General features: G+C 55.6%; 2 protein-coding genes across 10 annotated transcripts; one reads left to right on the top strand and one right to left on the bottom strand.

The window, feature by feature from the left end:
• Positions 1–16,957: 16,957 nt before the first annotated feature.
• Positions 16,958–95,936, bottom strand: BRF1 (BRF1 RNA polymerase III transcription initiation factor subunit). Of its 7 annotated transcripts, none has more exons than XM_032179629.2 (18): positions 95,350–95,936; positions 81,851–81,931; positions 71,272–71,445; positions 53,125–53,156; positions 49,224–49,296; positions 37,710–37,859; positions 36,482–36,575; positions 34,277–34,403; positions 33,895–33,934; positions 33,713–33,805; positions 29,451–29,717; positions 27,904–27,965; positions 26,992–27,073; positions 26,839–26,894; positions 25,384–25,640; positions 19,771–19,822; positions 18,792–18,963; positions 16,958–18,253 (listed from the first exon to the last, which is right to left on the bottom strand). In XM_032179629.2, exons 1-18 carry the CDS (start codon positions 95,531–95,533, stop codon positions 18,216–18,218), a joined length of 2,034 nt encoding a protein of 677 aa, XP_032035520.1. In that variant the 5' UTR covers positions 95,534–95,936; the 3' UTR covers positions 16,958–18,215. The 7 variants fall into 7 exon arrangements, with proteins under 7 accessions (XP_032035520.1, XP_032035521.1, XP_058285934.1 ...); XM_032179630.2 differs by having other exon boundaries at positions 27,904–27,962; XM_058429951.1 differs by lacking the exons at positions 49,224–49,296; positions 53,125–53,156; positions 71,272–71,445; positions 81,851–81,931; positions 95,350–95,936 and adding an exon at positions 44,791–44,812.
• On the top strand, positions 45,230–47,796 carry BTBD6 (BTB domain containing 6). Of its 3 annotated transcripts, XM_058429952.1 has the most exons (5): positions 45,244–45,258; positions 45,491–45,794; positions 45,866–45,956; positions 46,060–46,178; positions 46,340–47,796. In XM_058429952.1, the coding sequence occupies exons 2-5, from the start codon at positions 45,580–45,582 to the stop codon at positions 47,370–47,372; spliced, it is 1,458 nt and encodes a 485-aa protein (XP_058285935.1). In that variant the 5' UTR covers positions 45,244–45,258; positions 45,491–45,579; the 3' UTR covers positions 47,373–47,796. The 3 variants fall into 3 exon arrangements, with proteins under 3 accessions (XP_032035526.1, XP_058285935.1, XP_032035527.1); XM_032179635.2 differs by having other exon boundaries at positions 45,230–45,794; XM_032179636.2 differs by lacking the exon at positions 45,244–45,258 and having other exon boundaries at positions 45,656–45,760.
• Positions 95,937–118,411: the final 22,475 nt, after the last annotated feature.

Genomic DNA, 118,411 nt, shown 5'->3' with positions numbered 1-118,411 from the left:
CTGAGCGATGGGGAGGGGGTCACTGAGCGATGGGGAGGGGGTCACTGAGCGATGGGGAGGGGGACAAACGTGTCTTTGAGCCCCAGGGCCTGTGGTCAGATGCCTGGATGCCTTGGGCCCCACCCACCCTCCTGCTTGAGCTGTTCATCTTTAACTCAGGGAAATTCTGACTTTGTATTTTCAAAGACCCCTCTTCCAGCGACCTGTCCTCCCTGGGGGTAAACAGGAGGATGCCCACACCTCCCCAGGCTCCACGCCCTGCCCCCACCACTGTGTGTTCTGGGGAATCCTCACCACCACCCGTGTCCAGCTCTGGCTCCTTCCCCGGGGCACCTCCGAGCCTCCGGGTGGTTCTTCCCGGGGCCTCTGCCCTGCCCCTACCCCTCTGTGCATGCCTAGTCCACCTCTTCTTGCCGGCATAGGTGGGCACTTTGCTGCTTTCTCTTCCAGGGCTGGGCACCTGCCATGCCAGCCGCCTCCCCATGTGAGCCCATCTCCCCCAGGAACAGACCCACGAGGTGGGAGGTGATAGCACCCGCCGGCGGCACACAGGCCCTCTGAGACCTGCAGGAGCCGAAAGTGCCTGAGGTGCGGGGCCCGGGTCCTCTCTGCCTGTGGCGTGTTCTAAGCCCGTGGGCGGTTCTCACTTGGTCCTGTCTCCTCTGTTGGTCTGTTTTGTTCCTGACCGTGGTTCCAGGACTACAAAGACAACAGAGGGGTGTCACGTGCATGTGCGCATGTGTTCTGGGTGTGCCCCGACACCCCATGGCCCCTGGGACACCAGGGCAGCCTGGCACAAGAGAGGGTCCCCGTCATGGGCTGGGGCGGCTGGGGCTGGGTGGTGGGTACTTGGAGCAGGGCCTGCGGGTGCTCCCTAGGCCACCCTCACTGGGCAGTGCTTCCAGGGAGTGCAGGGGCAGGCCCAGCGGCAGCAGGAGGTGTCCACGATGGGCTTCAGATGCAGGCCACAGGCTTGGAGGCCAGAGCTCATAAATGACGAGGCTCTGGCCTGGGCCGGGGAGTCTGGCCAAAGGAGAAGACACAAGTCACTTCCTCTCCTTCAGCCCAACTCCCGGCCCCCCATGGAGCTGGGAGAGCAGGGGTGGCTTCTTCCTCCTGCACCTCGGCTCCCGGGTGTGGCTTCTCCTGGGACTCCCGACATGGCTCCCTCGTCCATCCCCATCTGGCATTGCCCTTAGGAGGCGGGAGGGGTGCCCGCTGCCCCAGACCTTTGCAGACGATGCCCTGGTCCTCTGGGCAACACATCAGCCCATAAAGCATTCTCCACGCTGACCCCACACAGCCCCCGCAGGACTCTCAGGCCCCACGCTGACCCCACACACCCCCCGCAGGACTCTCAGGCCCCACGCTGACCCCACACACCCCCCGCAGGACTCTCAGACTCCACCTCCCGCTCGGCCCAGCCGCATTCCCCAACCATGGCAGGGTCTCCCAAGGACAGAGCAGCCAAACAGGCCCACAGCAGGGCTGGGGGCTGCAAGCCTTGCCTGGGGGCAGGGGCTGGGCTGGCCTCATAGTCTTAGGGGAGGCCTTATGGTCCCTTCCTGGGAAGAGGAGGGAGGGTGTGGCAAGGCAGAGGAGGACACATCTGCTCTCCTCTCCCCAGGCCATTCTGTACGTGGGGACTCCGGAAACCACCGCCAGGCACAAAATAGACCTGCCGCACTCAGGCCCACCCAGCCCCTCCTTCCAAAGGCCCCCAGGCCTGCTCCTGCCTGCACCGCCTTGTGGACATGCTGTCACCTGGGGCTGGCCGCTGGACCGAGGCCCCACACGCCTGGCCCCTAGGCGCCCCTGGGTCTCGAAGGGAAACGGCTCAGCCCAGGGCCCCAGCACCAAGTGAGCCCCAGCCCCCGTTACAGAGCAAGCCCACCCGGAAAGCGCTAGCCCAGGGAACAATGCCCTTCGTGTGACAGACTTTCCCCTCCGTGAGAGAAAATAGAGTTCAGTAGAATGGCGACTTCCTGCATTTGTGCCTGCGCCTGAAGGGGTGATTCACGCAGGGACCTCCCACAAAGACAGTCCCCACCCCGCGCCCCAGCCAACACTGCCAGGCCCAGTGTCCCAGAGACTCCCCGCTCTGCCAGCCCCCCGGGGCCGGGCCAGGGCCCACTGGCCTTCCAGGGAGCCCAGCAGCCAGAATACAGGCATCAACACAGCTGGTGTGAAGCAGGGAGGGCTTCCTGAGGAGCCAGGCACAGGGTGCTGCAGGCTTGGGCACTGAGGGGCTGTGGTGAGGGCAGGCTGTGGGTGCTCAGGCAGCAAGGGTGGGGTGGGAGGGGTGGGCATGGAGCCCACAGTGGCGGGGGAGTGGGGGGTGTCCCTGGACGTGGGGAGGCCAGGGAGGGCCACTGTACAGGGGCCATGGCTGCAGGTGCCCAGTGCCAGCGGGTCCTGGAAAGCATGTGCTCCTGAGTGGCCCCAGAGCCCATGAGACATCTGACCTGCCAGGGGACAGTCCTTCATGGTAAAGGAAACTTGAGGGCACCCCCAATATCTTTCTCTTCTGGAGAAGAGAGGTGGAGGGCAACGTCTCAGCAGCAGATCTGATGAAGGTGCAGGAGGAGTCAGCAGAGGTTCCTGCCAACCCAGGCATAGCTCCTCGGCACCCCGCCCCCAGCTTCCGGGAGAATCCACCCAGCTCCAAATCATTCCTCTGAGGGCCCAGCCGCCGTCAGTCTCTCCCCAGCTCTGTATACAACCTGTGTGTGGTCCCCAAGCCTGAGGAGCTCCTGCTACCACGAGGCAGCCTGGAGCCCACCCCTAGCCCACTGCCCTTCCTGGGACCACTCACCTCCTGGTCTCTCTTGGGCAGGGACCCAGCCAACCACCCTGGGGCCTCTGGTCTTCAGGGTTCTCACCCCTCCCCTCTTCCTTCCATCCCCCAAGTCTCCCCTTAGGATCCCCTAGCACATAGAGACTGTGGGACCACCCTGCCCCCGGGGGACACACATGCTCTCCTCTGCCACCAGGTGCAGATGGCTGCGACGAGGCTCTGTGCAGACATCCTGATGCAGGAGCCAGGAGACAATGCCCAGCTGCCCGGCGCTGGCCCCGCATCACACTGGCATCATGCCCAGGCGGCCCCAGCTCTGAGGCTCCTCCCACCCACCACCCAGCTCTCTTACCTCCATCCTTCCCAGCGCCCCTGCGTCAGTCAGGCTCTCCCTGCTCCTGTCCCTCCTCCCCTCTCTATCCTTCATCTGCATTTCCCGAGCTGAATTGCACGTGCACGGGATCCTGGCATCCTCTTCTCAGAGGACCTGAGCTCACACAGGAGACTCAGATTCAGGGCCCTGTTCCATTTCCTGGGCTGTGTGCCCTCTGGCTCCTCATGCCAAGGGCTGCCTCCCCACTTCTCTGGTTCATAGGCAGCATGGCATGGCTCCCCAGAGTCCTCCGGTTAGTGCCAGGCCCTTCATAAACGCGTGCTGCTGCTTGTAGAGTGCCCACTAAGATCTGGCACCTTCTTTCACCTGTGTGAACTGCCCCAGGAGCCTCAGAGGCAGGCAAGACTTGTCCAGCGGACAAGCAGCTGGGCCGGGGTGGCCATTGGCTTGCTGTCATCGAGTTCCCGGGAGGAGCTGCTGTAGGTGGGAATGCTGAAAGCCATGTGCACGTGGCCCCCGGGCCCACCGTGCCTGTGAGCTGGAGGGTGGGGGCCTCCTTTCCGCCAGGGAAGCCTGCCTCCCCATCTCCCACACCCTCTTGCTGACTTCCCTGGAAGCTCTGTCCAAGGAAGTCCAGCAGGAGGAGGGACAGGCCATGTCTGTCCAGCAGTGGCAACTTCAGGTGATGATGGTGGTGGCAGACATGGGGACAGAAAGAGGCAGTGGTGATGGCAGCAGGGACGTCAGCAAGAGGGGGTGCACCACTGGCCCGATCTGTGGGGACACAGCGGCAGTGGGGCCTGGCTAGCCGCCCCCCACCCCACCTGCCGGTTGCCTCTTGCAGCAGGAAATTGATTTCCGGCTTGCCAGACTCTCCTCTCCATGCTCCTGCATCCCCTCCAAGCTGTTCGCATTAAGTTCTGCTGTTTGAAATCCCCGTGGTGGCTTCCGTTTGCTGATTGAGTTGGCCTGAGTCACGACCAGGGCTTTGCTGGGAAGGCACTCAGGGGGTCTTGGAAAAAGGAACTGCAGGAGACCCCAGGGCACATGGTGGGAAGTGAGCAGCGGCTGTGGCCATCCTGCTCCGGCTGGCTCAGTGGCCTCGAGTGCCATGGGGAGCTCTGGTGGGCACCGGTGGGCTGTGGCACTGACGCCAACTCCCCCTCCCACCAGCTCCCAGAGACCCAGCCCCAGCTACGGGTAAGCTTACAACCGATGGCCAGCCAACCAGGGTGCTGTGCTGGGCTAACCTATGGGGCCTGGTGAATGGGCAGCGTGGAGCACAGGGGAGAGGGGACCAGCGGGTGGAGACGGCCTCAGATGGTCAGAAGCGCCGGAGAGCCCCCGGGAAGGAGGGATGAACCCTGGCCGCCTCACTCGCCTCCCAGGCCTCAGCCCCTCTTCCCAGCCCACAGTCCCGGGTGGGCGTCTTCTGCATGGGAGGCCGTGGGCGCTGGGTTTTCACGACCCTGAAACTTGAGCCTGCCCTGGCTCTCTCTGAGCCTGTCACCCAGCAGGGAGCAGAGGAAGACTGCAGAACTGGGAGGGGCACCCTCTGTCTCAGGGTCTTCCTCCTCCTTTCTCCACCCCCGCAGCGTGGCAGGATCTGGAGTCGGGAGCCCCGCCCTCACAGTGCCTCCTTGGAGGGGACATCCCGCTCCTGCACCCGCCCTGCAGACGCACACGGAGCCCCAGCCTCACTCCCCAACCCCCAGGAGCCCCGAGCCAGGTCTGCCGTCGCCTCTGACCCCAGGCTGGGCCGGCCTCCTCGTCTGGGCCTGGGCTCGGAGAGTTTCCTGCCCGCCCGCTCCTAGCCCGGCAGGAAGCGGACACCTCAGAACAAAGGCACCGGCGGACAATGGCCATTGAATTGGGCCGGGGCGCTCGCGCAGGGACAGGCCGCCAGCTGCCCGCGCTGATAAGACCCTCCCCGCGGCGCCCAGCGCGGGGGCTAACGCCCGGCTCGGCCTTCCCTCCTTCGCAGCCCGGGCCTCCGCAGGTGCGGCCGGGACTCGGGACCGCGGGGCCGGGAGTGGGAGGCTCAGCTGCGGCCTCAGGGGGCCGTGCCCGCCCCGCTGGGGGCTAACGAGGAGCCAGCGCCCGGGACCAATCCCAGGAGGGCGCCGGGGAGCCACCCTAGCACCTGCCCCCCGACCCTGCCCCGCGGTCTGACCCCCCTGGGATCTGGCCCTGCCCCTTGCACCTGACCCTGACGGGAGATCTGAACCCCTAAGATACGGCAGGTCCCGCAGTCTGGGCCCTCTATGATCTGACCCCATCCCTGCACCTGACCCCGCCCTGGGGCCTAGGGGTCCGGCCCAAGCCCTGGGCAGGCGGGGGCGGGGCGGGGGTCAAGGCTATGTGGGGGCCAGACTCCACCCGGCTGCCTGAGAGGCTGGCCCTTGTGCACGCCAAGGAAGCCGCGCTTTTAAGAGGGCGTGATGTTTGATACTTCCCCAAAATGCACAAGACGTCATGACACTGGAGAGCCTCAGGGCTTGGCTGCGTTTCCTTCGCATTGTTTTGGACAGAATGACAGCCAGGGAGGGCTGGCCACGTGGCTGCAGCATCTCCTGGCTTTCTGCAGGGTCTGGTCACTTGCTGTCCCCAGGGGCAGCCTGGGCCTCACGTCTGTGTGTGCTGCAAGGGGACATGGGGGGGGGTCTGCTCCAAGGAACCTCCCCCCCAGCTGGGCCTCAGGGCAGGGCCATCGGGAGGGAGAGGTCACATTCCTACGCGCCCCGCCTCCTCCGGACTCTGCAGGACTGTCCAACAGTCTCCGAGTCCTCGACGGCCATGTTTCCGGAAGACTCTCCTTGAAGATTCTACCTCCTCCCAAGGCCTGGGGCAGCTCTGTGTTGGCAGAGACTGGACCTAGGACCAGTGAAGAGGCGGCTCCCTGTCCCCCATCCCCAGGCCTGAGCACCCAGGGAGATCAGGAGTCAGCGCTGTGCTGGCTCCAGAGGGCTCAGGGGCACCACATTCCCACTCGAATCTGGGAAGGCTTTGTGTGGGCAGGTGCAGAGCTGTCATTAGGGCAAGGGCCGGGAGGGGTTGGGGATGTCTTAGCGTTTTCCGGCAGCAGCCTGGCACCTGGCTGCCCCAGGATTAGATAACCACACAGGAGGGGTGTGGCACTGGAGGGGTCAGGGGCTGGGGGCTGAAGGAGGAGCAAGAACTCAAGATTTGGGGAAACTGAAGCAGCCCCTCTCTTCTGGGCAGGATGAGACAGCCCAGGCCCACTTTGGTCTTGGCAAGCCCCAGACAGACGTCTAGCCCACGGCACTTCCTGCCATCATCTCTACCAGCCACAGACCCCTCCCTCAGCAAGCCACTGGCCAGGACAGGGATGACACAAGGTGAGCAGAGTCAAGACAAAGAGACACTTGCCAGCTGCAGAGGTCCCAGAGAGGGTTCTGGCCCAGCCATGGGGGTGAGGGTGGCAAGGAAGGCTTCTTGGAGGTGGCACTTGGGTTGAGTTTGCCGAAGGACGAGGTGACAGAGGAAAGGCTTGACAGGCAGGGGCAGCGGGGCATAGACCCCAGTCAGGGGAGAGCCGGGTGCTGACGGGGAAGGCAAGGAGTCCCAGGGGCACAGGTGGGGACAGCAGGGGCTGAGGCCATGCTGGACCAGGGGCAGGAGCAAGGCTCTGGAGTGGCAGCCTGGAGGCGGTGGCAAGCCATGGCAGGGCAGGTGGATAGTGGTGACTGCTTATTTGCTGGGGTCCCCAGGAGTCAGGTCAGGTAGGGGTACCAGGGAGAGGGTGCTGGGGCTGCAACCAGAGCTCTAGGGAAGCTCCCCTATGCAGGTCCTACAGGACCACCTTGGCAGCGGTAGTGCTGAGGACGATCACCCTGGGCCCCTGCTGGTGGGCTGGGGTGGTGGCCACAGAGTGCCGGAAGTGCTGGGGTGCTGCAGGCTGCCTTCTGGCTCAGGGGCTCTGAGCATCGATGCCCAGCCAGGGCCCCGACATCCAAGGAGCCAGCCCCAGAGTACCCTACCATGTGCTGTGAGCACCCCCCTATCCTGGGTACCCCTGAACCCTCTCCGAAGCCTGGTCAAGTGGATACCTGCCTGCCACACCCTCCTCCACCTCACTGGCCTGGCCCTGGTTGTGGCCCTGCTGGGACCACCGTCTCCACTCCACCCTGATCCACAGCCCTTCTGTAGCCTCCTTCCTGTGTGAGCAGCAGCTTCCTGGGTCTCCCTGCACCCACTGGGACAGATCCTGCATGCCCCCGGTGCTCAGCCACGCAGGTCATGGCGCATGTGCATTCTGTTTTCTGAGCCATCCAGCCCAGGCCGTGGACACCGGCGTCCAGCTCCAGCACTCGGGCCACAGGAAGTGGGAGGTCCAGCGGCTTCCATTCCTGCCCTTGATCAGCCCTTGCTGCTTCCTGCGGCCAGCACCCCCTTGGCGCCGGGCGGCCTGGTGAGCAGTGACTCATCCAGAGCCCAGCACCTGAACGTCCCACTCCCGGCTCTCAGCAGAGGACCCCATCCCCACCTCACCCCACCATCTGGCCTGGGCTGCAGGACTGCCACCGCCCAGCACACACCTCCTCCTCAGTGACCCTGCACCTGCTCCCACCCACCGGCTAGGGGTCCTCCACTGTAAAGAGCACGACACCCCAGCCTCAGGGGACTCCAGCCCCCCACTCTCAGAGGCCCTTGCTGTCCCTGGCTGTGGGGTTCTGCCCACCTCTGCCCTGCTCTCCCTAGAGCCACCAGTCCTGCCGTCATACACCCTCTGTTGCCTGAGTCCTAGGCTGGGAGGCCTACTTGCCTCTGTACACCTGGGACCTTCTGTGGCCCATTTCAGCCCGCCAGCCCCTCCTCTGCGAAGGCTTATGGGCTCCCTCCCGAGGGCCCTCTCAGCCCCTCCTCGTTGAGGCTGCCTCTCCTGCCTCCACCCTATGGACCTTGTCTTTGAGCTTGGTGTGTCCCCAAGGCAGAACTCACCCTCCAACCCCATCCTATCTCGACCCTCGCCCAGCTCGCCTGGAGACACTTCACCGGTCAGGATGAGAATGGAAGTTGGGCCGGGCAGCAGAGAAGGCTCCAAGGAAGCTTCCCTATGCAGGGTGCCCCGACCCCAAATCCAGGTGGCCACCCCATTTAAGTGACAAAGGAGCCAGCTGCCTCAGTGGACTCCTTCCCTCCCTGGAGGCCTCCCCTCCCATTGGTGAGGCTCGTGCCCTCCTCATGCCACTGTCACACATGCCCAACACCTGCAAGAGGGCTGCCCTCACACAGGCACTGAGGGCCCCTCAGGCTCCCACCCAGCTGTCCCGCAGCGCCTCCTAACGGCCAGGGCCTGAGGGGCCTCCCCCAGCTTGCAGAGCCCGCGAGCGTCCTGTGCATGGGGATGTACAGATGCACCTGTCCCCCAGTGGCCATGTGACCACCACACTCCTCCCCTTGGTGGGCTGGGAAATATTGTCTCTGAATAGCAACCTCCCCGGGAGCCAGCCCAAGAGCGTGCCCAGGGCCCCCCAAGGCCACCAGCAGGCTGCTGAGCCCCGATTTTCACCTCCCAGGCTCACATCATCCCAGGCTCTTCCAGCCCCAGCCCCTCCACACATCACAGGCCCCTGAATTTGGCCCCACCTGAACCTACTCCTTCCCGCTGTCCCCCTCCCCTAATAACAAATCCCTGCTGAGACCTTCACCAGGGAGCCAGCCTCATCTCCTCCTCCACCCACCTCCTGGTCCCACCCAGGGGCACCCCCAGCCTCTGGGCCCTTCTCCCATCTCCTCCCCAGAGTGCTCCAAAATGGAACTAAGCATGTGCTCTGCTCACAGCCCCACAGCCCACCCTCCAGCGGCTGGCAAGGCCACTTCTCCTCTGCCGGCCGCTGCACCTCACGCCCTGATTTCCCTGCACAAACTTGTGCCTATGGATCTTGTCAGGGAGGGGTGTGGCTCGAAGCGCGTCTCCCCTACAAGGACGAGGGCGCCGGCCTGCGGGCAGCACTTCCCGGTTCCCTGCTTCATCCTCGCTGACTCTGTGCACGCGCTTGGCTGTCAGGCTTTCTCCACGCTTGCTGAGTGAATCCATGAACAAAGGAATGAGAAACACGCATTTTCCAGAACCCCACGTGCACCTGGAGGGAATGCTCTGATCGGGGATTTGTGGGAGGGGAGTCAGAAGGGGCGAGGCCGGGAGCGTGGGCTGTGCGGGGATGGCAGCCCACTCCCCATCCTCCAGGCGCCCCGGGGGCAGCGCACAGAGACAGAAGCTTGAATGTCGTCTCCATGCTGGGTACGTGTCTCCAAGCATGTGTGTTCCTGTGACCCCAGGCAAGCGAGGCTGTGGCCTGCAGGTGCTGACCCTAGCTCAACCTCAGCCCACAGTGCCGCCTCCACCTGCCAGGTTCTGTGGCACCTGCAGTCCAGCCCTGCACTCCTGCCCAGGACCCCCACAGCGACCAACTCAGCTCTATGGGTGGGTGGTCAAGGCTGGAGCAGAGCCATGGGGGCCGCCCCCGAGGTGTGCTGGCAGCCGGGTCAGGCTAGGGCCATTTTCCCAGGCTCCACCAATGTTATTGTCCACAGGGAGGCAGCAATGACTCAGTCGGGCTGGTGCAGAGGCCCCCGGCCGCAAAGGAAAGGAGGGTCCCCACATCGTCTGGCAGAGTGGGCACTGCCTCCCCTGGGCAGGCGTGACTGGGCCTTCTGCCCGGCCTCCTATCCCAATCTCAGTCCAGCTAGGGCCTCTGCGGACCAGCAGGGCTGGCCTCTGGTCCCAGCTTTACTGTTAGGTGGGTACATGTAACGCTCCCCGCTGCCTGTCAGCGGGCCTGAGCTGCAGGCACTTCCCCAGTCTAGGCCCCCGGACTGCTCTGGAGTGCCCCGACCCCAGCTGTGGCTCCTCCCTGTCCAGGGTGAGCTGGGGTGGCAGTGCTGCGAGCATGCACATCACTGTATCAGTGATGGAACAGTTGGGGCTGAGGTCAGGGTTGGGTCCCCCAGCCTAGCGCCCCTGACCTCACAGTTCCAGCCGCACTCATTGTGCGGGGACAATGGCTTCCTGAGCCAGGTTCCTCTCCGGGCAGGAAAACCACACAGAACCTCCTCTTTGCCTCCACCCACGGCCGCTTTGAAGGGCCTGGGCCAGCCTCAGGCACTGACTGCAGCCTTGAGGCTGCCCCCGGCGCCACCTCTTACCAGCCTGGCCCAGGCCCCAGTCTCCCCAGGGACCTGCCAGCCCTCCAGACACGTAGCACAGGCAGCAGCGACAGTTACTGACGGCCCAGGAAGCCGCCGGCCAGAACCGTGCAGGCAGTGGGCTCAACACGGCATCGGAGCTTGGAAGGACGCAGAGTCCTGGGCCCGGAGTCCGTACAGGCTGGAGACGGAGGCAACCGACGCCCCTCAGTGCCTCCCAAGAGGCCAGGGTACATCTGCAGGGCGGCTGAGCCCTGTGGGGGCCGACAGCCAAGGGACCCCGGAGGGTGTTGGCCCTGGAGCAGGCGCACCTAGGCTGGAGAGGGCAGAGGGTCCTGGCGCTCAAGGCCTGAGAAGGGCCATCTGTCCTCACACAAGACAGGGGACTCAAAGCAGGGCTGCCTCAGGGCGTGTGCATGCCCTGCCTCCCCAGATGGTCCTGGGGTGCCCCTGTAGATACAGAAATTGGGGGCCAGTCCTGCAGGGGAAGGCAGGATTGAGGGCTTTCTAGAGTCACAGGTGGCAGGTGGGTCTGGCAGAGCTCTGGACGCTGAGGCCTCCGTCTGTCTGTTCACCTTGGTGGTGAAGGTCTTAGACCCCAGGGAGAGGAGACCGGGATGTTCAGGCCTGGGGTGTGTCCAGGGCCCCACTAAGGTCTCTAGGGCCAGGACTGGGACAGGGACTGGGATGCTGCAGGGGCAGGTAATCTCCTGAAGCCCCCAACGCTCAGGGTTACTTTTCCTCCGAGCCTGTCTCCACCGTCTTGGCCAAGGGGTCCTCAGACCCTGAAAGGGAAGGACTCAGGAGGAAGGCGAGAAAGCCTTGCTGTGTGGGGTTGGGGGGCACCAGCCAGGCAGGGCTCCAGGATTCAACAAAGATCTGATACAACGATAAAGAACATAGAGGCATCTTCGTGGCCTCCGGATTCACCAGATGGGGTGCGAGGTGGGCTTCATTACCCGGGAAAAGGCCGGGTATCCCAAGGACATAAATGTCTGCTTCCAGATGGTGCCGCCCGTGGCCGCCAGGGGGCGGGCCAGCCAGTCTCCTGGACACACTAGGCAGGCCGGTCCCGCAGGAGGCTGGATCCCGGGTGCCCGTCCCTCAGCGGGTCCATGTCAGCCTGCTGTGTCTGGCTACCACCTCCAAGCTCCACGGGAGAACCGCAGGGCGGCCCCCACCACCATCACCCAGTTGTGGGGGCTGGGAAGGGCGTGCTCCACACTCCTTTGCCTGACTCCCTCAAACCAGGGGAGCGGGTGGCAGTCCCTGGTGGTAGACTCAGACTCCAGACAGTGACAAAAGAGCCCCCCATTTCTGGCCCCAGGCCCGGCAGCTCCTCATGCAGCAGCCCCTGCCCCACCTGGAACAGGACCAGAGAGCAGCAGCAGGCCTAGAAGAGGGCTTCTGTCAGTGCCTTGGAGGACACGGGGGACAGACGGTGGAAAGAGGGGCTGGGAGGCGGAGGGAGGGGATGGGGGGGAGGTGAAGGGAGGGGTGGGGGATGGGGAGCAGGAGGCAGAGGGAGGGGTGTGGGCATCCTCCGGGGCTGCCCGGCATCTGCCCTGGCAGAGCCTCTCATTCAGTGAGAGGCCCTGCAGGTGTCCCTTGCTGCCCCAGCAACGCTCAGCCCAGGCCCAGGATTCCTGACCCACCCTGGCTGGGCTGACCAGGGGCCTGTTTGGCAGAGGGGCAGACACGGGCAGCAGAAGGCACCTGGGGGTTGGGGGAGCCTGAGCCTGTCTGCTGTCCCCTATTCCAGAGGCCTGGGCAGTGGGGGGTCACGCTGGGGGGGTCACGCTGGAGTGCTCACCCAGCCTGGCGCTGCCTCACTCCCTGAATTGCCAGGAAGCTCACCTCACTCCCCACCCTGTGGCCGAGGGATGGAGCAGGTGCCAGGTCACACGGCACTGGTGTGGGCTGGGTGACCATCAGGTGCCAATCACCAGACACAAGCCCCCAGACCATCTCTCCCCGCCGCATCTGTGGGGAGTGGCTGCAGGGGCAGGCCTGGTGACTCCTGGGCCCTGTCACGGTGCTCCCGCGAGGAGAACCTACCAAGAGCATCCCCAGCCGGGTGCGGCGGCTCACACCCGCAGTCCCAGCTACTCTGCAGGCCGAGGCGGGAGGATCGCTGGAGCCCAGGGATTGAGGGCCAGCCTGGGCAACACAGCATGACTCAAGCTCGAAGAGAAATTTAAAAATTAGAAAGATCATCCACAGGCCCACAAGTGTCTGAGGGCTCAGCCACCATGTGGGTGTGGACTGCGGCCATTTGTCTGCCCCAACTGGGCCCAACACCCTGAGCTGGTCCAGAGGCTCCAGGCCCTCAGCATCCGCGCATCCAGGTGGGTCCGGGTACACACGCTCAACCCGTGCACATGGTGGTGGGATGGGTGCGAGCAGACGTGCACGCGGATGAATGCGCGTACGTGTACACGCGTACTGGGTGTGCGTGAATGGTGGGCACGTAGGAGGGTGTGTGCATGGAAGGGCACTCAGATGTGTACAGGCACACATACGTAAGGGCATTATGCATTTCTCTGTGGATGGTCACATGCCTGCACATGTGTGTCCCTGAGGCTGCCGGCTCCGTCCTCTCTCTGGCTGGCTGACTCTAGCTCAGCAGCCAGCAGCCCGCAGCCCACGTGGCCCTCAGCCCCTGCCCTGCCCTCCCCTCTGGCGTTCGGGCAAAGGTGACTTGGACTTGGCAGAGGGCAGGAAACTGCCCAGGAAAGCTCTGTGGCTGCGCTTCATGAATGGGCAGAACCCGCCCACTATGCCCCACCTGAAATTGGGCAGGACGCTCGCGCTTCCTGCCCACTGGCACTGAGCAGTATGTGCTGAGCTGGGGTTGGGGGGTGAACAGAGGGGCCTGGCTGGCCTTGGGTCCTGGCCCTTGGTCCCACAAAGTTCCCAGTACACAACACCAAACTCCACACTAGGACAGGGGTCCGGGGTGCTCCAAGGATGCCCGGGCATACGTGTGGGCTCATGGATGCACGCACACTCACATGCAGATGTGCTCCAATCCCACAGAGGGCCGGCCCCTGGCTGGTGCACGCCAAGCACAGTGGGGGCACACGAGGAGGCCTGGGGACTGTGGAAGGCTGGGGAAGTTGGGGTATCCCTGGCAGAGAGACCACGGCGGCTGGCTGCCAGTCACACTCCCAGCCTGAAGTAGATCCTGCCACATCTGGGGACAGCCCCGGGCCATGGGAGAACCTCCAGGGCTCTGCCCCTCCAGTGCCAGCAAAGGCTCCCCAGGGCCCAGCTCTGCTCACCCAGGGTCCTTGGGGTTCCTTGGCCCTGTGCCCCTCCCCCCGTGGGGCCCGCTGCTGCCTCTGCCCTTGCAGAGCCTCAGACGTGTGGTGGGAGGCCGGGGGCGGGGAGAGGCCATGCAGGTGCCTCCTCCCACCCCAGCAATGCTCCGGCTTTGCAGCCCTGAGCCTGCCGGGGGACCCCTCCCCAAAGCACCAGAAGGGAAAGAAGCCGCCCAGGCCAGCAGCTGGAAGGACCGGGCCTCAAGTAAAACATCCAGCCAGCCCCCAAGAGGACACACTGCCAGGGCTGGGACCACAGCCTTCTGCAGCCCCTACTCCCCCTGCCGCCCTTGAGGCCCTGCCCCTGCTCTTGGCAGCTCTGGGCAGATGCCAGCCTGCCTTGAACACTCAGCCCAGGCAGGCAGCTCAGGCCAGTGGGGAGGGGAGTGTCTGGCCTCCTCTGCCACACTGGGCGCAGCAGCTGGGCTGGACCTGCCTGGGGCCTAACTCTGAAGCTGCCAATCCGCCCACCAGCCGGTGCCCCCAACCTCACTCCAAGCCACAGGGGAAGGCTCTAGGCGCCCACCCAGCATGAGGCAGCCAGCTGCAGAGGGTGTTGGCCACTCGCTCCTCTTCCCCTGCTCCTCAGCACTAGACAGAGGCTGCTGGGTCGTCCGCTGTCAGCTGTGCTGGACATGGGATCCACTCCCTCTGGCACTCGGAGTCTCCTGCAAAGCACCTGCACTCAGGAAAGCCTGGAGACAACCAGTGCCGCTGCAGGGACTTGAGGAAGCCAAAGTCGGGGCGCAGATGCCTGGCCTGTCCCTCCCCTGGCCAGCGTGGTCCACACCCATACGGCCGGACCAAATGAACATGGGTCAAAAATAAGCCAGCAAGCATGTGGGCAGGCATGGCAGCCCCTCTGCAGTTGGGGTACGGGGGTGTGGGCAGGCATGGCAGCCCCTCTACAGTTGGGGTACGGGGGTGTGGGCAGGCATGGCAGCCCCTCTGCAGTTGGGGTACAGGATTGTGGGCAGGCATGGCAGCCCCTCTACAGTTGGGGTACGGGGGTGTAGGCAGGCATGGCAGCCCCTCTGCAGTTGGGGCACAGGGGTGTGGGGCATGGCCCAGCTTGTTCTCTGGGTCAGGAAGTGAGGTCGCTGGGCACACATCCCTAAGGACTTGGCAAGCAGCCCAGAGGAGGCGAAGGGTCAGATCTTATGCCCCACCCTCCAACTCTGTGGCTCAAGGGGATCCATCCAGGGGGCTCTCCACACCCCAGCTCCATGGGCTGCAGAGGAGAAGCCATCCAGGCACAGAACAGCTGGACCAAAACAATGGAGCTCAGGGCCGGCTGTGGTGGAGCCTCGGGCCTGACCCAGTCCTCAGCCCCACAGGCCCCACCCCCTCGCTCTATGGAGCTGTGCAGACCACTTCTCCCGGGCACCCCAAAGGTGGACACATGCTCTGACAAAGTCCTGGAGCCCCCAGGACCACTGAGCCCCCAACTGGCTGTTCTCCAGTCCTGTCAGGACCGTAACCTGGTATCCACAGGGTGGTGGCGGCCACCAAACACCAGGTTTCTAAGCCAGCTCCTAACAGCCTCGGATGGCCCTGCTCTGAGCAGGCAGCAGGAGGCGGCGGTGGGTGCTCAGGGCTGGGGTGTGCACGCCTGGCAGGCCCGGCCCGGAAGACAGCATTCATGGGGACAGCTAGCAAGCTGAGCTGAGAATAGTGACGCGGGCTGAGAGGCTGGGTTCCCCCTTCCCCGAGGCTGCAGCATGGTCTGGTCCTGGCACTTGGAAAGGCCCAGGCAGAAGATGCCCGAGGTGCTGCTGGACATGCTGGCAGGCCCCGTGCAGCTGCAGCGTCACACCTGGCCAAGCACTGCTTCAGGCCTGTCAGCCTCCGGGCTGGGAGATGTGGCCCCTAAGCCACCTATGGGACCGAGCGATACAGACCTGAATGCACCCCTTGGGCTCTAAACTCCTGGCGGGGAAGGCCCAAACCCGGGGTTCCGGCCAGCACCCAAAGGGGCCTGGCCACTATGGCTGTCTACTCCCGGGCCGCAGCGCCTCAGCACCTCGGCCACCCCAGTGTCTGTGTGGCACAGGTCCCCATGGCTCCAGGACCCCGATGCTGTGCTCCACGCCGCACCCTCTCTGGGGAGGAGTCTTTCCCCCACCAGCCCAGGGATGCCCCACCTCCCCTCCAGCCATTGTGGGGCTTGACTCTAGCACACTGGTCACCGCCTGGCCCCGCCTGTGCCCCTCAGCTCCACACCCCAGCCATCCTCTCCCGTGCCCCAGCCCCCGAGCCCCACCCCCCTTCCATCCCCGAAGGGGGGACAGCCACTGCCTCCTGGGCCTCCCTTCCCCCTGGCCCTCACCTCCCACTCATCTCTCCACCCCTCTCTCTCCCTCCAGCCTCAGGTGGGCCCTTCAGCCAATATCCTAAACCACCTGTGGGCCCAGCTGCTCCTGCACAGGCAGCCTGGAAACCCTCTTTCTTGGCCTCCCGGGTGGAAATGCCCAGCCAGAGCCGTCTGTCCTGAAACCCCCTCCAACACCCAACTGCCCGCACAGCAGGTGTCCCTGGGGTGAGATTCCTTCCCTCCTGCGGAGCTGCAGCCCACCTGTGCCTGGGGCCCCACAGCCTGGCAAACAGCACCACCAGAGCCAGACGCTGCCCCAGCCCTGCACCCCAGCACCCAGGCCGAGGGCTGGATCGCTGCACTGCCTGCCTCGCCTGTGCCCCTCAGCTGCACATCTGGTCTCCTCCCCAAATAAGATCTGGTGGCAGGTTTCATCCATTTCACTCCCCAAATCCACTCTCTTCGATCTCCAACAAAACCCCCACTCCATCTCACCTGGCTGTCATCTCTGGCCCGGCCCCAGTGGCCATCTGCTAGGCCGGGAGCCCCTCCAGCTGGTCCTCAGGGTTCCTCTAAGAGCATCCTCTCCAAGCCCCCATCCTGCGGCCCCACGGCCCACCTGTACCTCCCTCGGGGCCTCTGGGTGCCAGCTGTGGCCCCCAGGCCCACCCACCCTGGCCCAGTTGCTGCTTCCTGTCACCCCAGCCTCAGTGAAGCCCCTGTGGGCTGGTCCTGCCATTTCACTTTCTTCACAGCAATCACCTCCCGGTGCCCACACTGCGCTGGGGGCCCAAGCGGGGACTTGTCCACCCGGTCCCCTGTGGCACACCCATGTCCAGCCCAGGCTGCACACCCACTTACAGCTGCTGCAGTAGTTGGGGGGGCCTAAAGACCCCACACCCCTCACTCAGGGCAGCCTCTGGGTCTCGGGGGCTAATATCCACGGCCAGGCCGTGGAGCCAGCAGACCGACGTGTGGGCTGGCCACAGATTGCAACACGGAATCAGACAAGCCTCAGGTAATTTCTGTTAAGTAACAACAGATCTTTCTGCTTTACTAAATCTATTCTTCCCTCAAGCCTTCGAGAAGCCCTGGCAGGACCCAAGCTGGCTGCTGAGCTCTGGGCGGGGGTAAGGCGGGTCTGGCCTGCTGCGGGCCAAGTTGGGACAGGACATACAGCCCATTCCATGGGGAGGATGAGTCCCCTGGGGGTCAGTGCGGCACGGCTCTGCCTCAAGGCCACCCTCTCCTAAGGACACAGGGTGAAGCCGCCTCCTCGGCCACATCCGGGGCAGCCATGCCAGAGCTGAGACCCCCTACGGGTGGTAGTGGGGCCTTCCCATGAAGAGGTCTGGGGAGGCTCTCAGGCCTCCGTCTCCCCTCCCCCTGGATGGGGGGCCTGATCCAGCTCTGACAGGGAGCGCCGCTGCCCTCTGGCTCTGTCCACGGGGAACTCCCAGCGCCAGGACACTAGGCAGGCCATGCCCGCACTGCCTACAGAGCTATGCTCAGGACGGGTGGGCGTCGGTCTCAGCTGTCGAGCACTCAGTTCACCTGCCGGCAGCCACAGGGCTCCTGGGCACACAACTCAAGTGGCCCTGGAGCAGGAGTCTGACCCCCATGCTGCTCCAGGCGGTACAGACAGTGGGGAGGGGGGTCTGGAGGAGGCAGGGGTGGGGGTGTCTGCCTCGGACGAGGCAGGTATCTGGATGCAGGGCCACAGCTGGAGGCAGAGGACCTTCAGCTGCTGCCTCTCAAGTGCCAGATCCTCAGCTCCTGCAGCTTCGCAGGACACCTACAGGGCTCCGGCTTCCACTCTGGCGGAGGCCACTGGTGCCGAGTGCTGCTCAGGAGGGGACGGTGCGGAGGGTGGGCTGGGGACTCCAGAGCTGGTCCTGAGTCACAGGGCCAGCACACTCAGCCCTCCACACACTTGGACCAGCAGTGAGGCTGCCCCAAGCCTGTTTCCTTATAGTAGCAACACCACACTGCCAGCCTTGGAGGGTCCCTGGGTGAGTCGACGGCAGGCAGCGGGACCCAGCCCTGCGCACACCCGGCCCACATCTGATCACACGCAGATGGTTGGTCCGGTTTCCCTTGCTGGATAGAAACATAATCCCATAAGTTCCACATGGGACGAGGGCTGTGGGACAGGTGCCACCTGTCACCAGGAGTCTCGGCGCTGGGGCCTGCCTGCTGCGGTCCTGGAAGCCCGTCTGATGCTGAGGAGACCCACGAGGCCCCCTGCCAGGACATCACCTGCCTGGAGGCCACACTTCAGTAGCCGTCGTCCTCATCGCCGTCACAGCCATAGTCTGCAGAAGAACACAGTCATGAAGCCCAGGGTCTCTCTCTGTGGGACCCAGGAACCCAGACCCCCCACTCGCCCTGTTCCTGGTGCCCCTCCAGAAGAATCCGGCTCCAGCCCCACTGGCCGTGGCCCCCGCGCCCCGCCAGGAGCCATCTTGGGCTCCTCTCCACCTCCCACGACTGGCATGCACCCAGAGCAGGGCCTTGCTCCTCGTGGAGGGCACCTGAGAGCAGCGTGGGCTCCCTCAGCCTCCCTCCCTGGGCGTGCAGGTCCGTGCTGGTGTGCAGACCCGGGGACCTCGTGCTGCTGCCTGGGTGGCCCTCATGGTGGGTACCTCACCGTCCCTAGCCTCTCTGACGCTGGCTGGCTCCACCCTCACAATCGACATGACCAATTTACAAAATGTCTTGGTTCAAATTTCTTTCCAGGGAGAAACAGAAATTTAGTCTGAAGCTAACAGGCCCAAGTTCAGGGATCATGAGGGGCAGTAGCTGATGCCTTTATTTCCCTTGAACCCCTCCCTGCTGTCGGGCCCCACCCACCGTTGCTGCCCATCATCTGCAGGGCACTGACGCAGGGCTCCCCATCCTCCTCGTCGGGTTCCTCCTCGTCAGCCTCCTCATCAGGGTGGTACGACACGGGCCCGCTCTCCACCAGGACCGCCTGGGGCCTGGCAGGCTCAGCTCCGAGGGTGGGAGAGCTTGGGAGCAAAGCCTGAAACGAAGTGGAGCTCTGTGTATCGCAACAGACCCCTCGGACCCCCTAGGGCGGGTCCAGGATGCTCAGCCACTCCCACCACTCCAGTGGGTCCCGGGGTTGGCCAGGGCTCCCAGGCCCACTGGCCCCTTTTGGCTTCCTGGGGGCTGTGCCATGAGCTGTGTCAGCATCAAGATCCCACCCCCAGGCCTCTGCCAGCCCCCACTCCTGTACCCGACCGGGCCCCACCCCAGTGCTTGGGGAGCGTGCAGAACCCCTTTCCAGACCACAGGCCTCGGCCCCCGGGGGCTTGGCCTGGCCTCGCTCCCAGAACACAGACAGAGGCTGCTACCCCAGCCCCTGCCCCAGCCCCAGCCCCCACCCCAGCCCCTGCCCCAGCCCCGCCACCTGCCAGCACCTTCACCCTGGTTTCCTGGGCCAGACCAGTCCCCAGCAAGTGACAGTCCAGGTGAAAGACCCCTGAGCCCTGGAGGGCTGGGCCTGTGACCTGGCAGTGCCTGCTTCCTACATGCAGGCTCCCTGCAGGCACCAGGCTCGCAGCAAGGCTGCTCACCCTTGGCCCGAGCGCTGAGCAGCAGGCACACAACGGTCCCCACTTCCTGCCCGCTCCTGCTCCAGCAACCCAGAGCTCCTGCCCTCGGGCCTCGATTCTCTGGCCACGCCAGGCCAGTACGGAGCAGCAGGGGCAGGCACCTCTGTCAGGCCTGCTCTCTCTGTGCTCACAGACCAATCATCTGGGCCCAGGAAGAAATGGGAGGGCTGCCTCCCAAGGTCCCCCTGCCCTGGCTGCATGGGACAACCCACCTCTCCTGTGGCCGCCTTCTTTGCTGGCTGTGTAGACACCAAAGGCCTCAACCTGCAAAAGGAAGCACAGCATGGCGGCCTCAGCCCAGGCTCCCGAACGCCTGCCCACTTGTTCCCTTTTGCCCATCTTCACTTTCCCAGCGTTAATTGACCGTTTCTCGGTCCCTTTGGAAGTCTGGTTCTGCGTCCAGGCTCTGTGTGCTCCATCAGTGCTCACTGCATGTCAACACAGAGCTCTGACCCGTTCACATTCTCAACAGGGTGCACCACTTGACACAGAAACACAGAAGCTGCAGACGCCCCGCTCCCCAGCCTACTCCCCTTCCAACAGCGCCTGAGCCCTCAAGGAGCTGCCTGGTGCCCTACCTCACTCAGGGAGGAGGGGAGGGAGGGTGAAGGGACACTGTCAGACCCGAGACTGCTTCCCCAACCCTCACCAGGCCCAGGGCAATCCCTACTTCTGCTGACAACACCCTGCTCGCCGGCCCGCCACACACAAAGGCCAAAGGTGCCTTCCACATGCCAAGTCTTCTTGGAGACTGATGGTCCCCCCAGGGAGACGGGAGCCCACGGGAGAGGACGCAGGCATTACCCGCAACCTCCGGCATGGACACACAGGGCTGTTGGGTGGGCAATGAGAGGGCTCAGGGCCTGTGGGGAAGGACGTAGCCGGGGCAGAGCCCTTCCCTCCAGGGCGCAGCTGTGTGGGGAGGCAGTAGGGGGCCTGAGGCAGGGCCCTGCCTGGCTGTGACGTGTCAGATGAACCTCGGGACACTGGGAAGGGACCCTGTGACAGGTGGACATTAGTAGAACACCTAGACATGAAGCTCTGCTCAGGGTGAAGCTGACAGCAGGTGTGAGCCAGGCCGAGGCACCAGGCTCCCCATGTGGCCCCTCTCCAGTCTGGAGGCAGTGGGAGCCTGAGCTCCCAGGGCTCCTGGTGGTGCTGTATCCTCAGGCCAGGCCTCCAGCCTGGTTCCTGGAGCCTGACAGGTGCTGCTCCGCCCTCCCCACGCCCATCCCCAGGCCCACTGTGCAGTGGAGTGGGGGCCTCTGGGGATGGCAGCTGGCCCTGCAGTGGAGCTTCTCAGCAGGCTGACCTCGAGGAGACACCCCACTGTGGTCTCTGCAGAAGTGGCTGGCGCTCCAGGAGGCAGGCCTGGCAGTTGGGTCGGAGGCCTGATCTTGGCGGGTGGGACTAAGTCCCAGGAGATTCATGCTCTGGAAGGTCAGGCCAGCAGGCCCCCATTGAGAAGGGCCCTGAGACTCCACTGGCTCAAGGAGAGGCAGTTTCTTTTTTTTCTTTTCTTTTTTTTTTTTTTCTGAGGCGGAATCTTGCTCTGTCACCAGGCTAGAGTACAGTGGTGCGATCTCGGCCCACTGCAACCTCTGGAAGAGGCAGTTTCTTTGACTTCTGCAGACTGTACCTTAGCCAGAGAGGAGCAGATGCTGGCGGGCAGGAATATGGGGCCACAGGGAGAGCGGCGCTGTTACGAGGGTGGGCTTCCTGCAGGGACACACTCTCCCTCCCCCACCTGGCACTGAGGACAGGCTGAAATTCAAGCCACAAGGTCCTGCCGCACTGACCCAAGGTCCTGACGGACAAGTCCAGCTTTTCCAGAACCAGGAAGCAGCTGTGCCAGGCCTCACCCTAGGGGGCCAGAAAGCTCCCTACTGTTGCAGAGCCCAGCTGGAGAGAGGGTGCGTGGTGCTCAAGGGTGCAGAACCGCAAGGGCTCCCGGGGTCTGCGGGCTAGCTGGGGGCCTGTCTCAAGGGCTTCCCCTTCCACGCAGTATCCTGTGTGAAGCTGAGGCAGCCAGGCCACACGGGAGGGTCTGAGAGCGCCTGGAGAACAAGCTCCCACCTGGCATCACCTCGGCCATGGCTTTGGCCTGTAGGGGGGTCCCCAGCCAGGGGCCTGAGGATGTGGGGCGCTGTGCCCATTGTTCACACAAACCCACTGCTGGGCTCAGGCTGCTCCCTCTCACAGCCGCGCCAGCACCTGCTGACCCCGCTCGGCTGAAGCCCGGCCCCAGCCCAGCCTGGAGGCATCCTGGGGCCTGTAAGCAGGCAAGAGGGCAGCTCATCTGGTGGGCCCCCACTTTGTCCCCCTCCAGATATGGGCGCTGGGGCCCACGGCCCACACTGGCCCCTCTGCCTGTCCCCAGAGTGGGACGCTCAGGCATGAGGGCAAACTGATCTGCCTGGGCTACAGGAAGACCCCGAGGGTCAAAGCAGCCCAAGTGACCACAGAGTGAGGAGGAGACAAGCTCGGAGGGAGTGGCTGCCCACACCCCTGGGTGGCTCAGCTGCCCACATCCCTGCATGGCCCAGCTCAGGTTCTGCAGTTGTCTGTCATCAGGGGAAGCATGCGTCACGACACGGGACCAGGGGCAGGTGGCCAGAGGGAGATGGGCTAGGCAGCCACCGGCAGCCAAAGAGAATGGGGGTGCAGCTCAGGCTGGTTCCCCCACAGCAAGGAGGGACTGTCATGCCTCGGCCACCCAAGGCAGCAAAGCTGCTGCTGAGGGACGCTGTGGTCGCTGGGCTGAGGTAGTGCCTCCTCAGCTGAACCCCTCCTCGGTGGTCCCTCCCTTCCTCCCCTCCCCACGTCAGAGCCTCAGCCTCTTTCCAAGCAGTCCAAATCCCTTTTTCCTCACCCCAGTGTGGGTGAAAAGCTGCCCCCATTGGCTGCAAGGGCACCTGGGACATGCCCTTCTGTCCCCAGGTAGACCCCTCTCCCCTGCCCCACTGGAACTGCCTGAGCTGCCCAGGCCTGAGTGGGGGTGGGGGTGCGGGGGGTCGACGTATCCCCAGCCCTGAGGTCTTCATGCTTCCGTCTTAGAACACTAAATATTCACAAATCAGATCATGGCCATTTTGGGGGGAAGACTGATGGTTTCTAACGCAGGAAGCAGTGCATGAACATGCAGATGTGTGCGCACACAGACTCACAGACGTGCACACACACTGCACACAGTTGAGAGACTTAAGACACACATGCCCCATGCACACAGAGAAACACATACTGTGTATACAGACACAGGTATGCACACACGTACACAGAGACACAGACCTGCGCACCACATTGTGTAGACACACAGGTACATGTGTTGCATGCACACACACTGCATGCACAGAGACACACATAGGCATGCACACCTGCACTTGCACACAAAAACTTACACACACATGCACACACACTGTGTGCAGTCGCACATACAGGCACACACTGTGCACACACACAGGCATGCAGATGTGCTGTGTGCAGACAGGAACACATGCACACACACATGTACTCAGTGCACCAACGCACACACGTACTGTGTGCATACGCACTGCATGCACAGACGCGAGCACACATGCATGCACTGCATGCATAGACACAGGCACACACACATGCACACATACACTGCAGGTACAGACACAGGCACACATGCACACACACTGCATGCACACACAGGCACACACATGCACACACGTGCTGCAGGCATACACAGGCACACATGCACACAGACACAGGCGCAAACACACACTGCATGCATACAGATACAGGCACACATGCACATGCACATACACTGCATGCACACAGATACAGGCACACACACTGCATACACACAGGCACACATGCACTGCATGCAGACACAGGCACACACATGCATGCACTGCGTGCAGACACAAGCGCACACACACTGTATGCACACAGACACACAATGCACACACACTGCATGCACACAGGCACATGCACACACACACTGCATGCACACAGGCACACACACACTGCATGCATACACAGGCACACACAGGCACACACATTGCATGCACACACAGGCACACACTGCATGCACACAGACACAGGTACACACACATGCACGCACTGCGTGCACACAGACACAAGCACACACACACTGCATGCACAGACACAATGCACACACACTGCATGCACACAGGCACATGCACACACACTGCATGCACAGAGGCACACACACTGCATGCATACACAGGCACACACATGCACACACACTGCATGCACACACAGGTACACACTGCATGCACACAGACACAGGCACACACACACATGCACACACACACTACATGCATAGACACAAGCACATATGCACATGCACACACACACTGCATACACAGATACAGGCACACACACGCACATAAATACTGCATGTGCACAGACACAGGCACACACTGCATGCACACACACACCGCATGCACACAGATAGAGGCATACACGCACTGCATGTACGTGTATACACACACAGAGAGACACACATGCACACCTGGGCCCTGTCTGGGCCAGCTGGTCAAATGTGACAGAGGAGGCTGTGAACCCTGTAACCAGGCACCAGAATCACCCAACTGGGACAGGACCACCCCCAGCGCTGACAGAGGCTGGCTGGGCAGGCAGAGGACACGGAGACTAAGGCCTCAGATCCGACCTGAGAGTGCTGCCCTGACTTCACCTCTGCCCCACGGACCTCCTACGTATGCCAGGAGCTGTGCTAGGAATGCACCCCCAAAGGACCACTGTGTGGCTGATGTGGAGGAGACAGCCCATGCGGCCCTCCTGAGGGGCTGAGATGCCGGCTGAGAAGCACCAGCCTGCAAAGGGGTCAGGCTCCCTCACAGAGCAGCACCTGGGCACCCCAAGGCAGGGCAGGGGCAGGGCCACAGCACAGCCGACTCTCACGGGGTGGAGTGGCCAGCCTAGCAGCTCAAAAGGCCAAGGAGAAACCATCGCAAATACCGCAAACAACAGGAGGCCCTGACGGGGTTGCCGAGGGTCAGCACTGCCCCACAGGCAGAAGCAGCTGGAGACAAGGCAAGAGATCCCAGGGAGCAGCAGGACCGGCAGACGCTCCCAGCCCAGAGACTCGCTGGGGCGGAGTGAAGGTCAGAACCACCAAAGGGCGGACCCAGAAGCTAAGCCGCCAACCCCATCTCCACTGCCAGAGGGACCCATGGACCAGCCACAGGCCCCTGAGACGCAGCAGGTGAGCCCAGCCGCCCGTGGCCTCGTCAGGAGAGCCTGCAGCCGCCACCCAGCGGCAAGCCGTGCAGAGGCCAACCCACTCCAAGGCGGCCCTGCATGGAGCTGCAGAGCCTCGTGACCCAGTGGGCTGAGGCCAGCACATCCCGCCTTTGACCGTCCCTCAGCCACGTTCTCCACCCACATCCTTCTTCCTCAGCAGTGCGCCACTCTCACCCACCACCTTGGCAGAGACGGCAATGCAGCCAGGGTGCGCAGAGCAGGCACACGGCGGCAGGGCTGGGGGCTCTTCTTCCCCAACCCAGGCTGGAGAAGGGGCCGACCCCACTGATTGTCCCAGGCCCTCCTTGGGACAAAACAGAGCCTAGGCTGCAGGACCCCTCTGACAGCCGGACCAGCCCGTCGGCTCACAGCCCGCCAGGCCAAGGAGAGTTGAGACGCTGTCAATGTGCCGGAGATGGCCCACCGGTCCCCAGCATGCAGGTGGCAAATGACACTCCAGGCACTTCGGTGGCCCCGGCTGGCCCCCAGCACCTCCAGGACCCAAAGCCATGGGCCTCTGCCCGCCCTGGACTCCTGCCCTAACCCAGCCGCTCAGGACAGGATGGTACCTTTTCCCCACACTGGTCACAGGGTCAGCCCCACTTCTGCTGGCCGGCGTCCTCCTTCGTGACAGCTTCCTGGCACTGGTGCTATGCTCGGGCTGCACATCCTCCCGGTGTGGGCTGCCTCCGCCGGCGCTGCTGAGGCCCCGGAGCACGCTGTAGTTGATCTTGCTGGAGATCTTCTTCTGCTCCAGCATCTTCTCGATGGCCTCCCTGGCGGTACTGGCCTGAATTGGCTCCCTTCGCTTGCAAGACTTCTTGGGCTTGATGGAAACACGCAAGAATATGCCTCCCATGAGTCACGCCCACTGCACTCAACCATCAGGGGCTCCATGTGAGGCCAGGAGTGCAGGCGGGTGAGGCCTGGCTCAGGCCCTCAGAAGGGCTGCTCCTGCCTCCTCCTCCCAGAATGTGGGCCAGCCTGGCACTCTCTGGGCCTGCCCACGTCAAATTCTGCCCTCCCAGGCGAGTGGGGAACGTGGGCTGGCATGGGTGCTGGCAGGGCCTCCAGACAGCAACAGCAGCAAACATGCCACAGGTGCCCAGGGCCCTGCTGCCCCTGGGTCCCACACAGGGCAGGGCCACATGCACACGGCAGGGCGATGTGCTGCTGCACTGTGAGGGCTGCAGCAGAGATGGCTACTCAGTGAAGACAGACAATCCATCCCAGCACCACGGCCCACGTCAAAGGCCCCAGCTGCCCGAAGACCCTAGATCTCACTCTAGGAGCTGGAGCCACAGACCACTTCAGGGCAATCAGCCTGCACCACCCCTGCTGCCCCCCACTGCACCATGACCTTCCCGTGTGGCCCAGCAAGGCCTGGGACGTGCTGCTGGGCGGGGTGGAGTCCCTGGGCTCCTAACTCTCTGACCACAAGCTACCCGGGTCCTCCTGAGTGGGTAGCCCCACATCTGCCATCTCAGCCACCTCCAGCTTGGTCCAAGGGACCCCAGTCTCGCAGGCAGGGAACTGGCTCCCTGTGTTCTCTCCTGCTCAGTCACTCGGAGGCTCAACCACTGCCGCCTGCACCACGAGGCTGAAGGCACATTCCACCAGAGTAAGCCGGCAGAGCCAAGTCACCGTGACGACCACAAGGCAGGGAGGCATTACAGTCGGACTTTCCCAGGTCGTCAGAAGAGCAAACCCCAGTTACACAGGCAGGGACCCCAGCGTCCAGCCCCGAGTCTCAACAGTCTGCCCCGGTGCTGCATCCAGAAGGTTACCCCAAGGCTGAGCACACGCCCTCCAAGGTGAGGCCGACGGCTAGGTGCCTGTGGCCAGCACGGGTCAGGACCTGGTGGTTAGGGATGTGGGTCTGGGGTCCAGAGCACATGACCTCCGGCTGCCTGCCCTGGGACCTAGCCCCTCCTGTCACATGGGGAAGGGACATTCCAGAGACATTTGCCCCCCACAACCTGGAGACCCCCAAGAAGGCCAGGCCCAGCGTCACAGGTGCCCACCTTGTGCTCCTTGTAGATGCCGAGCTCCTTCTCTTTGGCTATTCTTGCTTCTTTTTCTAAAAGTTCAGAAAAGGGGCCAGCGTCACTGAGGGCCCACGCCCCAGGCCTGGGGACTGTGCGTCCTGCGTGTGAGTGCGGGCAGGTGGCACTTACCCCTCTGTTCCCGCAGGTACTCGGCGTTCTCCCTCATCCACAGCTCGGCCTTCACACGGGCTTCCGACTCGTTCAGGATGTACTGGGCGAGCACAGGGAAGTGGGGCTGGCTTTTAGCCTTCGCACACCGGGGCATGCTAAGGTCGCGCTGGCCAGCGGGAAGTATGTCCACCATTAGAGGAAGGGGAACCCAGGGCAGCCTCTATTTAGTGCGGAGCCTGGGCTGAGGCCTCACCGCTCGGGGTGAGTTGGGGACCTGTTGCTCCTTTGCCTGTCAACCACGCAGGCCACATGTGTGAGACCCTCTAGGGCAGCTTGCAAGCCCCACCGGCACCAGGACCCTGGCCAGCCAGAGTGCAGGCCACAGGTCCCCACAAAGGGGCCAAGTGACGGTGAGAGCCTCCCACTCAGGTACAGATGGGCCAGGCTGGAGGGGTCTGAGGCACCACGTGGCCATGAAATCAGGGAAGAAGACTTCCTGCCTGACAGAGTGCAAGTATGTTGAGATAAACTGCAAAGAGCTGGTCCCAACGGCTGGAAGCCCTGGGGTTTGGGGGCGCACAGCGCATGTGGAGTCAGTGGGTGCCCTCTTGTGTCTAGAGACCCCTCGAGGGGCTGACCCTGGTGCTATCTGTGTGATGTGTGCTTGCCGCAGGCTACGTGCCCAGAGGGCCGCAAGGGCCAGGTGCAAAGCCAGGGGCCTCTCGACAGGCCGCCCCAGAGCCAACACTGGATAAGAGAGTCCGGGGGTGGGTCCCGGGAACAATGGCTAGAAGGCCAGGAGCCCACTTCACCCAGCGGGCTGGGCTCTGGGCAGGGGAGGTGGCCAACCCCGCCCGGCCACTCAGGGCTCCTTGGGCTGCAGCGCCCTCCCAAGCCCAGTCCCTCCTGGGAAGGGGTGCTGCCACTTACCCTGTCAATCTCCAGGTCGTCAATGCCACTGAGGTCCAGCTCGCCGTCTCCCAAAGCATCTTCTGGAGGGAAGCACAGAATCAGCGTCACTCAGGGCCAGCTCTGATTACAGGAGCACGGCCACCACCTGGGCTGGCTCAGGACCCTGGGTCTGGGCTAAGGGCCTTCCAGAACCCCGTCCCCTCCTCTGCACTGGTGGGTCGCGCCCTGTTTGCCCACATGGCCACACCTCGTTAAATGCTTAGCTCAGGATGCTAAGTGAAGCCAGCAGAACGCTAAACTGAAGCTACAAAGGAAAACCCCAGCACTTCTGTGTTTTTTGTAAGAAAGCAACTTTTTAAGATCAGGAGACAGAGGCTGTCAGGCCCCAAAGACCGAGGGAGGGCACAAAAGCTGGGCAGGGAGGAAAGGCCAGGCCACGGAGTGAGACGGGGGTCTGTGCTCGGGGGAGCCAGCTCTCCATCACTGAGCCCACAGGTCTGGGGATAGAAATGATTCCGGAGTCCAGGCCTGAGGGAGCCTTCCATGATCATGCTCAGGACACCCCAAAACCTGCCTGTCACCCCTGCCCAGCCCCACATGGTCCAGACAGCATCTGCACAGCCTGGAACTGGGACAGCCTCTCCTTGCCACAGCCCCACGCCATAGCTGCCTGCCCCATGCCGCCAAGTCAACTCCAGCACAGGGCCAGACTGTCTGAGGTGCTCTCCTGCCACGCTGCCGAGGCCTGAGATGGCTCCTCTCAGCACCCACAGGCAGCCCTCAAGGCCCCCCACGGCCCTTCCTCAGCCCCAGCCAGAATGGCCCTTTCTGCTCAGGGTCACTGTGCCACTGGCTGCCCCAGGGCCTGTGCACGTCCCCTCTGCCCGTTGCTCTGTGTGACTCGCCTGGGTTCCACCCACACAGCAGCCCCCAACCATCAGGACTGTCTCCACCCCTGGTCCAGAGGTCACTTGATAAACATTCGTCTGGCTCCTCACAGAGGCCAGGAGGGTGAAGCGCTGCAGGAAGGTCTAGGCTCTCAGCCAGGGAAGCCTGTCCTGGCAGGGATGGGGGACGGGAACCACCTTTCTCCTAGAGCTCCCAGCCAAATGGGCAGGGTCGGGGGGGGAGCAAGATGGGCACGGTGGCCTGGCCTGGGCACTATGGGGCAGGGGTGCCTCGTCATTGCCGTGCCCAAGCTCAGCAAGTGACACTCCCCTGACCATGTTGGACAAGCAGATGCGGGGTGGAGCCGCCCCATGGGACTCCTGGACACAACTTGTGGGCTCCACTCTCCGTGGCCCGTGACCTGAAGGCGGTCCCAGTGAGGGTGACGAGACTCACTGCATTCTGGCGTCGGCACACACCCAGTTCTTCACGCCAGGACCACTGACGTCCACACAGCCCCATTGGGGGGACTGGTGGTGCCACCACCCAAACCCACCGCTTGAGAACACCACACCTCCCGACAGAGGATGGCAGCATCTGGCTCTCCCCACGAGAGGGACACGCCTGAAAGCTCTCCCGATGACCTCAGCGCCCCCCAGGGCCCCATCAGAACTCACTGGGGTCGCTGCTCTGAGAGGAGATGCATTCGCGAATGGAGTCTGAGATGCCCAGGCTGGCTGCAGTGGGGAGGGGGTCCAGAAGGGACCCCAGGGCTGGAGGTCTGCCGCCCCACGCGGGGCTTCCTGTTGCTTCCGAGCTGCCGGGGGCACCGCCAAGGAGCTCCCGGTATAAGTCCTTGTTCAGGTGGCTGGCTGCGGCCTCCAGCTCCTCGTCCTCCGTGTCCTCCTCACCACACAAGCTGGATGCGGTGTCCTCGGTGGATCCTAGGTGTACACAATCCACACACCACCTGTTAACCAGGCAGACGGCCAGGATGCCCACTTTTGTGACAAAAAACAATGCTATCAAGCTGCCAGGTAACCCATAGAACGGCTGTCAGTGCACGGTGCCTGGAGGTCAGGTGCCAAAGAACAAGCCTCAGCCCACACCTCGCACTGCACACGGAAGTTAGCTCAAAGCAGATCACAGACCTAGGGGGAAGAGTTAAAGTACAGACATTTCAGACAAAAACGTAAAAGAAAAACTTCGTGGCCTGGGATAAGGCAAACGTTTCTAATGGTTCTAAAAGCAGAATCCATAAAACACTGATAAAACGGATTTCCAAAAAATTAAGAACTGCCCTTTGAAAGACATTGTTAAGACAATGAAGACAGCCCACAGGCTTATCTGCACATCTCATAACTGATAAAGGACTTAAATCTAGAACAGATGAAGAATTCCCAAAACTTCACAAGAAAACACAACCCAATTAAAAAATGGGAAAAAGATCTGAACAAAGGCTCCGGCGAAGACGACATATTGGTAAACGAACATATACAAAGACCTCCAGTCCTGAAGGAAATGCAAATGAAACCACCCAAGCTCCTCCTTCACAACCATCAGAATGTCTAGCCCTGAAAAGAAAACCAGGCCGCACCTCCCAGGCAGGGGGGAACACGCCATTCTCCTGCCTCAGCCTCCCGAGTAGCTGGGACTACAGGCACCTGCCACCACGTCTGGCTAATTTTTTGTATTTTTAGTAAAGATGGGGTTTCACTGTGTTAGCCAGGATGGTCTTGATCTCCTGACCCTGCGATCCACCTACCTCAGCCTCCCAAAGCACTGGGATTACAGGTGTGAGGCTCCGTGCCCAGCTGACAACCTAATCATTTCTTAAAGACAGGCAAGTTCGTGGCCGCCCACTTGAGCCCAGGAGTTTCAGACCAGCCTGGGCAACATATCAAGATCCTGTCTCTACAAAGAAATGTAAAAACTATCTGGGTGGGGTGGTGCCCGCCTGCAGTCCCAGCTACTTGGGAGGCTGAGATGGGAGGGTCGCTTGAGCCCAGGAGGTTGACACTGCAGTGAGCTATGATGGAACTATTACACTCCAGCCTAGGTGACGGAGTAAGACCCTGTCTCAAAAACAACAAAAGAAGACATACACACTTGCCTTTCACATAACCCAGCAATTTCACTCCTCAGCAACTGACCCAAAAGGAAATCAACATCCACAAAAGGACTTGTACACGAGCATTCAGGAGCACATCTGAAACAGCCCCAAACGTGCAATGTCCTCCAACAGATGAATGGCTACACACCCTCAGCGTGCTGAAGGACTACCGACTGGCACGTCACAATACAAACGAACAAACCATTAACGCAAGACTCAACACACACCCTCAGCGTGCTGAAGGACTACCGACTGGCACGTCACAATACAAACGAACAAACCACTGACACATGACTCAACATAATTACACTGTGAAAAAAGCCGAAGGGAAAACCATACACTGTGATCCTACTCCTACGGAATTCTACAGAATACAACTAATTTATAGTGACAAAAAGTAGCTCACTGGTGGCCTGGGGCAGGAGGGGGGTGGTGACCAAGGGCCTGTGGACCCCGCAGGAGCCACAGATCTGTGGGTTTCTTGGTTGTCACTATGGCTTCACAGGTGTGTGCAGACGTCAAAGTTCAGAAATTAAAGGGCGCATTTTAAACATGAGCAGTTTTCGTAAGGCAATTACACCTCAATAAAGCTGTTAAGAATCACCCAACGGTAAATTTAAAAGACTGAGAAAGGAACTTTCACGGGAGGAATGTGAACCCTCCCCCTTGAGCTACGTGTTCATTTCTTGAAACCGCTTGCTGTTGCCACAAGTAGCTCCAAACTAACCTAATAATGCCGCACCCAATAGTTTAACGACGTACAGCCAACCACGAATGAACGTTACTATTGTAGGCCGATGAGAATTCCTGACAAACAACTTTGTATCTATCCAATCACTGTCCCTTCTTGCCTTTAAAAATCCATCTGTAGCTGGGCAGGATGGCTCACTCCTGTAATCCCGCACTTTGGGAGGCCAAGGTGGGCAGATCACTTGAGGTCAGGAGTTCGAGACCAGCCTGGCCAATGTGGCAAAACCCCGTTTCCCCGTTTCTACAAAAAATACAAAAATTAGCTGGGCGTGGTGGCGTATTCCATGTAGTCCCAGCTACTCGGGAGGCTGACGCAGGAGAATTGCTTCAAACTAGAGGGTGGAGGTTGTGGTGAGCTGAGATTATGCAACTGCAACTCCAGCCTGGGTGACAGAGTGAGCCTCTGTCTCCAAAAAAAAGAAAAAGTCCATGTGTAACTGCTGCTCACCAGAGTGTATATTCAGTGCAATGTGATATGTCCTCCCCAGCTGCAATCCTCAAGCTTGACCCAAATAAATTATGTAGATTAATTTTGCCTCTGCTTCTTCCTTTAAGGTTGGCAAAACTCATCTTAAAACATCCCACTCTAGATTTTTTGTGTGTGTGTACTGGGGACAGAGTCTGGCTCTGCTGCCCAGGCTGGAATACAGTGGTGCAATCATAGCTCACTGCACATCGAACTCCTGGGTTCAAATGATCCTCCAGCCTCAGCCTCCCGAGCAGCTACAGGCGCACACTCCCACACCCGGCTAATTTTTTTTATTTTTTGTAGAGATGGGGTCTCACTATGCTAACCAGGCTGGTCTTGAACTCCGCTCAAGCAATCTTCCTGTATTTGCCTCCCAAAGTGTGCGATTACAGGCATGAACCACCATGCTTGACCCACTCCCTAGTCTTAGATTGCTTTCTGAATGTGTTCCAATATAAAATTCCTGGCTAGCACTGAGTCCTGGAGGGGTCCCCATGGTGAGGAATGGCTTCTTGGGGGAAAGCACCTGATCCCGAGAGCAGATGTCAGTGGGCGATGACCTCTGGACAGAGCAGCCTCTTAGAAACCCCTTCCCGGGCAAGTGGGCCCAGGCCGTAGGTGCCAGGAGCCTTGGGGGCTCCGGCTGCCACATTCCCTGGACTGTTGGCTCTGCTCCAAAAGTACCTCCAGAGTTCGACCAGGCTGGGTTCCTGCAACAGCCTCCCCACCACCTGCCTCTGCTCTCAGGCCCTCTCGTGGCTCCTACTAACCCCCAAGTGAAAAAACACAGTACAGAATACAAATCAAAAACAAAATTCTAAGCCCCACAACCAACCGAATGGATCCCTTCTCTTGGCCAAGGAGATTCCAAAGAAACCTGAAAAGCTAGTTCAGACCATGATGGGAAGAGGGGGCGGGGTCAGACACGCCTCATTATACCGTCTTATACACCCTCCCTTTAGGGTTCAGGCGCAGCTCATCAGCATTAACATCAAAACAGAGATCTGATGATTGGCCAGACTTTGTAGCAACAGACACCAAATTCCAACCTGACTCTAGTACAACATCAGCGACAGGTAGCAGGCCCTGAAAGAAAGCAAAGTATTTTACCCCAAAGTGTCTTTGACATATTTTGAAATGGCCCTGCAAAGCTGTCTTTTGTAGGGGAAACTTACATTCTTTTTTTTTTTTTTTTTTTTTTTTTGAGACAGAGTCTCGCTCTGTCGCCCAGGCTGGAGTGCAGTGGTGCCATCTTGGCTCACTGCAACTTCCACCTTCCAGGTTCAAGTGATTCTCCTGCCTCAGCCTCCCGCAGAGCTGGGACTACAGGCACGCACCACCATGCTCAGCTAATTTTTGTATTTGTAGTAGAGACAGGGTTTCACCATGTTGGCCAGGCTGGTCTCAATCTCTTGACCTCATGATCCGCCCGCCTCAGCCTCCTAAAGTGCTGGGATTACAGGCGTGAGCCACCATGACCAGTGGCAAACTTACATTCTGTAGATAATCCCCTTCCCTTTCCAGGTCTTTTTCTGATCCTGAAGAGATCTGCTGAGACTCTAGCACATTTTAAAGGTCTGAATAGTGGCCGAGCACAGTGGACTCACCATCTTTCGCCAGGCTGGCCAGGCCCCCCTTGGCCTTTGGCCGGCTGTTTTCTAGTTCAATCTCAATTGCATCCTGGTAACTGGATATTTCACCTGAAGTCATAAGTTAAAAGCAAAAAGTCAGCAGAAAATCAATTTTCCCAACAAAACAGAAGCATTGTATGGGAAGATGAGTTGGTTACCTTCAACCTCCTCCAGTTTTTTTGACAGGACTTGTTCAAGCTGAAAGGGAACAAGGCGAGAGGCTTAGTGAAGGGAGGCCCTGGTGCACAGCGCAGTCTCCGGGGTGCCCCATAGGCCCCAGGGACCACAGGCTGCTAGAACTTAGGGGTACGCAGCGGTGGAGGTGGAGCTATGGGCCTGTGTCCCCCACGGGAAGAGGTGGCACTTCCCAGAGTCTGTGTGAGTTGCATCCCGGAGCCTCGGGCTCTGGCTGGTCATAGCACTGAAGAGCGGCTATGAGGCCTTGGGATGGCACCAGCTCTGCTACCACCCCAGTCGGGGTGTGCGGCTTCCCCTCAAGGCTGACAAGCCCAGCACAGACAGACACCAACGCCAAGCTACCTGCTTCATCCGCAGCTTCCTCTGCCCAGCTGTGTACGAGGGGGGGTCGCACTCCTCCTCCAGGTCAATCTTCATGAACTCATCAATGGTCAACTGACTGGTGGGGGTGTCTTCAAATTCCGTGAGCCTAAAATGGAGCCGGACATGGGAAATGGAGCTGGTGGCTCTGAAAACAGCTGTTTAAAACTGAGCTTCCGCCTGGGCGTGGCTCACACCTGTGATCCTAGCGCTTTGGGAGCCCAAAGTGGGTGGATTGCTTGAGTCCAAGACTTCGAGACCAGCCTAGGCAACACAGTGAGACTCTGTCTCTACCCCCGCCAAAAAAAAAAAAAAAAATTAGCCAGGCATGGTGGTGCACACCTGCAGTTTCTGCTACTTGGGAGGCTGAGGTCAGGGAGAATCGCTTGAGCCCAGGAGGTTGAGGCTGTAATGAGCTGTGATAGCGCCACTGCCCTCCAGCCTGGGCAGCAGAGTGAGATTTTGTCTCAAAAAATACATAAAAAATAAAATAAAAGGCCAGGCGCAGTGGCTCATGCCTGTAATCCCAGCATGTGGGAGGCCGAAGTGGTAGGATCACCTGAGGTCAGGAGTTTGAGACCAGCCAGGCCAACATGGTGAAACCCTGTCTCTATTAAAAATAACAAAAATTAGCTGGGCATGGTGGTGGGAGCCTCTAATCTCGGCTACTCGGGAGGCTGAGGCCGGAGAATCGCTTGAATCCAGGAGGCGGAGCTTGCAGTGAGCCGAGATCATGCCCCTGTACTCCAGCCTGGGCGGCAAGAGCGAAATTCTGTGTCAAAAAAATGAATAAATAAAAATAAAAACAAATAAATGAACTGTGCTTGCCAGACGTTCCTCCACGGGGCCTGGCACTCAGGCCTTGCTCCTTGGCGCCCAGGTCCCTTCTGGCGGCTTCTCCACCCCTACCCGATCCTGCCCGGACCTGTGCTCACTAGGAGAAAAGCCCACAGGCACCCTCATCACTCACAGAGGACCCCAATCCTAGGCGGAAGACTCAGAAGGCCTGAGGAGAGAAGGCTGGGCTAGAACCTCAGCATCTGGCAGTTGGGCAGGAAGGCGCCCTGCAGGCCTGTGAGCCATGGGGCTCAGTTCTTACGAATGCCTCTACACGCTACACAACCTCCAACATGTTTAATCAAAGGTTTTTTACAGAATCAACGGTCAGATGTCTAAAGTGAAATACTTTACAGCTGCTTTTGGAAAATGCCACAAGACACAATCTCAGCTGAAAAACAGCAGCCCTGTGTTTAAGATTTGTGATAACTGTCACAGCAGTTACAGGTTGCAGCAACTCCACTGTCACATTTACCTTGTCAAAGTCTATGAAACAGGGCTGCCGGTGCAGGTGAGCTGTGAGGAACCCCGACGAATACCACCCAGCAAAGCAGGGCTGCAAAGCCCCGCCCCTGCCTGCCTGGCTTGCTGCGCCATCATTTCATTGATGTGGGGACCTCCTGTGGAATCCTGGCTTCTCACTGGGACAGGGGTCACTTGGGCTCTCAAAGTCCAGGATGGGTCACACCAAAAAGGAGACGGACCAGGCTTCTGACGTCAAAGACAGCCTCCTGCCTGTTTGTGACTTAGGGCAACTTGACACATCACCCTCCACCTCAACTTAGAAACACAGGGCGCGGTGGTTCACGCCTGTAATCCCAGCACTTTGGGAGGCCGAGACGGGCAGATCATGAGGTCAGGAGTTCAAGACCAGCATGACCAACATGATGAGACCCCATCTCTACTAAAAAATTAGCCAGGTGTGGTGGCACACGCCTGTAATCCCAGCTACTCAGGAGGCTGAGGCAGGAGAATCTCTTGGACCCGGGAGGCAGAGGTTACAGTGAGCCGAGATCGCGCTATTGCACTCCAGCCTGGGTGACAGAGCGAAGCTGTCCCCGCCCCCCCCAAAAAAAAATACAGGGATCAGAGGAGGAGGATGCCTCTGTGGGCCAGGGCCGGCCCCAGAAGGACTAGCAGGGAACTCTGGAGGGAGGCGAGGCAGCCCGCCAGCATGTCCAATCCATAGTGCGACCGGGGCTGGGCTAGGTCCCAGCCAACAGCCGGGGCGGTGGGGAGGGGGACAGCAGGGTCCTAGGAGGTGGCGCCTGCTCTGGCAAGCAGGCCTGAGCTGGAATGACGAAGCCTCTTCATGCCATGGAGAGAATGGGATGAATGAGAGCCCCTTACCTCTTCCGCAGTGTGGACTCACACACTTTGACCACACTGATGACCTCCTTCACAGTCCTCCTGAAGTCATGCATTCTGGCTGCAACCAGGAGTGCTGGAAAGCAACGAGACGGGCCCCGTCAACCATAGCTGGGAAGGCGACAGCACACCTGTGGTGGCCCAGGACAACAGTGCGGATCCCGGTCAGGGAGATGATGACCTGGGAAGATGTGTCTGTGCCAGGCAGTGAGACCCTCACTTGGCACGGCTACTCCTAAATGACGAGACCCTCTCTATCTTATTGTGGGTGGTGGCTGCATCCCATTCCATTTTCAAATCAAGGAAAATTAAAACGAAGTTTTCCGAGAGCTTCACGTAATCCCTCAAAGCAAACCAACTAACTTTAAGATGACTGTGCAGGAAACACAGCTTGTGATGGGAGCTGGGGATTCTGAGGATGCGGAGCCAGGTTGGGCAGGAAAGGGGCGAGGCCACAGCTGGCAGCTGACACAGGTTCACCAAGGCTGCAGGGGGCCCAGAACCTCCAGTGCAAACATGGAGATCATGTGTCCAGATGGAACGGCTTCTCAGGTAGACTGAATCCTGCAGTGCAGGGACGCTGGTACCTGGCCTGCTGGGTACAGTGGACTCTGTGGGCACGAGGGTAAGGGCCCTGGTGAGGAGTGAGGGCCCTGCTGACCTGGGGCTCCAATTCCGGGGTTGGGGTAGTTGACCAGGCCACAGCCACATCCACCCACCAGCACCGAGGGCAAAGTGAGAGTTTGAGTGACAGCTGCAACCTGGGGGGTCACAGAGGTCCAACTAGAACAGTCGCCCAGCTGGGGGCGGGGGACAGCCTGACAGCCCTGTGGCACCCTCATAAGCAACAACCTAGCATCTCAGATGAGAGAGGCCACACCACCATCTGCGTCAAGAGCCGGGCCCCACAAGACCACAGGCAGGGATGGCCATGCAGCCGCACTCCAGAAGCAGGCAACCTGGGGTCAAGGCTGCTCTGCCCTGAGGGTTCTGCCCCTTATGCCAGGACACGCAGAGGCCAACGGGGCAGCCAGGAGGTCCTGGAGGGCTGAGGACCCCGGTGGGCCAGGCCAGTGTCAGCCCCAGGAGGCTGGAGGCAGCTCTCAGTGCTCTGCAAACATACGGCACAGCCCACCAGCACTCAGGAGTCAGGAAAGTATGAAGCCAGGACCCAGGCCAGCATCCCCCAGGCGGGCAGGGCCCGCTGTACCTGCTCCACAGAGGCCCGAGGGGCGCCGGCCTGTGTGCATCCAGTCCCGCTTCATCCTCTGTAGGAGCCTCAGGGCAGTCATGGACACTTCGTGGTTCTTCTCCCCGAATTCCAGCAGGTGTGCAAAGCGTGGAATATACAGGCACGGATCTGCAGCAGACACAGCACCTCAGTGCCCACCTCGATGTGCCATAGCACGTGCACAGGCGGCCCACGCAGACCAGGGGTGGGGCAACCTGTACTTATCTTTCCAGACACCCAGGCCCCCCACCAGTCCCCCTCCCCTGGACAAAGCCTCTCTGACCCTCAGCTGGGGCAGCCATTGCACTGAACCCAGGGGAGCCACTGGCCACCTGCTGCCAGCCAGCCTGCTGCAGACACACTAGGGCCAGGCAGCGTGCCCCTACTGCATGGCTGCCCTGCTCAGGGCACAGAGGGGCTCACGCCCAGCAGCCTTCCCTCCAGACCATGCAGACAGCACCACCCCCAACAACAGTCCCAGGACTCTTAGAGCAAGACAAGCGTGGGCTGGGTACACAAGTTGCCAGCCGGCCGGCATCAGCTGACACTCATGGGTGAGAGGATGACCCACTTCTGGCATCTCTACCAGCATGGCAGTGCCACGGGGGCTGTGTGTGCACACTGAGGCCTGGCGCTGTGCACCTCTGCCAGCACGGCACAGTGCTGCGGGGGACGTACCTGGAGCAGAACAGGCCGGGCGCTGTGCAGCCTGGGCCCTGAGCGACTGCATGGACCTAAGCAGTGCTCCCCTATGCCGAGCATGAGGCCGTGATGTGACTCCACGGGGCCCTGCTGTGCCCCACCAGGCTCAGGTGGCTATGACTTGCATCCGTTCATACCCACAACGCGGCCCCCCTTTCCAGCTGAGGGTGTCAGTAACACGAAGGATAAATGCTTGAGGTGAAAGATGTCCCATTTACCCTGACGTGATTGTTACACGCTGCATGCACGCATCAAGATACCTCGTGTGCCCCATAAATATACACACCCGCTATGCACCCACAACTAAAGATAAAAACAAATAATTTTTGGTGATTTGGGTGCTTAAATAGATATTATTGGGAGAAAAAAATAAGATAATTTAAAATAATTGCTAAGATTTTAAATGATTTTCAATAAGATACAATCGTCAGAGCTAGAAATAAAAAGAATGATAAAAAATATGCTTATAGGCTGGGCACGGTGGCTCACACCTGTTAATTCCCAGCACTTTGGGAGGCCAAGGCGGGCGGATCACCTGAGGTCTGGAGTTCGAGACGGCCTGACCAACATGGATAAACCCCGTCTTTCCTAAAAATGTAAAATTTGCAGGGCGTGGTGGTGCATGCCTCTAGTCCCAGCTACTCAAGAGGCTGAGGCAGGAGAATTGCTTGAACCAGGGAGGCAGAGGTTTCGGTGAGCTGAGATCGCAGCATTGCACTCCAGCCTGGGCAACAAGAGTGAAGCTCCGTCTCAAAAAACTGGGCAATACAGAGACGAAGTCTATAAAAAAAAAAAATTTTTTTTTTTTTGAGACGGAGTCTCGCTCTGTCGCCCAGGCTGGAGTGCAGTGGTGCGATCTCGGCTCACTGCAAGCTCCGCCTCCCGGGTTCACGCCATTCTCCTGCCTCAGCCTCTCCGAGTAGCTGGGACTACAGGCGCCCGCCATCACGCCCGGCTAATTTTTTTTTGTATTTTTAGTAGAGACGGGGTTTCACCGTGGTCTCAATCTCCTGACCTCGTGATCCGCCCGCCTCGGCCTCCCAAAGTGCTGGGATTACAAGTGTGAGCCACCACGCCCGGCCTACAAAAAATTTTTTTAAAAATTAGGCTGGGGCCGGGTGCTGTGGCTCACACCTGTAATCCCAACACTTTGGGAGATTAGGACAGGTGGATGGCCTGGGCTCAGGAGATGGAGACCACCCTGGGCAACATGGTGAAACCCCATCTCTACTAAAATACAAAAATGAGCTGGGCGTGGTGGTGCACGCCTGTAATCCCACCTACTTGGGAGGCTGAGGCAGGAGAATCGCTTGAACCTAGGAGGCAGAGATTGCAGTGAGCCAAGATCACGCCACTGCACTCCAGCCTGGATGACACAGTGAGACTCTGTCTCAAAAAACAAACAAACAAACAAAAAAATTAGTGGGTGTGAGGCCGGGTGTGGTGGCTCACACCTGTAATCCCAGAATTTTGGGAGGCCAAGGCAGGTGGATTGCCTGAGCTTAGGAGTTCGAGACCACCCTGGACAACATGGTGAAACCCTGTCTCTACTAAAATACAAAAAAAAAAAAAAAATTAGCCGTGTGTAGTGGCGGGCACCTGTAGTCCCAGATACTTGAAAGGCTGAGACTCCAGAATTGCTTGAACCTGGGAGGTGGAGGTTATAGTGAGACTCTGTCTCTGAAAAAAAAAAAAAAAAAAAATTAGTGGGTGTGGTCTAGTCCCAGCTACTGAGGAGGCTGAGGCAGCAGGATCACTTGGGCCCGGGAGGTTAAGGCTGCCGTGAGCTGTGATTGCACCACTGTACTCAGGCCTGGGTGGCAGGAAAAAAAAAAAAAAAGAAAGAAAGAGAAAGATGTACTAATGTGTGTGGGACTTTGATGCTCATTAATTCTTGAAATAGAAAACTCAGTTCAAAAACACTGTGTAAATATATCAACGGCTGGGCACAGGCCTGTAATCCCAGCACTTTGGGAGGCCAAGGAGGGTGGATCACCTGACATCAGGAATTCAAGACCAGCCTGGCCAATATAGTGAAACCCCGTTTCTACTAAAAATACAAAAATTAGCTGGGTGTAGTGGTGTGCGCCTGTAGTTGTCCCAGGTACTAAGGAGGCTGAGACAGGGGAATTTGCTTGAACCCAGAAGGTGGAGGGTGCAATGAGCCAAGATTGTGCCGCTGTATGACAGCCTGGGCGACAGAGCAAGACTCCATCTCAAAAAAAAACAAAAGACAAACAAACAAACAAAAATTCAAGACAAGCCAGGCAGAGTGGCTCATACCTACATTCCTAGCTACTTGGAAGGCTGAGGTGGGAGGACTGCTTGAGCCCGGGAGTTCGAGGTCAGCCTGGGAAACACAGCAAGACCCCATCTCTTAAAAAATAAATCTGGGGCCGGATGCAACGGCTCACACCTGTGAGTCCCAGAACTTTGGGAGGCCAAGGCAGGAGGATTGCTTGAGCCCAGGAGTTTGAGACCAGCCTAGGCAATATAGTGAGATCACCATCTTTACAAAAAATGGAAAATTTAGCCTCGTGTAGTGATGCATACCTGTTGTCTCAGCTACTTGGGAGGCTGAGGTGGGAGGATTGCTTGAGTCCAGGAGGTCGAGGCTGCATCGAGCCATGACTGTGCCACTGCATTCTAGCCTAGGTGACTGACACCATGTCTCAAAACAAAAAACACAAGCAAAAAGTGTTTTTTCACGACAAATCCGTCAGTGACTAGGGTGGAGGAGGAGGTGCTGGGCAGCGGCGGCACAGTGGGCAAACGCGGAGTGGCGGAGTGGCAGAGCGGCACGCGACAGGCATGAGCATTTCATCATGGAAAGGAAACATGTCAAGCAGCCTGGAACCCGCAGGCGCACAGTGACAGAGGAAGAATTAAATGAAGGAAAAGCAGCCTGGAACCCGCAGGCGCGCAGTGACAGAGGAAGAATTAAATGAAGGAAAAACACTGGAAACAACCTTCAAAACCACAATAATGGGGGATTTTAACACGGTTCTCTGAAATTTGACAAACTGATTAGGAAAAAAAAGACTAAGGGACGACTTAAGACACATCACCACAGGCTCAATCTGACAAGGATGTTCTAAATTCTGTACCCCATGGAGTCATCATGCTTTTCCAGTGTCTGTGGCACAGTTATGAAAATGACCAGGTATTATAGAACAAAGAAACCCTCAATATATTTCAGGTAACAGCACATAGGACACGCCATTTGACCCCAAGTGCAAAAAAAAAACTAAAAATGAGCAAAAACAAGTAGTCCCCTCACCTCCAAATGCTATTAGAAATTAAAGTTCAATCCTTCAGGTAACTTTATTAACTTAAGCACTTTGTATATTTAAGGAAGCAATGGGCCAGGTGCAGTGGCTCACGCCTGTAATCCTAGCACTTTGGGAGGTCGAGGCAGGTGGATTGCCTGAGCTCAGAAGTTTGAAACCAGCCCGGGCAACACAGTGAAACCCCATCTCTACTAAAAAATACAAAAAACTGGCCAGGCCTTGTGGCATGCGCCTGTAATCTCAGCTACTCAGGAGACTGAGACAGGAGAATCACTTGAACCTGGGAGGTGGAGGTTGCAGTGAGCTGAGATTGTGCCACTGCACTCCAGCCTGGGCGACACAGCAAGACTCCATCTCAAAAAATAAAAATAAAAAATAAAGGAAGCAATGAAATTAATGAACTAAGTAAAATAACAGAAAACTAAAAATTAACAAAATTAATTATTTAAAGTAGGCAAAGGGACTAGTAAGAAAAAGAAGCAAATAAATTACCACGGTCAAGAAAAGAATTAAAAAGCCCAACAGCCAGTATGATGCTGACATAAAGACAGACCTACAGACCAACAGAACAGAACAGAACAGGCCAGGACAGGACAGGGCCAGAAACGACAGTGACAGGCAGGTGACCTTCAACAAGGGTGACAAGAACTTCTTGCACAATGGGGAAAGGATGGTCTCTTCAATAAGCAGCGCTGGGAAAGCTGGGTATCCACTTGCAAATAAAGGTAGACCCTTACCTCACATCACACACAAAAGCCAACTCAAAACCGACGCAAGACCCAGACACAGACTTGAAACCATAAAACCCTTCCAAGAAAACATAGGGAAAGACTTTATGACATTGGTCTTGGCAATGATTTCTTGAACATGACACCAAGAGCAAGGGCAACAAAAGTAAAAACAGACAAATGGGATGACCTCAAACTAAAAAGTGTCTGCACAGCAAAGGAATCCATTAACAGAAATGATATCCTATGGAATGGAAGAGACTACGTGCAAACCATCTATCTCATAAGGGGTTAACATCCTGAATATACAAAACACTACAACTCAGGAACAAACCCGATTAAAAATGGGCAAACTGCACTTTTGTAATCCCAGGTCTTTGGGAGGCTGAGGCACAAGAATCGCTTGAACCTGGAAGGCGGATGTTGCGGTTGCACCCTCACCACCGCACTCCAGCCTGGGCAACAGAATGAGACTCTGTCTCAAAAAAAGGGCAAAGCCCTTGAACAGACGTTTCTCCAAACATGGCATGCAAATGGCCAAAAAGCACATGAGTAGATGCTCAACATCATTACCAGTGACATGCAAATCAAAACCACGTGACACTACCTCATATCCATTAGGGTGACCATTATCACAAACAAAAAAGGACAGGCTGGGCGCTGTGGCTCACACCTGTAATCCCAGCACTTTGGGAGGCCTAGGCGGGTGGATCACTTGAGGCCAGGAGTTTAAGACCAACCTGGTCAACGGAGTCTCACTGTCACCCAGGCTGGAGTGCGGTAGCGTGATCTCAGCTCACTGCAACCTCCACCTCGCTGGTTCAAGCCATTCTCCTGCCTTGGCCTCCGGAGTAGCTGGGATTACAGGTGCCCACCACACCCAGTTAATTTTTGTATTTTTAGTAGAGATGGGGTTTCACCATGTTGGCCAGGCTGGTCTCAAACTCCTGACCTGAAGTGATCCGCCCACCTTGGCCTCCCAAAGTGCTGGGATTACAGGTGTGAGCCACCGTGCCCGGCCTACACTGTAACATATTTAAAAATCAAAGTGCAAAGAGTGGCTTCTAAGGATGAAAATTATTATTCACACACTCCACACCACCATGAAGATCAAGATGCTGACTATCTCTGGCGGCTCAGCAGTTCTATCCTGGAACCCCCTCTGAGGCAGCCGTCTCCCAGGTGGTGTTGCTGTAAGTTATTGCTTCTCACTGCATTCCCCAAATGGACCCACCACAACCTGTTGATCCTTTCTGTTGCTGATGGACATGTAGGCTGTCTCCACTCTGGCCATTTGTATTTCTCCTGGAAACTGCTTATGCCCGTTACCTTCTTCTATGGAAACAGACGGCTGGGACAGAAACCATGGCCACAGCAGTCAGCGTGTCTTTGCCAGTGGGGTCCCACGCTATGAAATCGCAGCTGTGGCCTCGGTGGGTGTATCCTTGGCGGGTGCATCCACACACTTTCTCTTGGAACTTTCTGGACCCTCATGCATATGCTACAGCTTTCCAAACGGCTTGGCCGTGCAGTTACGCACCCACCTGCAGCAGGTGATCTCCAGCTGCTCTGCATTCCACCAACACTACGTGACAAGTTCAGCCGCCTGGGGACACGGGCGCCCCATTCCTGGGAGAAATGATGATGTGTGCACTCTGGGCCATTGCATGGTGTCTGTTCACGTCCTTTGCCCGTTTTTTAAAAAACTGGGTTGTCAGCCTTTTCCTTCCTGACTTGTAGTTGCTCATCCATCCTGGAGAGTCCTTTGTTGAAAATACAGCAAATATCTTCTGAAAAGGACTCTTCCCGGGGAACATTCCCTACAACTGTAACGACTACAGAGACACAGAGCTCCTGTTCACTGTTTAGCCCAGGGCTGCGGTGACGGGTGCACCCATGACCCGAGCTGCTGGCTGCGTCCTGTGGGGTTTCCTGTATATGGAAGTTTTAAAAGTCTAAAGCCTTGGGGTCCAGGAGGTTGCGTGTGTGTCCTCGGGGAGGAGCTCTCCTGACAGCCAGGCCTCTGGAGCTTCGTCTGCACGCGAGATTGGCGTACGCGAGATTGGCGTGCACCAGCTGTGCGGCCCAGGCCAGGTGACACGGCCTCTGAAGTCTGGTCTCCTCATCAGCAAAGCCAGCGCCCCATGCCACGCACCTCCCAGGATTAGCCCCAGGCTGGGAGGCTAGAGGCCCCACAAGGAGCGAGTCTGCGACTGCGATCCACAGGCAGAGCCACAGAGGCAGGGCGCGCCCTGGGGCCCAAGATCCAGGGCTGCAGGCCCAGGGCAAGATCCTGACTTGCCCACCCGCCGGCTGTGTGACCTTCAGCACGCTACTAACCTCTCTGTGCCCATTTCCTCGAGGAAAATGCGGGGAAATAGCGCCCGCCCCTGTAAAGCCCTCAGAGCAGAGTGGACCACGCTCTCTCGGAGCGCTGGCTGCTGGCGTCCGCAGTAAGCTAAATTTCTGAACGAACGAGGAAGCCCAACGACCATCCGACAGGCCGCGGCCAGAGGCACAGACTCCGGAATGCAAACGGCCAAACAAGCAGGTCTACCTGCGTTCCTAACCAAAAGCTCGCTCACTAAAGAACGGGCGCAAGCACCTGCGCATGGCACTGCGGGTCTGGGGGCGGCCGCCTTCCACGGCGGCCTCTGCACCGCGCGCGTCTAGCGCCGGCTGCCCGGCAGAAGCTAGAGCAGCTTCGAGGCTGTCGGGCCTGGGGGCGGGGCCGCGCGGCAACGTCGTCGCGCGGGGGCGCGGCCCTGACGCAGGGTGACGCAGCGTGACGCAGCAGCGCCGCGGCGGGTACGGGCTCCGGCGGGCGGGCGGGACGGCGCCCCCCGCGGCCAGGCCTGGCCGGGCTGCGCTAGACTGGGCTCGGGCAGGGTCGCAGGGGCGGAGGTCGCAGGGGCGGGGGTGGCAGGGGAGCGGGTGGCAGCCCCGCGGGTCACAGCGCCGCCGCCGCCCATGCTGCTGCCCCTAGCCTGCCTGCACGGCCGCGTCGCTCAGTGCCTGACCTCCTTGCTTTTACTTGCAGAGCCGCTCCCGAGGCCCCGGCGCGGCGCGAGGGCGCGGGGCGCGGCGTCCACAGGCGCCGAGGCTGCCCCCGCCGTCCCGCCCGCGAAGATGGCGGCAGAGCTCTACGCTCCCGCCAGCGCCGCGGCCGCGGACCTAGCCAACAGCAACGCCGGCGCCGCCGTGGGCAGGAAGGCCGGGCCGCGCAGCCAGCCCACCGTTCCCGCGCCCGCGCCGCCGCCGCCCGCGCCCGCGCCGCCCACACTCGGCAACAACCACCAGGAGAGCCCAGGTTGGCGGTGCTGCCGCCCCACGCTGCGCGAGAGGTGAGCCCGTGCCCCGCGGCCCCCGCGCCCGCACGCGCCCACGCCCCCAGCCCGTGCCTCTGCCTTTGCAGGAACGCGCTCATGTTCAACAACGAGCTCATGGCTGACGTGCACTTCGTCGTGGGGCCCCCGGGGGCGACCAGGACGGTGCCCGCCCACAAGGTGGGTAGCGGCAGCCCCTCTCGGAACGCGTGCCCCGCCCGCCGTGTGGCTGACCCGCAGCCCGCGGGAGAGCCAGGCTCACAGCGGCGCTTTCTCCTCCCAGTACGTCCTGGCTGTCGGCAGCTCCGTCTTCTATGCCATGTTCTACGGAGACCTGGCGGAAGTCCAATCTGAAATTCACATTCCAGACGTCGAGCCCGCAGCCTTTCTGATCCTGTTAAAGTAAGTCCACTCTACTGGGGAAGGACGGGTGGGTCCGTTTTAGGCGGCTTCCCGAGGCTTCTGAGGGGAAGCACACGGGAGCTGATGGACTCCTCTCCCAGGCCCAGCCCCGCAATGGGTGCTTGGGAGCCAGCCCCTGACGCGGGCCCTGCCTCGCCTAGGTACATGTACAGTGATGAGATCGATCTGGAAGCCGACACGGTGCTGGCCACTCTGTACGCTGCTAAGAAGTACATCGTCCCAGCATTGGCAAAAGCCTGTGTCAACTTTCTGGAGACAAGTTTGGAAGCCAAGAACGCCTGTGTCCTGCTGTCCCAGAGCCGGCTGTTTGAGGAGCCCGAGCTGACGCAGCGCTGCTGGGAGGTCATTGATGCACAGGCCGAGATGGCCCTACGGTCCGAAGGCTTCTGTGAGATAGACCGGCAGACGCTGGAGATCATTGTCACTCGGGAGGCCCTCAACACCAAGGAAGCGGTGGTCTTCGAGGCCGTCCTGAACTGGGCCGAGGCAGAGTGCAAGAGGCAGGGGCTGCCGGTCACCCCACGAAACAAGAGGCATGTTTTGGGGCGAGCCCTCTATCTGGTCCGAATTCCAACCATGACCCTAGAGGAGTTTGCCAACGGCGCTGCACAGTCAGACATCCTGACTCTGGAGGAGACCCACAGCATCTTCCTATGGTACACGGCCACCAACAAGCCCCGCCTGGACTTCCCCCTGACCAAGAGGAAGGGCCTCGCCCCGCAGAGGTGCCACCGATTCCAGTCTTCTGCCTACCGCAGCAACCAGTGGCGGTACCGCGGGCGCTGCGACAGCATCCAGTTTGCAGTGGACAGAAGGGTATTTATTGCAGGGCTGGGCCTGTATGGATCCAGCTCTGGGAAGGCTGAGTACAGCGTGAAGATTGAGCTCAAGCGGCTCGGGGTGGTTCTGGCTCAGAACCTGACTAAGTTCATGTCAGATGGATCCAGTAACACCTTCCCGGTCTGGTTTGAACACCCGGTCCAGGTTGAACAAGACACCTTCTACACGGCCAGTGCCGTCCTGGACGGCAGCGAACTCAGCTACTTTGGGCAGGAGGGGATGACGGAAGTGCAGTGTGGAAAGGTGGCCTTCCAGTTCCAGTGCTCCTCGGACAGCACCAACGGGACTGGGGTCCAGGGTGGGCAGATCCCTGAACTCATTTTCTACGCCTGAGGTGCCCGGGGAGGCTGCAGCAGGTCAGTGAGTGAGTGGAGGGGAAGTCAAGATGCTAACTGCTTCCTGACACCATGAAAGGCTGCTCTTAACCTTGTCTCTTTGACACATAGTCAGCTGAAGCTTGATTGTGTAAAGTAGAGACCTTTTCCACACAGCCAGAGCCCGGGGATTGGAGTCTTAGGCATTTCTGGTACACTGGGGTGCACGTCTCAGGTGGAGGAAGATTTAGGGCTCAAGACAGGCCCCAGATCCCCTCCCAGTGGCACCCACGCCACCTGCTTTGAGGGTTTGGATGTTCCTGCTACCCTCTTGGATTCTAAGTGGTTCCAAGCTTAACTTGAGACCTTCCCTTCAAATCTAAAATCGGCAAAAAGTCACTTAAAATAGTGGACTTCTGTAATAAAGCTTGCCTAAAATAACACCCACGTGTCAGTAAATGACTACAGGAGTTGTACAGTTGAGTATTCTCTTTCTCATGCAACAGAACAGCTCCCTCCCATCCCGAGGAGAAAACCTGTCATGCTGAACATGCTATGTGGTTAGGAGCAAACTGCACCCCAGTGAAGCCCATCCGTCCCCTGGGTTGCTGGCTGGCTTCTGGGCCACCCTAGGAAACACCAGGTGCCTGGTTGTCTCTATGTCCTAATGCATCACTAGCACCTCAGAGTCCTACCCTATGAACAGATTGTTGGGGGAGCATTCTGCTGGGCCCAGCATTCTGGACCCTGGGGATACAGTGTCGCCAGCTGTGACACTGCTGCGGGACAGCCTGTTGCAGGAGTGGACTATAGGGTGAAGCAGACTCTCCCACCCCTTGACTCTGTCCTCCCACTCTGCATACCCCATAGGCAGTTGCCTTCTGGAAAACCTGTATGACCCCTGAAAAGAGGGATGGCCCCTCTTGGCACCTGGGAGAGGGCATGGGCCGAGTGTAGAGCCCCAGCCAGTGCCCCTCTGCTGCTGCAGCCCATGCTGCTCAGTCCTGTTGGTGACCCAGCCCCACCTGGTGCTTCTCTACCCCAAGGACATACGCTCCTAGATGCAGACAGGCGAAGTAAGAAAGGGGCCTCTAAGCGGACCGTGGAAACCAGTCATCTGCTTGGTAAAGAAACGGTAGGTCAGAACCATCGGGCAGTGAGTGCTGTTCAGATCCTTTCCTTCTAGACTTTTCCACTAGATTAGATTCTGCATGCATGAACATTGCTGCTGCCTCGAGGGGGAGACAGGACTTACCCTATACCTAACATGTCAAGAAAAGGCATACAGGAGTTCCACAAACTTGCACACACTGGGCACTCAACACAGAACAAAAGTGGCAGAAAAACCACAAAAGAGGGCTGTGGCTGGAAAGCACAACCAGGAGCTGCCCCACTGTCCCCATCTGTCCACAGGTACCTGGTGCCAGGTGTGTCCCTTAAACCCTGTCCACACAAGATGCTCCCAGCACGCAGCACTTCTGTTTCCCCGTCTACACCTTCCTGCACACCTGATGGGCACTGACAACGGGCCTTCTGGTTTTGCAGCAGAAAGCAAGCCCCAGGCCAGATGCGGTCTCATGCCTGTAATCCCAGTGCTTTGGGAGGCCAAGGCAGGAGGATCGCTTGAGGCCAGAGTTTGAGGCTGCAGTGAGCTATGATTGTGCCACTGCACTCCAGCCTGGACAACAGCGAGACTGTCTTAGAAAATAAGGCCCCACACTGCTGAGCTCCCAGCAGCTTTAAGAAACATTTCTTACCTTGAGGGGTCCCATACTTCAACAGGATTTCCCTCCACTGTTCAAAGGACATTTGGCACGCTGATCCCTACAGCAGCCTGCTGGACGCCCCAGCATCTCACCCAGATGCCTACCTATGGCTGGCGCATTGATGCAGAGCTCTCTTGCCAAGAGGAGAAACGTCTTTCCCAGCACGTACACATTCACCTGAGATGGAGAGATCACAACCAGAAACAGCATTGGTATTTAAGGAAATGTTTGCTTTTTTTCTCTTAAAATGCATCTCTTGTTCAGTCTTTAAAGACTCCGATGGCCTGTGCAGCAGCCACCCTACACCCGCAAGCCTGACCGTCCTCCCTTGGCTGCTGGGGCTCCCAGGGCCCTGCCTTCTTCCTCTAAGCCGCTGCTTAAGGCCGTGCTGCCGTCTCGCCAATGATGGCATCTGCTTAGAAGAAAACCCGACTGCAAGGTCCCTCCCAGGGCGTCATCACACGGTGCACGCTGCATTTCATTCACAATTGCGCACCCATGAACACAAAACCTGTTCTGTCCACATGTGCTCCCACCAGCCACACCTCCAGCCCAGATTCCGATGGGCCCAGGGGTCTTGGCCTCAGCCCCCTTGCTGGGATTGAGATCTGTGTTCCTCAGTGACTCCCCTGCCCCCCGCACCATTCCTACCTTAGGTCCAAATCCACGCAGATCCTGTCACCCCTGCCTTGGCTACCTGCCATAGGGCAGTGGAGGTGAGGCCCAGACCGAGAGGGGCAACCCCGAGGGCTGGCAGTGATGGGAGCACCGCTGCTTGTCCTCAGCAAAACAAGGACTCTAGCCTGTGTGCAGACCGTGTGCACAGCCCTGCCGTGGGCCGAGTACCCCTAAGGAGCCCTGCTGGCTGGGGGAAGACACTTCAGAGCAATGTCTGCTGGCAGGTGTGGATGAGGTGCAGAGCGGGAATAGCCTGGTCCCTGCTGGAGCCTGCAAGAGCCCTGCCCACCCTTGGCTGTCTTCATCCCAGGCTTGCCCCTGGGGCCCTCGGGTCTCATAGGCTTGGCCAGTCTGGCCCTCTGCCACTAGCCTCCCCCAAAGAATTCCCTCGCCTGACCAAGCCCGGCTCATGGGCCCCTAGACAAGTCCCCTTGTCCTGGCACGCCAGTGGCACTTCCAGGTGCTTGCTGACTCCGAGGTACTGGGAGACCTTAGGGACCACACACAAAGAGACCTGTCTGTGCTAGAGGCAGGAGACAGAGGTAAGAGCCAGAGGCAGCGCTTGTGGGGGATACTTCTGATGAGGGACTCTGCCCGCTGGGAGGGCTGGGCCCCCACAGCAGCTCCTCCTGGTCACCTCCCACCCCAGTGGGGCACAGCTTCCATCTTCTCCATTATATCCGAGGGCTCCATCACAAGGGCTGGTGGCTCACGGAGTGTGCCTTCTGAAGGAATTTCTCCTCCTCACAGTTTCTGGGGGTTCTAGGAATCCCTGGGGTCTGCTCACCAAACTGGGGCGTGTCAGCACATGTAGTGTGTGTGTGCATCCGCATGCAGTGTGCAGACATGCATGTGTGTACACACACAGTGTGTCTAGGTGTGACTCACGCATGTCACGTGTGAGTGCCCCAACCCCTGTGCTGGGTTCCTGCCAGGCCCCTGCATCTTGACCGTCCTGATCCCACACCCTTGTATCCCAGAGACACAGGGGTCGATGAGACCTGAACGCTGCAAGTGAGGAATCTCCAAAGGGCCTTTACATGGAAACTCACGCTTAAAAAGCCATGTGTGCAAAACGCATGCAGTTTTTTTGTTTTAGTTTGTTTCTGAGACGGAGTCTCGCTCTGTGGCCCAGGCTGGAGTGCAGTGGTGCGATCTCGGCTCACTGCAAGCTCCGCCTCCCGGGTTCACGTCATTCTCCTGCCTCAGCCTCCTGAGTAGTTAGGACTACAGGCGCCAGCCACCATGCCCGGCTAATTTTTTTGTATTTCTAGTAGAGACGGAGTTTCACCGTGTTAGCCAAGGTGGTCTCAATCTCCTGACCTCGTGATCTGCCCACCTCGGCCTCCCAAAGTACTGGCATTACAGGAGTGAGCCACCGCACCTGGCTGCAGTTTTTTGTTTGTTTGTTTTCTTGAGACAAAGTTTCACTCTTGTTGCCCAGGCTGGAGTGCAATGGCGCAATCGTGACTCACTGCAACCTCCACCTCCGGGGTTCAAGCGATTCTCCTGTCTCAGCCTCCTAAGTAGCTGGGCTTATAGGCATCCGCCACGATGCCCAGCTAATTTTTGTATTTTTAGTAGAGACGGGGTTTCACCATGTTGGCCAGGCTGGTCTCCAACTCCTGACCTCAGGTGATCTGCCTGCCTCAGCCTCCCAAAGTGCTGGGATTACAGGTGTGAGCCACCGCGCCCAGCCTAAACACATGCAGTTCTTTACAGAGTTGCTAACATGTATGAGGACCATTTATTGGAAATTCTCTTGCTAACAGTCTAACAGTGGCTGCTCCTTGAGGGCAGAGGTCAGGGTGGGGCATGGCCAGCTGCCCCCCATCTCTCTTCCTGGGCAGCAGGTGTATTCTGCCTGCAGACTGCCCTCGTGGGTGTCTGATGAGCTGTGTGCCCAGGCCAGTGAGCAACCTGGGTCTGCCCTAAGGCAGGGATCAAGAGGGAGACTCCATGAGCTTGTCATGGGATCATCTGAGTCCCCAGGAGCCTGACCACTTCCGGAGCAGCTGCCCTGGCCCTGGCCCTCACACTCATCTTCCCTGGGAAGTCGTGGGGTTGGAACCAGGGTCATATGGTTTTGCCCTGCACCGAGCACAGAGCATCTGAAATGTGGACTTGCTGGATTATCACAATTCCAGCAGACTATTTTTAGCTTGACCACAAAATATTTCAGCAGTAGCTTCTGAGTTGCCATTTAAAAAGACAGCTGGGAGGACAAGGACCCCGGGTGCCACCTGACACGGGCAGAAGCCTAACTGTGGGCTGCTGCCAAAGGCGGAAAGCCCTCGAGGACCAGAGGTGGCAGCACAGCCCGTGGGTGCCCAGAACCCCTGTGGGCACCTGGGTCTGGAGAGAGCTCCCTTCGAGGAGTGATAGCTACATGAATGCTGCACTGTGGTCACAACTGTTTTCAGTATTTTTCTTTTTGAGTCCTCAGCAGCATGGTCACCAAGCACCTGTGGTGCAGCCCCCAGCACCGTCCCTGCAGAGCCTCGGTGCCCCCACCCTGTGTCCTGTCTGCACAGGGGTCCCTGGGGTTGGTCTTTCCACTGTCACTTTGTTCAGTCATGTGGAAAGAGAGATGTAACTGAAAATGCTTTCTGTGGTACCCAGAAAGTGAGTGTCTCCAAACAGACTGTAATATAAGATTTTTCTACAATTTAAAATGCATGCAAGAGGCCAGGTATGGTTGTTCATGCCTGTGATCCCAGTACTTAGGGAGGCCTTGGTGGAAGGATTGATTGAGCTCAGGAGTTCGAGAGCAGCCTGGGCAACATGGCAAGACCCCGTCTCTACTAAAAATACAAAATAGCCCAGCTTGGTGGTGGGCACCTGTGGTCCCAGCTACTTGGGAGGCTGAGGTGGGAGGATCGCTTGAGCCCGGGAGGCAGAGGTTGCAGTAAGCTGAGATCACGCCATTGCACTCCAGCCTGGGTGACAGAGCGAGACTCCATCTCATAAATAAATAAATAAATAAAATGCAAGGTCAAAAGAAATAATCTCCTATACCAAACTAGGTACTCACAAAAAATTTTTTTAATTAAAAATAATCTCCTTTGTGTAGGACAAAAGTTCACTGTTCACCCAGGCCTAACACCCAACCGTGCCCCGCACTGGCAGCTGCCCTCCTGCCATGGAGACCCACACTCCCACGAGTCTCGGACTATGACCCCCATGTCATGAAGGCCCCTCATCCTACAGACCAAAACTTCCTGACCGGGCAGGCAGCACAGACTGGCCACTGAGATGCATGGAGGCACCTGGTGTACCCCGGTCACAACCCCAGGTGGGTAAAGATGCAGGACGGAGGTTGTCTACCTGGAGCAGGTCGCTGAGGTCCAGAAGCATGTCTGCAGTAGGAGTCAAGGATTCTGTCGAGTGGCTGGCAAGCTCAGGTTACTCGCCCACCTTCACATGGGCAGGACCGCAGGACTGCACCTCCAGGGAGCTAGAGTCGCCCCTCCAAATATAAGCTCCACCTCTGATCAGGAAGGAAAGGTGGAACGGAAGCGAGGCGTGGCACACTCAGGCCTCATCAGAACCTCCCAGCCCCAGGCACAAGTGAGACTTCTGTGAACCCAGTACCAGGACAAGGGACTGCAAGGAATGTGGAGCCAGGTCAGGGGAACCAGAAACGGTGGGGGCTTCCATCTGATCCTGGAGAGAGCGTGCACCCCCACACACCTGCCTGCCCAGTCAGGTGCCCACCATGTGATGGATCTGCTGCCCGCACACAGCACAGAAGAGACAGTGGCACTCACGCTCCATCCCAAGGGCACTTGCTGAGCACCTATCAGGCGTCAGGCAGTCCTCCCGGGAGACAGAAACATAGACCTGGGGCCCCCTTGGTGAGTAGTGAGCCTGCAGGCACCACTGGGGGCTGTGCTCAAGAGACAGGTGTGGGGACCCCGCACAGGACCTGTCCTCGCTCAGATGAACAAACAGGATCAAGAATGTGTCCTAAGTGATTCAAAACTCAGATGGATACATAAGTTATCAAACACAAGTCACTGGTTAATACAACCTGCCGGACAGCTGAAGTGCACATCACTCATGGGCCCACTGTAGCTTCGAGAAGTCACTAAGGACACCTCCTGGAGCTAGATCAGGAGTCCAGAGCAGGCGTCCAAAGGAAGATCCCCGGGACCAGAGCGGCAAAGCCCCACCATGCAAGAACCTCGCAAGCAGTCAGATGGTTAGGATGCCAGCCCACTCATCCACGCCCTGGGCTGGAGGCCCCTGACCTCTCTTGCAACTCTATGCAGAACAGCAAGGCCTCCCACCCTAAGAAGGTGCCTGGGCTGGGCACAGGGGCATTCAGACACAGAGCAGAACCCCCAGGACGGCTGGGACGTGAGCGGTGAGGCCCGTGAACGAAGGTGCATCTGAAGGCGGGCAGTCCCAGAGGGCCGAGACGATGGGCAGGACCGACTGCAGCACAGCCAACAGACTCGCAAGAGGCACTATGAGAAGACTGGTGGCGGGGGTGGGGCCAGTGACATCAAAGGAAAGCAGTAAGAACTACCTGGGGAAACGCCCGTGACAGCCAACGCACACGAAGAGGAAAAACGAATGAGGCCAGAAGGCTACATCCTGTGTGACTCCAAGCATATACCTTCCGGAAAAGGAAAAACTATGGAGACAGCATTAGGTCAGTGGCCACCGAGGGCTGGGGAAAGGCAGGGTGGGTGGGCCGAGAGGAGGGTTCCAGGACACTGCAGCTCTGCACCACTCCACACTGGTGGGTTCACGTATTGTGTATTTGTGAAAACCCATAGGAGGCACAGCACCAAGAGTGAACCTCAGTGTGAACTGTGGACTCTTCTTACCCACAACTTGGCAAGACGGGCTCGTCAACCATAACAAATGGACCAGCTAACACAAGATGTTAGTAACACAGGGAAACTGGGGATTGAAGGGGGCGTATGGGAACTCTGTACTTTCTGCACAAGTTTTCTGTAAACTAAGACTGCTCTAAGAAATGAACTCTATTGGGCCGGGCGCGGTGGCTCACGCCTGTAATCCCAACACTTTGGGAGGCTGAGGTGGGAGGATCACCTGAGGTCAGGAGTTTGAGACCAGCCTGGCCAACATGGTGAAACCCCATCTCTACTAAAAATACACAAATTACCCAGGGGTGGTGACAGGCGCCTGTAATCCCAGCTACTTGGCAGGCTGAGGTGGGAGAATTGCTTGAACCCAGGAAGCAGAAGTTGCAGTAAGCAAATATTGCACCACTGCACTCCAGCCTGGGCAACAGAGCAAGACTCAGTCTCAAAAAAAAGAACTCTATTTAAATAAGAAAAAGAATAAAGGCCAAAATAAAAAAAAAAGGCAAAACAATTCAACAGAAGCTTCATGAAGACAAAAAATATAGCCAACAAGCACATGAAAAAGAACTCAACTAATTAATCATCAGAAATGCAAACAAAACTGTGACAATGCCACGAGCCAGTGACGTCAGTGAATGCCGGCGAGGATGTTGAGCAAGCACAGCTCACCCATGCTGCTGATGGAAGCGTGAAGTGGTACAACCACCTCGGGAAAAGGCCTGGAAGTTTCTTACAAAACTAAACACACACCTCTGACCCACCTATTCCACTCCTAGGTATTTACCCAAGAGAAATAAAAACAGATGTCAGCCAGATGCAGTGGCTCACACCCATAATCCCAGCACTTTAGGAGGCTGAGGCCAGCAGATCACCTGAGCCCAGGAGTTCAAGACCGGCCTGGGCAACACAGTGAGACCCTGTCTCTATAAAAAAATCCAAAAATTAGCCGAGTATGGTGATAAACACTTATTGTCCCAGCTACTCAGGAGGCTGAGGCAGGAGGATTGCTTGCACCCAAGAGGTCGAGGTTGCAGTGAGCTGTCATTGCACCACTGCACTCAGCCTGGGCCAGAGAGTGAGACTCTGTCTCTAAAAATAAAAAGAAATATGTCCACAAAAAAACTTGTAGAAGAATGTTCGTAGCAGCTTCATTCAGAACAGCCAAAAACGGGGAGCAGTCCAGGTGTCCATTAATACAAGAATACTCTGGCTTGTATTCACACAGCAATACCACTCACCATACAAAACACCATGGGTGCCTCTCAAAACCATGTCCACCGGACACGGGGCTCACGCCGGCAATCCCAGCACCTTGGGAGGCCAAGGTGGGCAGTCGCCTGAGGAGTTTGAGACCGGCCTGGCCTACATAGCAAAACCCTGTCTCTACTAAAAATACAAAAAATTAGCTAGACATGGTGGCGTGCCTCTGTAGTCCCAACTACTTGAGAGGCTAAGGCATGAGAATCGCTTGAGCCCAGGAGAGAGAGGTTACAGTAGGCTGAGATGGAACCACTGCACTCAGCCTGGGTGACAGAGCTACCTTGTCACCAAAAAAAAAAAAAAAAGCATGTGAAGTGACAGGGCACAGATCATATGATTCCATTTATAGGGCATTCTAGAACAGGCACAACTGGTCTGTAGCGGAAGGAAATTGAAACAGCAGTTGCCTCTTGCGGGGCTGGGACTGTTGGAAGGGGCATGAGGCCTGTCCATAGAGCCCTGCTCTGGGCTGACAGGTGACCGTTTGTCAGAACTCTCCAGATGGAGCAATTAGGGCCTGTGCATCTCACTTTACGCCAACTTTACCTTCAGGGGAGAAAAAGATCCAGGAAGGATGCTCACCCGTATTCAGCTGATGGTCTGCCTGCTGAAGGGCTGTGCGCAGTACACAGATGTCTGCAACTTACCTTGAAATGTGCCGAAAAATAAAACGGTGAGGGCAGCATAGCTTTGGGGAGTGGACCACAAGTGTGAGCGAGGGACTCCACAATTCACTTCAACTTTGCAGGTGTTCGAATTTTTTTTTTTTTTTTTTTTTTGAGACGAAGTCTTGCCCTGTCGCCCAGGCTGGAGTGCAATGGTGCAATCTTGGATCACTGCAACCTCTGCCTACAAGGTTCAAGCAATTCTCCTGCCTCCTCCCAAATAGCTGGGACTACAGGCATGCACCACCATCCCTGGCTAATTTTTTTTGTATTTTTAGTAGAGACGGGGTTTTACCATGTTGGCCGAGCTGGTCTCCAACTCCTGACCTCAGGTGATCTGCTTACCTCGGCCTCCCAAAGTGCTGGGATTACAGACATAAGCCACCAAGCTCCGCAGAAAATTTTCTTAATAAAGCTATGGGATAAGTGTGTACGTTTTTAAAAGGAGCTTCGAATTAAACATTTAACGAAGTTAAAATGACTGCTTTCCTTGAAATGAAAATCACCTGGCACTTGATCCGCATTCACCTGGCTCTATCAGGAGCTCTCAGGGAAGTTTCCAGACGATGGAAGCTCAATTATGTGCTTCCCTTACGAGGATATCACATTCCCTCTGGCCAATCGCGGGAGGGCCCATTAATGCCTTTGGGGCCCAGCCTACAGGTCCCCCAGCTAATGAGCTCCCAGGGCTCTGGAGGCTCTCCTGTGTCCAGCATGGCCAGTACCTGTGTCCTCCCAGCAGCCCCTCCCTTTTGCTGAGCAGCTGCTTCTGACCGTCTGGGAATTAGAAAAAAGTCTGCAGAGAAGAGGCCCTGTCTGTGGCCCCCAGGGTGCGAAAGCCTGGATTCTGCCAGCTGGGGCCTCTTTTTGCCTCCCTTCTGGCCCCTGCCACGCTGTGCCAGGTGGTCTTCTGCTCGGTGCAGCCGAGTGCCAGTCAAAGGAGAGATGCGTGAGCACAATGAAGGGCAGGTGACACAATGCCCTCAAAGGGCGCCAGACATTCCTGAGTGCGGCAGAGGCCCACGCAAGGCTCCCATCAGCAGATGATAAGGCCCAGAAACGGTCCGGTCATGACGGTGCAGCCCTGCACCCCACTGCTGTGCCATCAAACTGCCCCGGCTCCAGGAACCAACCAGGCTTCCCCACCACAGCTGTGGACAACACAGTGAGGGGCCACTCCACTGTGAAGAGGACGGGGAAACTGAGGCCGCCCACACCCTCGCTGGCTGCACGATGCTTGCAGGGAGAAAAACTGCAGATGGGTCCTAACTCAAACAGACACATTTTCCTCAAGTGGAAAAGTTTACAGAGATTTAAATAAGGCAGAACTAAAACTTAAAAGAACAAGAAATTTCTCTCAACAGCCTCACATACAAATGCTTTTACTGGATGCCCAAAGAGAGAAACAAGGGAAACTGCTCTTGTATATACAGCCTCACAGAAAGGGCTGTGTCCACAACAGTCAGCAGTGGAGGGGCCAGCAGGGGCCCCACCCTGAGTGGACACCAGCATTCCCGGCCCCATGGGACTGGAGAGGGGGACTGCGGTGCCCACACGGTGTGAGGACCAAGGAGCGAAACCCACACCTTCTGGAGAATGATGCCCAGCACTGCACCGGCCCACAGCTCACGGCCCCTACCCAGTGCCACTCGCCTTCTGCGGGCCCCCCTGCTCTGAGTGCTCCTCACCGGCAGCCAACACCACCTGGCACAGGAACACACGGCCCAGCCGAAGCTCCGTGTAGAGCAGCAGCGCCCAGCCCCGCCCCACCAAGGACAAGGCCCTGGCAGCACTCAGCATACAGCACTCAGCGGCCGACCAAGCACCCACACAGGAGCCTGGCAGGCAGACTGGGCATCCTCAGGCCCCACACATGCCTGGACAGGGCTCTGATGGATCCTGACTTGGAGTGGGGTCACTCACCCCAGAGCTCGGATGCCCTCAGCACCCCGAGAGCAGGACCCATCGAGACCCAGGGCCCAGGTCATGAGCAGCCCTGCCCTCCTGAACTTCCCAGAGACCACCCTGCTCCTCTGCCTGGAGGCGTGGCACAGAGCGGGTGCTCTGGGAGTCCCTGAATGACTGATGCGGGGTGGGAGGCCTGCTGGCTGCCCTTCGTCCAGATACCTCTGACCTCCAGGGAAGAGCCAGTGTCTCATTGCTGGGCCTTGCCCATCCCCGGCACAGTGACCACATCCCTGAGCCACTGCTGGCTGCCACACTCCACAGTGGGCTCATGTGTGCAGTATACCCTGAATAATCTAGCACTTCCCACTGTCATCATGCATGGCCTCTGTAAAGTTCAAGGGTACCCAGGTGCCTTCTCAAAGCTCCCTGCTCTGAAGATTGAGCCTCCCAGCTGGGAGCCTGGCTCTGTCCCAGCCACACTGAGGTGGTCCCACGGATAATACAGCTTCTATCCAGGCAGTCACCTGATGCTCCCAGCCCCTGGCTTTCAAGCACACACATGCAACCAGGCACATGGATGGCCACAGAAGGAGCTCAGTGGCACGGGTGTAAGGTGCAGTGTCTCAGCTCAGGCCTCCTTCCAATTCTCGCCAATTCTAATGAGCTGTCATAGTCTGGCAGTGCCAGGCCAGGATTGCCTGAGGACAGGAGTTCAAGACCAGCCTGGACAACATAGCGAGACCCCATCTCTATTAAAAAAAAAAAAAAGTGGCTGGGCATGGTGGCTCACGCCTGTAATCCCAGCACTTTGGGAGGCCGAGGTGGGCAGATCACAACGTCAGGAGTCCAAGACCAGCCTGGCCAATGTGGTGAAACCCTATCTCTACTAAAAATACAAAAGTTAGCCAGGCGTGGTGGTGGGCACCTATAATCCCAGCTACTCGGGAGGCTGAGGCAGGAGAATTGCTTGAACCTGGGAGGCAGAGGTTGCAGTGAGCCAAGATGGCACCACTGCACTCCAGCCTGGGCAAAAAAAAAAAAAAAAAGGAGGAGCCTAGTGCTCACAGTCTCGCTTGGCAAGGAAAGACAGAGTTTACAGTTCAGTGGCTTCCAAGCCAGCCAGACATAAGGGGCCAAGCTGCCAAGAGAAGAGGATGCAACTTCAACAAGCGAGCAGGGCACAGTGCACTTAAGTCCCTTCACGGCAGCTGCCGCCCCTGGAGCCACAGGCACCAGGCTGAGGCCCACCAAGCCCAGAAGTCAGCTCTGAAAGGCAAAAGAGCCGAGCAGGAAGTTCTGCAGTCCCAAGGTGCCAGGAAGGAATACCTGGGTCCTGCCACAATCCTTCAGCTGGGAACCAAGACGGACCAGCAGCAACTGGATCAGAGTGAGCTACCTGCGTGCTCTCTGCTTGCTGAAGAAAAGTTAAAATTCCCGGCCGGGCACGGTGGCTCACGCCTGTAATCCCAGCACTTTGGGAGGCTGAGGTGGGCGGATCACAAGGTCAGGAGATCGAGACCATCCTGGCTAACACGTTGAAACCCTGTCTCTACTAAAAATACAAAAAATCAGCCAGACATGGTGGCAGGCACCTGTAGTCCCAGCTACTTGGGAGACTGAGGCAGGAGAATGGCATGAACCTGGGGAGGCGGAGCTTGCAGTGAGCAGAGATGGCGCCACTGCACTCCAACCTGGGCAACAGAGCAAGACTCTGTCTCAAAAAAAAAAAAAAAAATCAGAAAAGTTAAATTCCCTCTGGATGGAAAAGTATCCATCATCTCTGTAATTTTTTAGACCTAATATTCCAGCGATTCAATAAAAAATTACCAAGCATGACAAAAGACAAGACCAAAGGAACAAAAACAAAAAGAAAATCAAGATACTAAAAACAGAACCAGAAATGATTCAACTATTTGGTTTAGCAATAACTTTCACCTAACTGTGAAGAAATGAAGAATCTTACCAAAGAACTGGACTCTAATAAAAGGAGTCTTAGTGATGGCTCACATCTATAATCCTAGCACTTTGGGAGGACAAGGCAGGAGAACAGCTTTGCCCAGGAGTTCAAAACCAGGCTGGGCAACATAGCAAGATGCCATTCTCTACAAAAAAAATAAGAGCCCAGGAGTTCAAGACCAGCCTGGGCAACACAGTGAGACCTCATCTCTATAAAAAATTGATGGCCAGGCGCAATGGCTCACGCCTGTAATCCCAGCACTTTGGGAGGCTGAGGTGGGTGGATCACGAGGTCAGGAGAACAAGACCATCCTGGCTAACACAGTGAAACCCCATCTCTACTAAAAATACAAAAAAAAATTAGCCGGGCATGGTGGCGGGTGCCTGTAGTCCCAGCTACTCGGGAAGCTGAGGCAGGAGAATGGCATGAACCCGCGAGGCGGAGCATGCAGTGAGCCGAGGTTGTGCCACTGAACTCCAGCCTGGGTGACAGAGCCAGACTCCACCTCAAAAAAAAAAAAAAAAATTGATTGGGTGTGGTGGCGCATACCTGTAGTCCCAGCCTACTATGGAGGCTGAGGTGAGAGGACTGCTTGAGCCTGGGAGGTCAAGGCTGCAGCGAGCTGTGATTGCACCACTGCACTCCAGCCTGGGCAACACAGCGATATTCCATCTCTTAAAAAAAAATTAAGAAGTTAGTAGGTGGGTTCAACACCTGATTAGACACAGCAAAAGAAAGGATGAGCAAAAGAAGAGAGAAAGGCTAATATACTGGAGTCCCAGAACAGGAAGAGAGAGTGGAGCAGAAAGTTTATTTGAAAAGATGCCACCCAAGATGTCTCCAATGTAGACAAAAGACATCAAGTCATAAGTTCTATTTATCCTTTTCTTTGTTTTTTTGTTTGTTTGTTTGTTTGTTTAGAGACAGGGTCTCACTCTGTCACCCAGGCTGGAATGCGCTGATGTCATCACAGCTCACTGCAGCCTTGACCCCTGGGCTTAAGTGATCCTCCTGCCTCAGCCTCCTGAGTAGCTGGGACTAAAGGTGTGCACCACCACACCTGGCTAATTTTTTTTTTATTAGCCTAGGCTGGTCCTAAACTCCTTGCTTCAAGTAAGCCACCCACCTCAGCCTCCCAAAGTGCTGGGATTACACCCATAAACTACCACACCCAGCCAAGTCACAAATCCTTGAACTTCTACAAAAAATAATCTGGATAAATACAAAGAAAACCACATCTAGGTACATCAGAGTCAAACTGCCGAATCCAAACACAAAAATATTTCTTAAAAACAGGCAGTGGGCTGGGTGCAGTGGTTCACGCCTGTAATCCCGGCACTTTGGGAGGCTGAGGTGGGCAGATCACCTGATGTCAGGAGTTTGAGACCAGCCTGGCCAACATGGTGAAACCCTATCTCTACCAAAAAATACAAAAATCAGCTGGGTGTGGTGGCACATGCCTGTAGTCCTGGCTACGGGGGAGGCTGAGGCGGGAGAATTGCTTGAATGCAGAAGGCGGAGGTTGCAGTGAACCCAGGTCACACCACTGTACTCCAGCCTGGGCAACAGAGTGAGACCCTGCCTCAAAAAAAAAAAGGGAGGCTGAGGCAGGTGAATCACTTGAACCCGGGAGGTAGAGGCTGCACAACCTCCACCTGGACAACAGAGCTGGGATCACGGCGTGAGCTGCAATCACACCACTGCACTCCAGCCTGGGCAACAGAGCTGGGATCACGGCGTGAGCTGCAATCACACCACTGCACTCCAGCCTGGGCAACAGAGCGAGACTCTGTCTCAAAACAAGCAAAAAAAAAAAAGCAGGGAGTAATGAGATATTTACCTTCAAAAAAGTAACAAGAAGATTGACAGCTGACTTCTCAACAGGAGAATGGAAGGGAGAAGAAAATGGAATGACAGCAGTGAAGGATGAAAAGAATATAACCTGTGACCCTGGAACTCCACACCCAGTGAAAATATCTTCTATAAATGAAGACAAAATCAATAAAAGCTGAGAGTTGGGTTTTTTTTGTTTTTTTTTTTTTTTTGCCAGCAGATATACCAAAAAAAAAAAGTACAAAAATGGAGTTCTTCAGACAGAAGGAAAACAATCCCAAATAAAAGCACAGGAATACAGAAAGGAATGAAGAGCAATGGAAAGGGTCAAAATTGGGTAAATCGGAAAGAATTCTAGCAGGTGACAGCAGTAGCAGGAATCACACCACCTTGTAGAGTTTGCACTGCTGGGAAATATTAATGTCCTAAGTTAAGGTCACCTCTGACAAGCCAAGGTACCAGGTAAAATTTCTAGGGTAGCCACTAGACCAATACTAAAAAAATGTATAACCAACGAACTATCTAAAAGAAAATGAGGCCAGGCGCGGTGGCTCACGCTTGTAATCCCAGCACTTCGGGAGGCCGAGGCAGGTGGATCATGAGGTCAGGAGTTCGAGACCAGACTGGCCAACATGGTGAAACCTCGCCTCTACTAAAAATACAAAAAGCCAGGTGTGGTGGCGGGCACCTGTAATCCCAGCTATTAAGGAGGCTGAGGAAGCAGAATCGCTTGAAACTGGAAGGCAGAGGTTGCGGTGAGCCGAGATCCTGCCACTGCACCCTAGCCTCGGCAACAAGAGCGAAACTCTGTCTCAAAAAAAAAAAAAGAAAACCAAAATAATACATAATACAGACTTGATTACTCTAAAATGTGGTAAGAAACGGGGAGGGGAGAACAAATGACACAAATGACACGAACAAAATATAGAAAGATGAGAGGATTAAACCCAGGCATATCAATAATCGCACTAAATTTAAATAGCAACATTCTCCAATGAAAAGGCAAATGTTTTAAGATTGCACTAAAAAATCATGAGCAGGATGTGGTGGCTCACACCTATAATCCTAGCACTTTGGGAGGCCAAGGTGGGCAGATCACTTGAGGTCACAAGTTCGAGACCAGCCTGACCAACATGGTGAAACCCTGTCTCTACTAAAAATACAAAAATTAGCTGGACATGGTGGCATGCGCCTGTAATCCTAGCTACTATGGAGGCTGAGGCAGGAGAATCACTTGACTTCAGGAGGTGGAGGTTGCAATTAGCCGAAATCGTGCCACTGCACTCCATCCTAGGTGACAGAGTAAAATTCCATCTTAAAAAAAAAAAAAAAAAAAGGGCAGGCGCGGTGGTTCATGCCTGTAATCCCAGCACTTTGGGAGGCCAAGGCAGGCGGATCACAAGGTCAGGTGATCAAGACCTTCCTGGCTAACACGGCGAAACCCTGTCTCTACTAAATATACAAAAAAAAAATTAGCTGGGCATGGTAGCGGGCGCCTGTAGTCCCAGCTACTCAGGAGGCTGAGGCAGGAGAATGGCGTGAACCCGGGAGGAAGAGCTTGCAGTGGGCCAAGATCGCACCACTGCACTCCAGCCTGGGCGACAGAGCGAAACTCCGTCTCAATAAAAAGAAAAAAAAATCAGACCAAAACACACAATTATGTGATGCTTACAAAAAAACACATCTTAGGCCGGGCACGGTAGTTCACACTTGTAATCCCAGCACTTTGGGAGGCCGAGGCAGGCAGATCACCTGAGGAAAGGAGCTCAAGACCAGCCTGGCCAACATGGTGAAACCCCATCTCTACTAAAAATACAAAAATTAGCCAGGCGTGGTAGTGGGTGTCTGTAATCCCGGCTACTCAGGAGGCTGAGGCAGGATAATTGCTTGAACCCAGGAGGCAGATGTTGCAGTGAGCTGAGATCACGCCATTGCGCTCCAGCCTGGGCAACAAGAGTGAAACTCCGTCTCAAAAAAAAAAAAAAAAAGAAAATCCCCAAATGTTTTCAAAATAATCAGCACACTTCTAAATGACTTATGGATCTAAGTAGAAATAACAATGGAAATTAGAAAATATTTTGAACAGGATGGTAATAAAAAATACAATGCATCAAAACCGTGTGATGTGGCCAGGCGTGGTGGCTCATGCCTGTAATCCCAGCACTTTGGGAGGCCGAGGCAGGAGGATCACTTGAGATCAGGAGTTTGAAACCAACCCTCTCTACTAAAAATACAAAAATTAGGTGGGCATGGGCCGGGCACAGTGGCTCACACCTGTAATCCCAGCACTACCGGGAGGCCGAGGCAAGTGGATCACGAGGTCAGGAGATCGAGACCATCCTGGCTAACACAGTGAAACCCTTCTCTACTAAAAATACAAAAACAAAATTAGCCAGGCGTGGTGGTGGTGCCTGTAGTCCCAGCTACTCGGGAGGCTGAGGTGGGAGAATGGTGTGAACCTGGGAGGCGGAGCTTGTAGTGAGCCGAGATCACACCACTGCACTCCAGCCTGGGCGACACAGCGAGACTCCGTCTCAAAAAAAAAAATTAGGTGGGCATGGTGGCGCGTGCCTGTAATCCCAGCTACTCAGGAGGCCGAGGCAGGAGAATCACTTGAACCCAGAAGGCAGAAGTTGCAGTGAGATGAGATCACGCCACTGCACTCCAGCCTGGGTGAGGCAGCAAGACTCTGTCTCAAAAAAAATAAAACAAACAAGCAAAAAACCATGTGATGTAATGAAACTCACCTGGAGAGAAATTTATAGCCTCGAGTGCTTATGTTAGAAAAAACAGGCCAGATACAGTAGCTCACACCTGTCATCCCAACACTTTGGGAGTCCAAGGTGAGAAGATAACTGGAACCCAGGAGTTTGAGACCAGCCTGGGCAATACAGTGAGACCCCATCCCTAGTGCACCTATGGTCCCGGCTACTCGGGATGCTGAGGTGAGAGGGTCGCCTGAGCCAAGGAGTTGGAGGTTGCAACGAGCTATGGTGGTGCCACAGCAGTACAGCCTGGGAGAACAGAGCAAGACCCTGTTTCTAAAAAATTTTTTTAAATTAATCAGTGTTATTTACGTTAAGTAACAGATTAAGGGGAAAATGTACATGAAAAAATCATACCAATAAATACATTAAAAGCATGTGTTTGATAAAATTCAGTATTTTTCATGACAAAAACTCTTGGAAAATTAGAAAGCAAGGTAACATCCTCAAGCTGATAAAGAGTCCTATACACAAAAGTCTGCCGCAGATACATACAGCTAAGGGCAGAAAACACCCCTCCCAGGACAGGAGAGAGCCAGGCACATCTCCCTCCCCAGGAGCACGCTGAGTCCTCAGCATACAAAAGGCAGGACAAATAGGTGAGAGGTGTGTGGGTTAGAAAGGAAGAACCAAGACCGGGCAGGGGAGCTCACACCTAGAATCCCAGCACTTTGGGAGACTGAGGGGGGCGGATCACTTGAGCTCAGGAGTTTGAGACCAGCTTGGACAATATAGCAAAACCCGCAAAACCCCGTTGCTACAAAAAGTACAAAAATTAGCCAGGTGTGGTGGTGTATGCCTGTAGTCCAGCTACACGGGAGGCTGAGGTGGGAGGATCGCTTGAGCCTGGGAGGCAGAAGCTGCAGTGAGCCAAGACTGCGCCACTGCACTCCAGCCTGGGTGATCAAGTGAGATCCTGTCTCATGAAAAAAATGAAAAGCAAGAAGCAGAACTGGCATTATGAGCAGCAGACACAGTTGTGTGCATTAAAGGAGAGACTCCAAAACTCAAACCGTAAGATTGACAATTGAGTTTGGTAGGAATGATGTATTAATAATGTAAACATACAAAACTCAGCTAAACCTCTGCTACGCCAGCAACAAGACACCACTGACAAGGGGCCCACAGGGGCCCGCGTTGGGTGTGCCTGTGTTTCCAGGTCAGCCTTTTGGAAGTCTGAAATGGCAACTTTTTTTTTTTGAGACAGGGGCTCACTCTATTGCCCAGGCTGGAGTGCAGTGGTGCGATCATGGCTTACTGCAGCCTCGACCTCCCGGGTTCAAGCGATCCTCCCACCTCAGCCACCCCAGTAGGTGAGACCACAGTTGCACACCACCAGCCGGGTTTTTTTATTTTTATTTTTATTTTTGTAGAGACAGGGTTTCACCATGTTGCCCAAGCTGGTCTCAAACTCCTGGGCTCAAGCAATCCTCCTGCCTGGGCCTCCCAAAGTGATGGGATTTATAGGCGTGAGCCACTGTGCCTGACCTGAAATGCCAACTTCTTCATGCCTAATGATGTGTGCACCATTTCATTCCCTCATCAGCCATCCTGATACCTTCTTCTGACCACTTAAACTGTTATAAATGCTCTGTCCTTGAGGAGGCAGCAGAGGGAGAGGAGCAGGAACAAGGGGGCCTGGTGGCAGAACGAGGTGCTGGCCCAAACAGGGGGGCAGAGAAGTGTGGACTCTCAAAGCCCATCCCAGACCCCAGAATGGAATAAGCTGAATGCACATGGCCCCTGCTGACCTGAACGCACGTTTCTGCAACCTGAGAGAGGAGCCGGGTCTGAAGGGAGTGTGGCGGCTGGCGGCAGAGGCCTCGCTCCCACTCGTGGCCAGGTATGCCATGGAGGCTGAGGCTGTCAGGCCATGGAAGCTGGGTATGCTCTCTGCAAACCTATGTGGGGACAGGTGATGGCACCATCCACAATGCTGGCCCCAGGGCTCGGACGCCCTCTAGGGCTCACCAGCCTGTCACCATCCCAAGATGCCCTCTCACATGCAGGCCTAGGGCAGCCTGGCTGGACAGGAACAAATGTCAAAGACCTACAAACCAGCTGTGGGCAAAAGCTGCGGTAACAAGTCGAGACACACAGCCAGGAAACGCACACTGGCCACAAACTACCTGCTCGGCAACGGCAGAGGTGCTCATTCCAGCTGAGTCTCTGCCTGGCATGTCCAGGTCCTGCGTCTCAGCCCTGCTGCCCAGGCAGCCTCCCTGGGCTGGGAGCCAGGAGCAGACTCAGGCCTGGGGTCAGCCGGGCCTTGCCAGACTCAGTGGGACTCAGCAGCACTCTGTTCCTCCTCCAGGAATCCGGGACTGGCTGCGTCAGCCGCCAGGCTGTGGGGCCAAGAGAGGAGGTGTGTGTGCACAGCCCCCGGCACTTTCGGGGTGATAGTGGACACACCTGAGGAGCGGGCAACAATGAAAGGTGGACAGGAGGCGGAACAAGCTTGGATGTTCTTAAATCAAGCCCTTGTTCCTTCTGAGAGAGGACTTCTTGTATCCAGCCCTGGGCTCAGGGCACTGGTCCCACCCACGGGCTGGACGATGCGATGGGAGGATCCTGGGGGGCCTCTCCTGGGGTGGGGGCCATGCACACCACAACGTGAGCTCACTGCACAGGACCCTCCACGTCCTGCTGACGGCAGGGTGGGGGTGGGGTGGTGCGTGCTGTTGCGCCCTGGCTAAAGGGGGCGAGTCCAGAAGGTGAGCGGGAGCTGCGCAGGCAGCAGGGCTGGGCCAAACAGCCCTGTCTCGGAGAAGAGAGCCTGGCTGCACACACCCTCTCCTGGGGGGATTTTCTGTGGAAGGGAAGTGGGTGGAGCTATTGAGGAAACTGAGGCAGCAAGGAGCCTAGCCAGCCAGCTGGGGCTGCAGGAGGCGAGAACAGCGGCCAGAGCCAACACAGGTCAGCAGGGAGGGAGAAGGCACAGGGGCAGGAGAGAACGAGGAGGGTGGTGAGAGACGGAGACGTGTCCAGGATGGGTCTGGGGGCTCTGGCTGGCAGGCCTAGGGCACGGTGCTGCCAGCAACCTGAAGGGAGGGCAGAGCGGGACATGCTACACCTGGCCTGACCCACTTCCCTCTAAAGCGGTGGGCTGGGAAGTGAGGGCTACGGCTACCCGAGACCAGCCCGGAGCATCCTCTGAGGATGCTGAAGGAAGCCCCACCAGGCCACCAGCAGCCAGAGGGGATAGAGTGCGGCCTCCCGTGAGCACAGCCCTGTTCCAAGCTGTCTTGTCCTTAGCAGCTTTACAAGGTACAAGTTCGTGCCACAAACCTGCCTGTTCACAGTGCACCGGGCAGTGGATTTTCGTATATCCCCAGAGCTGAGCAACCACCACAAGGATCTAATTTTAGAATGCCTGGGGGACGGGATGGCTTCCTGGATGCTGCCACTGTGAGCACTGCGCGTGAGCCTCGGTGGGGACACAGGTACTCTTTTCCCTTGGGCAGACACCTAGTAGGAGGATCGCTGGGGCGTGTGGGAACTTTGTGGCCAAAGGTGGTCCCGCCAGGCTCAGAGGCAGCCCCGGCAGTGCCACAGGACTGCTCTCCATCCTGCCTGTCATCACCCCACAAGGGCCCGCGTCCCAGGACATCTGTCCCCCGACAGAAGACCCAGTGAGGCAGCAGCATGGACGCGGTGCCACCCCACCTTGCTGACGCCGGAGTCCCAGTGCCGGCCTGCACTCTAGGCCCTGCTCCACAGCGGTCCCCACACAGTTCCTACAAACACAAGGGAGGCAGAGCCACGTGCTGACCCTGGGCTCTGCTCAGCTTCTCTCTCAGGGCCTTGGTCTGCCTCTAAGAGAGCAGGATCGGAGCAGGCCTCTCAGTGGGACCCCAGGGTGGAGCTGGAGCAAGCAGACAGCAGGTGGCGCGGGCAGGGACACAGGCGTGGGCTCTGTTTCTCAGCCTGCAGTGGGCTGCCTGGGCACTTCGCATCATCCCTATCCCTAAAGGCATGTGTGTGCTTTAAACACTTTTACGCAGAAATGACAAATTTCAAAATGTTAAAAGGACATTTTTTTTTTTTTGAGACGGAGTCTCGCTGTGGCCCAGGCTGGAGTGCAGTGGCGTGATCTCGGCTCACTACAAGCTCTGCCTCCTGGGTTCACACCATTCTCCTGCCTCAGCCTCCCGAGTAGCTGGGACTACAGGTGCCTGCCACCATGCCCGACTAATTTTTTTTGTATTTTTAGTAGAGACGGGGTTTCACCGTGTTAGCCAGGATGGTCTCGATCTCCTGGCCTCGTGATCCACCCACCTCGGCCTCCCAAAGTGCTGGGATTACAGGCATGAGCCATCGTGCCCAGCCAAAAATATCAAAACGTTAAAAGGACATTTTAAGGGTTGGGTGCAGTGGCTCATGCCCATAATCCCAGCACTTTGGGAGGCCAGGGCGGGTGGATCGCTTGAGGCCAGGAGTTCAAGACTAGCCTGGCCAACATGGCGAAACCCCATCCCTACTAAAAATACAAAAAAATTAGCGAGGCATGGTGGTGCACACCTGTAATCCCAGCTACTCGAGAGGCTAAGGCATAAGAATCGCTTGAACCTGGGAGGCAGAGGTTGCAGTAAGCTGAGATACTGCCACTACACTCCAGCCTGGATGACAGAGCAAGACCCTGTCTGGAAAAAAAAAAAAAAAAAAACATTTTAATGAAAGATCCTGATACTGAGGGTTGCCTGGCCAGAGGCACAGTCAGCAGGTTACCAGCCCATCATCTCCAGGAGCCCTCCCTGCACCCCACTCAAAAGAGAAGCAAGCCACCAGGACCACCTGGTACCCATGACACCCCTCGAGGGGGACCAACCAGACAAACAGACCAGGACAGAAAAGAGCTCAAGATGAGAAGATGCCACACTCAGGAAGATGGGAGATTATAAAAAAGATTCGGAAAACACACAGAGCTCTTAGAAATGAAAAACATGAAAGAAATGAAACAGCTCTGCTGGAAGCTAAAGTTCAGGCGCTGTCCCAAAGCAAAAAGATGGCCATGTGCAAAAGAAGGATGAGATAACCAGATGGGTTCCAGTGTGGCAGGCAGAGTAACAGAGAAGAAGGAAGACACATCTAACGACTAATTCAACAGAAGCTCAGGACAGGAGGCTGTCAGAGAGCAAAGGCCTGCCGGGCTCACACTGCCATGAGATTTCTGAACGTGGAGATTAGAGGCAAGGAGCTGAAGCCCCGCAGCTGCACAGCAAGGGCCAGGAGCCAGAGGGCCACAAAACTGCCCAGTTGAGAATGCTGGAGGCAAGGTGACGGCAGGGGCGCAGGCTGGGAGGCAGACGTGTGGCCGGGCACGCCATGCCCACCAGACACGGGGCAGGGAGGGGGACCACCTTCAGAGGGTCACAGCTCGGAAGAGGTCCCTCTCCCAGGGAGCCTTTGCAGAAGGCACCTCACACGATGAGGAGGGTGTGGACCAGGAAGCGGGGTTCCATGCAGGGGAGGTGAAGGGAGCCTCCAGAGAGCAGGGAAAGATGCAGGTGCACAGCAGGTGTGGACAGCACAGCACAGAGCGGTGGAGGATAGAAGGCTCTGGGCTCCCCTGTCAAGAGGCCGAAGGCAGCTCCTGACCCATGTGCGTGTCTGCAGAGGGCAGCAGTGGGCACAGGACCAGATGCACAGAGACCAGTGCAAGAGAACACCAGACACTGGCACCTCCGCACAAGGCCAAGCTACACACCACTGAGGGTCGGCGGCCTCCTCGCCCACCACCCGCAGTCACGGTGTCCACGCACAAGGCCAAGCTGCATACCGCTGAGGGTCAGAGGCCTCCCCACCCACTGCCCGCAGTCACGGTGTCCACAGCCGCAGGCGCTCAGCGCACGCCTGGCTGCAGCCCACTCAGCAACAGGACCCCACCTGCTCAGGTCAGAGGGCGGCCTGAACCACAGGGGATGTGGAGACAGCACCCAAGGTGCAGTAGGTCTACGAGCAGGGATAATCCAGGGCATGATTCTCAGGGACCGACAGAACCCTCACTCTGCATGCCCAAGGGCTGTGCAAGGAAGGCAGGTGCCCAGCTCCCCAATTCTTCAATCTAGTAAAAGGAGACCCCAAATTCAGAAAGCCCTGGATCAACTGAAACAGTTCTTCCAATAAGGTGTCTTTCTATTGAAGACAAACACCAAGTTACTGCAACTACCAAGTCCCAATATTTGAGGGGAGCCAACTAAGCATCAAGATGGGGCCCTCTGGGAGGCTCTCAAACCAAAGGATACGCGGCGTGCCCTCCGTGCGGCAGACCAGGTAGAGGCAGGCAGCGATCACGTGGGCCATCTTCCGGCCGCGGGTCAGGTGCCTGCTCACGGCCATCTTGAAGAAGTTGAAGGCGGTGTCCAGGCAGTGCTGGTTCAGCTGCAGCTGGTTCCCCAGGTGGTGGATGTGGCGCCGCCCTAGGACACAGCATGAGGCAGCTCTTAGCCAAACGTTCCCGCAGAACATGAAAAGTATCACACGGCCGCAGTAGCAACTTTAAGAATATAGATTTGTGCTTTTCCTTACGAGTTTCTGAGCTCACTTTTTGTGTGTGGGTTCCAATCACTTTTTATTTACGGACACTGAAATGTGAATTTTCTGTGATCTCCACATGCCATGAGATCCTGTTCTGCGTGTTTCCCTTCTTTAGGCTCTGGGTGGCGTGTGCGGTGTGGCTGAATGTGCCTCTCTCCAGGGCTCTGAGGTGCGGCGTGTCTGGCAAGGGCTTGGTTTGGGCTGGCTGGCAGGTGCTATGCCCCTGACTGCCCCGGGCTATGGTGGGAATGCCCCTTTTCCTACAGCCACATGCCCCAGCGCCACCTCCTTCCCCAACCACACAGAGGCTGGGTCAGCCCACCCCTCCCTTCTCAGCAGGGCCCACTCTGCTCAGCCCGGCCCCCGCCAGCCTCTCCTCTAAGAGCCAGCCACCTGGCCTGAGAAAAAGCCAGCCTAGCGCCATCCCCTGCACCTGCCCAGAGGGAGGGCCATGGTGTAGGGAAAAGGAAGGGCGATCAGACTGTTACTGTGTCTATGTAGAAAGGGAAGATAAATTTCATTTTGACCTGTACCCTGAACAATTGCTTTGCCCTGAGATGTTGTTAATCTGTAACTGTGCCCCAGCCACTTTGCCCCAACCTTGAGCTCACAGAAACATGTCTTGTATGGAATCAAGGTTTAAGGGATCTAGGGCTGTGGAGAATGTGCCTTGTTAACAAAATGTTTACAGGCAGTATGCTTGGTAAAAGCCATGGCCATTCTCCAGTCTCGATAAACCAGGGACACAATACACTGCAGAGCACAGGCTGTGCGGGGAGCACCTGGGCCAACCTCAGTGCCCCACTCTGTCTGCAGAGCACAGGCTGTGCGGGGAGCACCTGGGCCAACCTCCCTGCCCCACTCTGTCTGCAGAGCACAGGCTGTGTGGGGAGCACCTGGGCCAACCTCACTGCCCCACTCTGTCTGCAGAGTAGGCGTCGTGGGCAGGCAGAGTCCTTGCTCCAGGCAATAAGCCCCATGGGGTACCCAGAGGACATGTATGGTGGGTCACGGCTCGATGCAGAGGAGAGCTGCTGTCATGGAGATTCCAGTTCCCACTGCGTCCTCTGGCATCCAAAGCCACAGTCCTCCTGCAAAGACTATGCAAGGTGGCCTCCATCCCCATATGAAGTCAAAAACTGACCTCCCAGATTTATTTGATAAGGGTACATGAGCTGGAGAAGGTGAGGGCTGATGTTCTGCTCACGCCAAATTTCACTAATGATGACCAGCAGCCAGAGGTGGGCAGCTGCTGAGCTTGCATCCCAAGGAAGCCAGTGGCCAGGGTACACAGTCTGGCAGGTCCAGGTCAAGCCTCACACTCTGCCAGGCCCCTGGCAGTTAGCAGCACCACATGGAGCCCCAGCCCTGCTGTAGCCCTGCCACCTTGAGCACCTAAGGCCACCTGCCTGGAGCTCATACAGCTCTGAGGCCTGCAGTCCAGCTGAACTGACATGGAAGGCTGGTCACTGTCCCCAGAGCTGAGGCCTGGGCAGAGCCAAGACCCCAACAGAATGGACAGAAAGGGCACCATGCCGGCTGCCACCTGTGCATGTGCAGCACCAGCCAGACACACCAGCACAGACCATCCCCGCGGCCCAGCAAGGCCCAGAGGGAAACAGAGTTAGCTGACAGATGACCCACTGAAGCTACGGCTCCTTACCTACCAGCTCTCTGCTGCATGTTTGAAAATTCTGTAATAAAAGGTAAGAGAGAGGTACTCTCTGAGGCCACACACTTGAGGCTGGGACTCGATCCCAAGCCCTGACCCCACAGGCACCAGCTCATGTTCTCAGCATGCAAGGGTGCTATGGTCTGAATGTTTGACTCCTCCTAAAATTCCTATGTTGAAATCCTATCCCCTACGGGGATGATATTAAGATGCAGGGCCTTTGGGGGTGACTAAGTCAGGAGGCAAAGCACTAACGATGAGCTCAGTGCCCTTAAAAACGGGACCACAGAGAACTAGCCCAGCTCTTCTACCACGTGAGGCCACAGTGAGAGGGGCTGTCTGTGAACTGGGAGGCGGCCCTCACTAGAGAGCTGGAGAGGAGGCAGGTGTCTCCCCCATCTCCATCTCGAACTTTCTGGCTCCAAAACTGTGAGCCTTTCTGATGTGTGGCGTTCTGGTCTGTGGCGTTCTGTTACAGCAGCCCAAAAGGACTAAAATGGGGGCTTACGATGACTGCAGTAAGTTTTTTTTTACCATTTTCTTTCTTTTTTTTGAGATGGAGTCTCACTCTGTCACCCAGGCTAGAGTGCAGTGCTGCAATCTCAGCTCACTGCAACCTCTGCCTCCCAGGTTCAAGTGATTCTCCTGCCTCAGCCTCGTGAGCAGCTGGGATTACAGGCACACGCCACTGCACCCAGCTAATTTTTTGTATTTTTAGTAGAGACGGGGTTTCACCCTGTTGGCCAGGATGGTCTCGAACTCCTGACCTCGTGATCTGCCCACCTCAGCCTCCCAAAGTGCTGGGATATAGGCATGAGCCACCGTGCCTGGCCAAAGATGTTACTAATAAACAGATATTCACATAGAAACCAACTACTAATTAGCTAGCCATAGCCTGTGAGTCTCCTTAGACTTCCAACAAACGAATTCTAAAAGTAAACTCAGGCCGGGTGCTGTGGCTCATGCCTGTAGTAATCCCAGCACTTCGGGAGGCCGAAGCAGGTAGATCACTTGAGCCCAAAAGTTCAAGACCAGCCTGGGCTGCTAAAGATCCAACTGCTAAAATAAATAAATAATCAGCCGGGTGTGGTGGTGCAAGCCTGTAGTCCCAGCCAACGTAGGAGGACTGCTTGAGCTTGGAAGGTTGAAGCTGCAGTGAGCCTGGGCAGTCCAGCCTGGGCAGCAACAGAGCGAGACCCTGTCTCCCAAAAAAAAAAAAAAAAAAAAAAAAGATTTGAGGCATATCACCACCTACATGTAAAGTACAAAGCAATAAAGCTTCCAGAGGAAAACACAAGAGTATCTTCAGACCTTGGAGTAGATAAGAATTTCTTGAACAAGTCACAAACAGCCTTAACCATAAAAACTGATATACTGGGACTGCATTATAATTAAGAAATTTCTGGCAGGGTGCAGTGGCTCACACCTGTCATCCCAGCATTTTGGGAGGCTGAGGTGGGAGGATCACTGGAGCCCAGGAGTTGAAGACCAACCCGGCCAACATGGTGAGACCTCCATCTCTATTTAACAGAAAAAAAAAAGAATTGGTCGTGCACAGTGGCTCATGCCTGTAATCCCAACACTTTGGGAGGCCGAGGCGGGCAGATCACGAGGTCAAGAGATCGAGACCATCCTGACCAACATGGTGAAACCCCGTCTCTACTAAAAAGTACAAATATTAGCCAGGCATGGTGGTGTGCGCCTGTAATCCCAGCTACTCGGGAGGCTGAGGCAGGAGAATCGCTTACACCCGTGAGACAGAGGTTGCAGTGAGCCGAGATTGCGCCACTGCATTCCAGTCTGGCAAAAGAGCGAGACTCCACATCAAAAAAAAAAAAAAAAAATTAAAAAATGAGTGGATGTGGTGGCATGTACATGTGATCCCAGCTACTCGGGAGGCTGAAGTGAGAGGGCGGCTTTAGTCTGGGACGTTGAGGCTGCAGGGAGCAGTGACTGCACCACTGCACTCCAGCCCGGGCCACAGAGTGAGAACCGGTCTCAAAAAAAAAATTCAGGGCCGCGCGCGGTGGCTCACGCTTGTAATCCCAGCACTTTGGGAGGCCGAGGCGGGCGGATCACGAGGTCAGGAGATCGAGACCACGGTGAAACCCCATCTCTACTAAAAATACAAAAAAAAAAAAAAAAAAAAATTAGCCGGGCGTGGTGGCGGGCACCTGTAGTCCCAGCTACTCGGAGAGGCTGAGGCAGGAGAGTGGCATGAACCTGGGAGGCGGAGCCTGCAGTGAGCCGAGATTGTGCCACTGCACTCCAGCCTGGGCGACAGAGCGAGACTCCGTCTCAAAAAAAAAAAAAAAAAAAATTCAGAAGTTTCTGTTCGTCAAAAGACAACATTAAGAGAGTGAGACAAGCTATAGACATGGGAGGAGGATTCAAAACATGTATATCCAACAAAGAACTCGAATCCAGAATATATAAAGAACTCTACAAATCTGTAAGAAAAAGACAACTCAGTTTTTAAAAAGCACAAAAGACGCCAATAGGCACTTCACGCAGAAAGGACGTCCCAACAGCCAAGAAGCATGAGCAAAGGTTGTGGCCATAATTACTCACCAGGGAAAGCAAATTAAAGCCACAGCGAGGGTACTACACACCCACCAGAGAGACCACAATTGGAAAGGCTGATAATGCCACATGTGAACAAGGCTGTGGAACCACTGGGACTCCCCTACACTGCTTCCTGGTGGACAGATGAACTGGTACAACCACTACAGAAAACCCTGTGGCCCTATCTACGAATGATGAGCACACCCAGACCTCAGGACCCAGAAACCCATTTGCAGGTAAACTCCCAAGAGGAGGGGGCACCTGTGTCCACCGAAGGACCATGTGCAAGAACACGCACAGCAGCTTCCTGTGCACAGCCAAGAATGTAAACACCCCAAATGTCCATCAACAGGTAAAGGAGATAAATTGTGGTCTATTCATACCATAAAATACTACACTGCAATAAAAAAATAAACTACTGATATGCTCCGAAAAAGTACATTCTAGAACGGCTAAAACCCAGAACCCTGGTGAACCAGATGCTGAGGACTGGAGCCACCGGAGCTCTCCTTCCTTGCTGCTGGGAGCACAAAATGCCTCAGGTGCTTTGGAAAAGGGTTTGGCATTTTCTTACAAAACTAAACATACTCTCACCACACCGTCCAGCAATCAATCAGAAAAACCTGCGCGTGATGCTTACAGCAGCTTCACTCATAATCGCCCAAGCCCAGATTCCCTTCAGCAAGCAGGTGAAAGGATAAATCAACTGTGGCGCACCTGGGCAGTGGAATATTACTCACCACTAAAGAGAAAGAGGCCGCAAGCTGTGCAAAGACCTGCAGGACAGTTAAATGCCCATGGCTGAGTGACAGGCTGCACAGTGACAGAATGCAGTGTGCGACTCCAGCTCTATGACCACACCACCAAGCACCAGCGAAAAGATCAATGGTTGCCGGAGGCTGGGGAAGGAGGGATGAATGGGTGGAGCTCAGGGGATTTTTAGGACTCCGAAAGCACTTCATATGAAACTGTAACAGTGGTTACCCATCACTACGCATCCGTCTAAACCCACAGAACACACACCGCCCAGCGTGAGCCTGGGCGTGCGGTGGAGGCTGCGTGACCCTGAGCCCGGGTGTGCGGATACAGCCTGCGTGACCCCAGGTGTGTGGATACAGCCTGCGTGACCCTGAGCCCGGGTGTGCAGATACAGCCTGCGTGACCCTGAGCCCGGGTGCGCGGATACAGCCTGCGTGACCCTGAGCCCAGGTGTGTGGATACAGCCTGCGTGACCCTGAGCCCGGGTGTGTGGATACAGCCTGCATGACCCTGAGCCCGGGTGTGCGGATACAGCCTGCGTGACCCTGAGCCCAGGTGTGTGGATACAGCCTGCGTGACCAAGCCTGGGTGTGTGGATACAGCCTGGTGACCCTGATGAGTCAACGTGGGGCGGCTGACTGCAGCTCGTGCACCACGGTGGAGGGGGGCGCTGACGGGGTCAGGGGAAGCTGTGTGCTGGGGGGTGCTTGGAGTCTACGGGAACTCTCTGTACCTTCCGATCCATTTTGCTGTGAACCTAAAATGCTCTAAAAATTACAAGTCTTTTTTTTTTAATTCCTTTCTGTATGATTCCCACTGTATGAGGCAGAAAACCAAGCAAAGCCAGTGGGCAGCAGGTGCTTTCTGAGCTGCTGCAGGCCTGACTCACGTGGATTTGTCAGGTGGTTCATGGAAGGTCAGCACATTTCATGCACTTTACTAGGCGTGCTATACTAGGAAAAACAGACCAAGAGAACAGAAAAGGAATTTCCCTGAGAAACGCGTCCCAAACGAAAGGCTCATCAGGTCAATGAAGACAGCCCCACCTAGAGGCATTTCAGAACCGTCGCTTCAGAACATCGAAGAAATCATCCCAAAAGGCCTGAGATTTTAAAAACAGAGATCAAGACACACTGGATCAAGACACACTGGATCAAAACGCACTGGCATTCAACGCCTCTTGCTGGTGGACCCCGAGCAGATGCTCCCCACATTCCATGGGGTGCCTGTCTCAACCCCTCAGCAAGCATCCCAGGGAGAAGGGGTAGGAGTTTCTCTCTCTCACACCCTTTCTCTAAACACAGTCTCAGCGTGTCCCCAGCAAACCAAAGGAGGGGCCTGTGACCTCGCCGGGCGCACGGAGGCAAGCAGAGGAGACAGAGTCCTCGCAGAACAAGACCATCGCTGCAGGCAGGAGGGGTGGCCCACAAGTTTATTTCCATCTTTCCAGTTTTCTAAGAAAGGCAATCAAGACTTCACCAAAACTGTAACAGTCGGAAGCTACATTCACAGATTTCCACCAAACCCGGCAGGCTAGGTGGCGGGCAGGAGTGGAGGCTGTGGGCCAAGCTTGCAGTGGGACCAGGGCTGATATGAAACCTTCAACCAGGGCGGTATGGGGAGAACAAAGGAGAATAAACAAAATTTAAACAAACATAACCCATGATAAATCAATCAATCGAAATAAAGGGTTTTTTAAAAGTAAGATAAATACAGCCAGGTGCAGTGGCTCACGCCTCTAATTCGAGCACTTTGGGAGGCCGAGGCGGGTGGATCACCTGAGGTCAGGAGTTCGAGATAAGCCTGGCCAACATGGCGAAACCACGTCTCTACTAAAAATACAAAAATTAGCCAGGCGTGATGGTGGGCACTTGTAACTCCAGCTACTCGGGAGGCTGAGGCAGGAGAGTCGCTTAAACAAGGCGGCGGAGGTTGCAGCGAGCCCAGATCGCGCCACTGCACTCCAGCCTGGGTGACAGAGCGAGACTCCATCTCAAACAAACAAACAAACAAAAGGTAAGATAAATACGAAATACAAAATAAGAGGCAGGAAGAGCCCAACGCATCAGAAATGTGCCAGTGACAATGGGCCAAAATCCCCTCTCGTGTCTCCAAAAGTATTTGAAAAACACGTTAGGATCTGCCCCACAGACACACTCCCAGGACACTCGACAGCAAGGAGGTATGGCGGGCCCAGCCAGCCAAGGCAGAGGAGGGCATCACTGCCACAGCAGGGGGCCTGACTGGCAGTGGAAGGGAAGACTCCGGCGAAAGTCAGCAGGAAACAGGACAGGGGCTGGACCGACAGCCTCCCTCAGCCCCACACCCCACCCAGGCAGGAGCAGTGCCTGGCCCAGGGCAGGTGGGTGGGAGAGCTTACTGAGTGGGCAGCAGCAGGACATGGCCCCTGCTGCTGCAGGTACCCAGGCTGCAGCTGCAGACCCTCAGGTGGGAGTCCAGGTACAAAGGTCGGCATAGGGTCCCCCAGAACCACCCATCCCCAGTAAGACTCAAGAGGGGTGGGGGCCCCGCAGCTTCCCCCACACAGTGAGTGGGGTCCACGGGGCCTCCTGGGCCTGCAGGGCCACAACCTTCACTGACACTCACCCCTAATTAGGGAGTCTGTATGTTCCATTTTCATTTCTTTCTTGAACCAAAGGTATTTAAAGAGCTTTTAAAAAGGTAAGATGAGCTATTTCTCTCTCTGTTGTTGGTTTCCAATCTTTTTGCAATGCACGTGTCTGCACCAACACTACTCTTTGAAATTTGTGTAGGTCTGAGGCATGACCAACTCTAGTGAAGGTACCACGAGTTTTTGGGAAAATACAGACTATATTCTCTGTGGAGAACAAAGCTCTTCACAAGGAGAAAATCTCGAAGTCAGTAGAAGAAAAAAAGGAGATAGCCTAGTGGCACCACAAGCAGTGGGCAGAGCTGGGCCCCAACCCAGGCGGCCTGAAGGTCAGGAGGGCCCCTGGGCAGTGCAGCCCTGGCCACCACCTGGAGGAACCGTAAACGTGTGTGCCAGTAAGTCTTGAAACAGACAAAACAAAAAACTGACAAAACTATGGGTAGGAGAGGACGAACCCAGTCACTGTGCCAGGTCTTCATGCAGATTCTCGGTGACAGACACAGAGAACCAGCCAACGCAGAGGAAGAGGGATGTGCTGCGCTGCACCCGCTTCCTGCAGGAAATGCATTCAAGTGCCCAACACACATGCACGTCCACAAAACTGGCCTTCCACCGGGCCACGGCTCAAAGCACTTCAGAAGACTGAAATCACGCAGAGGGTGCTCTGTACTGCAGAAGAATCACACCGGCAGTCAGGAAGAAAGGCGCTGCCTATACTCCTCTACTAGGAAGTCCATGGCGGGGCAAGGAAAAAAGCACAAGGGAAGCGTAAGGACCCATCCACTCTGCTGTGAGGGATCATCGCAAGCCAACTACCCCTGCCAGCCTAGGTGTGTCGGTGTTGGCCACCCGTCGGCGGCAGCAGCCAGGAGCAGAGGCAGCTGCTCAAGAGCCCGGCCTCCTGGAGATGGCCCAGGAGAAAACGGCCAGGGTGACGTGCTGTCCACAAGAGATGTTCTAGCTGTCCCGACCACCTTCCAGCATCCAGACTAAGGCTGTGGGACACGGCTGCACCAACCACAAGGATCCTTCACTGTTCCTCAGGTTCCTGAGAGTGTACTCAATGAAACAGTGACGCTGAAGAGATCCCAGCACAAAGTATCCCTGCCTGGACTGACCCACGGCCAACCCACACTCAATGGTGAAGACTGGATGCTTCCCCAGGATCAAGGACGAGAGGATGTCTGTTCACACCACTGCTATTCAATGTGGTAACCAAAAAAACAAAAACAAAAAACAGGCATTAGGCTAGAGAGGAAAGATAACATGATCTTATACCGAAAATCCTAAGCGATCCGCTAAAAAACTCTTAAGCATAAAAAATGAGTTCAGCCAGGTTGCAAGATACAAGATCAATACATATCAACAGAATAAATTCAACAAAAGAAGTATAAAACTTATACTCTGAGAACTAACAAAATTGTTGAAACAAAGAAAACCCAAATAAATGGAAAGAAATCCCGTATTCAGATATCAGAAGACTTAACACTGTTTAGGTGGCGGTGTTCCCAAAAATGACCAACATATTAACACAATCCCCATCAAAATCCCAGCTGACTTAGCAGAAACTGACAAGCTGATCCTAAAATTTATATGGCCACTCAAGGGACTTCAAACAGACAACATAACACTTTTGAAAAAGAGCAGTTAGAGGACTCACAGTTCCTGATTTCAAAACTGACTGCAAAGCTTCAGTGTCCTGGACAGCATGGAACGGGCGCCAGGACTGTCATACAGTCACTAAGCCAAACTGAGGATCCAGAAGTAAGCTTTTAGGTTATCGATTTTCAGCAAGGGCACCAAGAGGATGCCAACTGGGAAAATACAGTGTTTCCAACACGTGGTCCTGAGAAAACTGGGTCTGCACGTGCAAGAGTGAAGGTAGGCCCTTACCTTACACCACATGCAAACACTGACTCAATATGGACCAAAACCTACTGGAAAGAGCTGAAGGCACAAAACTCCAAAAAATCATAAGCACGAATCTTCACAATTTGGACTGGATTAGGCAACATTTGTTAGTTATGATACCAAAGGCACAGCTATCAAGAGACTAAATAGGTAAACTGGATACTATCAGAATTTAAAACATTCATGCTCCAAAGGATACCAGCGAAAAATAAAAAGACGAAAGAAAATGAAAAGAACACAACAAATGGCTGAAAATGTCCTATAAATCACACATCTGATGAAAGACTTGTACCTAAAACACATAAAATCACACATCCGATAAAAGACGTGTACCTAAAATACATAAAGAACTTTTCAACTCAATCATAAGACAAATAACCCAGCAGACATTTCTCCAGTTTGTGGTGAACTGGCACTTTGACAAAACGCAGTGAGAATGTCACTACAATATCCAACTGCTATAAATGTGTTATTTCTGCCTCCATCTCACTGAGACCAGCAAGCAATGGCTGTGGATCCTGCAGCACCCACTGGGTTCTCCCCAAGCAGCCCTGGCAGAGTCTGCAGGACACCCAGGAGGGCACTCAGGGCACGATTCCTCCTGGAGGCAGCCTGGGCTGGGCGTGCAGGGTGACGAGGAAGTGGCAGGCCATGAGGTCCATGGCTGAGTCAGTGCCCCCGCCCCAGCACCACCATCCCCATCTCTGGGAGCCGCCGCACGCTCAGCAGCATCCGCGGTGGGAAATACCGTTCTGCAGGGTCTGCGCTCTCGACTCCTTCCCCAGATTCACGTGGAAGCCGCCACCCAGAGTCGGGGTTTTGCCAGCACCTGGAAACACAAAAAAGACAGATCAGCCAAAACCTGGAGATCTGCATTTACAACCCTTTCATGACATCCACAGACACAAAGTGAGAACAAAGCTGGGGTCAGCACTCACGGGGGAAGCAGCAGGTTGGCGCCCCACACCTCCATCACTGAGCCAGGAACCCCAGTGGGGGAAGCATCTCTCACTCTGCCCAGCCAGCAGGGTTGAGGACGGGCCAACTGCACTTTTCGCATTTTCTTTTTTTTATTTGAGACAGTCTCGCTCTTTCGCCCAGGCTGGAGTGCAGTGGCCCCATCTCCACTCACTGCAAGCTCCGCCTCCTGGGTTCACGCCATTCTCCTGCCTCAGCCTCCCGAGTAGCTGGGACTACAGGCGCCCACCACCACGCCCAGCTGGGATTATAGGCACTTTCTGCATTTTCTAACCATGTCCCTAACACACTGCAAGTCCAGAGTGGACGCTGTCAGACGGCTGCTGGGCGAAAGCACAGATGTACTTCCAAACCTCTGCAAGTGGTGCGCACACAGCATGGGCTGGCCCTCCCCCGTGCCCCAGGCCAGCCTAACTCAGATGTCACTCCTGCATGGTGACCACATGTGAACGCATCCACCTCCCTGCTGGACTGCAGGGGACGCAGGTACCATCCCATGTGCCCCAAGGCACTGCAACCAGCCAGTCTGCAGAAGGCCCCCAAGCCTCAGTCCACCCACCCATGGGAAGGCTGCAGCTGAACCTGCTGGGCACTCTACTCTGGAGCTCTGCCAACTGACAGCATGCCTACGACACCCACCACATTTGCAGGGCTTTCTGCCAACTGACAGCATGCCTACGACGCCCACCACATTCTGCCCTGCAGGGCTTCGGGGTTAAGACCTGGCCCTGGTACCTCTGGAAACATCAGGTGGACATGTGGCTTGTTCACCAGGTTCACCAACCCAAACGCTGCGGCCTGATCTTCCAACGAGAACAGTGAGGTAAGGCCCCAGGCATGCCCAAAGATGGGGGAGCTGGAAAGTGCCCCTCGCCCCGCAGGGTCGGCCCTCAGTGGCTGGCACAGGGGCCAGTGCATTTGTGACAAAGCACAGACACAGGACTGGAGGCTGCTGCAATCAGGGGACGTGCAGACAACCTTGGCCACTTGGGGGAAGGCAAGTGTGCAGGGCCTGTCGGAGGACACTGGAAGGATGGGATGCAGAAGCAGAAAGCCAATCGCTGGAGCCTGGGGCCAGGCCCTCCAGGGAAAGCATGAGGCAGAGACCTCAGGGTCATCCAGGGGCGGCCACCAGCACAGACAAGGCAGAACAGGCACGGCCTCTGGCTTCACTGTGAATGTAACTGAATCCCAAACAAATACTAACAACACTCTTTAAAGACTCCAGTAAAATGATTCTAAAGCTCAGCTGGAAGCAAAAGGAACTAGAGCAGCAAGGAAGTTTTGAAGAGAGCAAGGGGCAGCTACTGCGCCCGTCCGGGAACTCAGAGCTGAACAGGGTCAGGTGGCACTCCGCTTTTCCTGGCGGCAGCAGAGGCAAAGCCCGGGCCTCCTTCAGGCTGAGGCCCAGAGCTGGCCTCCTGGTGGGTAACGTGGCCACAGGGGCGGCCGGCAGCAGCAGCAGGGCACCGGCACTGAGCACAGGCCTCTCCAACAAAGGTGGTGCCGGGACGGGGGCAGTGCCTGGAGACCACCTGGGTTGTCACAACTGGGATCTATGTACTAGTTTTCTGTTGCTGCCATAAAAATTGCCACAAACCTAGTGGCCTTCAAGAAGCTGGAGCAGGGCCGGGCGCGGTGGCTCACGCCTGTAATCCCAGCACTTTGGGAGGCCGAGGTGGGTGGATCACGAGGTCAGGAGATCGAGACCATCTTGGCTAACATGGTAAAACTCTGTCTCTACTAAAAATACAAAATTAGCCAGGCATGGTGACAGGTGCCTGTGATCCCAGCTACTCGGGAGGCTGAGGCAGGAGAATCGCTTGAACCCAGGAGGTGGAGGTTGCAGTGAGCCAAGATCGTGCCACTGCACTCCAGCCTGGGCGACACAGCAAGACTCCATCTCAAAAAAATAAAAATAAAAATAAAATAAAAAAGAAGCTGGAGCGGTGGCCAGGCATGGTGGCTCACATCTGTGGTCCCACACTTTGGGAGGCTGAAGCAGGAAGATCACTCAACCCAGGAGTTCAATACCAGCCTGGGCAACACGGGGAGACCCATTTCTTTCTTTTTGAGACGGAGTTTCGCTCTGTCACCCAGGCTGGAGTGCAGTGGCGCGATCTTGGCTCACTGCAAGCTCCGCCTCCTGGGTTCACACCATTCTCCTGCCTCAGCTCCCAAGTAGCTAGGACTACAGGTGCCCGCAACCACGCCTGGCTAATTTTTTTGTGTTTTTAGTAGAGACGGGGTTTCACTGTGTTAGCCAGGATGGGGGAGACCCATTTCTACAAAAAAAAAAAAAAAAAAAAAACTGAAAAAAATTAGCTGGATGTGGTGGCACCTGCTTGTGGTCCTACTACTCAGGAGGCTGAGGTTGGAGGATCACTACAGCCCAGGTGGTCAAGGCTGCAATGAGCTGAGATCGTGCCACTGCACTCCAGCCCGGGTGACAGAGCAAGACCCTGACTCAAAAAAAAAAGAAGCTAGAACAGGCCAGGCGTGATGGCTCACACCTGTAATCACAGCACTTTGAGAGGCTGAGGCAGGAAGACTGCTTGAGCCCAGGAGTTCAAGACCAGCCTGGACAACATAGCAAGATCCCATCTCTACAAAAAATTAGTGGGGTGTGGTGGGGCATGCCTGTGGTCCCAACTACTTAGGTGGCTGAGGCAGGCAGATCGTTTGAGTCCAGAAGGTGGAGGCTGCAGTGAGCTGTGATGGCACCACTGCACTCCAGCCTGAGCAACAGAGTGAGAACCTGTCTCAAAACATAATAAAATAAAGAGAAGCTGGAGCAGGTCACAGTGGTGTCTCCTTGTGGGGGCTGGAGAGGACCTGGCAGGGCCACAGTGAGGTGCCTGCTGATATGAGAATCCAGAAGAGAGGCCAGGGAGAAACGCAAGACTCAGGAGAGACCCATCCTGGAATAAGGGGGCTTTGAGCAGCACTGATGAGCCAACTCTAAATTCTGCAGAAATCTGGCCCAGGCCTCCCCAGGCTGAGCTCAAGGCACCTGCATCTCCGACCCTCCCTCAGAGTTCTTTGTTTCCTGAGCAGTGTGTACTCTTTTTTTTTTTTTTTTTTTTTTTTGAGACGGAGTCTTGCTCTATTGCCCAGGCTGGAGTGCAGTGGCGCGATCTCGGCTCACTGCAACCTCCACCTCCCGAGTTCAAGCGATTCTCCTGCTTCAGCCTCCTGAGTAGCTGGAACTACAGGTGCGTGCCACCACGCCCAGCTGATCTGATTTTTATATTTTTACTAGACACAAGGTTTCACCACGTTGGCCAGGCTGGCCTTGAATTCCAACCTCAAGTGATCCACCCACCTAGGCCTCCCAAAGTGCTGGGATTACAGGCATGAGCCACCACGCCCGGCCTGTTTTTTCTAAGCTTTCGAATTAAGATCACCATTCTGTGCAGCCCCTGGCATGCTAGTCTCCAGCACACGCTCCCTCACCAACTTTTACTTTAGAAAAAGAAAAATCTCACTATATTCTAAGTAGTGTATATAATGCTTTTAATAAATAATTCATATAATACTACATTAGAAAAAGGACAATGATCAAAGTATAAAAAGCCAGCTGGGTGCGGTGGCTCATGCCTATAACCCCAGCACTTTGGGAGGCCGAGGCGGTTGGATCTCCTGAGGTCGGGAGTTCGAGACCAGCCTAACCAACAAGGAGAAACCCCATGTCTACTAAAAATACAAAATTAGCCAGGCGTGGTGGCACATGCCTGTAATCCCAGCTACTCAGGAGGCTGAAGCGGGGGAGAATCACTTGAACCTGGGAGGCAGAGGTTGTGGTGAGCTGAGATCGCACCATTGCACTCCAGCCTGGGCAACAAGAGCGAAACTCCACCTCCAAAACAAATAAATAAATAAAAAGCCCCGAAGCCCCCCCTTCCAAGAATAGGGGACGCCGTACAGCCTCCATTACAGCCACGTTTCCCTGCCTAGGTACAGTGGGCGGCAGGCGTGCTTCTAACAGAACAGGGCCACAGTGAGATGCCACGTTAAATTACAGTGATGATTTCAATTCTGGTTGTGTTTCACACAATCTCTTCACTCCTTGACCCATACCCATCAGCTTGCACCACAGCACACTGCAAAGCTGCATGCGTCAGCAGCTCCATGCTCCACCTGCCACCTCTGCCCTCCCTCCTCCATCACTCCCTCTTGCACCCTCCAGCCTCCTGTACCCTCTTCACACCCCAGGACCTCTGTTTCCTGTCCCTGTGTTGTTCTCCCTGTCCCCCAACACCAGTCACCCTCCCTGGGGCCAAGCTGCTGCACTTGCTCTGGAAGCGCCTCCTGGCTTCTGCTTCCCTCACACCCTGGTGCGTGCACACTTGCAGGCACACACACAGGACACATGTGGACAGTGTGAAACCTCAGAACACTAACCCACGGGGAGGATGAAAGAGGAAAGTGCCACCTCTAGCTGAAACTGCCACGATGCCCTCTACTTCTAAAAACATTTGGTATTTTCCATAGCGCGTTTCTATAACAAAAAATATGTGCTAGTTTCCGTTAGCTGGAACTGACGTGTGGAAGGGGCCAGGTCTTGCGGGGCCTGGCTGAGACTGCCCCTCTGTGGACAGCAAGGGAGGACCTGCCGTTCCACCAGAGCCAGAGGAGGGCCAGAGGCTGCAGGGGCACCTCTGAGCTCCGACAAAGCCAGCAACATCCTGTACCATGAAACAGACAGAAAAGCGGGCTAGGGGCCCTCCATGTCCTGAAAGACCCAGCACAGCACTGTCCATTTCACTCCAGGATTCTTCCAACATGAGAAAGCAATAACATTTAATATTCACGTGCTCATTTAACTTAACTAGGGGTGGGCTCAGAGGCTCATGACAGTAATCTCAGCACTTTGGGAGGCCGGTGTGGGCGGGTCACCTGAGGTCAGAAGTTCAAGACCAGCCTGGCCAACAGGGTGAAACTCCGTCTCTACTACAAAATACAAAAAAAAAAAATTAGCCAGGCATGGTGGTGTGCTCCTGTAGTCCCAGCTACTCGGGAGGCTGAGACAGGAGAACTGCTTGAACCCAGGAGATGGAGGTTGCAGTGAGCCAAGACTCCGTCAAAAAAAAAAAATTTTGTTTTAACTGGAGGCTTTCTGTTGCTGCTGTGAAACTTCCTTTTTTTAAGAGACAGGGTCTGGCCAGGCGTGGTGGCTCACGCCTGTAATCCCAGCACTTTCAGAGGCCAGGGCGGGTGGATCACCTGAGGTCAGGAGTTTGAGACCAGCCTGGCCAACATGGTGAAACCCCGTCTCTACTAAAAACACAAAAATCAGCCGGGCGTGGTAGTGTATGCCTGTAATCCGAGCTACTTGGGAGGCTGAGGCAGGAAAATCGCTTGAACCCGGGAGGTGGAGGCTGCAGTGAGCTGAGATCGCGCCACTGCACTCCAGCCTGGGCAACAAGAGAGACACTCCATCTCAAAAAAAAAAAAAGAGAGATAAGTCTCACTCTGTCACCCAGGCTAAAGTGCAGGGGCACCATCATGGCTCACTGCAGCCTCAACCTCTCAGGCTCAAGGAATCCTCCTACCTCAGCCTCCCAAATAGGTGGGACCACAGTCATGCGTCACCATGCCTAGCTAATGTTTTCTTATTTTTTGTTTTCTTTGTTTGTTCTTTTGGAGACGAGACAGAGTTTCACTCCTGTCGCCCAGGCTGGAGTGCAATGGCAAGATCTTGGCTCACTGCAACCTCCACCTCCCGGGTTCAAGCGATTCTCATGCCTCAGTCTCCCAAGTAGCTGGGATTACAGGCACCCACCACCATGCCCAGCTAATTTTTGTATTTTGGCGTTTTTTCTTGTTTTTTTTTTTTTAGTTTTTGTAGAGACAGTTTCACTATGTTGCCCACGCTGGTCTCAAACTCTTGACCTCAAGTGATCCTCCCACCTTGGTTTCCCAAAATCCTGGGATTACAAGCATGGGCTACCACACCTGGCTGGAAACTTCTTTTAAGGGGAGACACCTGTAGGAGGCCTGGCTGGTTGGGCAGTAATGGATGGAGAGGAATTCAGGGGTCCCACAGGTGAGTGCCCAAAGGAGGCTGGACCAGACTGCAGTGCATCCCTGAGTGCTGGGGACGGGGACCTGGGAACACAGGGCGTGTGCCTACCGGTGGGGCTGGATGCAGCAGCATCAGACATCTGGGAGGAGCACTGACAAACAGGGCCAAGCACGGCAGCCCACGCCCCTTCCCAGGCCCACACACCTTCCCAGATGCAGACCCTTCCCATGCGCACACCCCTTCCCATGTGCAGACCCTTCTCAGGCGCAGACCCCTTCCCAGGCACACAACCCTTCCCAAGTGCAGACCCTTCCCAGGCCCACACCCCTTCCCCAGGCCCAGACCCCTTCCCAAGCCCAGACCCCTTCCCCAGGCCACTGCTGAGGAGCTGGTTTTGTAGTGATTACAATCTGGTTATGGAAAACAGGACGTGTGTTACGCTGCAGGCTAACCAGCGGCTTCCTCTCTCACCCAGATGCCAACGGGACAGAATTCACCCGTTTCCTGAGAGTAGGTACCTTCAGCCACAACTTAGGGTTCTGGGGGTCATGGAGCAGAGGCAGAAGCCCGGAGCCTTCCACCCTCAGGACCAGAGTCCCGCCAGGAGGCCAGGCCCACACTCAGAACCCCAGGCCGCAGGGAGAGGCTGGCTGGTCACATCCTTCTCTGAGGCAGAGGGAGCTTCCCAGCAGGCGAGGGCAACTCCGCCTCACGTGTCCCTCCCCAGGGCCAGCGCCGGGTGACATGCAGCCATGTCACAAAGTAGGTCCAGCTGCATTGTGACCCCAAACGGAAAACAGCAGCACTCACGGACACCCCAGCTTCAAAGTTCTAACTGTGAAGCCACTGAAAGTTGTGATTATGGGAAACGCTCCCCACCCCCACAAGTTCTGGTGACACTGAGGTGTGCTGCTCCTTGCGCAGGACGAGGAGAGACCCCCTGCAAGCAGGACCCTGGGATGCCTGGTGTGTGGGCGCCATCACCATCAGCTGCTGGCAGAGGGAAGCCTCAGGGCACACCCAGCGCAGGACACTGATGTGGGCTCACAGGGAAGCCCCGCCTTGCCTCAGTGGAGCAGACGGCCTCCTCGGGGCACTGCCAAGGCCCCAGGCCAACGGCCCCCAACTCCACCGTCCGCCTGGCTCCTCCAGCCACGCTGAGCCTCAGTCCTCAGACACCCACCCTTGTCTCTGCGGAGTCTCTGCTCGGGTAGCCCTGGGACACTGGAGCACCAGTGTGGTTTCCCGCGTGGGGCCTGGCTTCCAAGGTCAGGACCCTCCTCGGACTCTCCTGAGGCCTCTGGTCACCTGCCCTGATGCCTTAGTTAAATATTCCAGAGTAAACTGCGAGGCTGTGTCAGGTTTAGTTCTCAATTAATAGGCAAGACACCTAGGAAAGACAGTGGCCTTGGGACCTAGAAAACAACAGCTCAAAGAGAAAGCTCAGCTTTCAAAATAAAGCTGGAGGAAGGGGCAGCCGGGGCCTATTTGTGTGCCAGGGAAACTGAGAAGCCACCAAGGTTTCCAGCCCCCTGTGATCACCACTGGGACGCGGGAGGGAGGATGCCAAGTGGGCACCTAGAGAGCCTGCCTGGGAGACAGAGGGGCTGCCCAGAGCAACAGATCCCCTCTCTCCTCTCTCCTCCCCACTCTCGGCCCAGGCACCGCCTGCGCCAGTCTCCAGGGGCTAAGAACCCGTCGCCTCACAGCACTTCCCCCAGGACCACCACAGTTGGTTGCTGGGCCTGCCCCTCCCTCAAGAGAGTGTGCCTGGGCTCAGAGGCGTCTTGGGGCCACCTGACAGCACTGGCTCTGAGCTCGTTCTGACAGCACCCGGGTGACAGACTTCCAGCTCTGCACTGCTCCACCCCACCGTCCTCCCCCAGCAGGGCACAGTGAGGGCAGCGTGCCGTCACCAGGCCCGGATGCACTTAGCACTGTGCCTGCCCGGGAAACCCTGTGTCTGGGGCCATGACAACTTGCTTTTATTACTGTTGTTATCATCCCAACAGACATCAAAGTCTTGGCAACTGTGACACAGCTGCAAACTCTGTGCCCAGCAGTCCTAGGAAGACACCCAGGGGGTATGGGCATGGAAGACGATGGGGAGGGAAGAGCAGGAGGGAAAACTCAATGAAGCCCAAGCCAGTTCTTAGAAAAGATCAAAAAAACTGATCAACTTCTAGCAAGAGAGACAAAGGGAAAAAAAGACACAAAACACCAACATCTGAAAGGAAAAAGGAGGCCACTGTGGACCCCGCAGATACCAAAAGGATAAGGGAATGCTTCGAATAACTCTCTGGGCAAATTCAACAACTAGGTCAAGTGGACCAATTCCTCAAAACACAAGCGGCTAACTCACCCCAGGTGAGACACAGCATCTAAAATATAACTAGAACCTCAATGATGAAAGAAGCCGAAACCACAGTGCAGAATCTTCTGAGAAAGAAACCTTTGGGACCAGATGGCTACGCTGGTGAATTCTACCAAACATTTCAGAAAGAAAGACACCAACTCTACATAATCTCTTCCAGAAAACAGAAGAGGAAACGTTTCCCAACCCTTCCATAAGGAGCAGAACCTTGATATCCAAGACGAGGGCACTACAGGAACAACTACAGGCCAATATCCCACGCAAGCATCAGCAGAAACCCTCAACAGAACATCCGGGGCTGAGCAAAGCAGCTCACATCGCTAATCCCAGCACTTTGGGAGGCCAAGGTGGGAGGATGCCTTGAGGCTAGAAGTTCGAGACCAGCCTGAGCAGCAAAGCAAGACCACATCTCTACAAAAAAAAAAAAAAAAATTGGCATTGGCTCACACCTGTCATCCTAGAACTTTGAGAGGCCAAGGCGGGAGAATTACCTGAGCCCAGGAGTTCCAGACCAGCCTGGTCAACATGGCAAAACCCTATCTCTACAAGAAAAATACAAAAATCGACTGGGTATAGTAGGGCGCACCTGTAGTCCCAGCAACTCAGGAGGCTGAGCTGGGAGGGCCACTGGAGTCCAGGGGATCACGACTGCAGTAAGCCATGACTACTGCACTCCAGCCAGGGTGACTGAGCAAGATCCTAGACCCTGTCTCCCCCACCAAAAAAAATTTTTTTTAATTAGCTGGGCATGGTAGTGCATGCCCGTAGTCCTAGCTACTCTGGAGTCTGAGGTGGAGGGATCTCTTGAACCCAGAAGCTCCAGGCTGCAGTGACCTGTGATCACACCACTGCACTCCAATCTGGGCAACAGTGAGACTGTCCCAGAAAAAAACAAAGGCCGGGTGTGGTGGCTCACACCTGTAATCCCAGCACTTTGGGAGGCCGAGGTGGGTGGATCACAAGGTCAGGAGATTGAGACCATCCTGGCTAACATAGTGAAACCTCACCTCTACTAAAAATACAAAAAATTAGCCGGGCGTGGTGCTGGGAGCCTGTAATCCCAGCTACTCGGGAGGCTGAGGCAGGGGAAGGGCGTGAACCTGGGAGGCGGAGCTTGCAGTGAGCCGAGACTGTGCCACTGGACTCCAGCCTGCATGACAGAGCAAGACGCCGTCTGAAAAAAAGAAAAAACTTAGCTGGGTGCGGTGGCGGCTGCCTGTAATCCCAGCTACTTGGGACGCTGAGGCAGGGGAATCCCTTGAACCTGGGAGGTGGAAGCTGCAGTGAGCCGAGATGGCACCACTGCACTCCAGCCTGGGCAATAAGAGCAAGACACCGTCTCAAAAACAAAACAAAACAAAAAAAACCTCTTAGAACTAACAGGTAAGTTTAGCAAAGCCATAGGAAACAGGACAACACAGAAATCAACCATATTTATATAAACAAGCAATGAAGAGTTGAAAACTAAATTTTAAAAAATTCCACTTATAATAACTCCTAATAGAGCTTAGGTACACATCTTAAAAAATGTCCAGAGGGCCGGGCATGGCAGCTCATGCCTGTAATCCCAGCACTTTGAGAGGCTGAAGTGGGCAGATCACTTGAGGTCAGGAGTTCGAGACCAGCCTGGCCAACATGGTGAAACCCTGTCTCTACTAAAAATACAAAAATTAGCCAGGCATAGTGGTGGGCGCCTGTAATCCCAGCTACTTGGGAGGCTGAGGCACAAGAATCGCTTGAACCCAAGAGGCGGAGGTTGCAGTGAGCCGAGGTTGCACCACTGCACTCCAGCCTGAGTGACAGAGTGAGGCTCCATCTCAAAAAAAAAAGTCCAGAAGCTGTATGCTGAAAACTACCCAACACTGACAGACTATATCAAAGAATCTAAATGAATGCAGACATGCACTGTGTTCATGGACTACAAGATTCAACATACAAAAAATGTCAGCTGGGCGCAGTGGCTCCCACCTGTAATCCCAGCACTTTGGGAGTCCGAAGCGGGTGGATCACGAGGTCAGGAGTTCGAGACCAGCCTGGCCAATATGGTGAAACCCCGTCTCTACTAAAAAATATACAAAAATTAGCTGGGCGTGGTGGCGCGCGCCTGCAGTCCCAGCTACTCAGGAGGCTGAGGCAGCAGAATAGCTTGAACTCGGGAGGCGGAGGGTGCAGTGAGCTGAGATCGCGCCACTGCACTCCAGCCTGGGTGACAGAGTGAGACTCTGTCTCAAAAAAAGAGAAAGAAAGAAAAAATGTCAGCTCTCCCTAAATTTATCAAGAGGTTTAATGCAATTCCAATGAAAACCCCACCCGGACTTTTGTACAGGTTGAACATCCCAAATCCAAAAATCTGATATTATAAATGCTCCAAAACATGAAACTTTTTGAGTATCAGCACGATGCTCAAAGGAAATGCTCACTGGAGCATCTCAGATTTCAGATTTTTGGATTAGGGATGCTTAACCGGTAATTATAATGCAGATATTCCAAAATCAGAAAACTCCGGTATCCAAAACACTTCCGGTCCCAAGCATTTCAGGTAAGAATATGTGACCTGTAGAGATGCACAAACTTACTCTAAAATTAAAAGGGGAACGGGAAATTAATAGCTACAACTTTTAAAAGAAGAACAAAGGTTGGGGGACTCACAATATCTGACTTCAGAACAATATAACAGGTATAGTAAAAAAAGCATGTGATGCTGACAAAGGAAACCGCACCTGACCAACAGGGCAGGACACAAGGCCCAGAGGCAGACCTGCACCGACGGGGCCCAGTGAGCACAGCCGAGGGAGCAAAGGCCTTCAGTGGACAAAGGGCAGTCTTTCAACAAACAGTGTTGAAACAAGGGGACCTCCACATAAACAATGAGCCTCAGCCTACAAAGCACACCTTATACAAAACTTAGATGGGCCACAGATTTAAGCCAGGCACAGTGGCTCATGCCTGTAATCCCAGCACTTTGGGAGGCTGAGGCAGGCGGATCACTTCAGGTCAGGTGTTCAAGACCAGCCTGACGAACATGGTGAAACCCTGTCTCTACTAAAAATACAAAAATTAGCCAAGCGAGGTGGCGCACGCCTGTAATCCCAGGTACTCGGGAGGCTGAGGCACGAGAATCACTTGAACCGGGGAGGCAGAGGTTGCAGTGAAACGAGATTGTGCCACTGCACTCCAGCCTGGGCCACAGAGCAAGATTCTGTCTCAAAAAAAAAAAAAAAGTTAAAACTTCTGCTTTGAGGCCGGGCGCGGTGGCTCATGCCTGTAATCCCGGCACTTTGGGAGGCCGAGGTGGGCAGATCAACGAGGTCAGGAGATCGAGACCATCCCGTCTAACAAAGTGAGACCCCATCTCCACTAAAAAATACAAAAAAATTAGCCAGGCATGGTGGCGGGCACCTGTAGTCCCAGCTACTTGGGAGGCTGAGGCAGGAGAATGGCATGAACCTGGGAGGCAGAGCTTGCAGTGAGCCGAGATCAAGCCACTGCACTCCAGCCTGGGCGACAGAGCAAGACTCCATCTCGAAAAAAAAAAAAAAAAAATTTCTGCTTTGAAAATCACATATACAACAAAAGGCTTGTAACCACAATCCACAAAGAACTCTCAAAACTCAACAATAAGAAAACAACCCAAATAAAAAATGAGAGTCAGGGTGTGATGGCTCATGCCTGTAATCCCAGCAATTTGGGAGGCCAAGGCTGGAGTAGCTCTTGAGCCCAAGAGTTTGAGACCAGCCTGGGCAACATAGAGACCTTGTCTCTACTAAAAATAAAATTAAAAAAAATTATCACAGCACGGTGGCATGCACCTGTAGTCTCAGCTACTCAGGAGGTTGAGGCAGGAGAATTGCAGCAAAATTGCCTGAGCCTAGGAGTTCAAGGCTGGGCCATTGCACACCAGCCTGGGCCACAGAGTGAGATCCTGTCTCAAGATAAATAAAAAACAAGACTTGAGCACACATTTCAACAAAGAGGATTCGGGCATGGCAAATAAGCACCCTAATGAGGTTGAACATCACTAGCCAGTAGGGAAATACAGAATTTCCACATCGTAGAATACCACTATGATGAGATGCCACACACCTGTTAGAACAACCAAAATAGAAATATCGAAAACACTATGATGAGATGCCACACACCCGTTACAACAACCAAAATAAAAACATCAACAACACCAAGTGCTGGTGAAGATGTGGGGAACTGGTGAGAACGCATAATGGTACAGCCACATCACAAAACAGTTCATGACAGTTTCCCATAGAGTTAAACATATAGCTAAGTTCCCCAGAGAAATGAAAACGTATGTTCACATAGAGAGCTGCAAATGAATCGTTTTAGCAGCTCTATTCACAACCACCTGAAACTGGCCACAGTCCAGCTCCTTCCACAGGCTGAGTACCATCCCCAGCCCGCAATACTGCCCATCACTGAAACGTCCCCTCCGAGGCCTGCAGCAGCCTGAGTGGCCTTAGGGCATCCGCCTGGGAACCGCCAAGGCCAAGGTCAGCAGCAATCGGATTCTAAGTACCAGACCTTGCTGAAAACAAAACTGCAGGCACAGAGAGTGACAGTGAGGGGCAGTTTGAGGGGCCTTCTGGGCTCCCCAGGCTCTCCTCAGCCCTCCCTGTGCTGGCTGCCCTGGCCCACGCGTGTGTCGAGGGAGTCCACGCGCGCCACGGGGGTCCACACCCGCGCCGAGGTCTACATTCGCGCCAAGGGGATCCACACTCGCGCCGAGACGGCGCAGAACCGCGCGCCCCGACAGAGCGGGCGGTACCGAGGCGCGGGTGCCGGCCGCGCCGTCACCGCCTCCAGCCCGCCTAAGCCGCACCGGGAAGTCCGCGCAGCGCCAGCCAGCGGGACTCACCGTCCAGGGACACGAACTGGCCCACGGCCGAGGAGCCGCCGCCGCTGCTCTCCACGAACTGCACCTCGGACACGATGATGTTGTCCTCCAGCACTGAGCCGCAGGCAGTGCACACCGCGTCCCCTCGCGCCGCGTCCAGCTCGATATCCGTGCCGCCGCAACCGCGGCACACGCGGCCCGTCATGCCGGCGACCGCGCGGGCAGCGCCCGGAGCCTCCCAAGCCTCTCAAGCCGCCCGAGTTTCCGGAGTAGCCCGCGCCGCCCGCCCAGGCCCAGTCGCCCAGGCCTCGCCGCTCTCGCGAGGCCCCGCGCCAGCCGATTCGCAGCCGCAGATTCGCCGCGCGTGCCGGGGCCGCGCCGCCCGCAACGGCCGGGCCCGCGGGACTGGGACAGGCACCGGGACCACGGCGGGGACGCGAGGACTGGAGCAGCGACCTCCCGACCCGGTGCGGCCGTGGCCTCCCCACTGCGAGCGAGCTGGCCTCCCTTGCAGCGCGCCAGCGTCGGAGGGGCGACCTGCGGGGGCTGGGCTTCGGCGGAACCCGAGTCGGGCCTAGTGCTGAGCGCAGCCGAGGACTGGCGCTTGGGGGCGGGGCCACGGCGGTGAGCGCAGCCGAGGACTGGCGCTTGGGGGCGGGGCCTCGGCGGTGAGCGCAGCCGAGGACTGGCGCTTGGGGGCGGGGCCACGGCGGTGGGCGCAGCCGAGGACTGGAGCTTGGGGCGGGGCCACGGCGGTGGGCGCAGCCCGGGACTGGAGCTTGGGGCGGGGCCTCGGCGGTGGGCGCAGCCCGGGACTGGAGCTTGGGGCGGGGCCTCGGCGGTGGGCGACACCGGGGACTAGAGCTAAGGGCGGGGACTCGCGGTGAGTGCGGCCGGGGAGGGGACCCGAGGCTGGCGACGGGACCTAAGGCAGTGGGCGGGCCCTTGGCGATGAACGCAGTCGGGGACTAAAGCTGGACGCGGGGCAGGGGAGGGCCCTCCTCGGATAGTGATTGCGGTCTCCAGCGGCGAGCCGGGTGCGGGGCTGAGGGTGGGGGGCGAGGCCTCCGATGGAGAGACAGCCTGCGAAGGGAACTGGAGCTGTGGGCGGGGAAGGGGGCGGAGCCTGGGTCTGGCCCCGAACTGTGGGCGGGGCTTGAGGCGAGGGGCCGAGCGTGGTGGGCGGGGCCTTGGCTCCTGAGGGTGACCTAGGACCCAACCCGAGGCCACCCTGCCCCGCCCTCCGCATTTGCGGCGCCCGCCGCTCCGCTCGCCTTGATACCAGAGCCTCCCCGTGCGCCCCGCTATTCCCCGTTTTCTGTTCCCCTAAAATTCCCGCTTTCTAGCAGTCATTCGTGGCCACCTGTGGTTTCCCGTGAGTCACCTCCCTGTGCCCCCTACCCAGAGCGGGAACCTTGGCTGCGCTCGCCCTCAAATATCTGCAGATGGGGTTCACAATCGCCATAGGGCCGGTGACATACCCAGGAATGAGCCTAAAAAGAAATGCGTGACCAGGCGCAGTGGCTCACGCTTGTAATCCCAGCACTTTGGGAGGCCAAGGCAGGCGGCTCACGTGAGGTGAGGAGTTCGAGACCAGCCTGGCCAACATGGCGAAACCCCGTCTCCACTAAAAATACAAAATAGCCAGGCTTGGTGGTGGGCGCCTGTAATCCCAGCTACTCGCGAGTCTGAGACAGGAGAATCGCGTGAACCTGAGAGGTGGAGGTTGCAGTGAGCCGAGATGGCGCCATTGCACTCTAGCCTGGGTGACGGATGACAAGAGTGAAACTCCGTGTCAAAAAAAGAGAGAGAGCGAAAAGGAAATGCGGAAGACCCCACCCTCTTTTTTTTGTTTGTTTTTTTGAGACGGAGTCTCTGCTCTGTCGCCCAGGCTGGAGTGCAGTAGTGAGATATCAGCTCACTGCAACCTCCACCTCCCAGGTTCAAGCGATTCTCCTCTCTCAGCCTCCTGGGGGAGTAGCTGGGATTACAGGCGCCTAATTTTTGTATTTTTAGTAGAGACGGGATTTCGCTATGCTACCCAGGCTGGTCTCGAACTCCTGACATCAAGTGATTCAGCCACCCAAAGTGCTGGGATTACAGGCGTGAGCCACTGCGCCGGCCAAGATCCATTTTTTTTTTAAACTCTAAACCTTGACTGTAGGACCTAAAAGGAGCTCAAACTAAATTTTAAAAAATAAACCACCCCATTCCCACGTGGAAGCAAAGTTGTAAATACATAAATTATTTCCAAGTCGGTGTGTAAAATAATGTGATCCCAATCAAAATGTCAACAGGGTTTGGCACGCTTGTGCGTGCCTGCAATCCCAACACTGGGAGGCGGAGGAGGGAGGCTTGCTTGAGCCCCAGGGTGAAGGCTGCTAGTGAGGGGTACACTCCAGCCTGGGCCACAGAGGGAGACCTTGTCTCTTAAAAAAAAAAAAATTGGCCAGGCGCGGTGGCTTACGCCTGTAATCCCAGCACTTTGGGAAGCCGAGGCGGGCGGATCACGAGGTCAGGAGATCGAGACCATCCTGGCTAACATGGTGAAATCCCGTTTCTACTACTAAATACACACAAAAAATTAGATGGGCATGGTGGCAGACGCCTGTAGTCCCAGCTACTTGGGAGGCTGAGGCAGGAGAATGACTTGAACCTGGGAGGTGGAGCTTACAGTGAGCAGAGATTGCACCACTGCACTCCAGCCTGGGCGACAGAGCGAGACTCCCTCTCAAAAAAAAAAAAAAAATCAACAGGATTTTTCAGAGAATTTGATAAGCTGATGCTAAAGTCATCTGGAAGAGATAATCTGATGCTAAAGTCATCTGGAAGAGATAATCCAAAGGAATAGTAAAAAAAAAATTATAAAAAGAAAAAACTCAGCTGGGTGCGGTGACTCACACCTGTAATCCCATCACTTTAGGAGGTCAAGGCAGGCAGCTCATCTGAGGTCAGGAGTTCGAGACCAGCCTGGCCAACATGGTGAAACCCCGTCTTTACAAAAATTAGGCCAGGCAAGGTGGCTCATGCTTGTAATCAGAGCACTTTGGGGGGCCAAGGCAGATGGATCATTTGAGGTCAAGAGTTCGAGACCAGCCTCTGGCCAACACGGCGAAACCCTGTCTCTACTGAAAGTACAAACATTGGCCGGGCGCGGTGGCTCATGCCTGTAATCCCAGCACTTCGGGAGGCTGAAATGGGTGGATCACGAGGTCAAGAGTTCGAGACCAGCCTGGCCAACATGCTGAAGCCCCATCTCTACTAAAAATACAAAAATTAGCTGGGCGTGGTGGCACATGCCTGTAATCCCAGTTACTTGAGGCTAAGGTAGGAGAATCGCTTGCACCCAAGAGGCAGAGGTTGCAGTGAGCCAAGATTGCACCACTGTACCCAGCCTGGGCGATAGAGTGAGGCTGCATCTCAAACAAAAAACAAAAAAACACAATAATTATCCGAGCGTGGTGGCGTGTGCCTGTAATCCCAGCTACTGTGGAGGCTGAGGCAGGAGAATCACTTGAACCCAGAGGCAGAGGTTGCAGTGAACTGAGATTGCACCACTGCACTCCACCCTGGGTGACAGAGCAAGATCCTGTCTCAAAAAAACAAAACAAAACAAAACAAAACTTCAGGAGGGCTGAATTGCCCTTCTGTCTCTCAAAAAAATCACATCAAATTATAGCCATTAATCCAGGGATTATTTGTGCAGGAACAAGTGGAATAGAAACTTAGGGACCTCAAATCAGTGAGGAAAAAAGATAGACTCCTCAGTAAGCTTGGGATTTCCGTGTATACGAGGAAATGGGTAAACTGAATCGAGACCTCACACAGTTCTAAAACCCAATTCCAAGTAGCATTCAGAGCTAAGAGTAAAAACAAAACCACAAGACTATTGGAATCAAATAGAAAAGAATATTTTAAAATTCAGCAAATATCTGTCATGCGGATGAGTGGTGCTGGCATCTGAACCCCTTCCTCAGGGTGACGCCTCCTTCCTCTCCCAAAGCGGCCAGTGCCAGCCCCATCACCCCCACTGCGTGGATGGGTCATGGGAACATACACCACCACCCTGGAGGCTCAAGCCAGAAGAATTTCTGTGCTCCAAAAGGCCTAAACCAGCGGCTTTTCTTTTCTTTTCTTTTCTTTTCTTTTTTGAGATGGAGTTTTGCTCTTGTTGCCCAGGCTGGAGTGCAATGGCGCGATCTCAGCTCACCAAAACCTCTGCCTCCTGGATTCAAGTGTCTCTTGCCTCAGCCTCCCGAGCAGCTGGGATTACAGTCATGTGCCACCACGCCCAGCTATTGTATTTTTAGTAGAGACGAGGTTTCTTCATGTTGGTCAGGCTGGTCTTGAACTCCCAACCTCAAGTGATCCGCCCACCTCTGCCTCCCAAAGTGCTGAGATTACAGGCATGAGCCACATGCCCGGCTGTTTTTCTTCTTTTTTTAATATATTTTAGTAAGATTTTTTCTTTTTTTCTTTTTATTTTTGAGACAGAGTCTCACTCTGTTTCCCAGGCTGGAGTGCAGTGGTGCAATCTCGGCTCACTGCAACCCCCACTTCCTGGGTTCAAGCAGTTCTCCTGCCTCAGCCTCCAGAGTAGCTGAGCCTACAGGTGCATGCCATCACGCCCGGCTAAATTTTGTGTGTATTTTAGTAAGATTTTTCAAGCATACCTAAAAGTGGAGAGAAAATAAAGACCCAAGGATCTCGGCCACACCAAAGTGTATCATTTTCACATATTTGCTGTTTGGTTCTGTTCTTTTTGTTGTTGTTGGTTTTTTTTTTTTTGAGACGGAATCTCGCTCTGTCTTCCAGGATGGAGTACAGTGGTGCGATCTCGGCTCACTGCAAGCTCCACCTCCCGGATTCACGCCATTCTCCTGCCTCAGCCTCCCAAGTAGCTGGGACTACAGGTGCTGCCACCGCGCCTGGCTAATGTTTTGTATTTTTAGTAGAGACGAGGTTTCACCATGTTAGCCAGGATGGTCTTGATCTCCTGACCTTGTGATCCGCCCACCTCGGCCTCCCAAAGTGCTGGGATTACAGGTGTGAGCCACCGCGCCCGGCCTGGTTCTGTTCTTTTAGTTTGGGGTGTTGTTTGCTTTGTTTTGTCTTGGAGGTTCTCTAGCATTGCTGGATCACAGCCCCTGAGCCTGTCAGAATCAGTTCTCCTCCCTCCCTGCCCAAAGGTAACGGTTACCCAGCTTTGGATGATCATCAGTGCCAAACAGGTTTTATACTATCCGTATACAATGTATACTATTGTTTTACATGTTTGAAAACTGTACATAAATGACCTCATACTTAACCTTCTACCATGTGCTTTGAGCCACACACCCGGCCTGCAAGGCCTTCTGTGATCACCTCCCCTCTTGGTCACCACACTGTCTTTGTACGAGGCAAGTCACCGCATCCTGCCATACTCAGGGGCATAGAAAGCTGCACTCCTGGAGAGAGGGTTTGGGAACACACTGAGAAGCATCACCAGCCACACACCTTACCCACCCAGACAAACACACGTGATTGTTGGATTTTCCATCACCAGCACTAGGAGCTCTGCAGACTTCTGGGAGGGGAAACCAGCGCCAGCATGCCACACCCAGCCAGAAGAAGAGGGTACTGGAGATGCAGCAGGGTCTGGAGAGCATATCACTGCCTGCTCCAGTGCAAGAGAATATTTTGGTTTGGTTTTGTTTTGTTTTTGAGATGGAGTCTCACACTGTTGCCCGGGCTGGAGTGCAGTGGCACGATCTCGGCTCACTGCAACCTTCTCCTCCCAGGTTCAACTGATTCTCCTGCCTCAGCCTCCCAAGTAGCTGGGATTACAGGCGACTGCCACCATGCCCAGAAAATTTTTTGTATTTTTAGTAGAGACAGGGTTTCACTATGTTGGCCAGGCTGGTCTCAAACTTCTGACCTTGTGATCCACCTGCCTTGGCCTCCCAAAGTGCTGGGATTACAGATGTGAGCCACTACGCCCGGCCAAGAGAATGTTTAAGAAGGGACTAGAGGCAAACAGGCAGAACCGGGACAGAGCCCCACAGTGGGGCAGCTGTGGAGGAGAGAAGCAGCAGAGAGCTGGGGATGTTGGCGTTGTCTCTCTCTCTGTCTCTGTCTGCCTGTCTGTCTGTCTCTATCTCTCTGTCTGTCTCTCTGTCTCCCATCTATTTTTGGGGTTTTGTTTTTGTTTTTGAGACAGAATCTCACTCTGTCACCCAGGCTGGAGTGCAATGGCGCAATCTCAGCTCAATGCAGCCTCTGCCTCCCGGGTTCAAGCAGTTCTCCAGCCTCAGCCTCCCAAGTAGCTGGAATTACAGGCACCCGTCACCAGGTCTGGCAATTTTTTGTATTTTTAGTAGAGACTGGGTTTCACCATGTTGATCAGGCTAGTCTCGAACTCCTGACCTCAGGTGATCCACCTGCCTTGGCCTCCCAAAGTGCTGGGATTACAGATGTGAGCCACCGATCCCAGCATTTTTTGTTGTTGTTTTTGAGACAGAGCCTTCATCTGTTGCCCAGACCGGAGTGCAATGGCATGATCTCAGCTCACTGCAACCTCCACCTCCCGGGTTCAAGCAATTCTCCTGCCTTAGCTTCCCAAGTAGCTGGGATTACAGGCGTGCACCACCACGCCTGGCTAATTTTGTATTTTTAGTAGAGATGAGGTTTCACCATGTTGGCCAGGCTGCTCTAGAACTCCTGACCTCATGATCCACTTGCCTCGGCCTCCCAAAGTGCTGGGATTACAGGCATGAGCCACCGCGCCTGGCCTTGCCACACACTTTTAAAGAACCAGACTCACAGGAAGTCTATCAGGACAGCACTGAGGGGTTGGTGTTGAGCCATTCATGAAGGACCCACTCCCGTGATCCAATCCCCTCCCACCAGCCCCGCCTCCCACATTGAGGATTACAGTTCCACATGAGATTTGGTTGAGGACACAGATCCAAACTGTATCAGGTGGACGTTTTCAGCAGAGATGATGGAAGTGAGAAGATAATGGAATGATGTCTTGAAGGTGCTTCAAAAAACAGCACCAAACTAAATTCTATGTTGGGTGTGGGCAGTGTAGGCCCCACCTCTGGCCTTCTCCCACTCCAGCTGCCGGGTGTGGTGGCCGGTGTCTGTAGCGCCACCTACTTGGGAGGCTGAGGCAGGAGAATGGCGTGAACCTGGGAGGCGGAGCTTGAGCCGAGATTGCGCCACTGCACTCCAGCCTGGGAGACAAAGTGAGATTCTGTCTCAAAAAAAAAAAAAAAAAATTAGGTCAGGCGCGGTTGCTCACGCCTGTAATCCCAGCACTTTGGGAGGCCATGGTGGGCAGATCACGAGGTCAGGAGTTCCAGACTAGCCTGGCCAACATGGTGAAACCCTGTCTCTACTAAAAATACAAAAATTAGCCAAGCGCGGTCGTGGGTGCCTGTAATCCCAGCTACTCAGGAGGCTGAAGCAGGAGAATGGCTTGAACCCGGGAGGCAGAGGTTGCAGTGAGCCAAGATCGCGCCCCTGCACTCCAGCCTGGGTGACAGAGTGAGACTCAGTCTCAAAAAAAAAAAAAAAAAGTATGTGGCACCACCAGACATGGTGGCTCACACCTGTAATCCCAGCACTTTGGGATGCCAAGGCGGGCAGATCACTTGAGGTCAGGAGTTCGAGACCAGCCTGGTCAACATGCTAAGACCCCATCTCTACTAAAAATACAAAAATTAGCTGGGCATGGTGGCTTACGGCTATAGTCCTAGCTACTCAGGTGGCTGAGGCAGGAGGATTGCTTGAACCTGGGAGGCGGGAGTTGCAGTGAGCCAACGTTGTGCCACTGCAGTCCAGCCTGGGTGACAGAATGAGACTCCATCTGAAAAAGAAAAAAAAAAGTATTTATGGCACCTCCCCCCTTTCTCTCTTGCTCCTGCTCTGGCCAAGTGACATGCCTGCTCCCCTCTGCCTTCCACCATGATTGTCAGTTTCCTGAGGCCTTCCCAGGAGCTGATGCTGCCATGCTTCCCGTACAGCCTGCAGAACCAACCGCCAGTTAAACCTGTTTTCTTTACGAATTACCCAGTCTTAGGCATTTATTTATAGCAGTGCAAGAACACACTAATATACTTTCCTATGTCTTTTTTTTTTTTTTTTTTGAGATGTTGTTTCGCTCTTGTTGCTCAGGCTGGAGTACAGTGGCACAATCTTGGTTCACTGCAACCTCCACCTCCCAGATTCAACCGATTCTCCTGCCTCAGCCTCCTGAGTAGCTGGGATTACAGGCATGCACTACCAAGCCCAGCTAACTTTTTTGTATTTTTAGTAGAGATGGGGTTTCATCACGATGGCCAGGCTGGTCTCAAACTCCTGGGCTCAAGCAATCCTCCTGCTTCAGCCTCCTAAAGTGCTGGGATTACAGGCGTGAGCTACTACGCCCAGCCTCTTTAGTTTTTAATTTCTGTTATTTAAATATTAGTTCTGGAATTTTTATATGATTCTTTTTCTACAGATTCCAATTTTCTGATTAAATTCTCCATCTTATTTTTTCTTGAACATATTGATCACATTTTAAGGTACACACTACTAATTCCTTTTTTTTTTTTGAGACAGTCTCACTGTGTTGCTCAGGCTGGAGTGCAGTGGCGAGATCTCGGCTCACTGTAACTTCTGCCTCCCAGGTTCAAGTGATTCTCCTGCCTCAGCCTCCTGATTAGCTGGGACTACAGGCACTTGCCACCACGCCAGCTAATTTTTTTGCATTTTTAGTAGAGATGGGGGTTTCACTGTGTTAGCCAAGATGGTCTCGATCTCCTGACCTTGTGATCCTCCTGCCTCGGCCTCCCAAAGTTCTGGGATTACAGGCGTTAGCCACTGCGTCTGGCCTGTATTAGTAATTTCAATACCTGGCAACCTATGGATTTATGTCTGTTGTTTATTCTTGGTTTATATGATCCTGTTTCCTGGCACGCCTGGTAATTTTGGAATAAATGATCATCATTGTGACTAAGAGCTGTAGAGGTTCTGGGGAATATTCTTGTTACCCAGAGAACGTTTCTTTTTCTCTTCTTTTTTTTTTTTTGAGACAGAGTCTCACTCTGTCACCAGGCCGGAGTGCAGTGGCATGATCTCAGTTCTCCGCAACCTCTGCCTCCCAGGTTCAAGCGATTTTCCTGCCTCAGCCTCCCGAGTAGCTGGGATTACAGATGCACACAACATTTCCTTTTCTTTTTCTTTTTTTGGAGACAGAGGCTTGCTCTGTTGCCCAGGCTGGAGTGGAGTGCAATGGTGCGATCTCAGCTCACTGCAACCTCTGCCTCCCTGGTCCAAACGATTCTCCTGCCTCAGCCTCCCCAGTAGCTGGGATGACAGGCTCCCGCCACTACGCCTGGCTAATTTTTTGTATTTTTAGTAGAGACAGGGTTTTGCCATGTTGGCCAGGCTGGTCTCGAACTCCTGACCTTAGGTGATCTGCCCGCCTTGGTGGTGGATCCACTTCCCCAAGTGCTGGAATTACAGGCATGAGCTGCTGTGCCTGGCCATTTATTTTTCCTTCTTTTTTTGTTCAGACAGGGTATCACTCTGTTGCCAAGGCTGGAGTGCAGTGGCACAATCATGGCTCACTGTAGCTTTAACCTCCTGGGCTCAAGTGATTCTCCTGCCTCAGCCTCCAGAGTTACATGCACGCACCACCCCACTTAGCTAATTTTTAAATTTCTTTGTAGAGACAGGGTCTCACTATGTGGCTCAGGCTGGCCTTGAAATTCTGGGCCTATGCAATCCTCCTGCCTTAGTTTCCTAAAGCGTTGGGATTACAGGCACGAGCCACTACACTCGGGCAATACTTTTTTTTTTCCTTTGAGACAGAGTTTCGCTCTTGTAGCCCAGGCTGGAGTGCAATAGCGCTATCTTGGCTCACCGCAACCTCCGCCTCCTGGGTTCAAGCGATTCTCCTGCCTCAGTCTCCCGAGTAGCTGGGATTACAGGTATGCACCACCACACCTGGCTAATTTTGTATTTTTAGTGGAGACGGGGTTTCTCCATGTGGGTCAGGCCAGTCTCGAACTCCCGACCTCAGGTGATCTGCTCACTTCAACCTCCCAAAATGCCGGGATTACAGGCATGAGCCACTGTGCATGGCCCCATTTCATTAATTTTTGCTCTCATTTTTGTTAGATCTGTCTTTCCGCTTAATTTGGTTCAATTTGTTCCCTTTTTCTAGTTTCTTCATTTTTTAAAAATTGAGATAGTGTCTCATTCTGTCACCCAAGCTGGAGTGCAGTAGCATAATCAAGCCTCACTGCAGATTCTACCTCCTGGTGATCCTCCCACCTCAGCCTCCCGAGTAGCTGCAACTACAGGCATGTGTCACCACACCCAGATAATTTTTTGTAGAGATGGGTTTTTGCCTCATTGCCCAGGCTGGTCTGGAACTCCTGGGCTCAAGTGAGCTACCCACCTTGTCCTCCCAAAGTGCTGGGATTACAGGCATGAGCCACTGCTCCCCACCCTTTCTCTAGTTCTTTTTTTTTTTTTTTTTTTTTTGAGACAGAGAACACCCAGGCTGGAGTTCAGTGGTGCCATCTCAGCTCACTGCAACTTCTGCCTCCCAGGTTCAAGTGATTCTGTCACCTCAGCCTCCCAAGTAACTGGGATTACAGGCATATGCCACCACGCCTAGCTAATTTTTGTATTTTTAGTAGAGATAGGGTTTCACCATGTTGGCCAGGCTGGTCCCAAACTCCTGACCCCAAGTGACCCACCTGTCTTGGTCTCCCAAAGTGTTGAGATTATACACGTGAGCGAATGCACCCAGCCCCTTTTTCTAGTTTTTGTTTTGTTCTGTTTCTTGAGGTGGAGTCTCACTCTGTCGCCTAGGCTGGAGTGCAGTGGCGCGATCTTGGTTCACTGTAACCTCCGCCTCCCGGGTTCATGCCATTCTCCTGCCTCAGCCTCCCAAGTAGCTGGGACTACAGGTGCCCACCACCATGCCTGGCTAATTTTTTGTATTTTTAGTAGAGCCAGGATTGTCTTTTTTTTTTTTTTTTTTTTTAGGCGGATCTCGTGCAGTGGCGCAATCTCGGCTCACTGCAAGCTCCGCCTCCCGGGTTCACGCCATTCTCCTGCCTCAGCCTCTCCGAGTAGCTGGGACTACAGGCACCCGCCACCACGCCCGGCTAATTTTTTGTATTTTTAGTAGAGACGGGGTTTCACCGTGGTCTCGATCTCCTGACCTCATGATCCGCCCGCCTCAGCCTCCCAAAGTGCTGGGATTACAAGCGTGAGCCACCACGCCCAGCCTGCCAGGATTGTCTTGATCTCCTGACCTTGTGATCCACCCGCCTTGGCCTCCCAAAGTGCTGGGACTATAGGTGTGAGCCACCGCGCCCGGCCTTTTTATAGTTTTTTAAGGTGAAAGATGAGATCATTGATTTAAGATCTCTTTTCTTTTATAAATAGGCATTTTATTGCTATAATTCTCCCTGTAATTACCACTTTAGCTGAATCCTGCACATTTCAATGTGCTGTGTTTTCATTTTCATTCAGCTCAAGATTCTCTCCACTCTAAATTTCCTCCCAGATCCAAGGGTTATTAGGAAGTGTATTGTTTTTTTTCTAAATGTTGGGGATTTTTCTAATATGTATTATTGATTTCTATGCAAAATGCTCTCTGTCCATGATGACATTTCATCCTCATGGCAACACTAGCTTGCAGACACTGTCGTCTCCATTTTATGGAGGGAGCCCTTGAGGATGTGAGGGGTGACAGCCCCAAATCTCATAGCCAGTAGGTGACAAAGCCAGAATCCAATCTGAGTCTGTGTGGCCACTGGATCCTTGCTCTCACCTGACAGACTAGAGGGGTTATTTCCTGTGCCCCCTCACCAAAGCCTATGAGGTGCCTGCAGGTGCAGGGGGCAGCATGCCTCGCAGGCCACAGCGGTACAGGACAGTCAGGCGGTACAGGACAGGATTGGCCAGAGGAGCAGAGGGGTGGGGAAGACCACACCCACAACGGTAAGCGGTTTAAAGGGTGTGGTTTTGGCCAGGCTCAGTGGCTCAGGACTGTAATCCCAGCACTTTGGGAGGCCGAAGAGGGCAGATCACGAGGTCAAGAGATCAAAACCATCCTGGCCAACATGGTGAAACCCATCTTTACTAAAAATACAAAAATTAGCAGGTGTGGTGGTGGGCGCCTATAGTTCCAGCTACTTGGGAGGCTGAGGCAGGAGAATCGCTTGAACCTGGGAGGCAGGGGTTGTGGTGAGGCGAGATGGCATCATTGCCCTTCAGCCTGGACAAGAGCGAAACTCTGTCTCACAATAAATAAAATAAAATAAAATAAAATAAAATATAAAAAGGGTGTGGCTCTACTGGGCAACGCCCCAAGGTGTGTGCTGCCAGAACTAAGCCTTTGCTCAGATGGGCTGCAGAGCAGGGGTGCTATGGTCTGAATGTGCGTTGTATTAGTCTGTTTTCACACTGCTGATAAAGACATACGTGAGATTGGGCAATTAACAAACAAAAGAGGTTTATCAGACCTACAGGTCCACTCACAATCATAGAGGAAGGCAGGGAGGAGCAAGTCACGTCTTACGTGGATGGCAGCAGGAAGAGAGAGAGAGCTTCTGCAGGGAAACTCCCTCTTATAAAACCGTCAGATCTGGTGACACTTATTCACAATCACAAGAACAGCACGGGAAAGACCCGCCCCCATGATTGAATTCCCTCCACCAGGTCCCTCCACAACACGTGGGAATTCAAGATGAGATCTGGGTGGGGACACAGAGCCAAATCATATCCTGTGTGTTCCCCCAAAGTCCATATGTTGACATCCTTGCCCCAAGGCTATGGTTTTAGAGAGGTGGGGCCTTTCGGAGATGAGGTCATGAGGGCTGCTTCCTTCATGAGTGGGGTTAATGCCCTCAGAAAAGTGGCTGGCTGGGCACAGTGGCTCACATCTGTGATCTCAGCACTTCGGGAGGCTGAGGAGGGAGGATTGCTTGAGTCCAGGAGTTTGAGACCAGCCTAAGCAACATGGCAAAACCCTGACTCTACAAAAACTACAAAAACTTAGCCGGTTGTGGTAGCATGTGTCTGTAGTCCCAGCTACTCGGGAGGCTGAGGTAGGAGGATTGCTTGAGCCCAGAAGGTTGAGGCTGCAGTGAGCTGAGATCACATGACTCCACTCCAACCTGGGCGACAGATTGAGAACCTGTCTCAAAGAAAAAAGAAACAAGAAAAAAGAAAAATCGTGGCTGGAGGGAACTTGTCTGCTGCTTCCCCCATGTGGGGATGCAGGAAGAGGGCGCTGTCTGTGGACCAGGAAGTGGCCCTTGCCAGACACGGCATCTGCCAGCACCGTCCTGAGAAATGAATTGTGGTTTATAAGCCACTTGGGGCTGGGCGCGGTGGCTCACGCTTGTAATCCCAGCACTTTGGGAGGCCGAGGCGGGCGGATCACGAGGTCAGGAGATCGAGACCACGGTGAAACCCCGTCTCTACTAAAAATACAAAAAATTAGCCGGGCGTGGTGGCGGGCGCCTGTAGTCCCAGCTACTCGGAGAGGCTGAGGCAGGAGAATGGCGTGAACCCGGGAGGTGGAGCTTGCAGTGAGCCGAGACTGCGCCACTGCACTCCAGTCTGGGCGACAGAGCGAGACTCCGTCTCAAAAAAAAAAAAAAAAAAAAAAAAAGAATGGAGCCAGGTTAGAGGGAGAACGCGGAGAACTGCCCTGGGGACCGGTTAGGTGCCCCCTGCTGCAAGCGCCCGGGAAGCTTGGAAACATTTAGGACTGACTGACAAGCTCAAACAGTCAAGCAAGGGCAGCCGAGGGGCACCAGCACCCTCAGAGCACCCACACTGGGCACCCAGCACCAGCTCCCTGTGCACAGGGTCCTCTGTACTCCTCATTCAGCCCTGCAAGGCAGGACCTTCACTTGCACCTCACCAAAGAGGACGCTGGCAACGTGCAGTGACCTCTGCTCTGGCTGTAAACAGGGAGAGGCTGTGGGCTTGCCCCTAGACCTGACTCCAGGACACAGCAGCAGAGCGGGGCCCAGGCTGGGGGTGTGGGGCAGGAACATTCCTTCATGGGGGCCCCAGAGAGCTGGAAAGTAATGTAGGTGTTGCACTGAAATGAGAGAATTGCTTTAATCTGAACTGAACATGCTCGTAAAACTTAGACCAGGGCCAGGCACGGTGGCTCACGCCTGTAATCCCAGCACTTAGGGAGGCCGAGGCGGGCAGATCACAAGGTCAGGAGATCGAGACCATCCTGGCTAATACAGTGAAACCCCCGTCTCTACTAAAACTACAAAAAATTAGCCGGGCGTGGTGGCGGGCACCTGTGGTCCCAGCTACTCGGAGAGGCTGAGGCAGGAGAATGGCATGAACCCGGGAGGCGGAGCTTGCGGTGCGCCGAGATCGCGCCACTGAACTGCAGCCTGGGTGACAGAGCGAGACTCCGTCTCCAAAAAAAAAAAAAAAAAAAAAAAAACTTAGACCAGGAAGGATTTCCTTTTCTCAGGGCCTGAGAAAAATGACCTGACCAGAGGGGTTAGAGTTTTGAAGGACATGCCTAGGCACCTGCGAACTTCTCCCTCCTGGAGGCTTTCTTCATTCATGGTGTCTTTTGTTTTTGGGGTTTTTTTGTTTTGTTTTGTTTTTGAGATGCAGTCTTGCTCTGTCCCCCAGGCCGGAGTGCAGTGGCGCCATCTCGGCTCACTGCAACCTCCGCCTCCCAGGTTCAAGCCATTCTCCTGTCTCAGCCTCCCGATTAGCTGGGATTACAGGTTCATGCCACCATGCCCGGCTAACTTTTTGTATTTTTAGTAAAGACGGGGTTTCACCATGTTGGCCAGGATGGCCTCAATCTCCTGACCTCGTGATCCGCCCACCTCAGCCTCCCAAAGTGCTGGGATTATAGGCATGAGCTACCGCACCTGGCCTGTTTTTTGAGGATTTTTTTGAGACTGAGTCTTGCTCTGTCGCTCAAGCTGTAGTGCAATGGCACCATCTTGATGTACCGCAATCTCCAGCTCCCGGGTTCAAGCAATTCTCCTGCCTCAGCCTCCCAAGTAGCTAGGATTAGAGGCGCCTGCCACCGCGCCCAGCTAATTTTTGTATTTTTAGTAGAGTCAGGGTTCCATCATGTTGGCCAGGCTTGTCTTGAATTCCTGACCTCAAATGATCCGTCTGCCTTGGCCTCCCAAAGTGCTGGGATTACAGGTGTGAGCCACCATGCCAAGCCTCATCGTGTTCTCGTCTGTGGTGCTTTGACATCTTGGGGTCTCGTGGACCTAGAGAGGGACTGCCCCACCCAGGGTTAGCTAATTCCTAGAGGCAGCTGACCACTTGCCTCTGAGTATGCCTTATTTACTTTATTTTTTCTTTTTTTTTTTTTTTGAGACAGGGTCTCACTCTGTCACCCAGGCTGTAGTGCAGTGGTATGATCATAGCTCACTGTCGTCTCAAACGCCTGGGCTCAAGAGATCCTTCAGCCCCGGCCTCCCAAAGTACTGAGATCACAGGCGTGAGCCACCGTGCAGGCTGAGCATACCTTTGATATGCAGAGCGACCATCACGAGTCCCACCTGCCTCCTTTCATCAGGCTCCTGCATTCCAGAACACTAGCCCCCTGCCCTAAATCACCCCAGGGCCAGGTACCAGATAGTTAGATACCACCCCCCAAGCCCAGAGCCCACTGAAATGACCCAATTCTAACTCTGCTCAGCTCGCCTACTCTGCCTTGTCTGGAAAATGGCAATAAAGGCTCTTGCCCGCCCTTTCCCTTCACCCGCTCTCTGTCCTGACTGGCCCTGGGTGCTTCCCCACATGCCCCTCCTCCTGGGAACTGTGAGTAATAAACTCCTCTTTCAAAGGCAGTTGTCTCTGTGTCTGTTATCTTATCACATTTGATCAAAATAACTCCTGGGTACTCAACAGCACTGTCCCCCATGCAGCAGTCAGCAGGGGAAATGAGCAGGGCAGGGTGTGCAAGCTTCTATGGCCTTCTCACCTTCTCACCTGCTGCCTGGCCTTGGGCAAGTGCTTCAATCTCTCTAGGTTTCTATTTCCTCGTCTGCATAACAGGGATAAGAACAGCCCACCCTAGCACTGCGGAGTATGATGGAGGACATGTGTCTGGTAGACAGACTGCTCAGAGGCAAGTCCCTGTTCCTGTCTGTTCTCTGCAACTTGAGTGGGACTTGGTGAGGCTCCAGTCCACCTTCCACCACAGAAGTCAAGGGCCAGGCCAGGACAGTGGCTCACACCTGTCATCCCAGCACTTTGGGAGGCAGAGGCGGGAGGATAGCTTGAGCCCAGGAGTTCGAGACCAGCCTGGGCAACAAAGTGAGATCCCTGTCTCTACAAAAAATTTAAAAATTAGCTGTGCTTGGTGGTGCGTGCCTATGGGTGAGCTACTTGGGAAGCTGAGGCAGGAGAATCGCTTGAGCCCAGGTGACTGAGGCTGCAGTGAGTTATGATCATACCACAGCACTCCAGCCTGGGTCACAGAGTGAGACTCTGTCCCCCCCCAAAAAAAACAATTAGGCCGGGCACAGTGGCTCACACCTGTAATCCCAGCACTTTGGGAGGCTGAGGTGAGAGGATTGATTGAGCCCAGGGGTTCCTGAGCCCAGGAGACGGAAGTTGCAGTGAGCTGAGATGGCATCATTGCACTCCAGCCTGGGCACGACAGAGGCAGATTCTGTCTTTTTTTTTTTTTTTTTTGAGATGGAGTCTTGCTCTGTCACCCAGGCTGGAGTGCAGTGGTGCAATCTTGGCTCACTGCAACCTCCGCCTCCTGGGTTCAAGTGATTCTCCTGCCTCAGCCTCCTGAGTAGCTGGGATTACAGGTGTGAGCCACCATGCCCAGCTAATTTTTGCGTTTTTAGTAGAGGCAGGGTTTCACCATGTTGGTCAGGCTGGTCTGGAACTCCTGACCTCATGATCTGCCTGCCTCGGCCTCCCAAAGTGCTGGGATTACAGGCGTGAGCCACTGCACCCGGCCATGACTCTGTCTCTAAATAAATAAATAATTTTTTGAAACCCACAGGGGCCCGGCGCAGTGGCTCACACTTGTAATCCCAGCTCTTTGAGAGGCTGAGGCAGGAGGATGGTTTGAGTCCAGGAGATCCGGCCTACATACAGTGAGACATGATGGCACCACTGGACTCCAGCCTGGTTGACAGAGCAAGACCCTGTCAAGAAAACAAAAGAAAAAAAAGAAAAAGAAAAAAAAACAAAAACAATACCAAGGCCGGGCGCGGTGGCTCACGCTTGTAATCCCAGCACTTTGGGAGGCCGAGGCGGGCGGATCACGAGGTCAGGAGATCGAGGCCACGGTGAAACCCCGTCTCTACTAAAAATACAAACAAAAATTAGCTGGACGTGGTGGCGGGCGCCTGTAGTCCCAGCTACTCGGAGAGGCTGAGGCAGGAGAATGGCGGGAACCCGGGAGGCGGAGCTTGCAGTGAGCCGAGATCGCGCCACTGCACTCCAGCCTGGGCGACAGAGCGAGACTCCGTCTCAAAAAAAAAAAAAGAAAAGAAAAACAAAACCTAACAAAACCAGAAATCCATTCCGCACGAAGAGCACTGAGGTTGAGTGTTGGTTGATACGTGTTGCGGTAATTGCTGTTCTGATGTCTGTGAACGTCCTTGGCTGATTTCTGTATTAGGGCCTGGGTGTTTTCCTTTGTTTCCTAATATTTAAGTTATGTCCTGGCTTATTGTGATGATATTCTATAGTGGGAAAGAGAGAAGTGTTAAAATTTATGCATCAAGGTCCCTCTTAATCTTGGGACTCAGGATAACCACAGTTAAGAGGGGAGAGTTTTATTCCTGAATCCAGGTCATGCTGTGTTCAACTTTACATCCTGATTTGTCACACAATCACATATCCTGAGAATTTCCCCATGTTGCTAAAACGGAGGCAGTGTTCTGTTTTGCTGGTTATTTCACGTCCCATGGGGTGGATGTGCCAGGGCAAGTTTTGTCATTTCCCCAGGACTGGACATTCCTTTCTGTAAGTGTTGCTGTTTGAAATATCTCACACACCTGGACCTGCGTCCCTGTTGACATTTACAGTGTCACCTGCAGGATGCCATGGGATACCCATGACCCCAGGCAGATCTCCCAAGACGCTGCCAAGCCACTCTCCAGGGCTGCTCTGGGTCCTGCCCCAGGTGCTGTGTGAGGGAACTGCGGTGCCTGCGCCCAACCCAGGAGGGGAGCAGTGTGCAGGACACCGAGGATGTCATCACGACCTTAGGTCTGTATTAGGTCTAGATTAGCCTGCATTAAGGAGAAGGTGGTGACGTGAGTCTTTTTTTTTTTTTTTTTTAGACGGAGTCTCACTCTGTTGCCCAGGCTGGAGTGTAGTGGCATGATCTCAGCTCACTGCAAGCTCCGCCTCCCGGGTTCAAGCGATTCTTCTGTCTCAGCCTCCCGAGTAGCTGGGACTACAGGCGCCCACCACCACACCCGACTTATTTTTGTATTTTTAGTAGAGACGGGGGTTTCACCATATTGGTCAGGCTAGTTTTGAACTCCTGACCTGGTGATCCACCCGCCTCGGCCTACCAAAGTGCTGGGATTACAGGTAGGAGCCACCGCACCCGGCCATGTACATCTTTTTATAATTTACAATTCCTGATAGTAGTGACAACTGTCTCACTTATTCTTTTGTGAATCTTTTGTAGCTTCTCTAACCATTTTCCACTGGGAATTTTTTAATGGTCTTATGGACTTGTATGATTTCCTTTGATATTAAGAATGCTACCCTAGTGAGCCAGGCGCGGTGGCTCACGCCTGTAATCCCAGCACTTTGGGAGGTTGAGGCGGGCGGATCACGAGGTCAGGAGATTGAGACCATCCTGGCTAACATGGTGAAACCCCGTCTCTACTAAAAATACAAAAAAATAGCCCCAGGCGTGATGGGGGGTGCCTGTAGTCCCCGCTACTCGGGAGGCTGAGGCAGGAGAATGGCGTGAACCCAGGAGGCGGAGCTTGCAGTGAGCCGAGATGGCACCGCTGCACTCCAGCCTGGGTGACAGAGCGAGACTCCGTCTCAAAAAAAAAAAAAAAAAAGAATGTTACCCTAGTGAAACATTCAGTATTCTTACAAAGATCACCCTCAGCAGTTTGTTGCGTGGGGTGAGGTTTCCCTTTGTACGTTTGGTTTTTTCAGGACGGGGCGCAGCCCCAGCCAGATGGTGCCTGACTCTCCAGCCGGCGGCAGCTCACCCTGCTGTGGTTTGATTTTCCCTACACAATACATGTTCATTGTGGAGAAAATAGGAGATAAAGATAAGCAAAAAGGAGAAACCAAATCAATGGAATCCCCATCACACAGAGAGACTTCCTTAACACTTTGGATTAATGTGTATCCTATCAATATTTTTCTATACCTGAAAATAGGTGTTTTACATGTATAATCACTAACATATAAATACATACTGCACATGGACGTGCATTTTCACAAACATTTTTGTTTTTTTGAGACAGAGTTTCACTCTTGTCACCCAGGCTGGAGTGCAGTGGCGCAATCTCGGCTCAATGGAATCTCCGCCCCCTGGGTTCAAGCGATTCTCCTGCCTCAGCCTCCCGAGTAGCTGGGGTTACAGGCACGCACCATCACGTCCCACTAATTTTTTGTATTTTTAGTAGAGATGGGGTTTCACTATGTTGGCCAGGATGGTCACAAACTCCTTACCTCAGGTGATCCGCCCACCTTGGCCTCCCAAAGTCCTAAGATGACAGGCATGAGCCACCGTGCCCGGACTTTTTATTTTTATTTTTTGAGATGGAGCCTGGCTCTGTCCCCGAGACTGGAGTGCAGTGGTGTGATCCTGGTTCACTGCAACCTCCACCTCCTGGGTTCAAGTGATTCTCCCACCTCAGCTTCCCAAGTCACTGGGATCACAGATGTGCACCACCATGCCCAGGTATGTTTTTGTATTTTTGTTAGAGATGAGACTTTGCCATATTGCCCAAGCTGGTCTTGAACTCCTGAGGTCAAGGGATCTGTGTGCTTTGGCCTCCCAAAGTGCTGGGATTACAGGTGTGAGCCCCTGCGACTGGCCTGTTTTTAGCTAGTTTTAACTCACTATTTCTGCCAGCTGTAGAATATTCTATCAGGTTCTATCATGGCTCACCTAACCCTGTTCTACTCTACAACCCCGGGGTTGATTCCAGGCCTCACTCTCAGCAGTTGAGCTGCTCCAAGGGTGACCGTGGGAACTGTCCACAGGTGCGGCTGTGGGTGCAGTGATCTCAGCGGTCTCCGAGCTCCTGGCCATCCCCCTCATGGCTCCCCAGAAAAAGCCTCCAGGAGGAAGGCCCTGCTGTACCTTTTTTGTGACGTTTGCTCCTCAGCCTCAGTGATGGCCACGTGCTCCAACCACGGGAGTGGACGCGGCAGGGCCTGTCTAGGGGTTCGGCAGTTCTGTCCCTCTGCCATAGCATGGGCTGGGCAGGGACCTGGCCACACGGGGCTGCTTCCTCAGCCCAGCTCCTGGCAGGAGAAGGAGTAGGGGTGCTATGGGCTGGAGCCACCAACTGACCAGTGCTGGCCCTGGAGGACGCCCTTGCCACTCAACCGACGGGCCCCTCCCCCACTCCCCGACTTCGGCAGGGCCTGCTGTGTGTCTGTGTCATCTTAGCCCAGGCTGAGGAGATGAACGCGTTTCCAAGCAGCCCATGGTCCTGGCGCCCGACTGGAAAAGCCCGAGCCTTGACCCTAGGTGGAGGGACCTAGCAAAGCCAGGCGGACAGAGGAAAGGCCTCGGTCCATCCTGTCCCATGGTCGGGTGTTGGGGCGTCGTCTTTTTAATACCAATGGAGTCCTAGCCAAGCATTCAGAACCTTGAGGCTTTAACTTATTAAATAATCATAACTCCCACAACCTCCGGGGACCACAGGCAGCACGTGGTGGGACCAGCTTTCAGGTTGTCCTCCTGCGATCCCAGGGCTCTGAAGGATCCTCTTCTTGGGCCTCCTCCCCAACCGTGCCCAGCCACCCCAGTCATCTGAGAGGTTTGTCTCAAACCAAGTTCCTGCTTTAAAGAAAACGTTACCAGAGAAAGCACCTGTGCTCCAAACATGGGGGTGAGGGCTCACACCATGCCAGGGTCATGGGGTCATGGGGAGGGGTGCCTCCCAGCCTTCAGGGATCTCCTCCTGTGACCCACAGCCCACAAGAGAAGGACCAGCACAGCGTCATTTTCCAGTAGAGAAGGGCAGTGCAAATAACAGGTTCTGGCTCAAAAGTTACTCTGATCACCCAAGGGACATCTGTCCACTTGGAAAACACAGAAGACCACAGTCCCATCACCGCCATCCCACCTTAAAAACAAACATAAATGTCGTCGCAGGCGTGATGCATGGTGTGTTTCGTGTCCCTGCTTTCCTGCCTGGCAGAAGCATTGATGTAGACCCACCATGCGGGTACTTGGGGCCACTCTGGTACAGACTGTGTGGGTCACATCCCGACCCCTGGCAGCTGCATAACCTCACAGGCCGCCATCTCCTCCTTCGTCACTTGGGATGGGACAGAGCTGTCATGTCCCTTAAGGGCTCACAACGGTGCCTGGCACAGAGGAGGGGCGCCGCTCAATGGTGGCAGCTGGTGCCAAGCCCTGCTGTGCACGGCTTAGTCACCCAGCATCTCCTCACTTGACCCCTAGTTGTAGTCCCTGCCTGGGTTAGACGCTGGCGCACACAGGCACGATGTGTCAGGCGGCCCATCCGTCTGACTGCAACTGCACACTCGCCAGGTCCAGCAGCTCCGTACGCTCAGTTCTGGGGTCAATGGGTGCCTGTCTCCTGCCCTCCCATCACAGACAGCCTGTCCTCCTGGGGTACGGCTACCTCCTCTCTGGACATAGTCACTTCTCCCGCTACCCTGTCTCGAAGGTATGAGATCCACAGGCTCTCTGCCCGCCGAGCAGCAACGTAAGACAATACCCCAGTCAGCGGGCCAAGGTCAGACAGACCCTCATGGCTCTCAGTGTACCACCCCAGAGGAGCCGGGGGCGCGTGGGAAACACAGATTCCCTTGTTCTCTCCGAAGTGGGACCCTGGCTTTAAGCAGTCGCAGCTGTTTGCAGTTCTAGATACAGGAGTTACAGCTGGAGGCTGAGCTCTCTCAACCGAGGAAGCAGCGGCATGAGGGCCTTTGCAGAAGGAACTGACGGGGCACCGGGGTGGCAAGCCCCGTGGGCCAGGAAAGAAACCAGCTCCAAGTCAATTTGCTCGGGCTGGATTTGTTTCAGTAAAACTACTTGCAGACAGCAACACACAGGGCGGAGAGAAAAGCAACTGTAAACTAACTGTGAAACACGGAAACAGAGGAGAGGCCAGAAAACCGTTTCCTAAATCTCGGCGCAGCATCTGGTGCTGGACCAGAGCCGCTGCCAAACAGATGGAGGAAGCACCCTCCCTGAGCCCGGTAGCCTAGACTTCGGGCCCCGGCGACTCTAGCCATTGCCTCCTCTTTGCTTGGGTCCCCAAGTTCACTGTTAACCCCAGGACCAGGAGCCAGCCTTGGCCCCAGACATTTGTTCTTCATTGTCCTGAGCACAACTCTGAAAAGAGGCGCTGAATAAGGATGCTGGGACGCAAAGAGGGCGCCCGGGGGCATCTGGAGCCCTGGAGGCCAAGCTCGGGAGCCTGGCGCCCCGAGTGGCTTCGTGTTCCCGCGACCGCCGCCAGGCCCGGCCACCTCTCTGCGTCCCGGGGAATCCGCGCAGGGGGGCGCGGGGGAGGGGCTCGGGGACGGGCGGGGCCCGCACAGCCGGGACAACCCAGCGGGGGTCGGCAGGAGACAAGGGGCGCCGAGGGCAGGGGGGCGGGGAGACTCGGGGCATGGCGGTGTGCAGGCGGGAAAGTGTCGAGGCCGGGGAATCCGCGCGTGGGGAGGCGAGCATCGCCAGGGCGACGATGAGCTTTCCTTAGGGGGCGGCGCCCCAGGCTGGCAGGGACCCGGTGGACCCCCGCGTCTCTCCCGGCCCTTGCCCGCGGCTCCCGGGGGGCGGGGCGGGGCGCGCCGGGCGGGGCCTGTGCGCAGGCGCGTGAGTGCGCGCTCTCGCGCACCGGCGGGC

Source organism: Hylobates moloch, unplaced genomic scaffold, assembly GCF_009828535.3.
Source record: "Hylobates moloch isolate HMO894 unplaced genomic scaffold, HMol_V3 SCAFFOLD_16, whole genome shotgun sequence".
In the NCBI taxonomy this organism is placed as follows: Eukaryota; Metazoa; Chordata; class Mammalia; order Primates; family Hylobatidae; genus Hylobates; species Hylobates moloch.
This window is presented reverse-complemented; position numbering and strand designations above follow the sequence as displayed.

Bases quoted from the DNA above. Each gene is read 5' to 3' on its own strand.
- BTBD6 (XM_032179635.2), top strand. From the start codon at position 45,421: ATGCTGCTGCCCCTAGCCTGCCTGCACGGCCGCGTCGCTCAGTGCCTG. The intron at 45,795-45,865 runs GTGAGCCCGTGC...CTGCCTTTGCAG, and splicing joins CGCCCCACGCTGCGCGAGAG to GAACGCGCTCATGTTCAACA. The intron at 45,957-46,059 runs GTGGGTAGCGGC...TTCTCCTCCCAG, and splicing joins GGACGGTGCCCGCCCACAAG to TACGTCCTGGCTGTCGGCAG.
- BRF1 (XM_032179629.2), bottom strand. From the start codon at position 95,533: ATGACGGGCCGCGTGTGCCGCGGTTGCGGCGGCACGGATATCGAGCTG. The intron at 49,297-53,124 runs GTAGACAACCTC...TCTCCATCTCAG, and splicing joins ACCTCAGCGACCTGCTCCAG to GTGAATGTGTACGTGCTGGG. The intron at 37,860-49,223 runs GTAGGCATCTGG...TGTCTGCTGCAG, and splicing joins CATCAATGCGCCAGCCATAG to ATCCGTGCCTGTATATTCCA.